General features: G+C 47.7%; 4 protein-coding genes and 2 pseudogenes across 4 annotated transcripts; 3 read left to right on the top strand and 3 right to left on the bottom strand.

Moving 5' to 3' along the window:
• Positions 1 to 5,843: 5,843 nt before the first annotated feature.
• On the bottom strand, positions 5,844 to 93,349 carry LOC149345326 (phospholipid-transporting ATPase ABCA3-like). Its single transcript, XM_089547406.1, has 8 exons — positions 93,199 to 93,349; positions 91,188 to 91,424; positions 60,687 to 60,860; positions 56,024 to 56,355; positions 55,179 to 55,366; positions 25,238 to 25,411; positions 23,135 to 23,387; positions 5,844 to 6,014 (listed from the first exon to the last, which is right to left on the bottom strand). Exons 1-8 carry the CDS (start codon positions 93,347 to 93,349, stop codon positions 5,844 to 5,846), a joined length of 1,680 nt encoding a protein of 559 aa, XP_089403532.1.
• LOC149345327 (uncharacterized) lies at positions 29,000 to 29,785 on the top strand (annotated as a pseudogene).
• A 3,440-nt stretch (positions 93,350 to 96,789) lies between the features above and the next one.
• Positions 96,790 to 98,479, bottom strand: LOC149345328 (uncharacterized). The gene is made up of 2 exons (XM_089547407.1): positions 98,472 to 98,479; positions 96,790 to 97,282 (listed from the first exon to the last, which is right to left on the bottom strand). The coding sequence occupies exons 1-2, from the start codon at positions 98,477 to 98,479 to the stop codon at positions 96,790 to 96,792; spliced, it is 501 nt and encodes a 166-aa protein (XP_089403533.1).
• A 3,627-nt stretch (positions 98,480 to 102,106) lies between these two features.
• On the top strand, positions 102,107 to 103,263 carry LOC149345329 (uncharacterized). The gene has a single exon (XM_089547409.1). It carries the CDS (start codon positions 102,319 to 102,321, stop codon positions 103,261 to 103,263), a length of 945 nt encoding a protein of 314 aa, XP_089403535.1. The 5' UTR covers positions 102,107 to 102,318.
• LOC149345330 (uncharacterized) lies at positions 103,264 to 107,558 on the top strand. The gene has a single exon (XM_089546582.1). It carries the CDS (start codon positions 103,269 to 103,271, stop codon positions 106,668 to 106,670), a length of 3,402 nt encoding a protein of 1,133 aa, XP_089402708.1. The 5' UTR covers positions 103,264 to 103,268; the 3' UTR covers positions 106,671 to 107,558.
• A 20,117-nt stretch (positions 107,559 to 127,675) lies between these two features.
• On the bottom strand, positions 127,676 to 129,010 carry LOC149345331 (uncharacterized; annotated as a pseudogene).
• Positions 129,011 to 144,179: the final 15,169 nt, after the last annotated feature.

The raw sequence follows: 144,179 nt of genomic DNA on the forward strand, positions 1-144,179 counted from the left end.
TTTTTGATTTCGGGACTGTGAGCTTCTGCAGCATACAAGTCGGCTCTTTCATTTCCAATTATTCCAATATGGCTCGGTACCCAGCAGAATTTTATTGTATGCCCCTGTATTGTGATTTTTTCTATGTTGTGTATTATGCTTCCTATTAATGGCTCAGCTGCATTTCTGGGATGTAAAGCTGTGAGCAGGCTGAGCGAATCCGTGTAGATGATGCTGTTTTTGATACTGTTACTTATAATTCTACCAACAGTTACAGAAACAGCATAACATTCGGCAGTAAAAATGGACGTACAGCTTGGCAGTCTTACTATTTTTTTCCAGTCTCCTTGTACTACCGCGCTTCCGACATAATCAGCTGTTTTTGAGCCGTCAGTGTAAAATTCTGTTTGGTAAGCATATTTTTCTTGCAATGTCAAGTATTCCTGTAGTATGTGTTCGCGTGGCGTTTGTTTTTTCTGATAACGCGTTAATGTAAGGTCACATACAGTGGGCAGGCTGTACCATGGGGGAAGTCGGTCGTGCACTGAGGTGACGTCAGGAAGGGTATGCAGTACTCCTAAACTCTGGCAACTATCCTCGAAGCGGAGTAGTAGAGGTCTGATTGACTGGGGTCTGTTGTTGAACAGTGTTCTGGAGGTGCACTTTGTAACTATGGAATAACAGAGGGCTTTCGGCAGGGAACAGATTTTCAGGACATATGCGCATGTGAGCATTGTTCTTCTGTCTGTAAGGGAGGGTTCATTGGTTTCGACATAGAGAGTATTTATGGGGGATGTTCTATATGCACCAGTTGAGAGGCGTAAACCAAGGTTATGTACTGGGTTCATTCTCTTCAGATATGATGGCCTCGCAGAGCCATACCCAACGCATCCATAGTCTAGGGTAGAGCGTACTACAGACCGGTAGATTTGTAAAAAACATTTTCTATCAGATCCCCACCGTTTTCGTGACAGTATTTTGAGTATATTCAGGGATTGGGAGGCTTTCTTTTTGAGGATACTTATGTGTGGCAGAAATGAGAGTTTCTTTTTAAATGTCACGCCCAAAAATTTATGCTCATGTTTTACTGGAAGTACAGTTTCATTTAAGTGCAAGGTGGGATCAGTATGTAAACCTCTTTTGAGCGAGAAAAGAACATCAACTGTTTTTTGTGGGGAGCATTTAAACCCATTTTTGTCTGCCCAAACCGAAAGTCTGTTTAATGTCAGCTGTATCTGTCGTTCACAGGTTGGTAGGCTGGAGGATGTACTATCGCGCTCAATATGACTTGCAACCTCGAGCAGCTTGGCCGGAGCGCTCCCCGGAAGCATGGTGGAGCCGACAAGCGACGCGTTTGAAAACTAAAGGGGAAGGATTTTGCTGTTCCACCACTCAGCCTTCTCCCCTGCGGTCTTGGCAGTACCATGGCCTTATCGCATCGCCGGCGCTTGCGTGACGAATGCAAGGCGCATGTCACGGTTGATTTTGTTTCATTCCTTTCGCTTTAACCTGTCATGCCCGACAAACCCGTGGCCCAAATCGCTCTTCAATCACAGTATGACTGGAGCGGCTTTGACTATTTTAAATCACGCCTGTGCAAGGCTAGGCGCGCCGGCGCCTGTGAGAATCAACCAGCTCAGATTTCGTTGAGCAGACGACGCGGGGGATGCGCCTGGCTGCTGGAACAGCAGAATCCTTTCCCACTTAGTTTTCAGGCGCACCGCTTGTCGGCCCCACCATGCTTCCGAAAACTCTGCGGCCACACGCTCGCGGGTCGCAAGTCATATTGAGCGCGATAGTACATGCTATTTCAAGGTCATCGACATATAAAAAATACATTATGGACTTTGGAAATATCTTGGCCTATGGAATTTTTTTTCACGAGAAGCAGGGTAGTACTTAAATACACCCCTGCGGAAACCCATTCTCCTGAACAATTTTTTTGGAAAGGGTGGAACCTAGGCGTACGTAAAAGGAACGGTCAGAAAGGAAGTCTTTTAAGCAGTTCAACATCCTTCCACGGATACCCAGGTCTGCTAAGACACGGAGTATACCAAACCTCCAGGTGGTGTCATAAGCCTTCTCAATATCAAAAAATGTTGCTAGGCAGTGTTGTTTATGTATGAATGCTTCTCTAACTGTATTTTCCAGGCGGACGGGATGGTCAGTTGTTGAACAAGATTTTTTAAAACCACATTGGTGGATGTCGAGAAATTCACGGGTTCTAAGGACAAACATCAGCCTAATGTTAACAACGCTTTCGAACGATTTTGCGAGACAGCTTGTTAGGGCTATGGGCCTGTAACTGTTGGGGGAGGTTGGTGGTTTTCCGGGTTTCAAGAATGGTATAATAATGGCCTTTTTCCATGCTTCGGGTATTTTTCCTGACGTCCATATTTTGTTGAAAAATCTCAAAAGTGCTTCTACAGACGGATGGGAAAGATGTGGCAGCATTTGATAATGAATTTGTTCAGGGCCGGGCGCGGTCTGTTTTCCAGCAGATAAAACACTGTTTATTTCATGGTCCATAACTACCGCGCAAACGACAGGACAGAGATGAAGAAGGGACACCACACAGCGCTGTGTGGTGTCCCTTCTTCATCTCTGTCCTGTCGTTTGCGCTGTAGTTATGGATCATCGAAAACACCAACTCGCCCAACAAATGCTTTTGTCGAACGTTATTTCATGAATTGTGAGGAAACTATTGCATGCTTCATTTGTGCAGGCGCTTTTAGGGAGTCTTTGTTTCTCAGATGTGTTTTTGTATTGTAGAAATTGTTCTGTGTAGTGTGAAGAGCTGGAAACGTTAGCGAAATGTTCCCCTAAGATGTTTGCTTGTTCTTGTATACTTGTTTGTGCATCAGGGGCTGTAAGAAAGGGAATTGTGAAAGGGGAGAAGCTGCCATTCAGTTTGCGAACTTGCTCCCAGATTTTTTTGGATTTGACGGAAGTGTTTATGGATGATATGTAGCTTTGCCATGAGTTTTTCCGCACTACGACGGATATGTCGTGATATGCGTGCGCTTTTTTAAATGTTACGAGGTTCTCAACTGGTGGATGCCTGCGAAAAATTCCCCAGGCTTTGTTCTGTCTATTTTTTGCGTCTTTGCAGTCTTGATTATACCAAACATTGTGGTTTTGGCTTACCACTCCCGAAGACTGAGGAATGGCTAGGCGCGCAGCAGTTATAACAGAAGTTGTAATTATTTTGTTGAGATCGTCTAGACTAAGATCATCACAAAATATTTTATCCAGTGCGGCCTTTTCCGGAAATAGTGCCCAGTCAGCTACGTGTAGCTTCCAACGACGTGGTTCGCTAGGAATGATTGATGACAAGCGATTTACTATAGGAAGGTGATCACTTCCGTACGGATTTTCAAGAACATCCGAATTAAGATCAGTAAAAATAGAGGGTGAACTAAAAGACAAGTCTGTGCAACTAATTTTTCCTGAGGCTGGGTAACAATACCTAGGTTTACCTGTATTTAGCACGCAAACGTCGTTGCACAAAATAAAATCTTCTAAAACACGACCTCTAGTGTCAGTCTGTTCACTTCCCCAAAAAAGAGTGGGCATTAAAATCCCCAACTACCAGATATGGCTCTGGCAGCTGTTCTAGAAGTGTTTCCAAGTCATTAAGTGTAACTGTTTGGTGTGGCCCGAGATATATAGAACATATTGTAATTGTTTTGAAATGTAGGGCGGTGACTGCAACAGCCTCATAGTTAGTTTTAAAGTTTGATTTCACAAGTTGCAACACCGCCTTGGATGACAATAGCAACACCTCCAGAGAGCCTGCTAGTTTGCTCTCTGTCAGAACGAAAGACTTTGTATTTCCTCGAAAAATTCTTGTATTTAGGACCTAGGTTCGTTTCCTGTAGGCATAAGGCCACAGGGGAAAAGTATCTAAAAGATCTTTTATGTCATTGTAACTATGGAAAAGTCCACAGCAGTGCCACTGTATAAGGAACGCCATTTTCTGTGGTTTCTTTAGGAGATGTGGGAACTTAGGTTTCTGGTTTAGGGGGACCCGTGATTCGGGTCCTTTTCTTATTATGGCGGTCAAGTGAGCTGTGCCGCCCACGCAGGACGGGCGTGCCGGGTGATACATCCATCGCCTCGGCGGAGGCGTTGGAGGCCCGCGGGGATGCCGCGCGTGTACGACCTTCAGACTTCCTCCTAGAGGTGGTGGTCTGATCGTTCGCCGACTCAGGGGACGGCAGGACCTTTTTGGGGGGTAGCAAGGCAGCGTTTTCTGACCCTTCCGGGGGCGCAGATGGCCCTGTCTGAGGCTTTGCCTGTGCAATGGCCGGAACGCGGTGCGGTGCAGTGCCTCCGCGCACCACATCTGCGAAGTTTGTTTTTGCTGTGAAGTTGAACGTGTTCTTAGCATGAAAGAGTTGTCGTGCTTCTTTGAAAGTTATGTTTTGCCTCTTCTTCCCTGTTATTATTTCTTTTTAATTCTTTCATGAGGGGCATGACCTGGAATAGGAGGGGTGATCACCATCACAGTTTGCGCAGCGACGTGCTGCTGCTTCACAGTTTTCAGAAACGTGTTCGTTTGAGGCGCATTTTGCACTTGTTTTTCGGCCACGGCAGCGCTGTGAGCCATGACTGTATCGCTGGCAGTTGAAAGACCATCGCGGGTTTGGGATATAGTGTCGGGCATTTATCTTGAGGCAACAAACTTCTATTGATTCAGGCAGTATGCTTGAGCTGAACGTGAGCACAAGATGTTTGGTTGCTATTTCTTTGTTTTCCTTTCTGATCTTGATGCGGTGGACATTGACGACACTCTGGTCTTCAAGGAAATCGATTTCGGAGATCACTCCCCGGACTGTGTTCAAAGATCGACGTGCAGTAATTGAGACAGGTATATCCCCAATGGACACTAAGTTGGACAGTTTAGAATATTGGTCGTTGTCTTTCAGTTCTAGTAGAAGGTCACCGCTAGGCATCTTTTTTAGCTTGTAACCTGTGCCTAAGGCATCGCTTAAGGTTCTTGTTACTATGAATGGGGATATTGTTCGGGCTGTCTTTTCTGTTGCTTCACTGTGAACAACGTGAAACTTTGGGAACGTTTCTTTCGATTTCGGCAATTCTTTAGATTTATATATATATACATACATACATATATGTATTATGTATGTATTTACATACATACATATATAAACATAAATACCCCCGAAAGGAGATCTGGAGATCTGACAGCTGTCGTCGTAGCTTAGTTGGTAGAGCACAGGAGGCGTAGTACAGAGGTCGTGGGTTCGGTTCCCACCGGCGGCATGTGGTTGTTTTTCTTCTGCTTTTCTGGTCAATTATATTTAACCAATAACATATTCACAAAAAAGTTCCCTTTGTTCCCTAGGTTTCTGTGGCTGTTGGCTTCTCTTACTAAGTCAGACCACACAGTAAATCATATCAAGAGTATTCTCTTTATAATTATGTTTCACAAGCTTCCAGCCCATTAGTTCGGCCTATATGCATATATATATATATATATATATATATATATATATATATATATATATATATATATATATATATATATATATATATATATATAATGTAAAAAAGCATCCACGATCTTCGAACACAAGAAAATATGAAGAATGTTGTTAGTACACCAGCCGTACTTTGCCAAGAGGTGCTAAGAGGGAAAAGTCGATGCTCAGGTAAACGCACGAGTCCGTGGAGCGTCTGCAGGAAACGTATGCGTACTAGCACCAACAGGTAGCTTTAAAAATCAGTAATGTCCAAGAATACATAACTAGTTGACGGTTAGCATATACAGAATATTTGTCAGCATCAGTGAGTCTCTCACTTAAGTTTATATACAAATGTCCGCATAGGAAGGAAGGATATCATGCATCGCTGGGTGAGTGCTTCTTTTTAGCGAAATCGATGAAGATCTGTTCCAGTGTGGTGTCCTGGATCAAAACTTGCGCTAATTTGAAGGATTGTTGGAGCTCTTCAACCTTTTCGAACATGGTGCTCCACGGTAGCCTTTCGGTGATGTGGTAATCGTGGAAGTTCTGGAAGAAAAGAAATAAAAAGCGAATACTGATCCAGGTTTTGGCGTTTACCACTGAGGCTGAGGCAAGTTCCATCGCCCACAGCCATTACCCAAAGAGCGCCGCTCCATAACCCTTTTGTCTTCAACATTGCACGCTATGCTTTATTGCTTTAAGCATCATCATCATCATCAGCTTGACTACGCCCACTACAGGGCAAAGGCCTCCCCCATGTCTCTCCAATTAACCCGGTCCTTCGCCAGTTGCGGCCACCGTATTCCCGCAAACTTCTTAATCTCATCCGCCCACCTAACTTTCTGCCGCCTCCTGCTACGTTTGCCTTCTCTTGGAATCCACTCTGTTACCCTTAAGGACCAGCGATTATCTTGCCTTTGCATCACATGCCCTGCCCAAGACCATTTCTTCCTCTTGACTTCCACTAGGATGTCATTAACAAGCGTTTGTTCTCTCACCCACTCTTCCCTCTTCCGATCTCTTAACGTTGCACCTATAATTTTCCCTTCATAGCTCACTGCGTTGTCCTTAACTTAAGCTGAACCCTCTTTGTTAGTCTCCACGTTTCTGCATGAAACGCGGCATTTGACCACTCTTCCTTCGGTGCCCACTGACGCAGAAGCATGTTGCAATATTTTTGCCATGCTTCTGCAAACCCTGCGGTACCGATCGCAGTAATATAATGCCTGAAGAAATACAAATTTGAACTTTTAATCAGTGAGGGCCCAGAGTGCTCCAAAATTCTAATTAAATAAATAAAAAACTCTCACCACGGCATTGTTGAGTGGTTTAATGGACACGCCGAAAGCGCATGCTCATTAAATATATTAACATTACAAAAAATAATGAAAGGAGATCCACGGAAATTAAAAGCGCAGTGCACAGTCTCTACTACGCATCGGTACTAAAGTTCTGAGGCACAGTTCCTGGCAGGCCAGGAGTTCGAGACTGCGGCGCGTGCTCCACTAATAGCCAAAGACTGTTAATACGGTTTGCTGCCAATAACAATCGCCAGTGCATTTTTAGAAGCCAAAGTGGTCGAATCGAAGACCGTAAAAAGTGACATTCTTTTCCACTTCCATTAAAGTACTAGGCGCTTCTGATTGGCCGAGGAGATTACGAACATTGTGTGGATGAGGTGGTCACGGCTGGCACAGGACAGGGTTAATTGGAGAGATATGGGAGAGGTTTTTGTCCTGTAGCGTGCGTACTAAGGCAGGTCCTGATGATAGTGCCTAGGCGCCGAAATATTAGGCGTGTATGTTATTCGCCATAGAAGCGAGGTTCAAATTTAAGGAGATAAATTCAGAATACCGAAACTTGGGTCTGTTACTTCATATTTCGGAATTATAGCTCAGAAAAAAAAAACAATTCACGCTACACGCAAATGCGCAGACAATGCGGTAACGTCCATAAACTTTATTGGGAACAGGCACAAACATTTACACATGCTGCATCGCCACTATATCAAACAACGTGCGTGCAGTCAATGGAAACGAAAGCAAGAAAGTTTTTCATGAAATACTTACAGATGGCGCGCACACGCGAGCTCTTCCTAGTCTGGCTATCTTTGCCGCTTCGATACATAACTAATGTTGGCTTATCCTTGCTCATTCGGACTAAGATTACGTATCGAGGAGCGGCCTACATCCCTTACCCGAGTTGCAAAGTTGAGAACCTGTCCGCCTTGTCCATTTTTAGTTTTTAGATGCTGATTATGCTTTCTAAAACGGTCCACATACTGTACTCCACAAGGGAGTAGAATTTGTTTCACAACAATTTGCTTCTATGCAACAAACGGAATTCCCTGCTTGTTTTTACCAGGGATTAAGCACATAAAGGCCACGTTTAATTTGGACTGCCTCTCTAACTTCTCAGGGGCTGAACAAAAGAACAACTGATACCTCCATTTCTTTCGCAGTTCACTTCAGATTATTTATTTATTGAAGCTTAGAGGCCCCAACGGGTATTGCATAAGGGGGTTACAATATCAAAGAGAATATTAGCAAGCAATGGCGCAAAACACTACAAAATGCTTTACAAAAAAGAACAATTCGTAAGCATTATACATGGTCACTTTACATGCTTACTATACACAACTTTGCATGGTCACTACGGACTAGAACACATGGCGATGCACAGAAATGATGCAAGAGAACACATACAATACGAGTACAGCTGTGTAAAAATAATATAGACGGATTATTTTAGCAGCACAAGCTAAAAGCCTCCCCATGGAATGAAACGGGATTATTTAACCATGCAGTTAGACCAGGAAAATCATTCCAGAGTGATATAGCATAGGGAAATGCCAATCGATTGAAAGCATTTGAGCGTCCCAATATACGTAAAAACTGACACGATTTTCCGAGCGTATAGAAGCGCGCAATTGAGTGTGAAGTTTCAGGGACAGAGGCCTATCCGCATACACATACTTGTGCAGCAAGCATAGAAACGAAACTGAGCGGCGATTTTTCATCTTTTAAAGAGTGGGGCGGGGGGGGGGGGGGGGGGGGGTCGGCTTCTTCGGGCGCTCTGATCGCGGCTGTGGTACGTTGTTGTGATTTTGTTGGGCGGCGGCGTCATTCAGAAGCCAGGTCGCGGCGTGGTCGAGCTTGTCTTTGGATTCGGCGTCGACGGAGCGGATGCGGCGTCTTTATGCGGCATGGGCGGTGGTGGAGCTTAGCGTTTCACTTATGAGCTACCTCACATCCTAAGGTTCTGGCCTTCCCCTACGCGGGCTAGGTGACCTTCCTTCGCGGCGACGCAAGGCGGACGGCGACCGTTACCGGGAAGGCGGTTCGACACATACTGCTCTCGACGCAGGTAGTTGTCAATTTCTTGTCAGAAATAGCCTCGGTCTGGCCATAGTGCGTCGATGTAAGAACCACGAAGACCGATGCATTGGTAACGAAGAATATCGGCGGCCTCACCGCTATGGAAGCACAGCAGGCGGCTGTCGAATGTCCTCCAGGGATGGAACTTCCTGGGGCTGGAGCGTCGCTTGTAGCTTGGGCGGGCAGGGGCAAACTTCCTACGTTCTGGAGCAGCTGGTTCACGTCGAAGAGGACTTGAGGGGTCTCGTCGGCGCTGGAAACAGCGGACATGGCTGGAAGGACGGCAGATGGGGTGAGTTGGTGTTCCATGGTGACGAGTACATTCGAACAGCGCCAGACAACATGACCAGAAAGAGGGGGAGACAAACAATGCGCTGTTTGTCCCGTCCTCTTTCTGGTCCTGTTTTTTAGCGCTGTTTATATGTACTTGTCGACATTGTTAGTGTTTCCATTGGAACTGTCGGTGACAAGGTGCCAACAGCATGCTGCACTTCTTCCAGGACAACTTTCCAGGATATAGTCAATACTTGAGGCTGGTTAGAAGATGGCATAATTTGACGCAGCACTTCGGCAATAATTTGGAGCATATCCGGCAGGTTATCTCCGATTTTTTTGTCGTCTGAGAGGTGCTTGCAGGAGCGATTTCTCATACGTGGCTGCTTCGCTTGCGAATTCGGTGGTGGTCTTCGGTGGATTCCCGATCAGATTGGCGAAAAGCACCTCCTTATCACGTCGCAACAAGAGCCTCACCTTCTCTCTAGTCAGATCAGGGTCGGCTTTTCAGAAAGCGCATTTCATTTTTTTCTGTAACTATGTAGACACTGTCCCGTACAGATAGATGCTTGATCCCTGACTGCAGAAGCAGCTGCGCTTTCGTTCAGGGGACGACATATCTGAATGGCGCCTGCATAATTCCCATGTCTCCATTTAAGCTTCGTGGTTTTCGTACCACATTCTGGATGGGCCTTTCAGGGAGACGAAAGCATGCCTTATTTCCATCTCGTCATCTCAGTTGCAGAAGGCGGCCCCACGCTCCAAGTGCTCTAGACATTCTTCGATGTCCCTGCCTAGGAGCCGTTGAAAGTCAGCGGTCCACGCGGTTGCTCAAGGATTATCGGGGGCAACGTCAGTGGCAGGCTGAGGGTAGACGCTAAATGTTTTATTTTTTTTCTCAGTCGGGTGCGCTTCGGTAGGGTCCCGAAATCAGCGACCTGCGCTTGCACGCGTGCGCCGGCTCGACGAGCTGGTGACATGCCCTCCGGTGAGAAACGGTGACACTCGCGTGACGGCTTGAAAGCAGTGTGCGATACGTGGAGTGGCGCTCCGCACATCCGCCAGATGGTGGCAAATACACGCCGTTGTAAACGCACGAGTGCCGTGGAGTAAAATTCAAATGTTTTTCTCCGTCGGACTTGCGGCCGCAAAGAACTTGAGAGCTCGGCTTCGCGATAGCAACAAGCGTGCTAAGCGGAAGAGAAATGCGTGCCGCTCTTGGCCGCTCTCAATTTAAAGCTGGGAAGGCGCCATCCAGAAAAGGCGCCAAAGCAACTGCAGCAGTCAGGGACAATCTGAAGCAGTCGCACGTGGCTGGGATCATTCGCGATACGTCCGGTTGCATCTCGCGTAAAAAAAAAAAATGACAAAAGCCCAGCACCGGTAGCTTTGAACACGGACAAACAACCAGTACAGATATTAGCGGAAACGTGCGCCCAGGGGGTACAGGGGTTTAACTCCACAAGCGACTGAGGCTATGAGGGACGCCGTAGTGAAGGGCTTCAAAAATTTCGCCATCTGGAGTTCTTTAGTGTGCGCTGACATAGCGAAGTACACGGGTATGTAAAATTTCGCCACCATTGAAGTTTGACCGCCGCGGTCGGGATCGAACCCGCGTCTTTCAGGTCAGGAAATAAATGCCATAACCGGTGAACCACCGCGGCGGCGTCGCGGATAGGTGTTACTAAGTTGTGTAGATGAAAGCATTGACCTGTTTGGAAGTGTGGCTTTTCAAACCTCAACTGTGCCGGTCACTGCTGCCTATCAGCGGTGACTACCTGCGCAAAGTAGACGTATTTTTTTACCCCTTCGAGCGCCTTCCTGTTAGTTGTGACCTGTTGCTCCCTTGCGAGACAGTACAACAATGCGTTTGTTTTCTACATGTTAATTTTTAGGCTAGCCGTTCTGCTCTGCCTAACTCATGAATCATGCTTTGCAGTTCGTCTCCTACTAGCCATCTCCTATTAATGCGTTAGCATTACAAATGTCTGGCCACCCAACTGTCCACGGTGCTATACGAAATAACTTAGTGTACTACCAGTACGAACTTATACTATGATTCTTTAAAACAGCGCAAAAGACAGGGACACAGATAGAAAAGACACACACAGCGCTGTTAGAGGACACATACTGAAAAGAGCCCGCCAAACGAGAGATGAAGCTTACAAGGGTAGACGTGCAGGCTAGTTGGTGAACCATGATTCTTTAAAACAGCGCAAAAGACAGGGACACAGATACAGCGCTGTGTGTGTCTTTTCTATCTGTGTCCCTATCTTTTGCGCTGTTTTAAAGAATCATGGTTCACCAACCAGCCTGCACGTCTACCCTTATTATACTACCTCGGGTATAACAAATCTTGGTATGCCTTCTGAGATTTAACGAACTTTCATGCGACCTCGGATGGAGCGAACCAAAGTATGTCACCTGAGATATAATAAACTTTCATGCCTGGATGTCGCATGTAACGAACTTAATGTGCTGACCTCGGATGTAACGAACCGAGGCGCAGCACTTCGGATATGACGAACGAAAATAATTGTATCACCCTCGCATAAAACGAACGTTTACCTGCTAACGAATTCGAACAATCCACCGAGGAGCGCCTACGACTTTTTCTTTCACAGGATGGAGCACACACATCGCGTCGTATCCCAATTAAGCGTGCGCAAATAGTAGGTTTTTTTTTATTCTAAGCGAATTTGAATTGAGCAGTAACTTTCTTGGAATAATTTCGAAGAGAACATTTTGAAGACTTTTAACACATGAAAAGCTTTAAATGGTATAACTTATATTTAAAAAATCATGCACTTTTCGAACACAACAGCCATTCCATGGAAAAAAGAAAGAAGGCATGAAACTTCCTTACTGAAGCTCTGCCGACGTCCTGCAAAACTCGCCATCGGAAATTGGCGGGTTGGCCTGCTTGCGGAGCCGCCCTATTTCTGGTGTGCTAGACCTACTACGGAAATCTCCGAGTGCTGGTCTTAATTGCGATTGAGTCATGGCGCAGCTATTGCTCTCAAGCGACGACTCCATGAGCTCGTCCTAGGCGTACGCACTTTGCGCGCCTAGCGCCACCTCGCGTCAGGCGTGGGAAAGGCCCATCCGTTATGATGAGCATCTTTGTTGCTTCCTCTCGCGCCGTCGCGCTTGATTTCGAAGTTACAAGCGGCGAAGAGCGGCTGCTGAGCCGAGAGTTTGCTCAAATTCATTCCGCTGAATTCAACAGAACCACGCGTCCATCGATGATAGAAATTTGGCATAGCGCAATCTGTGGCAGCTATGGCGATCCGACTCCACTGCGCATGCGCAGATCGCCCTGGCCAGCTCTTTGCACACCTACCCCCTGATGCGCAGAAGCGAAAGCGCGTCCCGCGATGCTAAATCTCTCTATTGATGCACACCACCGGGCCGGTCACGGCGCATGCTCTCCGCCGGTAGCGCGGCCGCAGACACCTGGCATCTAGGCGCCGCGCTTTCGCGTCTGTTGCCGCGAGCGTGCCCGTATCGACTCCGGCATACGCGCAAGCACGCTGAGCGGAGTCGGTTGCGCGCCGGTCCTGCTCCGATCGCGTGCTCTTCGCTGCTTTCTCCGTTTCAGATTTTGCGAAGCCGTTTTCTATGACACTTTCTCTGCCGCACCGAGCGGAAATATGACTTCACGCTGCGAAGAAGCCAAAGAATGTATGCATGCAGCAGCCATCAGCGTCGAAGCGACTGGGCGGATACGGCGAAAATCCTCAAGTGCCTCATATACCCTCCGCAAAAGTGTGGCTCCAAAACTCCACTTCAAGACCAGCATACTGTTATTAAAGGAGTTAGAACACATTATGGGGAAAACTTTTAATAGCATATGCAAACGGGAAATCAGTTAAACCATATTATTTTTCATCAATCACACCGATAAAGCAGATATCTATCTCGTAAGGAGGCGGATGGGCGGGGGCCGCAGCAGCACCGCCATAGCATGGCGCGAGATCGTTGCGTTAATGGTCAGAGCTCGAACCGCCATTTTGGTTCGCTCTCCTCGGGCTGTTTTCCCTGTAAATTCTGTAAAACTTGATGGAGCTTCGCTGGGTACAACCTTTTACCTGCGCCCTGGAGCTTCCCAGCAGAACCATCGCGTCGACTGTGTCCACCGACACAAGCCAGTCGTCTGCCCCTTCGCCTACGCCTGTCGTTTGCCCTGGTGCTCTCCGACAGCGGGACCTCGCCATCTTCGGCGGGTCCGATGGCCACAACGTGGAGAATTGGCTTGCCCCCAGCGATCGGGTAAGCGGCCACAAACGGTGGGACGACGGTGGGACAACCTGGCAGCCTACAGAAATCTCGGATCAGACTTTACCACCGCGGCGGCTTTTAAACGTGTCTTCCCCGATATCCTCTGGTGCCCTGCCATACAGAAGCTGCGCACCGAACGGCGAGTAAGAGCCTAGCTGCAGGGTGAGTCATCCACCAGTTCCATCGAGGTTGTAACCAATCTCTGTACACAGGTGGACTGGTGCGTGTCCGAAGCATACCGGATCAAGCATGTTCTAGAAGGCATCGAAGCTGACGCATTTCAGATGCTTAGCGCCCGGAACGCCAAAACTGTTTCCGACATACTCACTCCGTTCCAAAGCTACGATGAGCTACGAAAGGAGCTCATTTTGGTGTCATCCCTTTCCGTGCACCCTGACTCGCTTTCCAGCCTCGCTGTGCCGGCCTCTAACAGCTCTGTGCTTGACCAGATAAAACACTGCCCATGAGGAGGTGGCTCGATAGCTGTCACTTGTTCAGTGCGTTCAGGGACCTCCCTCAAACTAGGCTCCGACCCCTAAGACTATGATTCGAGAGCCAGTCTCTCGAGGAGCTGCCACCTGTTCCTTCGCAGGCTCCTGATGGGGTGCCACTCACGTACGCCGACGCCATACAAACACCCAGGGCCGACGCGTTTCCCCCATGCTGTTCTCCAACGCCTTTCCTACCCGGCCGCCCCCATCTCGTTTGAACCCTTGGCGCACCCGTGACAGCCTGCCTATTTGTTATGCGTGTGGTATCTCAGGTCACACTGCACGTCACTGTCGTCACTGTGTGACCACGAGCCTAAATCTACGCGGCGCCACGGCCCCCGCCACGTTCGTCTTCTCCCGACCAGTTTCAAGCTTTCGATCGCCCTCAGGACGCTCGCCGCCGTTCGCCATCCACGCGGGGCCGCTCGGTTTCGCCGCTGCGTAGTCATTGCCCTACACCCCAGGAAAACTAATTATTGCAGTTCCCGAGGCCGGAACTGCGTTTACGGCGGCAAGTTTAAGGGCTCGTTTGTCCGCAACGAATGTGCTCCATGTTTCTGTGGAGGGCCTCACCGCCTTGCCCCTTGTCTATATTGATACTGTTGTGTCTATGGTGAGCAAGAAACTGTTCAGCAATCTTCGGAAAGTGGCGACGCCGCTTTGCGGTTTTTCTCTTCATATAGCTAATGCGCAGTGCGCCTAGCCTTCCCCCCCCCCCCCCCCCCCCCCCCCCCGCACAGCCAGCGTCACAATTCATGGCTCCTTATATATATAGGGTTGTTCGTTTTCGGGTAAAACCCGATTTTACCCGATTTTTGCACCCCGAACGTGTTCCTAAAATATCGGGTAAAACCTGATTTTTTCCGATTTCTGAAACAATTGTGCCCACGGAATTGCTGTGCCTCCAATAGGCGCGCAGGCGAGAGGCGGCCAAAGCAGCCGACAGACAGACAATCGTTGACTGCAAGTAAAAGTGATCGGGCGAAAGGTGTTTTGTTTATGTAACCTAAGAGCAGTGCCATATTAGTAAAACTTGCGAAGAATTTTGCACCAAAATCTCCACAAAATGGGACTGCACTTTGAAACGGAACGTGTCAGGCAAAGAAGAAAACCAGTTGACATTGTGGAAACTGGGAGCCGTACTCGATCCGTTCCAGAAGCGGCTGCTGAGTCAGTCGTTTGATGACTACCGACCTCTCTTTATTTCCGTGATGGACGATGTAGGCTCGCTTCGCGAGGAGTTTAAGCAGTACTTGCTGGAAGCAAGCCCCACAAATGAAGGTGTTGAAGTGATGGACTATTGGAACGACGCAACTGTTCGTTACCCAAGGCTAGCAAATGCAGCGTTGTCATTGCTGTGCCTAGCTAATGGCAGCTGTGACGTTGAGCGAACGTTCTCTCAGCTATGGTACCTGCAGAGACCAGACAGGTCTCGGATGGAAACCGAGATGTTGCGCATGCAGATTATGTATGTTAATAAGGACGTGTAGAACATCAATGACCAGCCCTCGTGAATAAACTGTTTCTTTTCTCAAAACTGACCGTTGCCTCACTGCGAGTAATAATTACCAAAGGAACGCCAAATTTTGCAATACTATACTTTCTTGAAAGCAGCCCAATAATATAGCCCTAATTGTTACCCACCGATTAGAGCAAATCGAATTAATTATTAGTTTGCAAATTTAACCCGATAAAACCCGAATTTCGGAGTTTTTCCACGAAAACCCCGATTTTTTTCCCCTATTATCAAGCCGAAAAATAAAGCCCGATTTTTACCCCCTGAATTAGAAAAAATTTAAACCCGAAAACGAATAACCCTATTTATATACAGTCGAATTCGTCGTTCTCTCATCGTGCTCCCATAACCTCAATTTAGGCTGGGACTTTATCTCACGCCATAAAGCACTATCGACTGCGCTTGAGCAGAGCTCCAACTTCTCGAGTGCAGCGCTCCCTCGCCTAACGCTTCTTCTCCGTGGAGCAAACTGTCTGTGGCTGACGACATCGTGATTCCTCCGCGCTCATCTGTCCCCATACCTGTCTCTCTGCACCTGACGGCGCCGTCGTTTTCACACAGTGCCACGTCTTCATTGCTCTTCAAGGCCTGCCTCGCTCACAGTCCAAGACGGCTGCAGCCTAATACCCTTCACCAACGCCTTTTATGAATCCCTGCTTGCTTCTTCGGGCCAATGCCTTCGCCATATTGAGCCCTTCGGCGCCTTGCTCGTACCCGACCGTTGCACCGACTCCTGTTTTGTTTCTACCCATTCTCTTACTAAGCCAGCGTCTCCCACCCCAGAAAAAGTCGACGCCTTTGTTGGTTCTGTCGACGCCTGTCTTGCATCACTGCAACGCGCCCAGCTTCTTCACTCACTGGGCAAGTTTTGCGCCTCTTTCGACGTTGCTCAAAAGCCGTCTGGGTCGCACGTCTACCGTGGCCACGCGATCGACACCGGAGTCAACGTGCCGTTGCCACGTATCGCCGGCCGAACGGCAGCTTATTGACAATCAGGTGGACGACATGCTGCGGCGAGGTGTGATTCAACCTTCCAGTAGTTTGTGGGCGGTCGTCCTAGTAAAGCAAAAAAAAGTGGCACGATACGCGTTTGTGTCGATTATCGGAGCCTTAACAAGATCGTCAGCAAAGACGTTTATACGCTTGCCCGAATCCATGACGCCCTTGACTACTCACAGGGCGCGGAATTCTCTTCATTCTTGGAGCTATGATCGGGCTACGGGCATGGTCGCTTTGCCGGGAGGTGACCATCCCAAGGCTGCTTTTGATGCACCAGATGGTGTGTACGAATATAATGTCCTGCCTTTTGGCCTTTGCAATGCCCCAGCCGTTTTTGAGCGCATGATGGAGTCCCTTTACACCGCCTAAAATATAAAACTTGCTTGTGCTACTGAGACGACATTGTCGTCTTCTCTCCCAATTTCGAGACGCCCCTTCCTCGTTTGCACACGTGTTGAAATGTTCAACTGAAGCCGGGCTCCAACTCAGTAGGAAAATGTGTCACTTTGGCACCCGCTAAATGACAATTTTAGGTCACGTCGTCTCTAAGAACGGCCTGCTTCCTGCCGTCGCTGAGTTCAAAAGCCTTCAATTCTGGATAAACGTCGCAGCTTTCTCGGCCTGTGTTGCTACATCCCATGTTTAGTAGGAATTTATTCCTCGATCATGTCGCCACTGACGAGCCTTGATCATGGCGGAACTACCAGTGCGATTGGTCATCTGACGGCGTCAACGCGTTCATCACCTTGCGCCGGCTGCTCACAGGGTCTCCCATATTACGACACTTGGGCTCCACTGCTCCCACCGAAATTCACATCGATGCCAGTGGTGTTGGCCTCGGTGCGTAGTTACGCAACGTAAACCCGAATTTGACGAGTATGTAGTGGATTACGAAACCATGCCATGACAAAACCGGAATCAAACTAGTCTGTGTCCTAGCAAAAAAATGCTGGAGCATCGTTAGGCGACCGGAAAGTTTCACCCTTACGTTTACGGCTGCCCTTTCGACATCGTCACGGACCATCATTCCCTGTGTTGGCTGGCGTTTTTGAAAGACCCTACAGGCAGCCTCCTCACTGTGCTTTATGCGAACAAGAATACGATATCCGTGTCATCTATCGCTCCGACCGAAACCAGAACGACGCCGACGCACTGTCCCGCTCTCTGCTGCCTCCAGACAGTGTCTGGCACTAGCAAATCGGTTGCGCTCCGCTGTCGTTTCTAATGAATAACATGGGCAGCGAGAAACGAAAGGGCCCCTGGATATCTTCTCTTGCTCGCCTCCTCTCCGATCGCTCAGCTGCCCCAGTGCCTCGTGCCCTACGCCGCCAGACTGCCCACTTCGCCATTCGTGATGGGCTCCTGCACGGCCGCAACTGTCTCCACCGGCCAGGAGTGGTTGCTTATCATCATTGCCCATTTACTGTCCACATTCTGCGCCCTATTTTACAACGACCCGCAATCTGCTCATGCCGGAAACCTTAACACATACACATAACTCCGGTTCCGTTATTACTGGCGCGGTATGCTCACCTACGCCAGCAAGTACGTCCGCTCGTTCCCTGTCAACATCGCAAGCCTGGCTCCCCACCGCTCAGTCGGCGTGATGTGCCCATCCCCGCCTTTTGACCGAGTTGGGATTGACCTCTACGGACCGCTTCCTCAGCGCTAGATACTGTATTTCCAAGCACGCGAAGATATCAATTCAGCTCGCTCGGTAGATAACGTTCGGCGAGCTGGGACGTCAAAAATTGCGCCTAAACATTACCCACCCTGCTGACAGCTTTCTGTCCCGCTTTCTGGTCAGGCTTCGGGTGTCTTCTACCGCACCCGGCCTTTCTTCAAAACTTGTTCTCAAATATCGCGTACCTTACCGCGTCGAAGAGCCCCTTTCTCTGGTCAGCTACATTGCAGACCCATTGACAAGCCCTCTCCATTGACATCCACGGCATATACAAGACGACGTAACCTTGGGGCTGTTCATGTGTCCCGCCTGACGCTGTACTATGACCCGTGTGTGCTGCCTTCCTTGCTCGCCGAGGGTGAATGTAAAAGGAAAGATAGGCAACGGCGGCAGCCGCACCGTCATGCTCTACGCAGTGACTCGAATTGGTTCACGTCGCTGTTCCCGCGGCCAGCTGCGCAGTTGTCAAATGGTGTGATATTTGGCCTAGCCACTGCAGCGAGGGTATTAGCATTTTTTGTGTTCTAATAACTTTTATGGGTATTAGTCACAGTGGAATACATGCCTCTCAGTAAATAAGAGGTCTAATATTAATTGTTAAAAGCTAACTATTCAATACTCTTTAACCATCTGCACAGTTAGGACGTGCAGCACTCCTTAGCTGCAATGCATTGGACTACAGCGTTGACATTCTATGATGAAAAAGCGCTCTTCGAACAAAAAACGCCTGTTTTCAAGATTTTGTGACAGTCTCAGGCAGAGCGCCCTCGGTAAGAAATATGGAACGAAAACCAGAAAAAAAAAGTAATCTAGGTTATAATCTCCCGTACAAAGTAGTCGTATCTGAGAGCTTGCTTGCCGGTTTTAATGCATCCAGGCGATATTGTACATTAGTTGACAGCCAGGAATATTTACAGACACTGGTTGTTACTTGTGCAAAATGAGACACCCAAGGCTTTATTTCAGCGCAGTTGAGTCAGGTATGATGAAAGCGATACCACAGATCGGGTGCTTACAATACAAGGCCATGGAATACCTGTACTGGCAGAACGTAAACCTGGGGGCAAGGGTGAACAAAGGATAGATATACACAAAACAGCATGAAAAGACTACTAAGGAGAAAGGGCGCAGTAGTGCCGCGATCATAATCAGCAGCCGGAGTACACCAACCAAAGGACAGATGTTTCTCCCATATCTCTCGAGATTACCCGGTGCTGCGCTATCTGCGGCCCCCTTATACTCGCAAACCGCCTAATCTCATCTGTCCACTGCACTCCGTGCTACGCCTGCCGACGTGGCTGTCCGCTTAGCGGTGTTCCCACTATTTCAAAGCATCAATATTTGACCCTGTAGATGCAAGCGACAGACTTTTGTCAAAAGATGATATCAGATCTTGCGATTGTAGTTAGGACAGAGATGACTGCTCCACCCAGCCTGGACTATCGACAGTTTGCCGCCTGTACCTTTCAACTTCGGTGTTGCCGGAGAGATCTGCTCCTTTCCGAGCCTCTTTGAAGGTAATAAACATGTTCTGAAAGATTCTGTGCCACCAGCAGTGTAGCGGGTCGAGTTTTATCTAAGACGGCCTGGTTAGACCTTGGCACAACAACGTAGAATAGTTGAAAACACTTCAAGCGGGAAATAAATATTAACGCTATAGCCTTAAAGGCCCCGTTTCGCAGAAAATCCAGTGTCGGCGGCGTTGGCCGGGGGTCAAAAAAATCACAGAAGTAATAATAAATAAAACCGAATTGCAATTTAGACAAGTTGGGCAATCAAACCAAGGCCTCTCAAGTGCGAGACCAACACAGTAACCACTCCGCGAAGCAAGCCGGATTGTCTGGGATGAACAAAGGCGCGTCTACTGAATACGGTGTTGTCTTAGAAGGGTGCTTACAGAGATGTACTGTGGTGTATTTTAGTAATTATGAGAATGGAAACTACAGACGTCGCAGTTAAGCGAATAGAAAAGTACGTTTCCGCTACTTTTCTTTTGCTCTTGGCGCGCGCGTACGTAGCGCCAACAGGCGGTACCCACTAAAACCACTCCCTCCTCCTCGCAGTGTACGCCACTGCCCCAACAGATAGCTCGCGACGGCAGCGCCTCCCGCTCGTCTCGTTCGGGCGCAGTGGGGCTGTGCGGGGCTCACGCGGTGAGCGGCGAGCAACGCAGCGCCGGTCCAAGGCGCGTTCAACCCGAAGCTTGCGTCTTTCTGCCTGTTTGCTCGGAGCGGAAGCTATGCTGCACTGCATGGCATCGGGTTCGTCGAGAACGATGTGCCACCGAACTACGACTGCAACTTGAGTTTAGGTGAGAACTGAGAAAGAAAAGGAGTGAGAAAAGGAAAAAAGGAGGAGAAGGCGCTACCGCCTCTACTGTTACGGTGAAGCTTAAGCGTCCTCCTAATTTTTTTTTTCTTAGCCATCATAAAGTTTTGTCAGCAGAGTTTTGTAACTTTATATACTCGTTCCTGATATCACCATAACCCTAACTACGACCAGTGCTGGGCAAAAGCCTCTCGCATATTTCTCCAATTCCCCCAGTCCTGTGCAAGCTGCGGAAACCCTACATTTTTTCTCCTATCCCTTTTCGACACAGCGACCAGTACACTGGACAGAAGAAACAAAGTGCTGAAAAAAAGCATACAAAGTCTACATCAAAACTTCAGCCATTTCTACGGCTTGCAGAAGAGACGAAAAATATCTGGATCATGATAGTTACTCTTTAGGCCGCATCTTCTTAGGAGGACAGCACAGAGTAATTGCGTAATTCACGGGGAGACCACTCGTGCGACGTGCTCTAGCAAATAATTTCTTGAAAAGTTTTCTCCTCATGCACTTCAACTAAAGAAAATCGTGCAAGTTAATTGACCTCCATTTGAAGCATTGTAGTTATAGTTTGCCCTATTTATGAGTAGTTTTTTCGCAATGCGATAATGTTTTTATGTCCAGTGTACTCGTTACTAGGATTAAATTGGTGTGTATTGTTCAAATCTCCCAGCCGCCGCGGTGGCTCAGTGGTTATGGTGCTCGGCTGCGGACCCAAAAGACGAGGGTTCGATCCCGGCCGCGGCGGTTTAATTTCATTGGGGGAGAAATTCTAGAGGTCCGTGTACTGTGCGATGTCAGTGCACGTTAAAGAACCCCCGGTGGTCGAAATTTCCGGAGCCCTCCACTACGGCGTCTCTCATAGCCTTAGTCGCTTTGGGACGTTAAACCCCATAAATCAAACCAGACCAACCGTTCAAATCCCCATGCAAGCGGGTTAGGTTTGAGTTTCAATAATTTCGGCGCCAAAATTACACAACTCCCAATGGCGTTATGGAAACAACCTGAAGTGGACTTGTAGTGCAAGTACATGATTTTAAGCACCATTTGGTTGCTTTATTACCAGAAAAGACTGTAACTAATGAGGAAATCCAGGAATTTTCGTTTGGAGACAAGTCAGACCGTGATGTCAATTCGTACTCAGGTGACAAAGCGGAAGAATTCCAGCTGGAGGCTGTGCTTCATAGAGCAGAAAGTAATGAGAATTCTTGCTGTGCAGATGAAAATGTGCTACTCCTAGTACAACAAATAAATCCCAGTGTCCACTGTACTGGACATGGTTCTCCCTTGAAAACCATTGTACTTGATGTCTTCGTAATTTTTTGCGCGTTTTTAGCAGCTTCTTAAGCGGAATAAAATTATTACAGATGTTTATACTTGCCCACAAAAAATTCGGGATGCAAAGGGCTCTGTTATGATTGAATATGTTTCATTTCTGCGAATTTCTGCAAATTTTGTTTGAGTTTCTAAAATTCTGCCAGTAAAAGATTATTTTCCTGATAAGCAATACATGTCATGTTTTTTTATGCATGTCATTAGAAGACAACATTTTTTGTCGCAATCTTGTGTGCTCCAGTACCGCAAGCAGTTTAAGATTTGGGGGGTAATAACCTTTTTGCTCAAGCTGCCCGGACATTGCGTGTTTTTTTTTGCGCTAAGGAAAGAGCGAACCTCTTCACCGTACAAGTTAACAAAAGTTTATTTCCTTACTGCTCTGAAAAGACAACAAACTAATGGCGTAGGAACTACTAGCCCACCAAACAGCGTTGTAACGAAAACCAATTAACCCTGAAATTAATATTAACAATTTTTTATATTTATACATAGCAAAAAATGCCTGCAATTTTAAAAATCCTCTCTGGAGAGCCACACAACGTGAAACAATACGTCCTTGTTTCACCAAGCTGTGAAGCACTGCTTTCTTAATCCTTCGATTAAGTTACGCGACACACACTACACATATAAAAAACAAAGAGTGGCCAGGAGCGCTCGAGCACATCGGTTTTACAGTTGCTACAGCATGAGCGCACACCATTTGAGACGACCAATTTGGGATAGGTAGATTTTCGCTGAACGTAAATATCAGCTAAGCGATCAATTATCTTAGTGGCAAGTTTATTCCTCAAATCCACATTCTGAAAACTTGTGCCCCGACTCTAGTTGCCACGAGCGGCTTAGGGCATGCGTGCCTCGCGTTTGCTCGGGACGCGTGTTTTAATCGATAAACCATCCTTCATGGCCAGCCTCATAGAGTGACAACCAAATTTTCGTAGCATGCCTAAACGCTCCGAAAACTGTATAAAAAGCTCGGACGGTAACCCCGACCGTAATAATAATTTTTCGTTGTTGTTACAAGTACCAAGGTGGGCATGTAGCGCTGAGGTGTGAAGTTTAACTAAGTCGATAACTCAATCCGTGCGTAATTTGCTTGCTGTGGTAAGTGATTTCCTAAATTTGTGCTTGTTTTGTTTCCACGGTACTTTTCTCTGAGCCTTAACACATGCCTCAGATATGTAGAAAAAGTTTCTGGAAGTTTTCTTAAAACATCCCCTTGTTCTCCCATCGTCTAATCGCCTTCGTATTCAAGACCAAAGCAGATGAAAGCTTGGAGGATCCCTTAACATTGATCAATATGTTCGGCTCGGCAACTCCACGCGGAAAATAATAAAGCAGAATCGCATCACCGGGCAGCAATGTTTGTTCTCGAAAGCACTCACATCATGGGCGCCGAGGAAGCGCACACCCGGAAACAACTCGGCCACCGTTTCGTCGAGTTCCTGGCCTCTGCCTGTGGCCGTCTCCTGTTCGCTTGTGACGCCGTCCCCGCCTGGCTGTTTGAGGGGCAGCGCCAACTGCATCGTGTAGCCCGTGCCGAATTTGTTCTTCAGGCACTGCAGGCTCCCGAGGCAGGTCATCTGACCGGCCACCATGATGCTGAGTCTGTCGCACAGTGCTTCGCACTCCTCCATGCTGCGAACCCGAGAAAAGAGCGCAACTGGTCAGAAGGCGCAGGAATTCCAGAATGCGCACAATAGCGTTTGTTTCACATCACTGCCGACACTGCGGTGAGATCTGGAGTAAAAGCTGGCTTATGGCAGCGTGACAGAGCCTCAAGCCCCCAATTCGTCAATGGCAAACTAGCTGTCCCAATAAAACTCTCAAACTTATTTCGAACCTGCATGAACATACAAAAATTCAGGGGAAAGGGAGTTGAAAATAGAGATTACACGGTAAAAGTGCATTCTTTTGCGTGCAGCAAAGAAAAAGCTGGACACCAAAGAAAAAGGTACATAGAGAAAAAGTAAATTGGAACGATGTACACATTCTTCTTTCACAAGAAAGCTTTTTCTATTTTATTTATTCAACATATCCCTAAAGGCTCTTCTTCGAGGGTATTATATAGGAGGAGGGGGCCGGGGGGGGGAGGGGGGGGGGTAAACACAACCTTCAAGCTTAATACGCGAGGAATGGAGCTTTTGCTCCAAAAATCGGTGGGTTGCGTGTATACGGTTAACAATTCGTAATCAAGTACAACAGTAGTAAACTGCGGCGAAAGGTAGCATCCTTTTTTAGAAAGCATAAAACACTTGTGGCCGGGTTCACGCCGAGGTGTAGAAGGACAGTGTTTGATAATCCGCAAGGCGAAAAAGCTGGGTGATTTGCCGACCAGCTTTAACCATAATAACTTCAAACAATGTATTCAGTTCTTGTGAGAGAACGGTTCAATCTATTGTCTTGAACAATTGTGTTTTTTGGGGAGCTAGCTCATAATTCATTTTTGCTCGTTCTGGTAGAGCGCAAGAACAAGGAATGACAGAGATAGACGGACACAGCTCCGACTTGCAGCTGAGCTTTTTTGGGAAAATAAAAACATGTAAAAGCAGCTACATGGTGTGAATGTGATACAATCGGAGTGAACCGTTATATGAGACGCGCCATCTAAAGGCAGATTTACGGTGCCGATCACTCCTGCTCTGCGAGGGTATTGCATCTCGTTGAACTGCATCGAATGGTAGAGAGGTCAAACCGGCCGACACCGGCCTGCTCCGTGAACAGAATGACAACATTGAAAACCTTAGCAAAAGAAATCAAGATAGATAACAGAAAAGGGACGCGTGCGTCACCGAGGTTTCTGTATAGACAAAGCACTTGGTTTCTCACAGACAATCCGTGCACAGATATGTATTTAATTTGCAGGAAAATTTTTTCGGTTCCGTTTTTTGGCATGTAAAATCGCAGGGTTTTACTTTTGAACGCGTTGATACCCGAATCCGCAATAAGGATCAACACTGCTCAGTCTTTTATTTTAAGATAACTTTCTTTTCGTGCACAGCGCCGTTGTACACATAATATGGTTCTCTGTGGCATGTGTCACATGACATATGGCTTCGTCTGTATCACGTGACTTTCTAGCTTCTTATATGCGTTTCAACTTTCCGAATGAATCTGAGTTGGAAGAGAGAACTGTATCCGTCTACAATATTGCCTGTCCTTGTCAATGAGGGTTGTCAGAGCCAACGATTTGATTCCTTGTTTCTAACCGAGTGAGGATTTCCAATGGATACAATAAAAGAGTATTCTGAACACTGCACGTTGTTCGCTCCAAAACTTATTCAAAAGATATGAAAATGCAGCCGCGGTGCAGGCTACGCAACCACAACATGTTAACGCAGCACCTGACAGTACATAAATCTGGAAGCTGAGCGAAGAAAGCTAACAGTTGTTCCTAATTAAGTAAAGTTCTCTCATTCGCTCGTGTAGACTTAACACACGTACGCCAACATAACTGCCACCGCTGTCAGGAGGCGTGTTAAATGTACCCGTGCGAGGTGAAGACGACGGCCATCTTTGCTTCGGCGCGTATTGTGGAGAGGTTGGCCGAGATCTTCGCCCTGGCGACGACGTCGATACCGGCGAGGGGCTCGTCGAGGAGGACGACTCTGGGATTGCCCATGACGGACAGTGCCATGGACAGCCTGCGCTTGTTGCCGCCGCTGCGAGAAGGGGCCGCGAGTGAAGCACGCGGTGAAAGCAGCAGCGCTTATCCGCCCGAGGGAGTGGCGGATATTGGCTCAAGGCAATTCTGAAGCAGTACGCAGCGTGAAACAAAGATCGTGCCCTATTTCGTTTTCAAATATTTTTTTTTTACTTGTAGCGGCTTGCACCCTTTACAAAGCCGGAAAAGGCAGCGTGAATTTTTCTCGCCCTCAGCCATGTACGCTTTTTGCGAAGATATTATGTGTGCGAACACTCTCCTATCAAAACTGCTTGAGAGCAGATATTTCCCATATTGTTCTGGCTAAAAGAGAGCCATGGACGAGAAGTGGCGAAGTCCATCCATGAGCCACCTGCTGCAATTTCTCTGAGTTGGCATACTCATGAAAGAACAGGGGACAGACCGGTGCATCTATCGCTGTTCATTCTTCCTCCCCGTTGAGGGCCAGAACTCTTGTAGCTGTTTAGTTTGCACTAAATTATGAACAGCACAACATCCACACTGCACTGCCTTAGAGTAAGGAAACCATCCTCATAGCACTCCAAAAATTTTAATGCAATAATCTTAAAGCGCACGTTCGGCGGGAACAACGGTGCTTTGAGAACGAAATTTCGTTTCTTGATGATGTGATGTCACCACCAAGTGACCTAGAGGGGTTTATTCAAACACTCGACAACGATCACAATGCACAAGCATGATGAGGTCACTACACAATTCCTAATTGGTTTACAAGGTTGCGACGTCACCACCACCGTTACGCAGACCTTCTAACTAGAGAAAAGCAATTGTGCTGAACTGAAAACAAAAACGCTCCAGCCGGGACTTCAACCCCTGCCCTTTCGGATTAGAGCCAGGCTCGCTACCCTTGTAGTACAAGTAAGGAGCTTGGGCAGAGAGCGATTAAGGAATCCCTTCTGGGAGCGCCTCGCACCTGCTGACTATGCTACAGAGCGGGCAGCATCTACTTATTTAAGATGACAAACTACTGTTACCAGTCTTTGTCTCCAGTTGACAAAGCCTGTGCGTACAGAAGAACTTGCTTTGGGGCTAGTTGGTTCATGATTGAAATTCAGAATGGCGCAAAAGACACACACACAGGAAAAATAGGGGAAGCCACAAAGAGCGCCTACTACCAACTGAGTTTATTGCGGAAACACCCTCTTTTATAAGGCAAGACATATCAACCACGAACCGGAAGCAGAAAAAACACATATTCATGGCTTGATTTCACATTTCGAAACACCATCGGCAGAAAAGAAAAAGCTACAAGAACGAAAAAAACTGAATCTAGAACTACACGTGGCCGTCTAAGAAACCCAGCTCCTGGCGGCAGAGTTTAATCGATGAAGTGCTAATGCACGTGGACCCAGCATTCTGTATATGATAAGCTTCTATAATCTCTTTCAAATCGCTCCCTGCCTCTGCCGATAAACGTTGCCTGTTCCAGCATCGGTCCGCAATCTCTGCATTCCCTACAGTGATCCGGCAGGTTGCCCCTGTCATTGTTTTTAATTGTTGTTCTGTGCTCGCTAGCTCTCTCATTGAAACACCGACCAGTCTGGCCAATGTAGGCGGATACGCAGCTGAGCGGTATGCGGTATACGACTTCGGACTTGCATTCAGTGAACCGTATCTGATGTTTGATGAGGCGAGTGAGGCGCTCTTTGTGCCATCCCCTATTTTTCCTGTGTGTGTGTCTTTTGCGCCATTCTGAACTTCAACCTGTGCGTACGAACAATCGAAATCCTGATGGATGAACCCTTCCAATCGGGCAGTGGCTCATGAAGTTTCCCTTGATGTCTTGATCGTAGCCGCCAATCAGATAATCTTCGCTTTCTAATTGTACCTGTTTAAATGCTATTTTTCCTCCACTTCCCGTAAAACTGAATGCTTTGAATAAATCATCCTCGTTGCTTTCAACCATAGGACAAAGCTCTTTACGTCTGACGTGTCTAAATGGATCCGCCATATTTATTAATTTACACATACTGCTATCCCATCTGGGATTGTTGCAGGAGTGAATTATGGGGTCAGTTAGAACGACTGGAAAGAATACATTAGTTGGTAAGCATTTTCAATGAAAAACAGCAAAAGACAAAGGTTTGCACAACCGCCAAAAGTAACTAACCTAGTACAAAAAAAACTAACACTAACTAAAAAAGGGCTAAAATAACAGAGCAATGGGTTAAAGTAAAGAGCAACCCAATAGACATGACGCTTCCTAGAACACTATACAATAAAACACAATAAAATAAGGTGGAATGCCGGTACAAAAGTTGGTGCATAGCCGAACAGTTGAAATACAAATTTAAAACACGAATAACCGCGTACTAACGAAACTGTGGAAAGAAGCAGTTTACAAATCATTTTCTACTTATGTATAATTCTCTCACCTGCAGCAGCAATAAACATTAATGACAAACTGTTAATAGTTAAAGCAGGACATGGACACTGTTGCTTCTGTTCTACGGGTGCAGCGCAGATATGCTGCGATGTGTCTTGAAGCCAAAGCTTCATTACGCTAGGTAACGCCAAGGTCGCCGTGTCTGGAGATTTCACCTTCATCTGAACTTCAGACAAAGGAAAGGAAAGGTACAGCCGGCCAAATCTTTAGCTGGCGTGCGCGACGGCCGCTTTTTCTGTGCTCTTGCACTTCGGAATGAAGCAAACTTGCGGAACTCTGAATATTAAGCACGGGCTTAGTGAGCCTGTGCTTAAATTGGATTTTTTCGCAAGGTTGCTTCATCATAAGCTACAGGAGCAAGGAAAACGCAGCCGTCACGCACGCCAGCTAAAGATCTGGCCGGCTGTACATAACTGGCCGGCCAGTTATGTAGTCGCGCTTTAAGCTACGCGGTGGTAGGGACAATGTGGGCTTCATGCGTTGTCATTGACAACGTTCTGGCAGAAACGCGGCACTGAAGCCATGGGCCTTCGGCGTTCATTGTGTTCATTGGCGTTGGCGTTGATAACGTTTTAGACTCCGGTTATTTTAGAGAAAGGAAATGCGCATAACGGGCTCCCTGGATCAGTGGACGCCTGAATCGCGCTAATAGGCACGTGCGGTGGTGAGAGAGAGATGTGGGCTGCTTGCGTTAGCGCTGACAACGTTTCGGCAGCCATACGGCACTGCAGCAATAGGCCGCAGCTTTCATTGGGTGAGCAAATTCTCGCGACCGACCATTAACTGCCACCTGCCAGGGCGGAAGGGTGGATGCTCTGCCTATCCAGGGTCCGGAACGCACTCAACGTTACAGACGCCAAACAGCGTACAGTTGCCCGATACGCCATAGCTATCGCTCTCTAACCAGTTGAGTTGAGTTGAGTTTAATGGCGCATAAGCGCCAAGCTCAGGGTATAAATTTTTTTTATATAGATGTTGTTAGAGTTATGTTAACCTATACTGGAGGGCGCCACGGGCTACCCTTGCTGTGTATATAATGACGCAACTAATCTATTAAAAAGGTCTTCTTCGTTCGGCTACTGGCGTCGTGCTTGCTTGGCTGGCTGTTGCTCTGCGTGTGCCAGCCGGCGATACAACAGATGGCGACGAGGTAAACAGAAGTGGACGCGAATAAGCTACAAGATGAACCTGCTTCAGCCACCGGAATTCCTGCCAGCGCCGGGAAGGCCAGCCATTCCATGGAAGCAGTAGCGAAGGATGTTTGAAAATTATTTGCTGGCCTCGGGGAACAACGCCCGCCCTGCTGATCGTAGGAAAGCGCTCTTGGTGCACTGCTTGGGGGTGGAAGGTCAGCGCATTTTATACGCATTGCCAGAAGAACAGTCGTCAGCTTCAGCAGGAAAACAGCAAGACACAGATGCGGCCGACAAGACAACGACCAAACAGGATGAATTTGATATCGCCATGGTAAAGCTCGCAGAATATTTTGTTGCCACGACTAATGCCATCGTTGAGCGACAAAGGTTCCGCCAGCGTGCTCAGCGGCCAGGTGAATCCGTGGATGCAATCGTCACAGCTCTTCGAGAGCTTTCTGTTACATGTGACTTCGGTACGCAAGTGGAAGAATTCATTCGGGACCAGCTTGTAGAAAAGACGGGCCACCGCCAGCTACGGGAGCGACTGCTGCTAGAAGGTTCTGCTCTGACGTTGCAACGTGCGCTCGACATTGCCAGAGCAATGGAAACGACAGAGCAGCATTCGCTGCAACTCGCTCCACGTACGGATGTTCACGTAATAGAGCGTCATGCATCACCAACCGGGCGACCAGAGCGTTCTGCAGTCTCTAGAGCAGCGCTAGGCCAGCCGAATACCAATTCTAGGGGTTTTTTTCCGCTGCGGCTCCCCGCGGCACATAGCAAGTTCGTCAACGTGCAAAGCCAGAACAAGGACGTGCAACAAATGTGGTAGGCTGGGTCATTTCGAACGTATGTGCAGAAGTCTGGAAGAGCCAAGGCAATCCATGCCCATTCGAGGGGTTACTGCCGAAGATGACATTGGAGTTATGACAGTTCTTCACCTGGGGCGAAGGCATACAACAGGGATACAGGTGGACGTGCAAGTGCACGCTGTCACTATTTCATTGTTAGTGGACACCGTCTCCGCGGTCTCAATTTTGTCCGCAACCGCATACGAGAGACTGAAGCTTCCGACGTCGTTGCGACCATCTACAACCACCCTCTTCGATTTTTCACGCAATCGCATTGTTTCATTTCATTTCATTTCATTTATTGAAGCCTTAAGGGCCCGTGGGCATTACATAAGGCGGGGGCAAGAACAGTGTGTAACAGCATATGATACCAGCTCAACAAAAACAGAAACAAAAAAGCAATGAAACGAAACAGAGCAAAAAAAACACATTAAAGGAGACAGTAACACAGGATCAGATTATTTGATGAAGCCGAATACATCACGTAAGACACAGGTGATTCGCTAATTCAGTGCGGAAAATTGCTCTATCTGTGCAAGAAGCAATATTATCAGGCAGGGCATTCCATCGGGCTATTGCATCTGGAAAGAATGAATCATTCATAGCTGATGTGCGGCCTTTCATGGGAGCTATGGGATGAGTGTGGTTTAGGCGAGGGGATATTCTTGATGGCGGCTGCAGCAAAGTATGCCTGTTAATAGGGCGGTAGAAAAAGGAATGAAGGAGGCATAGGCGTGATACGATGCGACGTGATTGGAGACTTGGGAGGGAAAGGGCTCGTTTTAGTGCAGTGACACTAATATCACGCGAGTACTGTGACATGATAAACCGTGCAGCTCGATTTTGAACGGCTTCTAATTCATTTGTAAGGTATGCTTGTGAAGGGTTCCAGATGGATGAGGCGTATTCAAGCTTTGGGCGTACGTATGCCTGATAAGCTAGTTGTCTGATTTCAGGTGGTGCTGATGTTAGGTTCCGTCGCAGATAACCAAGAGTGCGTGAGGCCTGGGAGCATATTGAATTAATATGAGTGACCCATGATAAGAATGATGTATTTGTAAGAGGAAGTTCGGGCAATGGGAGTTGAATTAATATGGTATGTGCAGTTAATAGAGGTTTGTTTACGAGAAAAGGACATGAGTTGGCATTTGTCGAGGTTAAGGGGCATGTGCCATTTTTCACACCATGACGCAATTGTGTCTATATCATTTTGTAGCTTAATGGTGTCTTTAGGGGCATGGATGATGTTATAAACGACGCAGTCATCCGCAAAAAGTCCAAGTTTGGTTATTGTGTTAGATGGGAGATCATTTATGTAGATTAAGAATAACAACGGTGATAACCCTGCGCCCTGAGGTACACCTGATGTGACGTCAGTATGCGATGAGCTGCAACAGTTGGCGAATGTAAATTGCACGCGCCCTTTAAGAAAGTGCTCGATCGAGCCAGATAAGTAATGTTTGCAGGATTCCAAGTAAAGCAAGTTTAGCTAGCAGATGATTATGCGGAACACGGTCGAATGCCTTAGAAAAGTCGAGAAAGATGGCATCAATTTGTAGGCGATTGTCCATGTACTGAAGGATGTCGTGAGTGAATTCGGCGAGCTGTGTTTCGCATGATAGTAGTTTTCGAAAGCCATGTTGGTGCGGGTAAAAGTAATTTAGTGATTCAAGATGAGCGATTAGATTTGATGCTATTACCTGCTCAAGGAGTTTGGACGGGATGCTGGTGAGCGAAATTGGTCGATAGTAGTTTGGTTTTGACCGATCTCCTGATTTGTAAATAGGAATTATTTTTGCTTTTTTCAAATCGTGAGGAACTTCGCCGGTACTTAGGGACTGTGAGAACAACAGGTATAGTATTTTACTTGATATTGCGGTAGTATTCTTTAACATTTTGGAGCTAATTTGGTCACATCCAGCTGACGACGATAGTTTGAGGGAGTTAATTAAGTTGGCTATTCCATCGGCATTAATTTCTATTTCTGGCATTGAAGTCACTGGAATGTCATGCATGGAAGGAACAATAGCGTTAGTGGAAGAAAACACTGATGAAAAATACTTGTTAAGAGCCGTCGCGCATTGTTCAACCTCGACCGGTTGGTCATCCTCTCCTGAGATTTCGAACTGCTTAGTATGGGTATGGCTTTGGGGGGAGAGAATTCGCCAGAATTTACTTGGGTTTGACTGTAATATTGATAGCAGATCAGAAGAAAAAAATTTCTTTTTAGACACCTTCAATTCTTTAACATAATTATTTACACTAAGACGGTACCGCTCCCATGCCGTGCAGCTATTAACTAGTTTCGCGTGCCTGTAGTGCCGTTTTTTCTTGTTAAGGAGGCTTTTAAGACTGTTGTTGAACCATTGGTTGTTTAAATCAGTCTTTATAAGGACGGTGGGAATGTAAGAAGCTTGTAAATTAAGCATCATGTTTTTATATAATTCGCAATTCGTGTTGACAGAGCGAGATGAGTATATAATACTAAAGTGTTAATAAAACTGTTCAAGTTCTCGGTTAATTGCTTCAAAGTCTGCTCTCTTATAATCAGTGATAAGCTTTTGGGTAGGGGATCTCTTTTTGATAGGTAATGAGATGCATATATGATGCATATATGATGCATATAGATGCATATATGCGCGGATGTTTCGTCGCTCCCGTTTTATTCCGCGGTCGCCAAGCAAACGTGCTCTTCCATGTCGTGCCAGTTGGAACGGATATCCTGGGGTTGGACGCCATCGTCGCCGTGCATCTGCAAATCGATGGCAGGTGCGTAAACTGCATGACACCTTCGTATGCGCCTCAGGGCATTCCCAGTGAATTGCAGGCCGACTTTGCACACTTGTTCGATGGGAAGCTAGGGCTGACTAAGAACTTCATTCACAAGGTGCGAGTTCATGAAGGCGCAACTCCAGTTGTTGCGAAATTGCGGCGATTGCCGTTAGCAGTAAGAGACCAGGTGTCCGAGGAACTAAGTCGTCTTGAACGTGAGGGTATGATTGAAAAAATTGACAACTCTGAATGGGTATCGCCGCCTGTCATTGTGCGGAAAAAGGACGGGTCAATACGCTTATGCGTGGATTTACGTTAGCCCAAGAAGGCAATTGTCGTCGACAAGTTCCCGTTACCGCACAAAGAAGAGCTCCTGAATAAGCTGCATGGTGCAAAATGCTTTTCAAGATTGGATTTGGCTGCAGCGTACCACCAAGTTCCACTGAGCCCAGAAAGCCGAGATTTAACAGCCTTTATCACGGACCGTGGATTGTACAGATTTCGACGTGTATGTTTCGGCCTTGCTTCAGCACCGGCAGCATTTCAAAAAATGATGACTGCGATTTTACAACCTTGCAGGAATACCTTCTGCTACATTGATGACATCATCGTTTTAAGGCGGAAGCCTTTAATGTCTCATCGTTGTAAGCAGCAGTTGTCGACAGAAAATGTCACGCTTTTCAATTGGTGGAAACGGTCGTGACGTCACAGTGCGCGAATTTCAAACGGGACCAATTGTACTTTGGCTAGTAACCATGCAACCAATTGAAGGGACCGTATAGTGATGCTCCAACTAAGTGGGACTGAGCTTAGTTAATTGCTTAATTACCCAATTAGCCTAATTAGCCGTACTAGTCAGGCCATATAAATAAATAAAACCGATTAAGAAACTGGTCGAGATCAGGAATCGAACCCCGGTCTTCGGCGTGAGAGACGAGCATGCTATCCACTCCGCCATGCCAGCTCGATGGTTTGGAATGAACAAAGGCGCGTCTAGTGAATACGGTGTCTTCACTCACTCTCACCCTCCTCCATTCCCTTCCGGCGAGGTTTAGGTGTCCACCGACAAATGAGAAACAGATACATTTCCTTTCCTCAAAAACCAATTTACCGAAGAGCGAGGCGTAGAACCGAATGGGCGATGGCGTTCTATGGACTCGTTGGCACCGTTGCAAGACGCTGTCGCGTTCCACTCTTAGGGGCGAAGCTTAACATCTTTACCACACATCAGTGACCACACTTTAGGTCAAAAAAGTGCCCCCCCCCTGAATTTTGTGAGACAGTTACTGCGTAATTTCCTTTCCTCAAATACAATTTTCATTTTCTTCATTACGGCTTCTCTTTATCTCCTTTCACTCCAACCTCCCTTCCTCTACGGTGCGGTTCAGGTGTCCACCGAGATGACAGAGAATTACTGCGCCATTTCCTTTCCTCAAAAAGCGTTGCGTTCAAAGGGCAAGGCATCGCGCCGAACGGGTGGTGGCGTTCCGTGGACTCCCTTGCAGCGCTACAACGCGCTGTCGCGTTCCACTCCTAAAGGCGATGCTTAAGTGTCATTAATTAGCAGTTAATTAGTATTCAGGCATTAATCAGTAATTAACAATTAATTAGTGATTTGTCATCACTTAGTAATTAGTACTCAATTATATGTGACGCCACCAGTGCCACAGAAAGAGCGAAGGTGGTGCGGAAAACGCTTCCGCCTCTACCCACTTTAGATAGTCAAAGTGCCCCCTGAATTTTTTTGGCAGCTCACTCGAAGAACATAACGTGAACCTTAGGCTAGTTTTGCATCGCATCAGTGACAACGGGCTGAAGTTAAATCAAAAGTGCATTTTCAGTGTGAGCGAACTTCCATTCCTTTGTCACCTCGTGAGTGATAAGGGCGTGCGACCATCGCAGAGCAACATGGAAGCCAATCAGAACGCACCTGCCCCGACGGACAAGGCGACGTTACGTTCCTTTCTTGGAATGACGGGCTATTACGCGAAGTTCATTCCGCGATACGCCGAGATGGTCGCGCCTCTTTGTGATTTGCTGCGAAAAGATTCAGAGTTCCAATGGGATTCGAAGTGCCAAACTTGTTTTGATGAAATGCGTCGTTTTTTGTCTGACAGATGCTTGCAGCTGTTTCATCCTGCCCTTGAGACCATCGTTACAACTGATGCGTCCGGAATTGGCCTCGGAGCAGTACTGCAGCAGCGGCGTGGTCACGAAGAGGTTTCTGTTGCTTTCGCTTCCAGGAGATTGACAGATGCGGAAAAGAAGTATTCCACTGGCGAGCTTGAAGCTTTAGCATGTGTATGGGCCTGCGAACATTGGCTTGTGTACCTGTGGGGCCGTTCGTTTATTCTGCGCACGGATCACCAGGCCCTGCCGACAACAAAAGGGGTGGCTCGCAGACCCTTCAGAATTGCTAGATGGCATGCTCGGCTACTCGATTACAACTACACAATAGAATTTCAGAAGGGCAGTGAAAACGTTGTGGCGGATGCGTTGTCACGAATGCCCCAATCTGCACTCGGGGGGCACATGGAACCGGGAGTGCCTGATGACGCAGTGTGCGTTGTTTCGTCGTGCATAAGCCATGAAGAGTTCGTGGCTGAAACTTCGCAGGATCGAATGCTGCAGGACGTCATGCAGTGGACTACCTCTTCATGGCCGCCAAGTAAGGATCTACCATCAGGGGCACACCCCTTTCAGCGTATCCGAGACGAGCTGTCTGTCGCTGGAGGGATTCTTCTTCGTTGCGAGCGGTTTGTTGTACCTTCATCGCTAACTGGGCGCCTCCTGTCAGCAGCTCATGAGTCGCACCCTGGTATTTCACGGACTAAACAACGGCTACGTGAGAAGTACTGGTGGCCAGGAATGGACAGACAGGTGGAACATCTGATTCAATCTTGCGCTGTCTGCCAATCCGTGGACAAATCGGCGCGACTAGTAGTGCCCCTGTTACAGCCGGTAGAGTTCCCTTCATGTCCATGGCAGAAATTGGGCGTTGATATAGTTGGCCCATTTGCGCATGCACCCGCAGATAACCGGTTTGCCATCACACTAATCGACTACTTTAGCAAATGGCCCAAAGTGTTTCACGGCTAGCGTCACGTCTTCAAACGTTGCATCATTTCTACGCAGTGTATTCAGCAGGGAAGGCTACCCCGAAGAACTTGTGTCCGATCATGGGCCTCAGTTCACATCAACCGAGTTTGAAGAATTCCTGCAAGAAAGAGGTATAAAGCATACTTTTTCCGCTGTCTACCATCCACAAGCGAATGGACAGATCGAACGGTTTAACCGCGTGCTTAAGGATGACGTCCAGGTGTGTTTGCAGGAAAAGCAGCCCTTAAAGGATGCCATCACAGAGTACCTTGGAGTATACCGGTGCACCCCACACGCGACGACAGGAGAAAAACCTGCCCTGCTTTTGCATGGGCGTCACCCAAGAACTAAGCTGGATGTAGTCGGAGCTCCAGATTCCCAGTTCTTCCAGAGGCCCGACATTGAGTTGCAAGCGTTGCGTCACAGAGTGGCCGAACATCAGCAGGCAAGCAAACAATACACGGATAGGCGGCGAGCTGCCAAGCACGCGGCGCTTCAGCCAGGCCAACGAGTACGGGTCAAGTTGCCAGGGCACATTCCCAAAGTTGCTCTTAGGTATTCCCAGCCCTTGACGGTTGTTAAGCAGTGGCACCAAGACACCTACGAACTGGAAGATGGTCGCAGGTGGAACCGAGAGCGTTTAGTGCCGTAGCCTAGGGAGCATCTGCCCGCTGCCGTCGCAAGTTTTCAGTTCGGTGCTACCCGGAACTTCCTTGGGCCTCATTCGACAACAGCACCGTCAACAGAAAGCTGCGCAGCTCACGCATCACCAGCGAGAACGAAACCACCCGTAACTTTGCGACGATCGACGCGAGAGCGAAGGCAACCCTCGTGGTTCGCGCACTATGAAATGTGATTGTTGACAATGTGAAGTCGTCAAATGAGCCGCCACCTTGGCTCATTTTTTAGAAGGGGGGATGTTATAGTTATGTTAACCTATACTGGAGGGCGCCACGGGCTACCCTAGCTGTGTATATAATGACGCAACTAATCTATTAAAGGGGTCTTCTTTGTTCGGCTACTGGCGTCGTGCTTGCTTGGCTCTGCGTGTGCCAGCCGGCGATACAACAGATGTTATAGAAAAATCTAAATGAACGGCGATGTAAAGGGCCTAAAAAGTTAATTCGTGCAACCTAGTAAAAATAAGACAAAATTTGAGAAGTGACTTATGGTAAAAGCTTTAAAGAAGGTCGGCAACCTCAGCAGCCATCCTTGGATGTGCAAGTATCTCGAGGTCCCCAACCGATGGAATAGTGACCTCAGCCGTCTTCTGTCGACGAGAGGGTGGCTGAGGTGTGGTTCGAAAAAATTCGCCAGTTGTAAAAAAACTGACCATTAATTAATTAAATTTACAATTTGTTTAAAACACCTGCACTATTCAAAAACTTAAAAACCTGTGAAATGCCAACAAGTGCATGTTCGCCTAAAAGCAATGTTGGATGGAATGGTATGTGTTCGCTATAAAAAAACTGTAAAATGCTCTTTCCCCAGTCTTTCTAGTTTTCTGCATGAAAATAAAACATGGTTTATTGTTAACTCGTCTTGGCATAATTCACATTGTGGCTTGTCTTCTTTTGTTAGTAAGAAATTATGTGTGAGATGTGTGTGCCCTGTACGAAAAAGACAGATAACCACTTCTTTGAAACGTTCCTGCTGGGTTCAGGACTGTCACTCACCTAAAACTGGCTTTACTAAGTGTAGTTTGTTATTTACCTCATTGTTCCAAGATGACTGCCATTTTTCTTTTAATTTACACTGTATTAAGTTCACGCAATCTATAAAGGGCATACTTACTTTTTTATTTCCTTGCCCCGAGCTTGAGCAGCGCATAAATCTGCTCTTTCGTTTCCTTTTAATTCCGACATGATTCGGGACCCAGCAGAGTTTAATGTTCTGTTCTTGACCTGTGGCCATTACTATGTTATGTATGTTGTTACCAAGTAGTGGAGTGATTGAATTTCTAGAGTGGAGCGCAGTAAGTAAACTTAGTGAGTCTGTGTAGATAATACTGTTTGTGAGTTTCTTGTTTACTATTTGCTGAGTGGCTACAGAGACGGCGTAACATTCGGCAGTGAAGATTGATGCACATTGCGGAAGCCTTACTATTTGATTCCAATTCTCCTGTACCGCTGCGCTTCCAACGTAAACATCTGTTTTTGAGCCATCCGTATAAAAAGGTGTAAAAGTACTGTATTTCTCCTCGAGCGCAAAAAATTGTATTATATGCTGCTGGGGGGTTTCTTTTTAACGGAACTTTGTAAGGCTGAAACCGCAGATTGAAGGAAAAAGGTACCATGGAGGTGATCGATCTAGTCTTGGAGTAATGCCAGGTAATGTGCCTAGTATGCCGAGGTTTTCGCACATCTCTTCGAAACGCAAGAGCAGTGGCCTAGTAGTGTGCGGTTTGTTAATAAATAGGGTTCTTGATGGGTACTTTGTGACTATTTGGTAACAGATGTGTTCAGGTAGTGAACGGATTTTTAAAATGTATGAACACGTGAGCATCGTTCTTCTGGTGCTCATTTCATGGTTCATTAGCTTCTACATAAAGACTATTTATGGGCGAAGTCCTGTATGCACCAGTGGAAAGACACAAACCTAAATTATGTACCGGGTCTAGTCGTTTCAAGTACGATGGTCTCGCTGACCCATATTGCCACGTATCATTGTAGTGTTTGTTCGTTCACGCTCAATGCAGCAGGAAAGGGTCGTTATCACTTTTGTTCGTGGCGCGAGAAGCGACCAGACTAATCTCGATTGTTCGCAGCCATGAAAGGCTGCATCTAGGTTTTTCCAGATTACCGTAGATGATCTTGACCTGTTATCTGGAAGTTTCCTTGCCGGCTTTAAATTGAGCGATGCCGCGAGCGGCGGACATTCGTAGTTCGACAAATGACGAGCACGTTTGTTGCTTACGCCGCCGCCGAGTGATTCAGTTATTTTGCGGGCGCAAGTCAGCCCAAATAAAGAGCTTCGTTTCCAAGATTGGCTGGTGTCTTCCTGACCGCTGGACTGCCGTCACTACAACGTGACATCTGGTGGAGGTGCTGGGTAGCCTTCCAGGTACCGGACAACCCCTGCAAGTCGTGACGCCAGCCCTTTGAGTTATTCGCCGGAAGACCTGACTCCAGTCTACCACGCAGCCTCTGGAGCCTCCAGCCATGACTTACGCCGCAGCAGTGCGCCGTCCTGTACCTCGACGACGGGACCCAAGCCCCTATCGCCCTTAGCCAGCTGCGCTGGAGCGCCGCCCTCTCGCCCCAACTCGCTCGTCCTACGAGCGTCGTACACGGCCGAGGAAATGCGCCGAGTGGAGAACACCCGACCAGCGCCGCCCACAATGCTTCCACTGCGGAGAAGCCGGTCACACTCTCCGGTACTGCCCATACAGGAGAATGGGCATCCGAGGGTTCTCTTACGACGCCCCACGACCCCGACCCGGCCAGCGACCAGCCGAAATCGAGGGTTTTTTTGCGTCGGGAAGGATACTCATCGCCGAGCCGCCTATCGCGTTCTCCGTCGCCATCGTCACCGCGCTAAGTATCTCCTAGCCGAGGCTACGCAGTGCGTGGACGCTTCCCCAGCCCCCGAAGGTTAACCTGAATAAAGCAGCCTCTGGAGGTGAGGTTGCTTCTGAGCGCAAGAACTAAGATCCTGCATCGACGAAAACAGAAGACCATGCCCCCTACGACGACGACGAACCCTACCACAACGACGACCCCTACGAAGACGACGACGACCCCTACGACGACGACGACCCCTACGACGACGACAAATACGACGACAAATACGACGACAAAAACTACGACAACTCCGACGACAACACCAACGACGACGACGACACGGCCAGATTTGAAGATTTTACCGCTGTCCTTACACCTTATTAGGAACGCTAAAGGACTAAGTTCTCGAAGAATTCTCCGTGTTTAATTCCATTTTAAAGCATCGAGACGATGCTTCTTTGGAAGGGGGGTAATGCCACGTATCATTGTAGTGTTTGTTCGTTCACGCTCAATGCAGCAGGAAAGGGTCGTTATCACTTTTGTTCGTGGCGCGAGAAGCGACCAGACTAATCTCGATTGTTCGCAGCCATGAAAGGCTGCATCTAGGTTTTTCCAGATTACCGTAGATGATCTTGACCTGTTATCTGGAAGTTTCCTTGCCGGCTTTAAATTGAGCGATGCCGCGAGCGGCGGACATTCGTAGTTCGACAAATGACGAGCACGTTTGTTGCTTACGCCGCCGCCGAGTGATTCAGTTATTTTGCGGGCGCAAGTCAGCCCAAATAAAGAGCTTCGTTTCCAAGATTGGCTGGTGTCTTCCTGACCGCTGGACTGCCGTCACTACAACGTGACAATATACTATACACCCGTAATCCAGGGAGGAGCGCACTACAGAGCGATAAATTTGCAAAAGACATGACCTATCGGAACCCCAGTGCTTTCGGGAGAGTACTTAAAGGTGCACTGAAGAGGAATCTGAACTTGTCTTTTTGCCGCGGGAACTCGATCTACACGTTCCTAGCATTCTTAGAAACTGCGACTTATTGCCCTGTATGGCCGATTTCCCAAATTAAATCGAATTAACGGCCGGCTCCCGCCCTTTTTTTTGAATTCTGCCTCCTACGGTGGGCGGAGTCGACCAACGCGTGGAGTGCCTTTCACCCAGTCCCGTGGCGGCTAGCCGCTCTGCCATCGGCGGAGTAATACGTAGTAGTCCGTAGCAGCAAATAGTCCGCGCGTATTTTTATTTCTGCGGGGTTATTTTGCGGCTATATTATCTGCGAATGAAACTATTTATTCATGGAAACCTAAAAAACAAAAGAAAGCGAAAGCAAAGCCTCCACGGAGCTGGCTGAAAGGAACTCCACGCGTTGGTCGACTCCGCCCATCGTACGAGGCAGAATTCAAAAAAAAGGGCGGGAGCCGGACGTTAATTCGATTTAATTAGGGAAATCGGCCATACAGGGCAATAAGTTGCAGTTTCTAAGAATGCTTGGAACGTGTAGATCGAGTTCCCGCGGCAAAAAGACAAGTTCAGAATCCTCTTCAGTGCACCTTTAAGAGAGTATGCTAAGAGATCGGGAGGCTTTCTTTTTTAATGTGTTTATGTGAGGCAGGAAAGTGAGTTTTCTGTCAAATGTTATGCCTAGAAATTTATGCTCGTTTTTTCTATTCAGGTGTAGGGTGGGGGGTAGGGCGAGAAAAAAATGGCCACTATTTTCTGTGGAGAAAACAGGAAACCATTTCTGTCTGCCCATGTTGCCAGTTTATTTACTGTTAACTGTATTTGTTTTTCACATGCTAATATGTTGGAGGATGTGCAGGCTATCTGGAGCTCATCTACATACACTGAATACATAACGGATCTTGGGATTACTTTACTAAGAGAGTTCATTTTTACAACGAAGAGTGTAGTGCTTAAAACACACCCCTGTGGTACCCCATTCTCCTGGACGAAGTTCTTCGAAAGGGTTGCACCTAGGCGTACATGGAATGAACGGTTACATAAGAAGTCTTTTAGGCAGTTATATATTCTGCCTCGGATGCCAAGCTCTGCAAGGTCTTGAAAAATTCCGAACCTCCAGGCCGTGTCATATGCCCTCTCCAAATAAAAAAATACAGCAAGACATTGCTCCTTGTGAACAAAAGCCTCTCGAATAGTGTTTTCGAGACGAACTAAGTGGTGAGTAGTGGAGCATCTCTTTTTAAAACAACACTGATGGCTGTCAAGAAGTTTAGACGAATGAAGGACAAAAGTTGATTTGGCGAGGCAACTGGTCAAGGATATGGGTCTACAACTGGTAGGAGCGGTTGGCGGTTTCCCAGATTTAAGGAATGGCTCTCTTCCACTCCTTAGGTATTTTACCTTCTATGAATATTTTGTTAAAGAAATGTAAGAGCGCCTCTACGGCAGGCTGGGAAAGATGAGCAAGCATTTCGTAGTGTATCTGGTCGGGTCCCGGTGCAGTTTTTTTTTCCGGCATACAGTACTCTATTGATTTCTTGAAGGGTAATTAGATTATTGTACTTTTCGTTAGCACCTCCACTTGTTGGAAGTCTTTTTCTCGGCTGTGTTTTTGTATTTCACAAAAGACTGCGTATAGTGTGATGAACTTGATACTGTAGCGAAATGTTCCCCCAAAATATCTGCCTGTTCGCCTATATTTGTTTCTGTGCCAGGTGTTGTCAGAAGAGGAATTGTGAATGGTGAGAAGTTGCCATTTAAATTTCCGACCTGCTCCCACATTTGTTAGATGTTATTTGACTATTAATAGATGAAACCTAACTCTGCCATGAGGCTTTCTCAGCACCACGATGGACGTACCCAGCTTTAGCTCTCGTCTTTTTAAAGTTTATGACGTTCTCATGTGTCGGATACCTTCGAAACTTACCCCAAGCTCTATTTTGTTCTTTTTTTGCTTCCTTGCAGTCTTTTCTCCAACACACTTTCCGGTTTTGTGACACCACTTCTGGCGACTGCGGAATAGCTAAGTGTGCGGAAGTTATGATACAATTTGGGAATTTTTGATTTATTACTTAGGATTGAAAGAAATATTGGGCATTTGCTACAGGCCACCAGACAGCGATTCATCCTTCTGTGACTCCCTTCATGACGCATTAACGGCGATTAAAAACACATATTTGAATTCGAACATCTTTCTGTTCGGTGATTTTAACTATCCACATATAAACTGGGCTTCCCTCTCTGTATCTAGTCATTCACCTTCCAAAGAATCGAAACAATTTCTTGACTTAACACTGGACTTCAACCTGCATCAAGCCATCACACACCCCACAAGAGGTACTCACACTCTTGACCCGTTACTGACATCTTGCCCAGACAACATTCACAGTGTAACTCTGCTTCCGGGCCTCAGCGATCACATGTTTCTGCACATTTGCACGTCATTACATTCCAACAGGCGATCGCCTACGAAAAAATTAATCACTGACTATAAGCGAGGTAACTTCGATTCCATAAATAAGGAACTTTCATTCTTTTTCACCGACTTCCTAGGTTCTTATCTAACCAACACAGTTCACGAAAACTGGGAAAGTTACAAGTCAACAATGCTGCGACTAAAAAATAAGTACATCCCAACCATTGTCGTCAAATCGGATTCCAGCAATATTTGGTTTAACAAAAACTTGAAGCACCTTCTTAGTAGGAAAAAACGGCTTTATCGTTCCGCTAAACTAAGCCAAAAACAAGAAGCATGGGAAAGATACCACGCCTGCGCGAGTAAATATTTAAATGAATTGAGTGCTGCGAAAGATAATTTTTTCTCTGTTGACTTGCTATCCATTCTCAGAACAAATCCCACCAAATTCTGGCATATCCTCTCCCCTAAACATAAATCTAATCGGTTCGATCTTGTAGGACCTGATGGCGAACCAGCTGATATTAATCAATGCGCAAAACTTTTAAATGACTACTTCTCATCTGTGTTTTCGCCTGTCAGCAATTCTACACCCACAGTTTTGCAAACCAATAGTCAAAAAGAAATGCCGGAAATTCAAATTAGCCCCGAAGGAATCTCCAAATTAATCAGTTCACTCAAGCTCTCATCATCTGCAGGATGTGACCAAATAAACAGTAAACTACTTAAAAACACTCTATCATTATCAAGCCAGATACTACACCTAATATTTACCCAATCTTTAGACACCGGAATCATTCCTGACGATTGGAAGATAGCCCAAATTGTTCCCATTTTCAAAACAGGTGATCGCGCATGCCCAGCTAACTATCGTCCAATATCCCTTACTAGCATATCTTCTAAACTTCTAGAGCACATTATATCATCAAGCTTAATGTCTCACCTTGATTCAATTAATTTCTTTTATCCTCATCAACATGGCTTCAGGAAATCATTTTCATGCGAAACCCAGCTGGCAGAGTTCACCCAAGACATCCTTAAGGCCATAGACGATAACCTCCAAATAGATGCAATCTTCTTAGACTTCTCGAAGGCATTTGATCGCGTACCTCACAACCATCTGCTTGCGAAACTTTCGTTCCTGGGAATTCCTGCTAATCTGATATGCTGGCTCGAACATTTTCTAAAAGGACGCTCGCAGTTCACATCGGCCAATAACATCCAGTCACCCTTAACAGATGTAACATCTGGTGTCCCTCAAGGGGCCGGGTTATCACCATTACTCTTCTTAATATACATCAACGACCTGCCCTCTAATATTCAATGCAAATTGCGACTCTTTGCGGACGATTGTGTCATCTATAATGCAATAAGTAGCCCAACCGATAACCTCACTTTGCAACAGGACCTTGACGTTATTGCATCATGGTGTGAAAAGTGACAGATGCCTTTAAATCTTACTAAGTGCAAATCGTTGTCCTTCACTCACAAACACACCTTGACGAATCACACTTACAGCATTTCATCAGTCCCTATAACCGTTGCAAAATCTTACAAATATCTAGGTGTACATCTCACATCAACACTTTCTTGGGTCACCCACATTAGAACCATTTGCTCCGACACTTCACGCACACTTGGCTACCTGAGAAGGAATCTGAAATCTGCATCCCCTAACATAAAACAACTCGCGTATGAAACATTTGTGCGGCCAAAATTAGAGTATGCGTCATCCATCTGGCACCCATGGCAATCGTATCTCACCATCGAATTGGAATCAATCCAAAATCGTGCAGCTCGGTTCATCACTTCATGTTACTCAAGAGAAGCCAGTGTCACCGCCCTCAAGCAGTCCCTCCGTCTCTCAACACTGGAATCACGCCGCGTCGTTTCCCGCCTATGCTTACTTCATACATTTTATCATAACACAAGATCACGGCACGCTTTATTAACTGCCCCACTACGAACGTCCTCCCGGCTTAGTCACGGTAACCCGATAGCACGCATCAGTGGCCACACGTCAGCTTACAAACACTCATTTTTCCCCAACGCAATAGCACTATGGAATTCACTGTCTAACGACATCGCTGCATGCACTGATCACAAAACATTCCGCGAGAAAATAAAAATTCACCTCACATAAATCTTGATCACTTCTGCGCTCTTTGTAGCGAGTATTGCTTGACATATCTTTATTAAATGATGTATCACCTGCTGGGAAACCCTGATATGACTGCAACCCCTTTTATGTTTGTTTGTATGTTTGTTCTTTTTATTGTTATGCATGTTCCCATCATCGCCGTTGGAAACCAATATGCCCCCCTTATGTAATGCCTTCGGGCCTTTAAGGGATCAATAAATGAAATAAATGAAATCTGATCGACGCTCAAATTTTCTAAAACTATATTTTCCAAAGTGGCTTTAGCTCTAAAAAGTTGCCAGTCTGCTAAATGCAGCTTCCAGCGTCACGGTTTTGTTGGAATTATTTCTGGTGGGGATGACAAAGTGATTAGTGTAGGGAGGTGATCGCTGCCATATGGGTTGTCATTGACATCCCACTTAAAATTGTTAAAAAGAGAACATGAACTAAACCACAAATCTAAACAGGTCATTTTCCTCGAGGTAGGGGAGCAGTATGTGGCTTGTTCTGTATTTAAAAGACATACATTGTTTGTAAGAATAAAATCTTCGATCACTTGACCCATAGCGTCACAGCGTTCGCTTCCCCAAAAAGGGGAGCGGTCATACTACGCCTAATCATTTCGAAAAATTGCTTAATCTCTCCTCGGAAGTGACTCCAAAACCGGAAAATGTCCAACAAAAGGACTAAAATCTACTCGCGATATCAAGAGAACGAAGCAACTACACGAGGAACTTACATTTCGATTAGAATCAACAAATCACGCATCGAGCCGAGTGCGGCTCTCTTGACCTGATCGACAGGCGCGTTGTGCAGCAGAACCCAGCTGGCTAAATCGCGACAACTTCTTCCCCCTCAACCTAGAAGAAAGTGCAGCCACTCGCTGCAAAAAAAAAAAATCAGGACCAAGAGTGTGCAAGCAAAGCTAAATTTCCACCTAATATAGTTCCCGAGATACCAGTAGATAAACTACACATCCAAGATTTTTCGTATGCGTAGTTGCCAGACCAAGTACGCGGAATACGAAAAATTTAGCGGAAGAAGGACAAAAGTTCGTTTATCGAAAGAAAACTCCCAGCATCGTTAAGAACAGCCGCTTGTCGGTTTCAGAAGGCGGACCGCGACGAAGGCGGACATAACCATGAGTCAACCTTACTCTCGGTACGCCTCGCTGGCACCACTGTCCGACTCTGCCACACACGGAGGAGAAGAAGAGCAGACCAGGAAGAAGAAAGATAACAAGAAGTGTAAAGACTGAAAACGAGAGCATTTCTTGAAACAAATGCAAACTCACAGAGACAACGAACTTTCAAAGGCAAGACCAAGGCAAGACACTACCAATCATGTACTGAAAGAGAACTAGGTCAATTAAGGCAACGAAAAAACGACACACAGAGAGCGAAATGCCGATGTCGGAAAGAACACCACACCGCTCTTCAGGGAACAAGAAGAACAGGATGTAGAAGACGGACGAGAGCCGAGCAGCGTCCTCACCAAGCGCACGAGCACTGGCAGAACAAATTTCTAAGCCTTGAGAAAGGTCTCAACACTCTCTGGAGGTGTTGAAGCCATCTGGGAACATCTTGACGTCATTCTGACTGAGGTTGTAGAATGGAGTACTCTCACCTTACAGTGTCCACACGCCAACCAGCACATCAGAGGTCAACTGGAAGAATCCGGGCCACAGACTACCGAGACCCATGTGACGGCATACGCAGACATCCTACAGCGACAAGACAGGCAAACAGCAACCGACTGGGAAGCAATCGTAGTAACGTCCAAGAAACTCAACCAAGAATTCATTTTTAATAAACTAACGAAAGTGATTGCTCCAGTCCAAGAGAAGTTAAAAGATACGTCACTGAGACCAGGGTGGGGGGGGGGGGGGGGATACTCATAACGTCGACCGACCTACATCCCTCAAGATCTTCAGCAAAGAAACACACAACAGCAAAGCTTCCATGATATTCGAGTAAAGAATCCCTCCCCCCCCCCCCGCCCCCATGTGGCGGACGGGGACGCAGATCGAAGCTTCACGCGGTATGATAATGTGCCTCTCCCGGACGGCGCCGTGCAGCGAGTTCAATGAAATCAACAACACCGATGCCCTTCGAGTGTGCGATACACAGAGGCGCGCAGCCAACCTTTGTGAAGACGTCAGCGTGGCCCACGGCGCTGATGATAGCAGCGACGACACGAGGAATTTTTCCATGAATTTCGGGACGTGCATTTGGGGCCCAAGTGTGTGGTGGTGCCATTAGAGCGGCGAGAGTGTGTGTACTACGGTGATTTACGGCCATCTCCGAGGAAAAGGAGGAACATTGCGGGGGGGGGGGGGGGTCAGAGTCACCGCGGGGCTGAACTTTGACCGATTGGTGTTCTCTGTTTTGCAACGCTATTTAATTGTGTGTTTTGGGGGGATTTGGAGACCAGACCATTGATTGAGAGGATGTGAACGATTAAAGTTTTAACCTGTAACCAAGAGCTTCTTCCACGTGCCGACAGATGGAGAGAACATATGGAGAATCATAACGGGTTCGAAGCACCACAGCGATGGACTGACTATGGTAGGCAAGGGCACCACGACGGCAGATGCCATGACGAACCTTCCTGCATAATGTGCAAAAATGCTGGACTCCACACAGGTAAAACAACAGATTCCATATTGTCACCACACTGCCGGAGCCACGAAGAAGCTTCTTGCATTATGTGCAGAAATGCTGGACTCCACACAGATAAAACAACAGATTCCATATTGTCACCACACTGCCGGAGCCTACGCTTAAGACGTGAAGAAAAAACCGAAAAATCAAAATGCCTCGCTTAAAACGTCCCTAGAAAAATGGCGCCCACAGAGGATAGCCACATGCGATCAACACAAACTACTGGAACCCACACGTTAGGAGAAATACAAGCACATACTCCAACAAAGGAAAAACGTACAGGGAAGTCAACACCACGGAAACTTACAATCACGCAGAGAAACGCTGTGACGCACAATCAGAAGGCAATCTCTCGCAGCTCGACTCCTTACTCAGGTGAAAGTCGCCGGTGAAAGTCGCTCGTGATCAAAGTCGCTCGTAGTAGAACTTTTTGACGGGTTAGTTGGTACATCGTCTTGAAAGAATGTCGTACGCCAAAAAAGGACGAAACAGGAAGGAAAAACACAGAACAGGAAAGGAAACCAGGCGCTCTTTTATAGCCGCTGAGCTGCATGAGGATGCGGTGGTGGACGAGTGATAAGAACACACCAACACAGCACAACAAGTCAGAGGGGGGTGGCTATTATAAAAAGCATGTTGATAACTCATGCGAGTGTGAATGATAGCACAGGTTGAACGATTATGAATAAGGATAAGAACCACCGCTAAGATATTAACAATCATGAAACCGATTGACGGAAGCAAGCGGACTTTGCAAAGGGCATCTAAACGAAACCGTCCAAAAAAGCTAGTTCGTTTCTGGTGAGGAGAACAGAAGGCGTGCTAACGCAGTTGTCTTTTCTTTGATGAATATAAAAAGCCTCAATGACTTCTCTTTCGATTTTTTCTTTTGCCCTGGCTAGAAACCTGGTCTCTTGAAATTTCGGACAACAATCTTTACACCTGCTACAATGTAAAGCTAGATTGCTTCCCGTCTTGCTTTTTAGGGTCACATTGTGCTGTCGAGCACGCTCATTGAAGCACTGTCCCGTTTGCCCCACATATACTTTGCCACACGTCAAAGGGATCTCGTATACCACATTAGTGGTGCAGTTTGTGAACACTGATGTTTGACAGTGCAGGCCTTTTTGACCCGCTTTCCTGACATCATCGGACATATGCTTGCCAATTTGCAGTTTGTTTTTTTAGTTCACGCACCCTCATGCAGCTCAGCGGCTATAAAAGAGCGCCTGGTTTCCTTTCCTGTTATTAAAGTTGGAAGTTGCGCCTCTTTCCTGTTCTGTGTTTTTCCTTCCTGTTTCGTCCTTTTTTGGCGTACGACATTCTTTCACTCGTAGTACGACGTCCAGTCGCTGGTCGAGTCTTCGATTGGCTCCATTTGTCCCAGCTGCAAGGCCATCTGGCAGTATTGTCGGCTCCGAAATGAAGAAAACAATGCCAACCTAGCTCCAGGGTCCCGCTGTAGATGCGTTGATCCTCGTCGCCATTATGTGGTGTTCTTCCGTTTAAGCAGGAACCACGAAGTTGCAGCGAAGTGCGCTGATAGAATTTCTTCATTTCAAACAAAGTTACTGGCGAGCGCCAGGAGAGGTGGCCGCCATCAGTGACAAGCTAAGACGAAGTGCCGCGATATATAAGCCGTATCAAAAGAGCGTATCCGAGTAGCACGCGTGTTGCTATCAGTCTGCGCGCAGCACTTACGAATCATGCAAATGAATTTAGCGAGAGCCTTTTAGGCCTACGAAGCATTACAGTACTTTCAAGCAGAGAGCCAATGCAATTAACAGTGCATTTTGCTGGGCTAGTTGGTGGGGCATGGTCTAATAAACGTTAGAAACCAGCACGGTATTTCAGTAACTCAAGAGCCATACCGCCTCAACAACTGTTATACACTTCGCAATCAAAAATAAAATAGCGGCAAAGGATAACCCCGAGACAGCAACAAAATTCATAATCAAAATGACAATTATTTTTGATCTTAGTAGAAAAAACAAAGTTACTAAAATCTGGAAGGGCTGCAGGAACATAATTCGAGTCGACTGTTATTGCCCACCCAGTGACCCCATCACCTCCACTCTGAAAAGAATCGATCTGATAGTACAGTTTGAAGCACAGGATATCGTAATTCTATGAGATTTCAATGGCAAAATCATGATTTTGGGTAGCAAAAAATAGGCAAGAAAAGTAAACGAAGAACTTGCGATTAAGAGTATCCTAACAATACTGAACGAAAACAATTCACCACCGACGTTTATAATAGCAATGAAAAAAGGTTGAATTGAGCTAGCAATCGAGCATAGTCCTATCGAGCATAGGTATATGAACATTAAAATATAAAAAATAAAATCCCCCAAAATGTACGAAATTGCAGTGAAAACCAGCCAAATAATCTTACAGTAGCTAAGTCAGAATTATTGCTTCCACACTCTGCACGACTAATCACAGCTGAAGCAAAAGAACAAGTTGTCAAGACATTGCAAGGAAAGATACAGGTAATGTACGAGAAACATAAGACAGAAATAAAACCTAGAAAGCATAACCTAAAAGCACGGTGGAACGACGATCTCGATATAGAAAGAAAAAGAATCCAAGCAAAGCGAAAGAGTTGCCAGAAAGTAAATGGCGAAGGTAGGAAAAATACCAAGAACGGTATTATGAGCAATATACACCGTACAACAACATAACAGAAGCAAAAGAAAGTGAGAAAAATATTTGCTGAAACGCGACAAAGACCCTTTTTACCTTACCCTATAGATAAGCACGTTCAAAACTTAAGGCATCAAGGATAATTGGAAGTATGACTAAAAACAACAGGGAAAAAAATCCCTGTAAGGGAGACAATACACTAAATGCTTGACTTCTTTCATCCAACGGAAATGTTGGAAGAAGTTGCCGTACTAGAACAGAAAGAAGGCCGAGATGTAAATTAAGATTAAGCAACGAGAGAACGGAATCAGGACGTGAGAACAGAAAAATATGATCACTTAGAGGTCGAGGCCGACGACAAACCTCTTGCCAATGGAGAGGTGAACGAAATAGTGAAACGTCTGGGAACGCTAATGACGCCAGGTCCTGACAATATTTGTTCAAAATTCATACCTTCTGTCTGACGTCCCTTCCTGTTATCGAAAAATCCTCACTCACTATTCTGATCCTTCTAGCTTTTCAATTGCTAAGCATGCTGGCTTTATCCCGATAGTCGAATAATTTCACAATGACAGGCCTGGGCTTGGGATTGTCTGTCTCTTGCTTTCGTTCGAGCCAGTGGACTCCTTCAATGCTAGCCGTTTTTATTCCTAACTTATCTTTAAAGATTCTTTTCTCAACAGCATCAAGCAGATATTGAAGTGTTTCGTTTTCGCGTTCTGCAACACTATACACGATATGGTTAGAACTGCGGCTTCTATTATCTTATTTGTTCACATTTCAGCCCAGGACAGGACCAGCTGTTCGAATTTACAACCCTTTTCACGGATTGAGATACCCGTTCTTCTCTTTTTTTCGAATTTTATCTAGCTTTTTATCTATTCCGCCTACCATTTGATTGGTGACCGCATTTTCAGGATATTTGTTGGATGTCTTCTGCAATTGCTTTGAGTTGATCGACAAGCGAAAGGGAAAGAGGGACAAAGCTGTCATAAATAACTACCATCGCACAACATTGAGGCATATGGTTTACAGGGTGGTGGTGCATATTATAAAGGAGAATTCTAAAAGTGTGCGATGAGAGGCTAGTTGGTAAGACATTCTGCAGACATAAAACTACGCAGGAGACAGGACCCAGAAAAGATACAGACAGGACGAGCGTAGACTAAGAACTGATTTATTGGACGAAAAAAACGACCTTCTTTCAAGAGCAATGCATGCGCAACCAAACTTAACGCCCAAAGCAAAAGTACACAATCTTATCAGCCCAAAAAGTCAAGTTCCTTCTGATACAGGTGAATATATGCCTCACTAACACATTTTTCCGCACCGTATCTAGCAATTTGCCAGGCTCCAAAAATCGCGCGTGCCTTCCGGTCCTTCGCGCAACCTATAATCTTCGTTTGCTTGAAAAGCGGTGTACATAATACTTTTTTCTTCTTGTCATTGATCTTACAAGACTGGCAGTGCCTTGTTAAATGCTGCCCACCGTGCTGGCTCAAAGAGCTATTGTGCTCCTGAAGGCGTTTATTAATGCAGCGCCCCGTCTGCCCTACATAAACGGAACCACAGCTGAATGGGATCTCGTAGATAACTCCCATTTTACAGGCTACAAACTTAGGTCTGTGGTTGACTCCGCACCCTACTTTCTTTGGCAGGTTATTGTTAGTTAATCGGCATAAACGAGACAGTTTTCATGGGGCAGAAAAGATCACGTTGACACCAAATTTCCCTCCCACCTTCTTCAAACCGTGCGAAGTCTTGTGCACATAAGGAAGGACTTCAAACCTCCTCCTCTCGCTTTCAGTGAGTTCTTGTTGGTTTTGTTTCAAACATAGGGTTTTCAGCAAAGATTCTGCAACAGCTTTCAGAAGAGCAGGAGGAAAACCATCAGAGTAAAGCCGGTCTACTTGACTGGTAAAGCTACATTTCACCATGTGTGGACATGACTTGACAAGCGAGGATCTTAAACATGAGGTTGCGATTGCCCTTTTTACGAGCTTTGAGTGGCACGAATCATAAGGTAGAAGAGCCTTCTTAGATCTTGGTAAATAGGCCCAGCATAGATGGCCCTCTGTATGAAAAAACAGTGTTAAGTCTAAAAACTGTAAACAAGAGCTTTCCGGGAGCTCGAAAGTAAAATTCAGATTAGTGGCTGCGGATTTGTAGGTCGCTAAAATTTCATTCACAATCATTTGTAGACTGTCGTCAGGGTTAATATTCAAAAGGATTAGGAAATCGTCAACGTATCGGACCACATGCGTGATCCGCTCATCAGTGAGAACGCACGAAAGTTCAGTGTCAATTTGAGTTAAAAATATCTCAGTTAAGATAGGCGCCACGCTCGAACCTATACAGATACCTCGCCGTTGTACATAAAACTTGTCCTTAAAAGTTACAATGGTAGAAAAAAGATAGAGTTTCAGCAATTCAAGAAAACCATCGATTGTAATGCCGCAAGTATTCTGGAAGGACACCACTCCCGAACGTTAGATGCAGTTGCGGACCGCCAGGAACAACTTGTCGTGGGGAACTGAATAGCTTTTTCAATAGACATTGAAGAACTATTCTATTCAGTTCCTCACGACAAGTTGTTCCTGGCGGTCCGCAACTGCATCGAACGTTCGGGAGTGGTGTCCTTCCAGAATACTTGCGGCTTTACAATCGATGATTTTCTTGAATTGCTGAAACTGTATCTTTCTATAGGCTATCAACACGACAATCAAGGTACACACGCAAAAACATTCTGCGCAGGGCAAAGACGGCATTAGCAGGGGCACGTGTGATTAGGACCGATGGCAATTCCGGAGGTGCGCATCTAAGAATTTGATCTCTTTCATTGACAGAGATAACCAAGGCTAGCTGACACAGTTAGTTGTCACCCCTTTTGGAGATGAAGTGAGCCTGGATAACCTTAATTTCTGATTCTGTTTTATGCGAAGCATATTACAATAGGTAACCCAAGCCCTTCGTGACGGTTACACGCCGTGCACACCACGTGACACAATGACGTCACGACAGATGAGAGACGGAGCTCCAACTTGTGCCGTCGCTGCGGTTGCACGCCGTGCAGACCACGTGGCATGGTGACGTCACACCACGTGACACAATGACGTCACGACAGATGAGAGACGGGGCTCCAACTTGTGCCGTCGCTGCGGTTGCACGCCGTGTGAATCACGTGGTATGGGGACGTCACACTCCCGCGCATTTCGAACGCGCGTTCACACTCGGTGTAGGTGAAACGCTCCGGGCAGGCGGACGCGGCTTCCGTGGCAATCCAGGCGCTCACCCAACGCGCGTCTCGGGGTTAGTCGGCGTTCCGCTGTAGCCATGCCGTTGTCTTCTCCCACGACGAAGGCTTCTAGTGGTTGTATTAAAATGACCAAGTATTCAACCAAGGAAAGCCATGTATTACCAAGCCTAGCCATCAATATGCTTCGCATCTGACTAGGCTTAACCTTAGCTAAGCCTCAGCCATTTTTTTTTGCCTTAGCAAGGAATTTTGTTTTCTCCAGATAAAGACTACAATTTCTGTTCTCGCAACGCTTACAGTGCAGGGGTGGATTACTGCCCGTGCCGATGCGTAGGGATCTCCTGTGCTCTAGAGCGCACTCATTAAAACAACGGACAGTGTCTTATATAGGACCGTCTGCACGAAAGAAGTATTTCATAGATAACTTCGAAAACGCATTTAGTAAACTTTCTGCGGTGGTGGTTCTTTCTAGGGGTCTGTTCCTTTTTCGCCTTTTCTGTTCGGGAAAAGGACACACATTTTCACTCAGCAGAGCACCGAAAATATGACATGGATTGTATACCTTTCCGCGAGCTTCTTCCGCAAAGACAATGAAAATACGGCATGACAAGTGGTGGCTTGGATTCGGCCGTGACGCCGGAAGAGTAAGGCGCGCTCTTTGCAAAGAAACGCGGTCGCATGCGCCGAGAGGCATTGATATTCTTGAAATCGCCTCGCCGCGATGCATTCGTCAGATCCTTCATGGATGCAACATTTAGCCAATCCGAGTACTGCCTAACTCTCCTCCAGGCTTAGATTTCATAATCTTGACAAATTCGGTGGGCGTTCCCCAAGAAATGGCGAGGGGCGCCGAAGAGCGCCTGAATTTCAGGCGGCACTTCAGGAGCTGCGACAGCAAAAATTGTTTTCCTTGTTTGGAAAGAACAAAATTAATTGCTAAGGCAAAAACAAAAAGCGAAAAGAGCTCGAAAGCTCACCTCATCTCTAAACGGGGTTACAACTGCGTCCGCTCGCCTTCATTATCAAGAAAACAGATCAAATTTTTAGATGGGCACATCCGGGATTTCCATCGGTCTTAATCACACGTGGCCCTGTTGATACTCTCTCTGCCCTGAGCACAATGTTTTGCACGTGTACCTTGATTATCATGCTGATAGCCGCTATAGGTGCCCTGTTTTCACAAAGTAGTCAGTTGAAACTCCTTCGCTTTATGTGAGCGTCTTTTTGCCTCCTCTTGTCCCGTAGTCATCGCGCAGTTTTTTTCGCAACCACTGAACTGACTCGCGCAGCAACATGCCTTGCGACCTTAATGGTTCAGCTTTATCCGTCGAACCATCGTTATCCCTTTCAGGTTCCTTAGGGGTTACCAATGCGTTCTTAAAGATTTCCTTCCTTATCACGCTAAGCATTGCGATCCAAGTAGAGCAGTACCGCGATGCAGTGCTGAAGCATGCCACAATGCGGAAATCCGTCGCTCGCTGGCTTCCATAGCGTTTAAAGCCTCAGTGCTGCGGGGTTATGTAATTTGCGAACGAATAAATCGGAGAGTCGCTTAAGACCAGACGGAAAACAAGTGTGAGGCCTACGTTATTTGTGCTCGCAAATGTACCATTGACAGGTCTGCACACCAGCAAGACCCTGGACGCTTTGGACGAATTCCTACCGGTCCTCAAAGGGGACGAAGTGCTGAATGCTCCCTGCGAACTACACAAACGACTACCTTCCCTTCCAGTATAATGCCTGCAACCCAGTAGGAGAGTAACAACAGCTCCTCCACGAAGCCGGGCGAGGACACTGAACTCGTCTGGCGGAACTTATAAACTTTCCAAAAAGAGTTCACCTGATATCAAAAGAAGCAATGTTCCGGATCTACCGTAAGCAGCTGGCTGTTCAGGGTTGAACCATGACCGCATACCTGTATAGTTCGCAGGGTTTGAACGCCTGCTTCTCGAGTTCCATGAGCACAATGGCACCGTGCACGGCGGCCGTGACCCTGTTCGCGGGAATTCCTCGCAGGTGGGCGAACAGGCTCAGGAGTTCGAAAGCGGTGAGCTTCTCCAGCAGGCCGTTAGACTGGGGACAGTAGCCGATGAATGACTGCCACTGTGAATTGAAGGGCATACATTAGTAGCTTCGCATATCCCGCGAAAGGCAGAGGTGAAACAACTGAAAAAAAAACAACGGAAAACGACGCGTCCTTTCCTGTTGGATTTTTTCGCGATCATGCAACTGGCCGATCAAGCTGCGGTTGTTCATTGCTAGGAGAGACGATAGTTAAAACGCTGCTCAAGACAGTGCTATGACACCGACGAATCACGGTAACAGTGACGTCAGTGGAACCACAGTGGTGACCTATTGGTTTGAGCGTCCGCTTCGCATGCGCGGTATTCGATCCCCACGGCCACCGGGCACCCATCGGTTATGCAATGGGTACAAGCTTTCCCCTTCTTTAGGGTGAAATGTTTAGGAAATGGATTCCCACCTTCGGAAGACGAAAACATCTTGTGGCATGGCGCTGTTTGGAACAAGATGTCTTTGCTCCATAAAAATTCACCACCATCCCACCATCATCAGCTACGTTAGTAAATGGGAACTCTAATGAATATGAACGAGGAAATGCTTCTTTGAGCACACCCTAAGCGTATGTGAAAACGAAATTTCGTTGAGTGACATCTGACTTAAAAAGCCGAGAACTTTTTTTTTTTAATGAAAGAGCCATACGTGTGTCGATGAATCTGACTGAAGGACAAGAACTCTCACCTTCCTGGGCGATGCCTCGAGATTGACGTCTGACATGAAAGCGTTCCCGGAACTGGGCTCCAGCAGGCCGGTGAGCATTTGAAAAGTGGTGCTCTTTCCCGCTCCGTTCACACCAAGCAGTCCGAAACACTCAGCGCGACGCAGTACCAGGCTGATGCCGCGGACAGCCTTGACTTCGCCGAAGGTCTTGTGCAGATCGCACACCACGAGCGTGTAACCCTCGCCGTCCAGTTCCGCCGCCGCGCCCGGTGCGGCGAACCGCTTGGCGAGGTCCTTCTCGGCCCGCACGTCTTCGTCCAGAACACCCTCCTGTTCACTCGGCTTACCGGCACCTGGGATGTGATTGTGCGGAGTTAGGCAGCAATGCGGCACGAATTCCTGGGAGGCACTCGCGAGCTCGTTCTAACGCTGGCCTGAACTTTGATAATTAAGGGTTTTCTGCTCGAGTAACCACCTGCGATTTGCCGAAAGCAGTAGCTTCACGAAGCCTTGATTGTGGCGCAGAAAAGCTATCTGTTTATGTTCTCGCAAAGTTGTATTTTCATGTAAACTAAACACATTGCAAGCCCCGAACATAAAAGATTTCACCCTGCCCCAAAAAGCGAACCTCGTCTGGTAGCTTACACCAAGGGCCCGGAAGAACCAGAGCATTTTAAGAATGAAGCCACAGTGCTATAGGTGGCATCGTTCTACCGCGCTATAGGTGCCGATAGACGGCCACTGCGACTATCGCCGCCATCTGCGAATTCACTTCAGCAGACACGCTGAGCAGCTGACGAAGTGGTTAAATCTATGGCGCTGCCGACCAACGTTGTTGCTTCTTCAAGAAAGCAGGAGAGTGCAATCAGTTCCGCGTCAAAAAAGAAGCGTTCACAATAGGGTCACCTTTTTTCTACGAAGCTAGCCATCCATGTGATATTGGGGAGCTGCAAGACCATTTTCCAGACGTCATCACTTCAGATAAAAGCTCGCCGGCCCAAGCTACGCTGCCGAGTTAGGTGGCAGCATAATAAAACTATCATTATATTATTAGAATTGAATCAACCTCAGAATTTGGCCAATCAAAATGGACATCCGCACAAGCTGAAATCAGGTGACTGAGTAATGCGTGGAATATAACCAACCTTTGTATGCTGCCTTTATCCACTACGAGAAGGTATTTGATTGCCTTCTCGCGGGGCAATGAACGCGGGTGAATCACATCCTATTCAAAATGAATAATAAATAGGCAGGGCACGTAATACGAAGGCAATATAGCCGATCGTCGTTAGGTACAGCGGAGTGCATTCGAAGAGAAAAAAAAGCGTAGCAAGGTGCGGCGGACAGAATTAGGAAATTTGCTGGGATAAAGGAGCCGCTGTTGACACAAGGCAATCTTAACTGGAGGGATATGGAAGAAGGCTTTCTCCTGCATTAGATGTAGTTAGCTGATTATGATGCCAATTAGTCTGCGTGCGCACTGTCCCGATTAGCTTCGTTCGTAAATGGCATTGGCAGCACGACCAACACTAAACATACAGAAGCACGGAGCGAAAGCCCAAATTAAGATGACACTTGAGCTCCACCTTTAGGGTATCACGTGGTCATGTTAGTGGTAATTTTCTATTTTCGTATTTAGCACTGCTCTCCAATTAGATTATCTCATTAACATAATTCAAAAGGCACACTAGAGCACGTGATAAACCACGGAAAACGGCCGCAGCGGCCCAGAAGTAGCGTGTCTGTCTGGAAACTCAATTAGTGCCATCGGTTAAATCCCTAATTATCCCTAATTTATTTTTCTTTCGACCAATCTATTTCATATTGTTACATGTCATGACCACTTCTGATTTATGCTGGGACCTCGTAATCACATTTTATTTGAAGTTTTGGTAATTTTTCCTCTCCTCATTGTGTCACCTCACAACCCGGTCAACCAATCCCGATTTTATCGACACGCCAACAACTACGACCGTATCTCCACTGGACGGGAACTTGACGCTGTCGCGTGAAGCCTCAATCGGCGGCTGCAGCAAATACGCTACTGCTGCCACCTCCGACCTTGACTCGACTCCTCCTCAAGCGCATGTAAGAATGAGCAACCCTTGAGGAAGAATGGCTCTATAAGAGGGTAAATGCTATCCGGAAGCTGAGACCTAGGGTTGAGATTAGCGCGCCAGGTCACGCAATAGGTACATCAAGCCGCCCGACGCCAGGCAATAAACAAAGCTCAACTGGAGTGAAACCTTCTATTTCAATGCGGCAACTTCCGCGAAAGCACACTGTTCAGTACTAGACATGAAGTGCATTCCAATTTTCGACTAAAAAGCTGGTCGTTACAATGATCCGACAGGTTGTAATAAAGAATTATGTTCTCTGCGCGTGCGTGTTCTCTGCTGTGTTCTGTATTCCCTGCTTTTTTGTTGCGTTTGAAGTGCCAATGAGGGATGTGTATCCCTAATGCAACATCAGACGCTCGATTGTGGAAGCTTAACAGAGTACACTGTGGGGCCAGTTGGTCATACATAATCTGAACGAACAAACGTAGCGTTTAAAACAGGACACCCACAAGCCCGAATGTCCCTTCAGAGCCATTGTCACAGAGCGAAACAACTGGCAGGCACGTCTAGGCAGGTTCCTCCCGCGTCACCTGAACAGCCTTTGTACTGTGGACCCTTTTAAAGTCGCCTCCTCAGCCGTCTTAGTGGACATTCTACGGAGTGACGTGTGCGGTGCAAACTCTGCATTTTCAGTGGATATAAAGGAGCTTTTTTACTCGGTGCCGCACGATGAACTGTTCATTGCTGTGAGAGAGTGTATTGAAGAGGCGGGTGAGGTGTCTTTTCAGAATTCATGTGGTGTTAGTATTGAATCATTTCTGGAACTCTTGGCCCTGTACCTCAATTCTACAATCATAAGCTACAAAGAACATTTCTATGTCCAGAAACGTGGGATATGTATTGGCTCAAGTGTCGCCCCTGTGCTATGTGAAATTTTTCTTGCCAAGTTTGGACGTTTGCTTCAGTCTCAGTTGAACGATGAGCGCGTTGTACGTGTCTTTAGATATGTAGATGATTTCCTTGTTCTTCTCAACCTTTCGTCTAGAGATGACTTGAGTGTAGTTGCAGACTCGATTTTAACCCGTTTCAAAGGTATCATGAAGTCACTGAATTTTTCCATAGAACTTCCGGCTCACGATTCCATTCAGTTTTTAGATATCCACCTGTATTTTAATTCTGTTGGTCATTTTTGCTGGGCTTACGAGCCACGGTCCAAGAAAGCGCTTCTAACCTTACGACTCTTCTCATTCGAAGCTCATTAAGCGAGGCATAGCAGCCACATGTCTCAGGTCGGCGCTCCTGAAGTCATGTCCGCACAAAGTTGGTAGTAGTTTTGACAACCAGGTTCGAAGACTTAAAGAAGCAGGCTTTCCTGGCGATGTTCTTGTGGCTGTCGCAGAAACTCTAAAGAAAAAGTTGCACAAAGCAAGAGAACACACACAGTTATCTAAGATAAATGTACCCGGACAACAGAAAAGGAAGTTTGAAGTTATGCCCTATGTACACAGGGTCTCGCACAACTTGAATAGAGTGGCAGCAAAATTTGGTATTGATGTAGTATTTTCAGCTCCCCTCAAGCTTGCAAAGCTTTGCGCTCTGCCAGATCATGACAGCGCCAAGAATTCAGGGTGTAGCACAAAACACAAGAAGCCACACGTCTCATGCGCCACAGATATTGTTTATCAGATCCCTCTACGCTGCGAAAGTGTGTACATTGGGCAGACGGGCAGATGTCTAGACGTGAGGCTGAGTGAACACGCATCTTCGCTTCGTCAGCAAACTGATGAGCACTTGCCAAAGCATTGCAAGAGCTGCCCAGGTTGCTTTCCCTCTTTGAACCGCACGAAGATTTTAGGAAGGGGTAAAGATCAATTGGCGAGGGAAATACTGGAAGCTCATTAAATATCATAACGCGGTAATGACACGTGCATTAGCACACCATCTATTTATCTAATGGAAAAAGAAAGAAACTTTCTAAGACGCACTTAATGTTTGTAAACAGTCTTCATGACCGGTGGCTATTCCACGCCTTTTCGTCTCCTTTTTTTTGCCGGTTTTTTCTAGTTTATCACAGTTTTGTCATTCTTTCAAGTTTGCGCATGCGTGTCTTTGCTAGAGAAGGAATGTGTCTTTCGTTTATCGATTTCATTCAGTTGTAAGTTGTAGCCCCGTCCTGTCCTCATCTTTCTGTGTCCTGTTTTAAACGCTACGTTTGTTCGTTCAGATTTGTGGAGGCTAATCAGAAAGAACGCATAGAATGCCATCGATGGCATGTGTGAATTTATTCCGTGTTCTTGATGCCCAGATAGCTATGGAACGCAAACTGCTTCTACGTTTCAAGCGGTTCAGTTACTTCTGCCACAAAATTTTACATCATATTGGGGGAAATCAGTAATAGTTACCACTTCAGACACATTTGTTGTGATTTCTGGTCTGCTTGCAACATCCGACGGTATTAGGAATTCAATCGCTACCTAACACAGTTGTCCGGAAATGTTTAATGTCCAGCAATAAATACTAACTATATGTGCAGTGACATAGACCAGGCTGGCAATCTTTACGTGCGACTGCAAATTGCATTTTGGGACAAAATCAGGGGTCATACAAACAAAGGGAAGACGAACCTCCAGTAGTCATTGTATTCAGTCTGGAGGCGTATCCGGAGTGGAGGATGCTGAGCAGGATGAACAGCGAGACTCCCTGGCACACAAAGTACAGCACGTCTGCCAGTACGCCATCCACGGATAGTGAGAAAGGACCCGGAATGTGGAGCTCTGCATGTGGGTTGTCAGCGAGCCCTGTAAATGAAACAAATAATTCAATTGCCGTTCCTAAAATTTCTTCAGGTTTACTACATCTTACGGTTCTCACAGGCGCATACACATTGCATGCGTTTACAGAATTCTTCCGAGTTATGCACGTGGACAACTTTTTTGGCAGTGCAGCAGAGGCCAGGCAGTAAAGGGAAACGGACGGCCTTTTCTACCCGCGCTGTGTTGGTGGATTGTTCATTGTTCGGGCTAGGAAGGCAGAGCGGTGAAAGGGAGCTGAATGATGAACAACACGGCAGGGGTACGAAGCCCTTCTCCTTCCCTTTCCTGCCTAGCGTCTACGGCATTGCCAAAAAAAGTTGTCCGCGAGAATAGTAAGGTTAATTTTCGCAACATTTGGTTGTAAACGTTCCAATTAAGCTTCAGTAACATCCCATACCTGATAGAAGCTAGAAACCTTATATTGATTAGTTGGCCAGCCCTTAAATTCGCGGAGCACGAGAAAAAGAAGCGCTTAAACTGAGCATTGGGGCGTTATTTGAATTTGTGACGATATATATATATATATATATATATAGCGAAGTATACGCTTCGTTAAAGGAAACATATTTATTCGACTCGCGGCTAGGTGCCCGCATTTTTCCACGAAAGTTGCTGCACGGTCACGCACCCTGTCGAGCCCTCGGAGCTGGACACGCCTGTCAATATGCAAGCCTGTGGTGCTTAACAAAGCAGAGGCCGCATCTGGACGTTGTATTTTCTTACGGAGTACCTGTTCATCGCACTTTTAAGCGTGAAATGCTTTTTTTAGTTCCCGTTGTCGGCAGTGTGGTGACGTCACGCCGCGACCGAGAGCCAACATCCGGGCACTGAATTCCACTCATCCGGGCACCGAAACGAGAGCATCCGGGCACCTTATGAGATTTAGCGAGACTCTCTAAGCCCTCCTACAGGACCGGCATACAAGCGCCGGTAGCTTCGCGCCGAACGGGTGGTGGCGTTCCTCCCTTCCTGTACGGTGCGGTTCGGATGTCCACCGAGATAAGAGAGAATTACTGCGCCATTTCCTTTCCTCAAAAAGCGTTGCGTTCAAAGGGCAACACATCGCGCCGAACGGGTGGTGGCGTTCCTCCCTTCCTGTACGGTGCGGTTCGGATGTCCACCGAGATAAGAGAGAATTACTGCGCCATTTCCTTTCCTCAAAAAGCGTTGCGTTCAAAGGGCAACACATCGCGCCGAACGGGTGGTGGCGTTCCTCCCTTCCTGTACGGTGCGGTTCGGATGTCCACCGAGATAAGAGAGAATTACTGCGCCATTTCCTTTCCTCAAAAAGCGTTGCGTTCAAAGGGCAACACATCGCGCCGAACGGGTGGTGGCGTTCCTCCCTTCCTGTACGGTGCGGTTCGGATGTCCACCGAGATAAGAGAGAATTACTGCGCCATTTCCTTTCCTCAAAAAGCGTTGCGTTCAAAGGGCAACACATCGCGCCGAACGGGTGGTGGCGTTCCTCCCTTCCTGTACGGTGCGGTTCGGATGTCCACCGAGATAAGAGAGAATTACTGCGCCATTTCCTTTCCTCAAAAAGCGTTGCGTTCAAAAGGCAACACATCGCGCCGAACGGGTGGTGGCGTTCCTCCCTTCCTGTACGGTGCGGTTCGGATGTCCACCGAGATAAGAGAGAATTACTGCGCCATTTCCTTTCCTCAAAAAGCGTTGCGTTCAAAGGGCAACACATCGCGCCGAACGGGTGGTGGCGTTCCTCCCTTCCTGTACGGTGCGGTTCGGATGTCCACCGAGATAAGAGAGAATTACTGCGCCATTTCCTTTCCTCAAAAAGCGTTGCGTTCAAAGGGCAACACATCGCGCCGAACGGGTGGTGGCGTTCCTCCCTTCCTGTACGGTGCGGTTCGGATGTCCACCGAGATAAGAGAGAATTACTGCGCCATTTCCTTTCCTCAAAAAGCGTTGCGTTCAAAGGGCAACACATCGCGCCGAACGGGTGGTGGCGTTCCTCCCTTCCTGTACGGTGCGGTTCGGATGTCCACCGAGATAAGAGAGAATTACTGCGCCATTTCCTTTCCTCAAAAAGCGTTGCGTTCAAAGGGCAACACATCGCGCCGAACGGGTGGTGGCGTTCCTCCCTTCCTGTACGGTGCGGTTCGGATGTCCACCGAGATAAGAGAGAATTACTGCGCCATTTCCTTTCCTCAAAAAGCGTTGCGTTCAAAGGGCAACACATCGCGCCGAACGGGTGGTGGCGTTCCTCCCTTCCTTTACGGTGCGTTTCGGGTGTCCACCGAGATGACAGACAATTACTGCGCTATTTCCTTTCCTCAAAAAGCCTTGCGTTCAAAGGGCAACACATCGCGCCGAACGGGTGGTGGCGTTCCTCCCTTCCTTTACGGTGCGTTTCGGGTGTCCACCGAGATGACAGACAATTACTGCGCTATTTCCTTTCCTCAAAAAGCCTTGCGTTCAAAGGGCAAGGCATCGCGCCGAACAGGTGGTGGCGTTCCTCCCTTCCTGTACGGTGGTGGTGGTGGTGGTGAAAACATTTATTTCGAATGAACTGGAGGTATGTTTGGATCAGCCCGTAAGGGACCGATCCTTACAAACACTAGGTGGAGGTCCCTAGTATGGGACCCCAGTGGCGGTTGCCGCCGCCCGGGCGCGCCCGACTAAGGCCCGACGGTGCGGTTCAGGTGTCCACCGAGACGACAGAGAATTACTGCGTAATTCCTCAAAAAGCGTCGCGTTCAAAGGGCAAGGCATCGCGCCGAACGGGTGGTGGCGTTCCGTGGACTGCCTGGCAGCGCTACAACCCGCTGTCGCGTTCCACTCCTAAAGGCAAAGCGTAAGCATAATGAATTAGCAATTAATTAATATTTAGTCATTAATCAGAAATTAGTCACTAATTAGTAATTTGTCATTACTTCGTCATCAGTTCTGTGCGACGTAATCCAGTGGTGACGTCATCAGTGTCACATAGGCAGTAGTAGTAGTAGTAAAAGACTTTCAATCGACCATAATTTACAGGCCGAGCATTTCGACCGCCTGGGCGACCAGAAGCCGCTGTCCTTCTTCCCCTTCAGCGCCAAGCCAGTCGAGCCAGGTGGTGATGGATAGAGAGGGTGGGGGGAAGGAACCCGACTGCTGAGCAGCCGGGCAATAGAAGAGGCAATGGGCCAGGTCCACATAGATACAGGGGCAGTTGGGACAGGAAGGGTCCGATCGATAGCGATAGAGGAAGAGGCGGGACGGGGTGATAACTGCATTCATCTGAATGTGCCGAAGAAGGCGAGACTCCGGCATCGTGTGTGATGAATGAGGGGGAGGGTAAAGGCGTTTGTCGAGGCGGAGCTCAAGGTAGACCTCTTTTATGGTGCGGCGAAGGGTGAGTCTCCCACCGTCCTCCGAGGGCTAGGGCCAGGGGATCAACGGTGCCCGGAAAAGTGTGTCGCGGGCGAGCTGATGGGCCAGCTCATTGCCGTCAATCCCTGAATGCCCAGGGACCCAGCGGAGGAAAACGATGGAAGGCTGCAGTGCGGAGACCGCTCGTTCGACCTCCTGTTGGAGAGAAGGGGTCAGGCTGCGTTTCTGTATGTGGTGTATAGCGGCTTGTGAGTCCGAATAGACTGTGTACTCTTGGAGAGAGGGAAGGAGGGAAAATGACTGGAGGGCATGCGCAATGGCGAGGACCTCGAGGGACAATGCGTCTGGAGGGTGTAGATACGGCCCGCTGGTGTGGGCTTCAGGAGCAGGGAGGTGTGGATGGTACAGGGCGTAGCCGCCGAAACCTCGAGGAGCCACGAAGGAGGCATCCGTGTAAGCTACACCCTGGGTATCAAAGAGAGGGGAATGGTGCTGTGCGGCCGCATGACGACGTCCGGCGTGCAGGACGGGGCACATGTTGGTCGGGAGGAGAAGGATACGAAGATTGGGAGCGGGGGTGGGAATAGGAGAGGTTAACGGGGAGATTGGAATGGGCGAGATACCCGCTTGAGTCAATAACCACTGACCCTGACGGGTAAGGGAAAGCCGGGCAAGCTACGAGTCACGATGGCGACTGAGAAGAGAACGAAGAGGATGGCAGAGGCCTGTGGCAAAGAGCTTAGTGGTAGAGGTAGTGATAGGGAGGTTGAGAGCTGCCTTGTAGAGGCCCACAAGGGCAGTCTCGAGAGCGTTAAGTTGAGTCTGAGTGAAGGAAGCGTAAGGTGCAAAGTACAAGACCTTGTTGAGGGCCAGCGCGTGGGCAACTCGGCACGCGTGAGCCTCGTGGAGACCTGAGCGTCGAGTGACCACGCGCCGCAGGAGGTGAGTTACAGAGTGGCAGGTGGTGACAGCGCGGTGGAGGGCTTGCACATTCTTAGCCGCATGCAAAGGGAAGCCAAGAACTTTGCACTGTGTGACGACAGGAATGGGAGAGCCAGAAAGGTGGAGAGAGACGAAGTGGTTGTGTGAGCGCTGGTAGGAGGAATGGTTGAGAAGGAGAAGCTCGGATTTCTAAGGAGCAGGAGAGAGGCCAGCGGTGGTGAGAAAGGAGTCGATGAGATCTAGGTCACGTTGCAGCGTGTCCTGTACGTGACCGGGAGAGCCAGATGAACACCAGAGAGTGATGTCATCGGCGTAAAATATATGATGCAGGTCGGGAATTTCAGCTAGCTGGGAGGCGAGAGGGGCCATAGCGAGATTGAAAAGGGTAGGAGAGAGAACAGCACCTTGAGGAGTGCCACGGGTGAGGTGGTGTGGGTTAGACAAGTGGGAGGAGTGCCTCGGGTGAGGTTGTGGGGGTCGGACAGATAGGTGCTGTTCTCTCTCCTACCCTTTTCAATCTTGCTATGGCCCCTCTGGCCTCCCAGCTAGCTGAAATTGCCGACCTGCATCATATATTTTACGCCGATGACATCACTCTCTGGTGTTCATCTGGCTCTCCCGGTCACGTACAGGACACCCTGCAACGTGGCCTAGATCTCATCGACTCCTTTCTCACCACCGCTGGCCTCTCTCCTGCTCCTGAGAAATCCGAGCTTCTCCTTCTCAACCATTCCTCCTACCAGCGCTCACACAACCACTTCGCCTCTCTCCACCTTTCTGGCTCTCCCATTCCTGTCGTCACACAGTGCAAAGTTCTTGGCTTCCCTCTGCATGCCGCTAAGAATGTGCAATCCCTTCACCGCGCTGTCACCACCTGCCACTCTGTAACTCACCTCCTGCGGCGCGTGGTCACTCAACGCTCAGGTCTCCACGAGGCTCACGCGTGCCGAGTTGCCCACGCGCTGGCCCTCAACAAGGTCTTGTACTTTGCACCCTACGCTTCCTTCACTCAGACTCAACTTAACGCTCTCGAGACTGCCCTTGTGGGCCTCTACAAGGCAGCTCTCAACCTCCCTATCACTACCTCTACCACTAAGCTCTTTGCCACAGGCCTCTTCCATCCTCTTCGTTCTCTTCTCAGTCTCCATCGTGACTCGCAGCTTGCCCGGCTTTCCCTTACCCGTCAGGGTCAGTGGTTATTGACTCAAGCGGGTATCTCGCCCATTCCAATCTCCCCGTTTACCTCTCCTATTCCCACCCCCGCCCCCAATCTTCGTATCCTTCCCCTCCCGACCAACATGTCCCCCGTCCTGCACGCCGGACGTCGTCATGCGGCCGCACAGCACCATTCCCCTCTCTTTGATACCCAGGGTGTAGCTTACACGGATGCCTCCTTTCGTGGCTCCTCGAGGTTCCTGCGGCTACGCCCTGTACCATCCACACCTTCCTGCTCCTGAAACCCACACCAGCGGGCCGTATCTACACCCTCCAGACGCATTGTCCCTCGAGGTCCTCGCCATTGCGCATGCCCTCCAGTCATTTTCCCTCCTTCCCTCTCTCCAAGAGTACACAGTCTATTCGGACTCACAAGCCGCTATACACAACATACAGAAACGCACCCTGACCCCTTCTCTCCAACAGGAGGTCGAACGAGCGGTCTCCGCACTGCAGCCTTCCATCGTTTTCCTCCGCTGGGTCCCTGGGCATTCAGGGATTGACGGCAATGAGCTGGCCCATCAGCTCGCCCGCGACACACTTTTCCGGGCACCGTTGATCCCCTGGCCCAAGCCCTCGGAGGACGGTGGGAGACTCACCCTTCGCCGCACCATAAAAGAGGTATACCTTGAGCTCCGCCTCGACAAACGCCTTTACCCTCCCCCTCATCCATCACTCACGGTGCCGGAGTCTCGCCTTCTTCGGCACATTCAGATGAATGCAGTTATCAGCCCGTCCCGCCTCTTCCTCTATCGCTATCGATCGGACCCTTCCTGTCCCAACTGCCCCTGTATCTATGCGGACCTGGCCCATTGCCTATTCTATTGCCCGGCTGCTCAGCAGTCGGGTTCCTTCCCCCCACCCTCTCTATCCATCACCACCTGGCTCGACTGGCTTGGCGCTGAAGGGGAAGAAGAACAGCGGCTTCTGGTCGCCCAGGCGGTCGAAATGCTCGGCCTGTAAATTATGGTCGCTTAAAAGTCGTTTACTACTACTACTAGACAAGTGGGTATCTACTCGAAAGCGAGCCACACGTTTAGAGATAAATGAGCGGATATAGGAGTACATGCGGGAGCCACAATCCAAAAAGGCGAGTTGAGAAAGGATGTGATCGTGGCAAACACCGTCAAAGGCCTTGCGAACATCGACGGTCACAAGTGCGTAAATTTTAGTAGGTGTAGGGGACAGGAACGTTTGCTGAAGAATCAGAAACATGTCCTGTGCACCGACGCGGCGTCGGAAGCCAATGAGAGAATGGGGGAGGAACTCCCGTGCCTCAAGAAAATCCGAGAGGCGAGTCAGAGCCATTCGCTCAAGGGTCTTACCAACGCACGACGTCAGGGAGATTGGGCGGAGGTTAGAGAGAGAGGGAGGTTTGCCCGGTTTTGGAATCATAGAAATAAGGGAGGATGTCCAGGAGCTCGGCAAGCAGCCGCTCTCCCCGGCCTCATTGTAGGTTTGAAGGAGGAATTTTTTGGCGCAGTCAGGAAGGTTGCGAAGTGTGGTGTATGTAATGGCATCCTCACCGGGAGCCGAGCGTGTAGAATTAGCAGCCATAGCAGATTCGAGCTCCCGGAGAGTGAAGCATTGGTCCAGATCGGGGTTAGGTCCACCCGAGTACACCGGGTAGGAGGGTGCCAGAGGGGGCGGGAGGTAGAGAGAGGCGAGTTGATCAAAAACTTCGGAGGGAGTCCCCTGAGTGAGGGCTTTAGCTAGAGTGGGAGCAAGGGCAGGCTTAGTGCCAAGGAGCGATTTAAAGAGAGACCATGCGGATCGTGAGTGCAATGCAGAATCAAGGCCATCACAAAGAGCACTCCAACGAGAGTGCTCGAGGGAGGCGCAGTGGGCGACGATTTCGGCCCGCAAAGCAGTGATCTGGGAGGAAAGTTGGGCATTGTGTGGTTGGGAGCGAAAGGAGCGTTGAAGACATTTACGGCGACGCCATAAACGGAGAAGGTGAGGATCTGGTTCTTGGATTGGGTAACGAGAGCGAACGCGACGGCTACTGGACGTGAGCACATAGGCAAAGTGGTACAAAAAACCGAGGAATGAAAACAACGATTACAAAGATGAAAGGCAAACAGAAACCGGATACAGCTGACGAGGCAAGGCGGAAGAGATTACCCAGACACTCAAAGGAAACGACTACGTCCACATGGACCAGTGCACAGTATGTGTTGTGTGGTGTGGTGTGTTGAACACTAGACCCATTTCAAGATTTTGACTAGTACCATCTACAACCAATGTGTTATGCCCGTAAACATTTCATGCTTACTCTACTCTCGGTTACGGGAGAGGCAGAGATTTTTTTTTTTTGCGTGTCGGTCGCACTCCCTCTATATTTTTTTATGTGTATTTTTCTGCTATGTGCTTTGTGTTTCTCACCTGTTCTGTGCCCACCCCTATAAAATGGGATGTAGTAACAAAGTAAAATCACTCCTGAAGAAGATGGGTATTCCGATCGAAACGTCGAGTCGGATAAATATGTTTCCTTTAAAGAAGCGTATACTTCGCTATATGTAAGCAGTCAAGTACTTCATGCTCTCTCAACCTGTATATATATATATATATATATATATATATATATATATATATATATATATAGGTTGAGACCTATATACATCATACCAGCTTACATCTTAAACAACATTGAATACCTGCAAAACCGTGCTGTTCGCTTCATCTTTTCAGATTATTCACGCTTCACCACTGTCACAGCATTAAAACAACGTGCCGAGCTGGAACCGCTATCATGTCGACGCCATTTCGCTCGCCTAACCTTACTTCACAAATTGTATCACCATCCCACCCTCCACAACGACTTCTTTTTGTCACACCCTGCAGTCTTTCCTCGCGGCGACCACGATAACAAAATAAAACGTATCACATGCCGTTCATTGCTCTGCGCGAAATCATTCATTCCTCGCACTATAATAGATTGGAATAACTTGCCATCACACATAGCTAATGAGGTAAACCTACAATCGTTTCAGCATTTGTTAAAGGAAACCATGGACTAACATATTTGGTATTTTTGTTGTATTATGTGCATTTAGTATTTTATTCTGCGTTGTTTGCTGTGTTATTTGTGTACATTACTAGCTTTAATTCATCATTACGTGTATTTTGTTTCAAGTGCTTGTGTCATATTGTTATGCTTGTATCGGCCCCCCTATGTAATAACCTCACACGGGGGCCCTTAGGGGTATTGTAAATAATATTATATATATATATATATATATATATATATATATATATATATATATATATATATATATATATATATATATATATATATGCGCCCTTCGTCAGAATGTCTGGATCGAGAGGGATGGCACAATACATGTAGGTAAGAACAACGCACAGGATAATGCACCCAAAAAAAAATTCGATAAAGAAAGTATCAGGCTCATGGCCGAGTTATGCTCGTGGCAGGCCTCGTGTTTCTAATGAGGCTGCCGAAGCAGTTTTGCAAGGAATTCCACAAGGCAACAAGTCGGACAATGGCCTATCGGATAGCGACGACGACACTATTGTCGATCAAAACTTCAGTGTAACACTTGAAGAATAATGCACGGACGAAACCAGCGATGACGACAGTCCGGCAATGGTGACCTCTAAATTTATTTGGGCCACCCACGAAATTTAGCCCACCGGGCCTTCAAAATTTCACTTCGTGCGAATTTCACCAACTTGCTGTTCAAACTAGTTTGAGTATGGTGATCTCAATGGTGTTCTCAAAATTTAGGTGGGCTACACATGAAATTCGGTCCACTGTACTCCCGAAATTTGACTTTTGCCGAATTTGACAAAAATTGCTCTCCAACGAGAGTATGGCCAACTCAATGGTGACCTCCAAATTTAGGTGGGCCACCCCCAAAATTTTACTTCGACCGAATGTGATAAAAATTGCTGTCTAACCTAATTTGAGTACGGCAAACTCAATGGTGACCTCCATACTTAGTCGCACAAGTTTCACAGCTATATCTCAAGTTATTTATGCCATGCCCACTGGGTGGAAAAATAAGGCTAGAGTCCCAGTGTCCATTATATTGGACGCCATGCTGAGCTGAAACTATTAGTGCTACTCAAAAAATATATGTGAGTTGTTAATCTGTTGCACGTATTAACTGTCTCGAGAAACACTGCACACATCAGCCAATAATACTGTACTTCCAGGACTATTTAGAAAAGCAAGCTGTTTTACGCAATACCTTTAAGCTGAAGGGCATGAATGTATATATTCAAAACGATGTTTCTACCGACCGACACTTTAAGGAAGTGAAACTTCTCTGGAAAACTGCTAAGGTGGAAAAAGAAAATGGTAAAAAGGTTGCACTGATAAACAATAGGCTTCTAATTGATAATAGTTTCTTCTTATGGGATCGCGTTTTAAACGAACATAGACTAGTCGAAACGATAGGCAAAGTATTGCCCGAGAGATGGCAGTTACAGCATCCAACGCTTGGGCTGCGCATGCTTTCGCTGAATGCTAGAAGGTTAGTGAACAAGGTCGATAAACTGAGAACATGGGTTCTTTCTTATAATCAGCATATTTTAGCTGTGACTGAAACGTGGCTGCTCGATGGGATTCACGAAGACGAACTAATTCCGCCCAGTTCAACTTATTTAGTCGAGACCGTGGTCCGCGTGGTGGGGGCGTCGCAGTTATCGTTGGGGCCAACACCCATGTGACCGTACCGGGCCAAATCCCTGAACACGAAAGCTTGTCTTTGAAAGTTTCCCTGCGTGGTTTTCAAATGTTGCTATGCGCTCTTTATCGCGCGCCGGATGCTCCTGAGTAATTTCTTGAGCAACTGCATGAGCATATCTTAAGTCTACGTACCAGCAACATAGTTCTAACTGGTGATTTTAATCTCCCTCATCTCGACTGGAAGCGCCCGCTATATGGAAATTGAAAAAATGGCGATATTTGGTTAGACATTATGTTTGGATCAGGTATTGACCAAGCTGTAAATGTGTGTACTCGCGAAAATGCTGTGTTAGATTTTGTTTTTTTCAGCCAAAAGCTCATTGATGGTGCTAATAACGTCGAACCTGGTATTTCCCATCACTCTGTAGTATTTTTTTTTCTTGGACAATAAAAGAGGCAATTAGCCCCCAGAAAATATCGAAGGTCGTCAAAAAAGCCTTTTGCCGCGCAAACGACACGGCCATTATTGATTACTTGGCAGATCACCTTGACGATAGAATTGATGAAGATGTTCATGGGTGATGGAAACGTTTCGTAAGCGCTGTTCAGTATTGTACTGAGCATTTCGTACCCACAAGACAAGTGAAAAAAACAACAAAACCGACAAAACACAGAAATGATTCACATCAGCCGTAAACTAAAAACAAATGCGAAAAAAAGTCTGAAAGGCAAACACAGACCTTTAATCATTTTAAAGCGCAACTTAGGTAAGAAAACTAAGATTGCAAGACTGCATTACTTCAACGCAACACTTCCTCACTTTTTGAAGAGTGAACCGTCAAAATTTTGGCGCTATCTCGCTCAAGGCAAAGACGATGTTGAAGAACTTCTAATAAATACTAGATCAGTTATGCAGAGTAAGGAAATTGCGCAAGTTTACAATGGGTGCTTTCAAACTGTTTTTTTCGTCGCTCAGTGAACATAATCTCTTAAATCCACATGGCGCTTTGGAGGATCTGCCTGTCATATCGCTAGAAGGGTTCTTAACGTTGTTACGCAAACTGGATGAAAAGAAGAGTCCAGAGGCAGATGGTCTTCAGAACGCATTTTTAAAGCGTTACGCAGCAAATTTTGCACCTTTTCTAGCAAAAGTTTTTCAAGCTTCTGTAGAAACCGGCAAGGTCACAGATGATTGGAACAGAGCTCGTGTCATACCATTACACAAAAAAGGAGAAAAATTTACAGTGTGTAACTACAGACCGTTTTCGAGTACGTGCACTTGCTGGAAGCTATTAGAGAATATTCTAGCGGATTACATTTGGTCCTAACTGAAAACATCCTTTCACCATATCAGCATGGGTTCAGGAAAGGGATGTCTACTGTTACGCAATTAGTAAAAAATGTACATGAATTTGCAATGGCTCTTGATGTCTCCGGCCAGGTAGATGTACTATTATTTGATTTCTGCTATGCATTCGATAAAGTTGTTCATTGAAAATTACTGTCTAAGTTAGAACGGATTGGTCCGCCTTGTTATATCATTAAATGGACAAGTTGTTACCTGAAGAACAGAGGTCAGTTCGTGGAAATTAATGGAAATACTTCCGATGTACACAGGGCAACATCTGGGGTACCGCAGGGCAGTGTATTAGGCCCTCTGCTTTTTTAATGTACATTTTTGATTTAACCCAAGTTCTTCCTGACTCTGTGTCTATTCTACTGTTTGCAGATTACTGTATTGTTTATAAAAGTATAACATCAGTTAGTGACCACAAGCTATTAGAACAATCTGTTCTTTCCATAGAACAACGGTGTCTTGATTGGGGTATGGAGCTTAACACGCAGAAAACAGTTCTTCTTAGACTTTCTCGTAAAAAGCATGTTAGTTCATTTCAGTATCGCTTGAACAACTGTTCTATTTCCGAAGTTTCTAACTACAAATATACTGGTGTAACTATTACAAATAATCTATTGTGGAGTATCCACATTTCAAATATTGCTTCATCAGCTCTTGCAAAACTTTGTTTTCTCAGGCGTAAACACAAAGATGCTCCGTCCAATCTAAAACTTCTGTCTTACAACACGTATATTAGGTCTAAACTTGAATATGCTTCGATCATCTGGGACCCTCACAGCAAACAAGATATTTATCGTCTTGAGCAAATACAGAGAAAAGTTGTGAGGTTCATCTTTGATAAATATAAAAGAACAGATTCTCCCACTAAACTTATGATAGCCAACAACATTCCACCCCTAGAAAGTCGAAGGAAGATGATTCGTCGGCTGTTCCTATACAAAATCTTGAACAATCAACTTTACCTCAGTCCTTGTTGTGCCCTGCAATAGTGAAACATTTCGGCCCCAAAATTGATGGGCGCTGCCCTCACTGTGGGGAAGTATCCGATACCTTCCACATGGTTTGGGCCTGTCAAAAGAATTCTTCCCTTCCGGCCAATCCTTCCCCTTCCCGCGAGGCATGGGAGGCAGCCCTGCTCAACTGCTCGGGGCTGGAGTCTCAAAGGGCTCTAGTCCAACGGGCGCGAGTAGCCGCCTTGTCCAGCGGGGTCCCGGACTAAGGACTCCACCTATGTAAAGGGCCAGTTTTGGTCTGCAAACTCTCCTTTTGTTTATTAAAAAGTTTTCACCACCACCACCGCCATGTGTAAAACAAATCTGCACTAGACGAGCACGTCCTTACCGCAGCCACTCTCTACAGCCAGTTTTTGCAAGAACAAAATCTTTTATGCCCAGTTTTTATCCCCGGACAATTTTTGACTGGAATTGCCTTCCAGGAAGCTTAGTTGCATCCTCAAACTTTGACCAGGCACTGCAGCAATATCTATTTGGTTGATGGTATGATCCATTGATTTCACGTCTTTACAGTTTTCTTTCACGCTGTATTGGTGAAGTTTTTACTGCCTTGATGTATAGATCACTTTCGACTTCTATTTGGTGCTTTACCGTCATTTCTGCTACTGAATTTTATGTCGTTCCTTTGCCTCTGTCACTTTTGCGGGTGACTTCATTTTCATCTTCCTTGTACGGTTTCATGTTTTCCACTCCTGCTAGGGCCAAAATACTGACCTGCAGTATTTTGAAATAAATGAATATCTCACTTTTCACCTTTCGATTCCTACTAGCTTATTTTGAAAGCCTACAGAAAATTTGTGAAATCAAATGCATCCCGGGTCTCAGGAGGGTAGAGTCCGGCAAAGAATGCGAGCAAGACAAGTATGTACAATTACAGGCAATTTGTTATTTTTCACACATACTCCTCCGTTAAGAAATGCTCCACTAACACTTCTTGATTGTCATGAAGGAAGCATTGTGGTGGATGAAATAGATGGATACAGGCTCGACTTGCTGCGCCAATGCCTGGCTCTTAAAGACGAGGCCTACGCAAGTATTTCGCGTGGTTGTCAGAGCCGTAGGAGGCGTTGCGAGCGAGAAGAACGGAATGTTCTCCAGCGTAAGTGGTAAGAAATTCCTTGAGCAAGGTGTGTTGCGAGGCGAGTTAGTTGAGGTACATCTTGTGAAAAACAGCTCTTGCAGACAGAGTATCAGAACGAGAAGGATGCACAACTGCGCTATGTGTCCTTCTTGTTCTGGTCCTTTGTCTGCAAACGGTGTTTTTCTCAAGAACAACAGAACGGAAAGCTGGGCTAATTGTAGGTTGTTCATGATGAAAATTTGTGGGCGCGAACAAACAAAAGAGAGAGAAGAAACCACAGGCGCTTGTCCTGTGGTTTCTTCTCTGTCTTTTCTTTGTTCGAGCCCACAAATTTTCATCATGATCTTTTCTCAAGAAATTCCTGTTTGTCTTTGTATGTACATTAACGCTCCCACCCACCCTGCCACTCTGGCAGGTTACAGTTAATGGTTGATCGCGAGAATGCGCTTACCGTTGTCAGCGTTGTTACCGTTGTCAGCCCACCCTGGCAGATGGTAGTTGACGGTCGGTAGCGGGAATTTGTTCACCCAATGAAAGCTGCCGCCTACTGCCGTAGTGCCGCGTGTCTGCCACAACGTTGTCAGCGCTGACTCGTGCAGCCCACGTCTCTCTCTCACCACCCCACGTACCTATACGCGCGAATAAGGCGTCCGCTGGCCCAGGGAGCCAGTTATGCGCGCTTCCTTTCCTTAAAATGATCGGAGTGTAAAACGTTGTCAACGCCAACACTAATGAGCAAAATGAACCTCGACGGCCTATGGCTTCAGCGCCGCGTTTCCGGCACAACGTTGCCAAAGCCTGCAGCCCACATCTCTCTCTCATCATCCCACGTAGTACCTGTTACCGCGATTCAGGCATCCACTAACCCAGGGAGCCAGTTATGTGCATTTCCTTTCCTTAAAATGATCGGAGTGTAAAACGTTGTCAACGCCAACACTAATGAGCAAAATGAACCTCGACGGCCTATGGCTTCAGCGCCGCGTTTCCGGCACAACGTTGCCAAAGCCTGCAGCCCACATCTCTCTCTCTCTCATCATCCCACGTAGTACCTGTTACCGCGATTCAGGCATCCACTAACCCAGGGAGCCAGTTATGTGCATTTCCTTTCCTTAAAATGATCGGAGTGTAAAAGGTTGTCAACGCCAACACTAATGAGCAAAATGAACCTCGACGGCCTATGGCTTCAGCGCCGCGTTTCCGGCACAACGTTGCCAAAGCCTGCAGCCCACATCTCTCTCTCATCATCCCACGTAGTACCTGTTACCGCGATTCAGGCATCCACTAACCCAGGGAGCCAGTTATGTGCATTTCCTTTCCTTAAAATGATCGGAGTGTAAAACGTTGTCAACGCCAACACTAATGAGCAAAATGAACCTCGACGGCCTATGGCTTCAGCGCCGCGTTTCCGGCACAACGTTGCCAAAGCCTGCAGCCCACATCTCTCTCTCATCATCCCACGTAGTACCTGTTACCGCGATTCAGGCATCCACTAACCCAGGGAGCCAGTTATGTGCATTTCCTTTCCTTAAAATGATCGGAGTGTAAAACGTTGTCAACGCCAACACTAATGAGCAAAATGAACCTCGACGGCCTATGGCTTCAGCGCCGCGTTTCCGGCACAACGTTGCCAAAGCCTGCAGCCCACATCTCTCTCTCATCATCCCACGTAGTACCTGTTACCGCGATTCAGGCATCCACTAACCCAGGGAGCCAGTTATGTGCATTTCCTTTCCTTAAAATGATCGGAGTGTAAAACGTTGTCAACGCCAACACTAATGAGCAAAATGAACCTCGACGGCCTATGGTTTCAGCGCCGCGTTTCCGGCACAACGTTGCCAAAGCCTGCAGCCCACATCTCTCTCTCTCTCATCATCCCACGTAGTACCTGTTACCGCGATTCAGGCATCCACTAACCCAGGGAGCCAGTTATGTGCATTTCCTTTCCTTAAAATGATCGGAGTGTAAAACGTTGTCAACGCCAACACTAATGAGCAAAATGAACCTCGACGGCCTATGGCTTCAGCGCCGCGTTTCCGGCACAACGTTGCCAAAGCCTGCAGCCCACATCTCTCTCTCATCATCCCACGTAGTACCTGTTACCGCGATTCAGGCATCCACTAACCCAGGGAGCCAGTTATGTGCATTTCCTTTCCTTAAAATGATCGGAGTGTAAAACGTTGTCAACGCCAACACTAATGAGCAAAATGAACCTCGACGGCCTATGGTTTCAGCGCCGCGTTTCCGGCACAACGTTGCCAAAGCCTGCAGCCCACATCTCTCTCTCATCATCCCACGTAGTACCTGTTACCGCGATTCAGGCATCCACTAACCCAGGGAGCCAGTTATGTGCATTTCCTTTCCTTAAAATGATCGGAGTGTAAAACGTTGTCAACGCCAACACTAATGAGCAAAATGAACCTCGACGGCCTATGGTTTCAGCGCCGCGTTTCCGGCACAACGTTGCCAAAGCCTGCAGCCCACATCTCTCTCTCATCATCCCACGTAGTACCTGTTACCGCGATTCAGGCATCCACTAACCCAGGGAGCCAGTTATGTGCATTTCCTTTCCTTAAAATGATCGGAGTGTAAAACGTTGTCAACGCCAACACTAATGAGCAAAATGAACCTCGACGGCCTATGGCTTCAGCGCCGCGTTTCCGGCACAACGTTGCCAAAGCCTGCAGCCCACATCTCTCTCTCATCATCCCACGTAGTACCTGTTACCGCGATTCAGGCATCCACTAACCCAGGGAGCCAGTTATGTGCATTTCCTTTCCTTAAAATGATCGGAGTGTAAAACGTTGTCAACGCCAACACTAATGAGCAAAATGAACCTCGACGGCCTATGGTTTCAGCGCCGCGTTTCCGGCACAACGTTGCCAAAGCCTGCAGCCCACATCTCTCTCTCATCATCCCACGTAGTACCTGTTACCGCGATTCAGGCATCCACTAACCCAGGGAGCCAGTTATGTGCATTTCCTTTCCTTAAAATGATCGGAGTGTAAAACGTTGTCAACGCCAACACTAATGAGCAAAATGAACCTCGACGGCCTATGGCTTCAGCGCCGCGTTTCCGGCACAACGTTGCCAAAGCCTGCAGCCCACATCTCTCTCTCATCATCCCACGTAGTACCTGTTACCGCGATTCAGGCATCCACTAACCCAGGGAGCCAGTTATGTGCATTTCCTTTCCTTAAAATGATCGGAGTGTAAAACGTTGTCAACGCCAACACTAATGAGCAAAATGAACCTCGACGGCCTATGGTTTCAGCGCCGCGTTTCCGGCACAACGTTGCCAAAGCCTGCAGCCCACATCTCTCTCTCATCATCCCACGTAGTACCTGTTACCGCGATTCAGGCATCCACTAACCCAGGGAGCCAGTTATGTGCATTTCCTTTCCTTAAAATGATCGGAGTGTAAAACGTTGTCAACGCCAACACTAATGAGCAAAATGAACCTCGACGGCCTATGGCTTCAGCGCCGCGTTTCCGGCACAACGTTGCCAAAGCCTGCAGCCCACATCTCTCTCTCATCATCCCACGTAGTACCTGTTACCGCGATTCAGGCATCCACTAACCCAGGGAGCCAGTTATGTGCATTTCCTTTCCTTAAAATGATCGGAGTGTAAAACGTTGTCAACGCCAACACTAATGAGCAAAATGAACCTCGACGGCCTATGGTTTCAGCGCCGCGTTTCCGGCACAACGTTGCCAAAGCCTGCAGCCCACATCTCTCTCTCTCTCATCATCCCACGTAGTACCTGTTACCGCGATTCAGGCATCCACTAACCCAGGGAGCCAGTTATGTGCATTTCCTTTCCTTAAAATGATCGGAGTGTAAAACGTTGTCAACGCCAACACTAATGAGCAAAATGAACCTCGACGGCCTATGGCTTCAGCGCCGCGTTTCCGGCACAACGTTGCCAAAGCCTGCAGCCCACATCTCTCTCTCATCATCCCACGTAGTACCTGTTACCGCGATTCAGGCATCCACTAACCCAGGGAGCCAGTTATGTGCATTTCCTTTCCTTAAAATGATCGGAGTGTAAAACGTTGTCAACGCCAACACTAATGAGCAAAATGAACCTCGACGGCCTATGGTTTCAGCGCCGCGTTTCCGGCACAACGTTGCCAAAGCCTGCAGCCCACATCTCTCTCTCATCATCCCACGTAGTACCTGTTACCGCGATTCAGGCATCCACTAACCCAGGGAGCCAGTTATGTGCATTTCCTTTCCTTAAAATGATCGGAGTGTAAAACGTTGTCAACGCCAACACTAATGAGCAAAATGAACCTCGACGGCCTATGGCTTCAGCGCCGCGTTTCCGGCACAACGTTGCCAAAGCCTGCAGCCCACATCTCTCTCTCATCATCCCACGTAGTACCTGTTACCGCGATTCAGGCATCCACTAACCCAGGGAGCCAGTTATGTGCATTTCCTTTCCTTAAAATGATCGGAGTGTAAAACGTTGTCAACGCCAACACTAATGAGCAAAATGAACCTCGACGGCCTATGGCTTCAGCGCCGCGTTTCCGGCACAACGTTGCCAAAGCCTGCAGCCCACATCTCTCTCTCATCATCCCACGTAGTACCTGTTACCGCGATTCAGGCATCCACTAACCCAGGGAGCCAGTTATGTGCATTTCCTTTCCTTAAAATGATCGGAGTGTAAAACGTTGTCAACGCCAACACTAATGAGCAAAATGAACCTCGACGGCCTATGGTTTCAGCGCCGCGTTTCCGGCACAACGTTGCCAAAGCCTGCAGCCCACATCTCTCTCTCATCATCCCACGTAGTACCTGTTACCGCGATTCAGGCATCCACTAACCCAGGGAGCCAGTTATGTGCATTTCCTTTCCTTAAAATGATCGGAGTGTAAAACGTTGTCAACGCCAACACTAATGAGCAAAATGAACCTCGACGGCCTATGGCTTCAGCGCCGCGTTTCCGGCACAACGTTGCCAAAGCCTGCAGCCCACATCTCTCTCTCATCATCCCACGTAGTACCTGTTACCGCGATTCAGGCATCCACTAACCCAGGGAGCCAGTTATGTGCATTTCCTTTCCTTAAAATGATCGGAGTGTAAAACGTTGTCAACGCCAACACTAATGAGCAAAATGAACCTCGACGGCCTATGGTTTCAGCGCCGCGTTTCCGGCACAACGTTGCCAAAGCCTGCAGCCCACATCTCTCTCTCATCATCCCACGTAGTACCTGTTACCGCGATTCAGGCATCCACTAACCCAGGGAGCCAGTTATGTGCATTTCCTTTCCTTAAAATGATCGGAGTGTAAAACGTTGTCAACGCCAACACTAATGAGCAAAATGAACCTCGACGGCCTATGGCTTCAGCGCCGCGTTTCCGGCACAACGTTGCCAAAGCCTGCAGCCCACATCTCTCTCTCATCATCCCACGTAGTACCTGTTACCGCGATTCAGGCATCCACTAACCCAGGGAGCCAGTTATGTGCATTTCCTTTCCTTAAAATGATCGGAGTGTAAAACGTTGTCAACGCCAACACTAATGAGCAAAATGAACCTCGACGGCCTATGGCTTCAGCGCCGCGTTTCCGGCACAACGTTGCCAAAGCCTGCAGCCCACATCTCTCTCTCATCATCCCACGTAGTACCTGTTACCGCGATTCAGGCATCCACTAACCCAGGGAGCCAGTTATGTGCATTTCCTTTCCTTAAAATGATCGGAGTGTAAAACGTTGTCAACGCCAACACTAATGAGCAAAATGAACCTCGACGGCCTATGGTTTCAGCGCCGCGTTTCCGGCACAACGTTGCCAAAGCCTGCAGCCCACATCTCTCTCTCATCATCCCACGTAGTACCTGTTACCGCGATTCAGGCATCCACTAACCCAGGGAGCCAGTTATGTGCATTTCCTTTCCTTAAAATGATCGGAGTGTAAAACGTTGTCAACGCCAACACTAATGAGCAAAATGAACCTCGACGGCCTATGGCTTCAGCGCCGCGTTTCCGGCACAACGTTGCCAAAGCCTGCAGCCCACATCTCTCTCTCATCATCCCACGTAGTACCTGTTACCGCGATTCAGGCATCCACTAACCCAGGGAGCCAGTTATGTGCATTTCCTTTCCTTAAAATGATCGGAGTGTAAAACGTTGTCAACGCCAACACTAATGAGCAAAATGAACCTCGACGGCCTATGGTTTCAGCGCCGCGTTTCCGGCACAACGTTGCCAAAGCCTGCAGCCCACATCTCTCTCTCATCATCCCACGTAGTACCTGTTACCGCGATTCAGGCATCCACTAACCCAGGGAGTCCGTTATGCGCACTTCCGTTCCTTAAAATGGCACAACGTTGTCAATGCCAACGCATGCTGCGCACACCTGTCACTACCGCCACGTAGCGTAAAGCACGATTGAGGTGTCCACTGTTCCAAGAGGGCAATTATGCGGCTTTCCTTTCCTTTCCAAGCTATAGCTCCATTGGTTTCTCAGCTTAAAGCGCGACTAAGGTTTCCACTGCTGGTTTATTTATTTATTTATTTATTTATTTATTACACATACCTGCAGTGCCCGAGGGCATTAATGCAGGGGGGGGACACAACAACATATGCTCATTTGGCCGAAAGTACACATAATAACTGAAATACAATCACACAACTAATAGATGAGGGAAAACATGCACTGAAGGAAGACAACCACGCTCCAGAAATAAAATAACACTAATGAAATGAAAAAGACATGCGTAAGACAACTGCGCGCCACGTCACACATCAGATAAAAATGCGCGGAATTGACCTTCCGTGCAGCACTCAGTGACGCCGGTTGGTAGCCTGTTCCACTCATTGATCGTCCGTGGAAAGAACGAGGTTTTGTAAACATCAGTGCGACACTTAATCTCTGGGATCCTCCACTGATGATCAACTCGTCTAGAAAAAAAGTGAGGTTGAAGCAGATACCGGTCTTTGTCAATGCTCAGTTTTCAAAATAGATGCGATGCATAATTTGTAATCTCAAATGTTTCCTACGGTTAGCTAAAGATCCCCAGGCAAGGTAGTTTTTAAGAGACGTGACACTAGTTGAGAAGCTGTAATTATTGGACACAAATCTCGCAGCATTATTTTGGACGCGCTCGAGCATATCACAGAAGTAAGCAAACTGGGGGTCCCATACAGGGCAGGCATATTCAAGAATTGGTCGGATGTAAGTGAAATACAGGAGTTGTTTGACATTAGACGGTGCTTTATTGAAATTTCTTTTTAAGAAATTAAGCATTCTGCAGGCTTTAGATGTAGTGTACTCAACTTGCCTCGTCCATGTTAGGTTAGATGACAAATAAACGCCGAGGTACTTATATTCAAGTACTTTTTGCAAGGGAACCTTATGTAGTGAGTAATATGTTTGTAATGGGGAACGCTTTCGAGTGAAAGAGACAAATTGGCATTTTATGGCATTCAAAGACATTTGCCATTTTGAGCACCAGGACTGGATGGAATCCAAATTTTGCTGTAGTTTTAACGCGCCAGAGGAACTTTCCACAATGTGGTAAACGACACAATCGTCAGCATAGAGCCGAACTTTACAGGTAAGATCCAAAACAATATCATTGATATAAATCAGAAAAAGAAGGGGCCCAAGAACAGACCCCTGCGGTACACCTGAGGAAACGTTTACATAACCTGAGTGCGAACCATAAAACAAAACACGCTGCATGCGGCCCTGAAGATACGAATGAAGCCAATCGATGACACTGGGGTGCAGACCAAGACAACTTACCTTATGTAGCAATAGTAAATGAGGTACAGAGTCAAAGGCTTTCTTAAAATCTAGAAATATGCAATCTATTTGAGAGCCACGGTCATAGGAAGAAACCAGATCATTACTAAACTCAAGCAACTGAGTACTACAGGAAAAACCTGACCTAAAGCCATGCTGAACTTCTGTAAAATACCCATGAGAGTCAAGGTTTTTTATGACTGCGCTATATATTATGTGCTCCAACGTTTTACAGCACACACTCGTTAAAGAAATCGGTCGGTAATTAACAACAGAGCTTTTTGAACCACTTTTATGCACTGGTACCACATTAGCATTTTTCCAGTCATTTGGCAGAGATGCCGACTTAAGTGATGAGCGGAACAAGATGACTAAGTAATAAGATATTTCATTCGCGCATGACTTTAAAACAAAGTTAGGAACACCATCGGGACCACCAGCAGAAGATGAATTGACATCACTAAGAAATTTTGACACACCTTGGTGAGTAAATACCAATTCAGACATGGTTTCAATGACAGATTCACGAGTTAAGGGAAGTTCTCCGATGTAGTACATTGGCGCAAAAGAAGACTGAAAAAAAGCATTAAAGCAGCATGCCTTATCGCCATCATTAGTAATAACTTCGCCATCATGATCTAAATTTGGTATTCCGACTTGTTCACGTCCGTTGTGTTTCAAAAACGTCCACAATTCCTTAGGATTATTACGCGGTTTTGATCCCAAGTCATTTAAAAAGCTATCCTTAATTAAGAGCTTTAATTTCAGTTTTTAGTGTACTGCCAAGAGCCCGAATCGACTGCAATACTGCAGGGCACCGATTTTTTTTTTTGTATGATTCTAGAAGGCGATGTTTTTTCCTGATCAGCCGTCTGGTTTGCCTTGTGATCCACGGTTTGTCGCGGCGGCGCTTTCCGGAAAGGCTTTTAGATGGGATATATTGGTCAATTAGGCATTCCAGCTTATTCTTGAATACTTCCCAAAAAGGAACTACAATCTAAATTCCGGTTAAGATTAATAAATTCAGGAAGGAAAGACGCAAGTTCGTTCCTCATTGATGTATAGTCTCTCTTATTAAAAAAGAAAACCTTTCGTGGTCGGCCTCTTGAAATTAAATAAGGAAAATGCCGAACATTAGCGACAACACAAGTGTGGTCGCTTATTCCCGGTATGACCACAGTGTCACGCACTACTGAAGGCCGGTTGCTGAAGAGTAAATCTAACACTGAAGATGAGTGCTCAGTTTCTCGTGTAGGTTCATTGACGTACTGATATAGGTCATTAGTTGTAATTAATTCATAAAAGGATGAAGATAATGAAGAATGATTCGCATGAAGAGGTATGTAGTCTACCCATTTGAAATCAGGTATGTTAAAGTCCCCACCAAAAAGAAAGTCATTTTTTAAGCTGAGCAGAAATTCAGACAACGAACTGAAAGCGTCAGGGTTGGTAGCGGAAGGAGGACGGTAGACAGAGCCAATAGCCAAATTCTTTTCATTGTTTAGGCGAAGATTACACCATACTGACTCGCAACCAACTAGAGGCGCTGTTATTAATGAAGAGCTAAATTATTGGTCAATAAGTAAGAACACCCCTCCACCATGCAAGTGTCGATCGCTACTGTACGCGTCATAACCGGTGGGAAATACTTCAGAGCTGAGAACGGAATTATCCAGCCATGATTCAGTGCTAATTATAACATGAGGTTTTACAGACGAAACAAGAGTAGCAAGCTGATCAGTTTTTTTTATACTCCTGCAATTCACGACGAGAGTTATCAATTCAAAATTTAACGACGCCAAGGGCACAGATTGAAAGGTGGGCACGAGCAGCGGAGCGGGCAGTTGCCTCCCTCTCTGTCATTCTCGAAGCTCGACGACACGGTCATGTTCAAAATCATAGACAAAACACTTTTTGTTGCTGAGAAGCTTATCAAATCGTAGCTTGGAAAAAAAAGCCAGGTCACGCGCGTATTGTGAAAGCATGAAGCGTGCCTTTCTGACTGCGGGCGTGAAGTCTTCGCGTATGGCATACTTAGTGTCCTTTAGCTTAAAGCCGCACGATAAGATATTGTATTTGACTTCATAACTACAAAATTTAACGACAATCGGTCGGTGCTTTCTTACACCAAAGCGACCTATTCGATGAGCCCTTTCGATGCTTTCAGGTGCAATATTTTGGTTAAGATGAGACGAGAAGAAGCCGAGAAGTTGCCGTTGACCTTTACAACGGTCAACGGCAACGGCGACAGCGAGGCCGCCAAACACAGAAACGGGCGCCAATGAGCTGCGCTCTAAAATGAATGGGCAAAAAAATTTCTGCGACAAGCAATCTCTAAATTTTTGGGGGGGATCAGTTCGAGAAGAAATATAATGTGGGGCCTTCAGGTACAGTTTCGTCTATTCCGGTGTTACCGCTATATACACTGTGTAAAAATTTCAATCTCAAGAATTTTCCCTTTAGGACAGGGGCTGCCACCCTAGCTCTGTTTTAATGTTTGTTGTGCTGGAGGCAAAGTTATAATTTTCAGTGACGTACTGCGCGGTTCCGAATTCGTTCTAGTTTTTTAACCAGGTTATGCGTATGTGGATCCCTGATTGTGCGTGCATATTCTAGAATAGGCCGCATATGAATGAGACAGAACGCTTCTTTGAGGGTCATACTGCAGTTTTGATGTTTCGTTTTATTAAATTCAATACAGCGCTAGCTTTCTTAGCCAAGTAGCCCGCATGCTTGCGCCATGAACAGTAAGACAAGAAGTATATGCCTAGATACTTGAAACTATCAATGCGTTTACGGGAGTTGCAATTAATATGGTATTGAGAAGGGACGGGCTGTCATTTTCGCGTGAACTGCACGTGACAGCACTTCTTTATATTGAGGCGCATTTTCCACATATTACGACATGATGCCACGTAATTCAAATCACTCTGTAGAGTTCCAACATCAACAGAATGGCGGAGGCATCTGTAAATTACACAATCATCAGCGTACCACCGTATACGAGACTAGATTCCCTCAGTAAGATCGTTATTATAAATTTCAATAAATTAAAAAAGTAGTGGCCCTAACACTGGTACTTGTAGCACACCGGACGTCACATCAACAGCTGAGGAGGAGTATGTGCCGTTAACCACAACACATTGAGGTTTCTTTTGATAGGTAATTCTGTACCCTCTGGCACACAGAGGCGGGTAAACAAGGAAAAAGCATTTTGTGCAATAATAGAACATGTGGAACGGTGTGAAATGACGTTTCAAAGTCCAAAAATATAGAACCAACTTAAAGGCTTTTATTGTAGGAAACAATTGATGTCATTTGAGAACTCGCACAGTTGGGTCATGGGTGAGAATTTTGATCTAAAACTATGTTGGTATTGCGAGAAAAAACTTCTATTTTCTATGTGGTTCAGTAATTTGCTATACATTATGTGCTGTAAGAATGTGCAACATACACTTAACCAATTGTTTGCTGGATGACCTAAGAATAGGTACTATATTCCAGTCTGATAAAAGATCATTGTCATACAGTGACTTATTATACAAACCAGATTAGATATAGCGTCTGCCCTTGGAGCAGAAGATGAATTAAGACATTTTAGTAGTGAAAACACTCCGCTCTCCGAAATTACAACAGCAAGCATGGGTTCAGGAAGAAACTGCGTAATGAGGGGGAGGCTTTTTTTGTAGCACTCTACAAATACTGATTCGAAGTAGTCATTAAAAAGTGTCGCTTTACCAGAGTCATCATTTACAGTAGTTTGACTGTGTGAAATAGTGGGTATGCCAACCTAATCTTTGCTGTAAAACTTGACAACCTTCCCTACTTCCTTTGGTTTCGTACACAATTTTTCTTTCAAATTAACAAAAAAAATAATCTTAGCCTCTTTTATCAGTTGTTCTCAGAAGTAGCCAAGTTGCTGAACTGGTCCCCCCCACAACATCCGCCCCCCCCCCATCCCTGCAGCGCTGATAAAGTCGACGATTTCTATTGATAAGTGCCCGTATGTGTTTATTGAACCGTGGTTTATCTTTTCGGAATTTTCCAGTAATAATTTTAAAAGGGACATGTCGGTGGAGGAGAGAAGCAAGTTAAGAATTAAAAAGGTTCCACTGGCTGTTCGCTTCCATAAATTCAAAGCCGTCTTCAAACTCAGGAAGATCCAGTTTTATTCCTGCAGAGTTGACTTGATCATATAAAAAAACCTTACGTAGAAGCGGGTCCTGAACTTTTAACGGGTTGCAGAGAATACTACCGATAACAACCTCATGATCACTTATGCCAGGAATTGCAGCCACTGAATTCACATTCTCGGACTTATTACAGAGCACAAGATCAAAAATGGCAGAGCCTGAGCCACTGTATCTTCTAGCAAAATAAAACACTGATGAAAACCACAGTCACTCAACAGTTTATAAAATGCTGAAGGTAGCCTGAATTTACTTCTTGAAAGAGGCAGTTTATTTTTCCAAACAATTTCAGAGAAGTTAAAGTCCCCTCCGAGAAGAGAGCAGTCAGATCTCAAGAACGACAGAGCATAAGACAGTGCTTCAAACTGCCGGGAATTAGTACAATTTGGAGGCCTCTAATAGGATCCAATGGAGATGTGGAGTGCATTTTGCAATTCAGTTCTGCACAGTATAACTTCACAAGAAGGGCCACTGAGCGAAAGTGGCATGCTTTTTATTCTTTTGTCCACAAGAATAAAAACACCGCCACCGCGAGCATTGCGATCTTTGGGATAGACGGTAAAATGCAAGGGAAATATTGTAGTATTAAAAATTGAGTCGTCTAGCCACAATTCAGTGCTCAGTACGACATCGGCTTCTGTTGTGGCTAGCAAAGAATTCTCGGTTTTTTTTTATGTTTCGACTGCTACATCAAAGAACTGAAGTTCTTAATTTTGAGTCGCGGTCAGTGTGACAGCAGATTTTGATTGTTATTGTTGAATGCTGAAAACCACGACAGAAGTATTGTTATAGCCGAATGTTTTCCTTCCTACAGTCAATTTGTTGAAACGAACCTAACATTTTTTTCCACAGCATATCTAGGATGCTGCAATTGTAGCAAATTAGAGATCACTGCGGCGCCCACATTTGGAGAATGCGAAAGCACTGACGCCTCCTCGGCACTCCTCGCCTCTTTGCCTCTCTTTATTTATTACTTTAGGTAAATTATTGCTTAATTCATTATTTATCAACCAATTGATAAATTATCCTTCAATTAATATTGATCAGATGGTTAACTATCTGTCAGTTGATTATTCAGCTATCAATTGATTAACTACCGTTCAAAACGATTAACTTTTGGTCAATTGGTTTAGGTTTGGTGTATGGGGTTTAACGTCCCAAAGCGACTGAGGCTATGAGAGACGCCGTAGTGGAGGGCTCCGGAAATTTCGACCACCTGGGGTTCTTTAACGTGGACTGACATCGCACAGTACACGGGCCTCGAATTTCTCCTCCAAAGAAATTCAGCCGCCGCGGCCGGGATCGAACCCGCGTCTTTCGGGCCAGCAGCCGAGCACCGTAGCCACTGAGCCACCGCGGCGGCGTCCTTTTGGTCAATTGGTCAATTATCTGTCCAGTGATTAATCATAAGCCAATCAAATAATTATCAGCTCATCAATTAACAATTTTATACAAAGATGAATTTAGTAATTGCCACTAAATTCATTATTTACTATTTCTTAACCTTATCGGTCGATGATTGCTTACCCATTTCATTCTTTAAATTCAACGCCTTAATCGCTTTTCCACCCACTTACTATATACCCATCCAAACCATTCGACCTTCGATTGCTTTTTCTTCCAATTAATTAATTACTCCAAATCAATAAAGTGTTTTAATCGATTACTTTGGGTTTCATTCACTAAATACATTTCAATCCATTTCAAACTTATTTTTTTACTCATTTGGTACGATTGCCTGCTACTGCTTGCCGTCCGCGCTATTTAGACATTTTACTCTAATTATAGGCTGCAATTTTTACCTAATCATTTTAGTACAAATTTCTCTGGCGCGTCATCCTCACACCGTACGCTATCGATCACAGCCATTCGTTTGATGCTGCCGCTACTCAGAACGTCACAACTGCTGCGGACACGTTTTGTGGACATGTTTTGGTGACGCGACAAAGGCGCATAGCATTTGCATTAAAAGCGTTCGCATTAAATGGGGTACCGGCGCATGCAACTGACACGTACACGAGAAAAGAGATATTTGCGCCTGTCCATGTCTGACGTCTATTTGCATATTGCCGCGAATCTTTGTAGCGTTTGTTTGTTGTGTTTATTTGTTCATGCTTCAAGGCTGCCGGCACGTCGCTTTATCGCTTCGTTTGTGACGCAAGACGCGCCTAAATTTATCTCGATTGATCGCATCCAGGCGGAGCCGATTCTACTTTGTGCCAGAATGTTTAGTCACTTCCGAAGCTTTGTCTCGAATGTTCGCTATCAGCTTTAAATAGAGCACGGCCGACAGCGGCGGGCATTCTGCTCGACGACCGCCGAGCACGCTTGTTGCTACGCCGCCGCCGAGTGATTCAGTTCTTTGCGGGTGCAAGTCAGCCCGAATAGAGAGTTTCGTTTCGAAGACATTCTCGCTGTGTTCCTGTTCGCCGGACTGCAGTCACTACTACGTGATATCTGGTGGAGGTGCTAACGGATGTCCCTGTCGCCCTCACCGCCTGGGAGCCGTCAAAGCAACCCGAGCCGTCTCGAAGAAGATCCCGAGAAAGCCGCAGAAGCCGTCCTAACCGAAAGCGAAGGGCGAAGCAGCCGTCGTCTCCAGAGGCGTCCACCAGAATTCGGACTGCTACCGGACCGCACGCGAGCGATGAAGGACTCCTCAATTTCGACGTCAGCCATGGCTACGACACCAGCCCCCGTTATTTTACACCATCCCCGACTGCCGCCCACGTTCAACGCTTCACCGGGCGAGGAACCCGAGGAATGGCTAGAACAGTTTGACCGTGTCGCCGTCTTCAACAGCTGGGATGACCAGACTAAAGTAAGCCACGTTTTCCTTGCCCGGGAAGGACCAGCCAGAATTTGGTTCGAGAACCGCGAAGCTTCCCTGGCGACGTGGGAATCATTCAAGCGGGAGTTTCTGAAGGCATTCTCAAGCATCGTCAGAACAAAAAGCTCAGCTGCTTTTACAATCACGCATCCAACACCCGAATGAGACCGTGACCGCGTACGTAGAAGACATGAAGCGCCTTTTTCGACGTGTCGATCCTGACATGACGGAGGAGAAGAAGGTGGAGCTTCTGAAGCGTGGTGCTAAAGAGGCACTTTTCGGCGGTTAGACCCGCAATCCACAGAAGACGGTCGCGGAATTCACCAGGGAAGTAGCCGCCATTGAGAAAACCTTGGAAGCACGAGCCCGTCATTTTCCTCGACAGTGACCTCGACTGCCCTCTCGAATGGCACAGCATTCGGAGGCAACTTGCGGGATGTTATCCGCAAAATTGTACGGGAAGAGCTGCGTCGCCTGCTACCATCACCCATCGAGCCTCAAGTAGCGACCCTTGAGGAAATCGTACGCGAAGAAGTGCAGCATGCGCTTGGCACCCCGTCATCTTCGCCTCCAGCTGAAGCTCCAGCCTTAACCTACGCCGCTGCACTACGCAGTCCTCATCCCCAAAGCGGTAGCTGAAGTCCGCCTCTTCGACGTGAACCAGCTATTCCCGAACGCCGCCTCCCTGCCCCCGCCCGCCCAGTCTACGAACGACGCCCAAGCCCCAGGAAGTGCGACGCCTGGAGGACTTCCAACAACCGCCCGCTGTGCTTCCATTGCGGCGAAGCCGGTCATGTACTTCGGCACTGTCGGTACAGATGCATCGGCCTGCGAGGTTTCGCTATCGACGCCCCACGACCATACCCCGGCCAGCGACCACGGGAAATCGACGACTACCTGCGCAGAGGGGAGTACGTGCCGTCAAGCCGTCTTTCCCGCTCCCCGTCACTGTCCACCGCACGCTTTGCATCACCGGGCCGCAGCTACGCAGCGGCTGTCCGAGGAAGGTCCCCTAGCCCCCGTAGGGGAAACTAAACAAAGCAACCTGTGGAGGTCAGGTTGCTTGCCGAGGAAACAACGAAGATCCTCCAGCGACCATGCCGTATGAAGACGCCGCACCTACTACGCCAACGACGCAAACAACAACCTGGACCACAACGCGAACCGCCGTCAAAACTACGCCGCCATCAAGAAAAGCTTCGACCACAAGCCCCATCCACGATTTACATTTCCGACGAAGCCGTGACCCGACGCCGAGGATGACGTGCAACGCCAGAGCCATGACATCTGACTTAGAAGTCGGATATCCTCCGAATTAGAAGTCGGAAGCGTCTTTTGTATCCGCTGGCTTCCCCTCTTTCTTACAATTTCAAGATGCACCAACTGGGCCAACAGCAAGTTGTAATGCAACTAGGATGCTGTCTATAGGCTTGCCCCGTACTTTATGGAGGCATGGTATGTGCTTAAAGGTCCAGCTTAAGGTAAGGAGAACGGAGTAGGATATGGGAAGAAAAATTATAGGTGTAACGTTAAGCGACCGGTAGCGAGCGGAGTGGGTGACGGAACAAACGCGGGTTAATAGTATCCTAGTCAAAGTCAAGAGCAAGAAATGGGCTTGGGCAGGGCATGTAATACGTAGGCGAGATAACCGCTGGTCCTTAGAGGTAAGGGAGTGGATTCCAAGAGAAGGCAAGCGTAGCAGTGGGCGGCAGAAAGTTAGGTGGGCGGATGAGATTAAGAAGTTTGCAGGGATAGGGTGGCGGCATCTGGCAAAGGACAGGGTTAATTGGAGAGACATGGGAGCGGCCTTTGCTTTGCATGGGCGTAGTCAGGCTGATGATGATCATCATGCAGACAACTTGCGAGATAAGAGAACACGGGTTGCTGTGAGAGTGCACAAGAGGGTCACACACCTATAAGAAGTAAGAAGTAAATAAAAGACTTACGCAGGCAGCAGGGTCTCAGGGCCGATGGAATACGTCCGCAGTCCTCTTGGAGAAACTTGCCGGATCGTTGCTGCGGCGCATGCATGAATTCGCACACTTGCGCTGCCGGCTCCATGTTGACTGCGTGAAGGACAGCCTCTCCCAGCGCGAATGGAGGCCAGAGCATGAAGGTAGGACGCTGCCACCAGGCGCGGTTACTCTTTTCCATAGTAAAGTACATCAGTCCGACCGGTGGCCCTGAACGACAACGCGCACAGATCGGTACCATTACAACACGTAACACCCGGGTCCATGCCGTGACTAGTTGGGCATGCATGTCAATAATTGTTCGAGCTGTTGGCGTTCTTCGGTTTCGGGCGGCTTTAGTAGCCAGCTATGAAGAGACTCTCCGTGCAGGGAAAGAGACTGTTTTTTTTTTAGAACGCAGCTCTTAGGGACCCGTTCTTGCGTTCCGTGTCGCAGGGAAACGCCACCTGCGACGGCGAGTGCAGCAATGGACAACCAGAAAGTGGCGTCGACGGGAAGATACCGGAGGGTGCCTAGTATCGTAACAACGCACTTTCCAGCGGTGGCAGGTCGCATGTGAAGAGGCGCGCACAAAGTTCACATCACCGAATGTGGTAATCCTAATGTCAAGTGCTCTCTATCAACAGTCCGTAAACAAGCGCCTAGAAAAGAGTATTGCTTTCACTGCGAACGGCTGCGGACCTTCGTTTTTCCGAAGTAAACTTAATATTCGATGTTTTGAGGTTTCTACAGACTCAACTGCTTTCTCGACCGGACAAGCCGCCATTGCAAACTGAACCTGGCAGCGTTTAATGTTAGAACCGTATCCAGTGAGGATAGCTAAGTAGTGCTGTTCGAGGCACTAGCGGGTATTGAATGGGATGTCATAGGGCTTAGTGAGGCTAGGAGGACACATGAGGCGTATGCCGTACTACAGAGCAGGCACGCACTGTGTTATTCTGGATTAGAGGACAGACAGGAGCTAGTTGTGGGATTCCTCAGGAATCAGGGCATAGCTGGCAACAAAGAGGAGTTTTATAGCATTAACGGGAGGGTGGCAGCTATATTCTGGATAACGCAGTAGGAGGGTGACACCATAAAATTTTGAAAAATATTTAATGCATGAATGCCATTACAAAATCAAAGACACTGCAGAACATTACTGTGCTAAGGTAATTTTTCCATTCTTTTTGGTGCCTCATACACTCGATTTTTCTATTGTTCAATTCACTCCTCATTCATTCACCTATCACACTAAAGTGATCACAGCAGTTAACTAGCACTGGCTGCTATGGCATTTGTGGCTATGCCAGTTGTTCATGTGCGAATATTTTAATCGCATTAGTGTTGTGCTCAGTCTCTCAGCCCGGTTCAAACAAAATTTACATGCCGTGAAAGCCTTTACATTTCAAAGGACGTGTCTAAAGGGCAAAAATGTAGTACTTTTGGTATCTGTATTTGCAATAATTTTCCTTCCCACTTTGAACCTACGCTACCAGGAGAGAGATATGCAATATACTTTTCGAGTTACTGCGCAGAAAAGTGGTCTCCTGCACTTAGGACGCTACACACTCAACAATATTGCACCCTTCAGGGCACAAAGCATCTTACACCCTTACAACGCCCACACTTTTCGTGAAAAGGGTGTTGTCATAATGCAGTCAAGGTAGACGCTTGGACATTATGGTTCGACATTATCGGTGCAGAGCATGCGACCAGGACGAGAAGGTGTTGCATAATCCCTCCACGTATAGCCTGACGTGATTAGAAGGTAATCTCTTCAGGCTAATTCTACTCGAAATGGAGTAGTGTAGTACAGTTCATTATAGCAAGAGACCAGTAGTGTAGCTTAGTCGACCCCCTGATTCCTTCGTCTTCGATCTCTATTTTTGTTGGAGAATAAGTCACCACTGCACCAGCAAAGGTTTACTGGCGCTGGAAGGCCGAAACGAACGCGACTGCCTTGAGCGGCTGAACAGGGTAAGCGAAAGTGGACGCGCATTACCTCCGATGACGAACACAACCAGGGCGCAGGTGAAGGCGCCGGCCTCGGAATGCAGAAAGTGCGCCAGCAGGTACGCCTCGAAAATCGCCACCGGAGCGAATGCCAGCACAATCACGAACACAGCCACTGCGAACAGTTGCACAGCCCTCATGACTCCTCCAGAGGAAACACGTTTTGGCCAAAGAAGATGAATACACTCTGACCCCCTATGAGACAAGGTATTGGTAGGGGTGTCTATAGATTGTCCGAAATCAGGATGTGTATGGTTGCAGTAGCTCTCGAAAGATGCACGGTTAACTCAAGGCGACATGAGTGAAAACAGCGCGAAAGAAGCTCGAAGGTGAAACGAAGAAGGGACAGGAAAGAGCCGTTTTTCGTTTCGCCTTCGGGCTTCTTTCTCGCTGCTATCACTCATGTCACAATGAACCAACTAGCCCAGCAAAAAGTTCTGCTTAACTCAAGCCCTTTCAGAAAATTTTGGTGGTCATAAGCAGCAGGTGTCCGAGCTAAGTATAAGAGCACGAACATTGGTAGTACTTTTGTAAACGCATTAAGGATAAATTCTAGACCGCTGTACACTTGCTCTGAACAAGCAGTACGTATCAGTCACCTCTATCACTTAGATTTTGTATTAGATGGCTGCAGCACACACACACTTGAGATCGCGCTTTGGTTTCGATTTCAAGGTCAAGCAGGCTTCATACACAGGATGGCGAAATCACTGAGTGATGGCATGCAAGCCCATTAGAACTGGAGCGGATACTTGAGCTCCGCCTTAAGGGTATGACGCAGTACTGGTAATGGGTTAATGCCCATATATGTGACATTAGACATCCTCCACATTGCATTCACGAGTTGTCATGACGTCAAAAGATTACGTGGCCTAGGAAGCCCTGCTGCAAGGTCATGCAAGCTCCACAGAAAGATCAGCGACATCCTGAGGGCGGGCTGAAAGGAGGCGCACCGAAACGTTGTTCGCTTTTGACGATGATAGGACAGACATTCGTATCGCGTGAGCGCAGCAGATCCTGTAGTGTTTTTCTCGCCAGAAATGCAGCGACCATTTAAAAGGAACTGTGGTACTTCGCATTTACTGTTTCTTATAAATTTCACATTATGCCATTCAAAGGGTCTTGTAGAGGGAGGGTCTTGAGTACGTGACATTGTTCCATACAAGATTTCGGCTAAGAAAGTGCCTTTGAAAGAAAATTTGACAGTGCAGTATGAAAACGAACGCTATCTAACAAGTGCAGACTGTCCCAAAAATGCAAACTGTATAAAAGCAACTTAAGGGATTTAATGATCATCTTCACCTCCCAAGGATTTTCTTTCTTTAAATTAAATGGTGTTCCTGCGTACGTAGTTCCTTCATGAGAAACTTCTCAGTAAGATTTCTTTGCAGTTTGGTCGCTTCTTTTTCAGAGTTCGAACTGCGGAGATAATTTGCAAACAGGCAGAAATATGCTGAGCACTAAAAATGGGACTAAAACGAACACCTAACGAAGAAGAGATGAGAGAAATGGGCTAGAAGATGATTTTCCGCCAACGGCAGGTTTAGTATCACTTTGCCTGTCGATCACGGCTTGCAAGGATGGAATAATCGATATTCCATCCTTGAAAGCCGTGGTCGACAGGCAAAATGATACTAAACCTGCCGTTGGCGGAAACTCATCTTCTAGCCCATTTCTCTCATCTCTTCTTCGTTAGGCGTTCGTTTTAGTCCCATTTTTAGTTTTCAGCATATTTCTGCCTATGATAAGGTTCCGCACATTAAGCTCATACAAAAGCTTTACACTGCCGGAATCAATCCTAATATTATTGACCTTATTAGAGCCTACTTAGAAGACAGATTTCAGTATGTTCGTGCTAACGACGAGTACTCTAATGAACTTCCGGTTTCATCTGGTGTTCCGCAAGGATCAGTTCTGGGGCCTAACCTATTTTTAGTTTACGTAAATGGCATAATTAATGTGGTTGATTCCGAAGTTAGAGTTAAACTATTTGCAGATGACTGCGTTTTATATTCCTTAGTTAACTCCACACCGGACGAAATTAAGCTTAACAGTAACCTGCAGAATATCTCAAACTGGTGCAACCAATGGGGTATGTTTCTTAACGTCAATAAATGTTCCGCACCTAGAATTTGTAAAAAGAAAACTGTTCTGATACATCCATATTGTATAGCTGGCGTACCACTTCCAGAAACCTCGTCTGTGAAATACCTTGGAGTTCAGATAACTAATTGCCTAAACTGGGATGCTCACATCGATATTACATGCGGGAAAGCTCTGAAGACTCGGTGGTGCTTGAGGCGTGAACTGCGAAAGGCCGCAAAACATGTCAAACTGGCAGCGACATACTTCTGTTGTCGGCTCTGTCCTTCCCGCAATTAGCCACTCGATTCCGGCCACATACCAGCCTGGTACGCGAAGCTGTTTAGACACCTCTGCACGCAACTAAGTACAGCTGTCATGTCACGTGACCAGTGCACCGGTCAAGTGCCAACTCCAGGCGCATCTGGGTGAAGCTTTCGTCATTTGAGCGCACACTGTTTATTCAAATACACTCTAGCGCAGCAAAAGACGAGGACACAAGAGATGGGAGGCGAACAACACGAGCACTAACTTCATACAAATTTTATACTCCTGAAGCATCACATTTATACGCCAGAAAACAGGAATCACATGTGCCAACAGTATCAACTGATACTGTTTATGGGCCTAAATAAACTGCAACCACAGCAGAATCCCTGTCTGGCCTCAGTTTAATCACATAGCAAAACAATACATGGGTACATCATGAGCTTGACCTAAAGGGAAAGACATGGAGAAGCCATGTTTAACCAAGGGCACCACCAAGGTACACCACAAGCCGTGCTAAGGCGTAGCCAAGGTGTACTGCTTTCGCAACTTACCAGGCTTAAACAACGCTCAGCCCCGCCAATTTTTTGTTTCCTCCACTACGTCCTTTGTTTCGCGCTGCTTTAAGATGAATCCGTTCTAACTTGCCCACTTTTCTGTTCTCGTTATAAACTTTCTCTAAAAGAAAGGTCAACATGCGTAGTTGAAGTTGCGTGTATTGAGAATCAGCGGGATAAGGGACAGCTTTCGCGCCAACGGAAAAACAGCGCCATGAGCTATTTTGAAAGTAGATGCACTATCTTGAAAAGTACGTTAGACGGATAGAAAATATACACGGAAAAACCAATAACGGCAATATTCATTTTCTGAACAAGAAACTTTCTCGAAATTACCTTTTTTTCTTCAGTAAAAGTGCAGAAACTTTTCCAACTCCCTTCGTATTGTACGCACTGTCAAGGTAGGGTCATTATTGTCATCGCATCAGTTTTTTCCCCTAAATAAGCCAATGTTTTGGCAGCGGCATTTGATGCGTTACTCGTCAGGCGAGGCCATGGCTCGGACACTACTTGAAGGCGTGCCCTACACTGCCGCATTCCCTGTCTGGCATTGAAGGTTAACCGTGTTCTGATTAGTTTTCAAAGAATGCAATGGTTGTGCCGGTAGTCGCGGGGCGTCAGAGGTGCGGAGTCTGTCTAAGCAGAACGTCCAGCAATCTCAAAACAAGCCAGCCTCAGCACAAGAGCTCCTTCAAGGAAAACCCCTCACCAGTGGTAGTGAAATCCAGCTCCGCGTACCAGAAGGAGTAGATGGCGAAGCAAGCAGTGAAAGGCACCAGGTAGTGGAACAGCAGGTCGAACAGGAAGTGGGACGCCACGTAGAGTTGGCCCGAGATGCCCGTCATGAGCTGCAGCTCGCGCGCCCCGCAGAGCTTCTCGGCGATGGGGAAGAAGACGACTGGGCACACTGCCAGGCACACAAGGGAGGGAGCCAGGGAGTACCAGAACAGCATGTTGGTCCCAATCTGTCCGATCAGCTCTTCCAGGCGCTGCTTTTGGGCTTCGGTGGTCACAGGGCGGGCACTTTTCTTCTGGCCATAGAAGGACACTCCGGCGGTGATGCGAGCACTCGCTGATTGTGAGGCAGCACGCAACATGGCTGTGTCGATGAGGTTCAAGAGCACAGGGCACGCCACGGGACTGGCAGGGTTGTACCAGCCTTCGATGCTGCAGTGTAAAAGAGTGAAAGCTGACGAGCAGGCCAAACACCTTGTTCAATGCTGCCTGTTTCAGCGCTGCAACAACTACACAAAGAGCTTCCCTTATTCAGCTAAGTCCGCCTTCGCTCCTCCTGACACTATCCTCGTTCAAATCACACATAAGCAGGCTGCATGTTCTTCGTTGGGATGCTTATACCCTCCCGAAAAACTTGGGGAATACATCAGCATGAAGATGACGTCAGCCTCTTTTGCCCAGTCGAATCTAAAAAGAAGCAGTGTGCTTTCGACCTTCGCGGCTTCACAAACTAGCCCACGCTTTCTGACAAAGTGCGATGACAATGGAGGTACCTTACGTACGTCGCAAACAGCAGGCCCCGTCTGCAATTGCATCACATATTCGTATACTGGAGGTCTCTGAATCCTGAAGCATCCAGCTTACATTTGTACTCTGTAAATGAATTGCGGCTAAGCAATGATTGGCAACACCGCGATACACCACAGATCGGGCTATCTACGCACTTCTAGGAAGACGCCATGCAAAAGTGAGCTTCACCTGTCCTCTCGCTAGCAGCGGCGATCATTTCTTCACACCAAGACTGCGAACCTACATCACCTCCAGTGGAGAGGCCGCTTTGAGCGCTCGGCGGCGAGGGACGCTCTTCGCATCAAGTGCGCCAGTTTTTATAATTTTCCGCGGGCTGACACCACCATCCCACTTGCTACCGCCTCTATCCTCATCGCCAAGATCTGTGCTTCGCCCGGATACCACTTTCGTTCAGGTGGGCCAATTTTCCGCACCCTGAGAGGTGTTTTGACTCGCATCTACCGCGCCGTCTCGCTAGGTCTTGTTTCAATAGGCCAGCGCCCCTCGTACTTTTCAGCCTTCAGCCTGAAAAATTGTTTGGTCACACTGCTGCGTACTCCCGAACATTTGACCGCATTACACACGAGAAACTGCACTGTGAGTTTTTATTTACTGCATGCAAACTTTTCGCGCTATGGCATGGTACCTAAGTCATTTTGCTTCACCTTGTCGTGTGCTATACAGACTAGATTTATCTGCATATGACCACTGGCACATGTTCTGAGCCTCGTCTTGCAGTTATCGCATACATAAGCACGTCCATTTCGTTCGCAAGCCACCTTCACGGGTTCCCAGCATGCTTCATGATCGAGGCACCTTTGTACCCTCTTACCGTAACATGTTGTTTACTGGGCGGTTAAGAAAACTGGATGAGCGATTTTCTAGTGCAGAAATTTTTGGAAGCCGTGGGAAAATTTTATGAAAGTGTCTCAGCTCAACGTAAGCAAGTTTTGGTAACCAACGTAAGCAAAACCATCTTTGTACTGCTGCGAATCGTATCGCATAGTCTGTGATTTGTTCGTACTGGAAAATTACTTTAAATGGTGAATAAGTTCTTAAATACTGGGCGAGGAAAAAAAAAAATTTTCAAAACCAACTGAAATGTTTTTAAATAAGGCGCCATTTACGTAGTTATTTTTTACCCTCCTAAAAGAGCTAGCAGGCACGAGTTAGCAGACTGCTGCCGCATATTTTGGGGCCACTGCAAATACAAAGCTGATACCTATGATACCTACATAAAAATACCTATAACGACTTCGCAGCTAGCATATTCCTTCATAAAGTCAGCAATAAAATTCCAATCCGGAAGGGTATCAGGCAGGGAGACGCAATGTCGCCAATGCTATTCACCGCTTGTTTACAGGAAGCGTTCCGAGGCGTGGATTTGGAACAGTTCGGGATAACAGTCACTGGAGACTACATAAGTAATTTGCGATTCACTGATGACATTGTCTTGCTAAGTCACCCAGGAGATGAGCTAAAAAGCATGATCAATGATTTAGACAGGCAGAGAAGAGGGGTAGGCCTTAAAATTAACATGCAGAAAACCAAAGTAATGCTCAACAGTTTTGCAAGGGAACAGCAGTTCACTATTTGGTAGCGAGGTGCTAGAAGTGGTAAGGGTCTTAAATTTAACACACTGGAAACGCAGAAAACGCCTACTTAGGGCAGGTAGTCGCCTCTGATCCGGATCATGAGAGTGAAATAACTACAAGGATAATTATGGGGTGGAGCGCATATGGTACGTTCTCTCAGATCATGAATGGCAGTTTACCAAATTTCCTGTGGAGCACCTGTGGGGCAGAAACGTGGAGGCTAACAAAAATGGTTCAGCTCAAGTTAAAGACAACGCAACGAGCTATGGAAAGAAATATTATAGGTGCAACGTTAGAGGGGGTGAAGGAACAAAGGCAGGTTAATGACATTCTAGTCGATGTCAAAAAGAAGAAATAGGCTTGGGCGGGGCAAATAATGCGCAAGGAACCAATTAGAGACAAAGAACGGAGGGATTTTCTTCTTTTTTAGCACATAATGGTCCCTTATAAATAAAAACAGATTACTGAGATTTCGTCACGATTGCTTCATTCCTTCCGAAGTTACACAGGTGTAATTTTTATGGAACGCTTGGTCCTCCCCATAGCACATGTGGCTACTACGCTCCACTCCTACTTGGTGGCATCAATTTTGTTAATGTGTTAATGATTTTTATGGAGGCTGATCTAAGACTTCTTGAAGGCCCTCATGAATCTTTTCTGGCTATAACTGGCACCGCAGTTATTCTAATTTATGCGGGAAGCTTTCTCCTTTTTAAAGAAGCATCAGACACGATTGAGCCAGACTGTATGCGAACCGCAGGTTGCTGCATGTCAAGGCGTAGGTAATGACGATTAACGTTCTACCAAAGCAAACATAGTCAACATGCTTGTCTCTAGCAATTTGGTAGATTGTTCAGGCGTTCGCAGTTGCAAAGTTGAGCTTTCGTGGCAAGAGCCACTCCCACTTTTTGTCCCTGATGCCAATGTAGCAATAGTTTACTGGATACGAAAGGTCGACACGTGTAATGCCACTGTAGTAAACATTTTCCTGCGCTCCAGGCACCTGCCGCTTTACAAAACATGCAGGCTCAATGCTGCTATAATGGGAGACCATAGTGACTACACTGTTGCGCGCAGACTTGAATAAGAGCGCGTAGCCTACATTATTTAAGCGAGAACAAAGTTTCCAGGCTGCTCTATTGCACTGTTTTCTTTAGGCCGAGTGGACACTTCTTAAACCCATTTTGGCGAACGCTTACTGTAACCCGAATTTCCTCCCGGCGGAGCGTTACAAGAATGTCTTGACTGGTAAAAAAAAATGCCAAAAAACATGAAATGCTAACTAAGCGTTTAAATTGCCGCAGGCAACGACAGGACAACACGGGCTTCCAAAGTTTTTTTTGCCAAGCTGAAGGACTTGCCCCTGTAAGTGTCAAATGCATAAAAGTAACCATCTGCTCTGTAGGACATCCTGTTCTTTTAACTAAAACTTTACTATAACCAATTAAAATCGCACCATCGTTATATTCAGGATAGCAAGCGACAAGTACAGCTGTGTCTAGGCCTCGCTCAGCAGGAAAAGTGGTTCCTTTTCGAAAAATTGCCAAGAACCGTGACATCTATGAACCTGAAGAGATAGGCGCCGTTTTGCACACAGGAAGACGCAGCGTACTAAAGAAAGTACATTACCATATAATTCATCATAACGCAAAATCCAAGATGCGGGGCATTCAAAGCATCCACTCTTTACTTTCGTCTTTTGTGCTGCTCTATACTTGAAGCTGGCGTAATATGTACATAAACGCGGCCGCGATAAAATCATAAGCCAGTGACTACCGGTGCAGTTCGCGGAAAAAATATCCTCAGTTTCACCATGAAACGATGACATACTTAGGCGAGGAAACGCGCATTATTAATTCATTAGCGCCCAGCGTACTTTTAAAAGTACAGTTAATTTTTTTTATGATTCCAACACAAAAGATTGAATTTTTTTTCAACTAGGTCATGATTTTGTCACCAGGGGATTGGCCGACGCCCCTTAACTAAGAATTCGCGTTTCCTCTTTGTTGGGCTCGACGCGCCGTCTGCAGCGACGACAGTGGCGCCAGCGGGACTGGGCTACGTGAATAACGGCCGGTTTCAGCACGCTGAGTGTGTGTGTGTATTTGTGTACGCGTTTGCTTCCGGTGTCCCGTTCTGGGAATTGTTTTGGTCGCGCACACGTGCGCCCGCCGGTGGCTCCTTACCCTCTCCTTCGAGGTCGAGAAACGGCCGTCGCCCCCTCCTTCTCGGCCGAGAGACACTGCTGGCTAGCCTTTGCGGCAGCCTTTGTCGGCGGCTGCGGCGGTGGGAAAGCGTGGCGGCGCAACCAGGGGACGGAGGCCCCTAAATCGGCTGTCGGCGGAAACGCGTCTGTTTGGGTTCTCAAGTTCGCTCAAAACCGACAGCGGACCGACAACGAAAGGGAGTCCATCACGGTGCGAACGGCTCCGGCTTGACAGCGAGAATGTGTACATCACCTTAGTTGCCGCCAAAGGACTCCTAATTCCACGGAACGATGGGTGAACAAAATACACAAATCGACCATCTGTGCGTGGGAGGACCGGCGAGAGTGTGAATGTCCCGCCTTTTTGTCACGGTGGCGAGAGGGTGATGTTCCGCCCTTTTGTGGGCGGGTTTCGTCAAGGAATGTGATTGGCGATGTTCGAACAACCAAGTTTCCCCCAGATAGGTACCTAGGGAATTGAAAATGTATAAAACGTGGCTTCAGTGTGCTTCTAGGTGGAGACTCCTGATAACCTGCCTTGTAAATAAAATCGTCTATCTTGTCTGGCAGTAACCGGCTGCATCTTATTCCGCACGTCGCTGGAGAGAAGAACTTCGGAGACCATCCCGAGGTACGAACTACATAGCACTAAACATTATCTGGCGCAGTCGACAGGATCTCCAGCGATGGGCGAATGAGAGCAGCAGCGGTGGACGGCGGACGAGACCGGTGGCGTGGACGGCGGACCCGAGAACGTCACTGAGGAGCCAGCGGCCTGCCGAAGCGAGTCCCTCCAGACCTGTGGAAGAAGAGAGCACCGCGGAGCGACTCTTCAGAAGTCAGGCGAGTGCCTCTTGGTTTCCTGTCGGGCGCAGTTGATGACAATGCCATATAACTTGCGAGACAGGGAGGTTAACACCACAGATGCGGAGTCGGACGGGGTAGAAAGCTTGCAGGAGTTGGCGGTGACCAGTGACGCGGTGGGGGATCTGAGTAGCGCCATGGCGGAAACAGCGTCGGAGCAGCAGATGAGAATGCTGGAGCTTCGATTTAAAATTGCTGAAGCAGAAAAAGAAAAGCAACGATTAATTCTGGAGAGCCAGAAGTTGCGAGCCCAAGAGCGGGCTGAGTCCCACGAAGAAGGTAACAGCGGAGCGCTAGCTGTGGATAGGTCAGAGGAGGATAGGCGCCTAAAATATGCATCCTTATTGAAAGGAGTACTAGCACCGATGCCGAGTCGGGAATTCCTAGTGCCCGGGTGGTTTGAGGATGTGGAGGCGACTCTTGATTCATATGACGTCCCGTCTGAGTGGCGGGCCGGGCTTGTCTTGCCACAGTTGAGTGAAAGAGCACGCGGATTGCTTTCTACGTTGACAGCCGAAGAAAGAAAGGACTATAGAATAATGAAGCAAAGTATTCTAGATGGATTGAGGTTGTCAGCAGCAGAATATAGAAGGATGTTTGAGGGATCGGCAAAAGCAGCAGATGAGACATGGGGCCAATTCGCAATCCGGCTGGGAAACTATTTTGAATACTATACAAAAACCTCGAAGGCTACCACTTTTGCAGAATTAAAGCAGTTAATGGTCACAGACAGGTTGAAGGACTGCTTAGCAGCTGAGGCACGGGCTCATATTGTTGTCAATGAGAATCAGAGGTTCCTTTCTCCAGGCGAAGTGGCCAAGCTGGCGGAGAGTTTCGATGAAAGCGTGAGATGCAAACCAGGGTCAGCAGCTCATTTGGGAGGCTATCGAAAGAGGCCGAGTGGGGACCAGAAGGAGCGGGCCGGTGCAACACCTCATCAAAGGGAGAATTTTCTTTAAGAGGAATGAAAGGACGGTGCTTTGAGTGCAAGTCACCAAATCACTTCGCTAGAGATTGCCCTCTCAAAAGGACAGGGGATAAGGCAGGCAGACGAGGCCAAGAAAAACCAGGAGACCGCGCCGTGGTGGCTAAAGTGAATGCTCCTTTGGAAGAAATAGCTCCCGCGAATGAGGTTGGCATGCAGGAAACAGAGAGGGTAGGTAGGAATTGCCTCGAAACAGTAACATTGAAAAGTTCGGAACAAAGCATTAATGCTGTGATTGATTCCGGGACTGAAATGACTGTTATCAGGCGAGCTCTAGTGCCGAAGTATGAGGCAGCTGGTTCCACAATAAAGCTGAGGGGAGCTTTCGGCGATGAAGTAAGAGCTGAGCTTGCATATGTGCCTCTCAGAGCAACAGAAGGTGCACCGTTTGTCTCGTTCGACAAGGCACAACCAGCTTTGCTATGTGCGCTGACAGACAAACTGTTGGCCGGAATAGACGCGCTCATAACTCCCGCAGACTACAGACAACTCCTTGAAGAAAGGGCAGTTGTAAACGAAGTTGTTTCAGAGGCAGAGACCGAAGGCGGTGAAAAGGAGACGACAGAGCAGAAAAATCAGCAGACGGGTGCGTCCTTGGCGGTTACGGGAACAGACGAAGAAGCCGAGAAAAGGCAGAGCGTGCGGCAAGTTTTCCGTGAGGCTCAGGAAAATGACTCGTCGCTGCAGGAGGCTTGGAAGCAGGCTAGAGCTGGCACACATGGAATGATAATCCAGGATGAGTTACTATATCACCAGGAGCACGTAGTGGGACGCATGTGCACACAGTTGGTGCTGCCATCGCATAAACGACAGGAAGCACTAGTGAGGGCACACGATTCGCCTTGGGCAGGCCATTTGGGAGAGCGAAAGACTTTGCAGCGCATAAAAATGTCATTTTATTGGCCGACCATGGGCCGGGAGGTCAAGGAGCATTGTCAGTCCTGCCACCAGTGCCAAATCAGGGCCCCTATGAAAACACAGGACCGCGTACCCATAACGGCATTGGCCAGGCCTAGTGCACCATTCCAGGTGGTATACATGGATTGTATCGGTCCACTGGATCCACCATCAGCAAGGGGACATCGCTACGCACTATGTGTAGTTGATTTGCATACTAGATGGCCTGAGGTTGTTTGTTTGAGGTCCTTAACAGCTAAGGCTACCTGTGACGCGCTCACCCAGATATTTTCCAGAATGGGAGTGCCAGAGACCATATGCTCAGATCAGGGCACAAATTTTACATCAAATTTAACGCAAATTATGCTGCAGAAAATGGGAGCGACTCCCAGATTTTCCACTCCCGATCATCCACAAAGTAATGGACTGGTAGAGCGGTGGAACGGCACTTTTAAAAGGATGCTGTTTTACATTGTAAGTGAGCATGGACGCGAGTGGGATCGAATGGTGCCATTCCTGCTTTGGGCTTATAGAGAGGTGCCACATACCATCACGGGTAAATCACCGTTCGAGCTTATGTATGGTAGGATGCCTGTCGGCCCACTGGCTATACTGCAAAAGACGTGGTCAGGAGACTGGGTTGTTCCCGACTCATTGGCAGTGCCAGCAGCAGACTATCTCGAGAAATTGAGAAATGATCTCGAGGAAGCCAGTAGGGAAGCGGCAAAAAGTAGCGAGCTCACGCAGCAAGCTTATGTGGGGAGGTACAACTTGAGGACCACCGACAAACAATTTTCTCCAGGTGACCAGGTTCTTTGGCTGGAGAAAGAAGGCGATGGGAAGTTAATGGCACACTGGAAAGGTCCAGTAACAGTTGTGGAAAAGGTGCGGCCATATAGCTATACGATTGAGCTAAGTGATGGCACGCGCCGATCAGTGCATGCAAATAAGCTTAGGCCATACAACGCGAGGGTCAACACTGTAGGCATAGTATTTGAAGGCGACACGGAGTTTGGAGAACTTCCCGCGTGGTCAGATACAACGACAGCAGTTGAGCAGCTGGAACGGGTAACTCTCAGCCATTTAGATCGGCTGCAGCAAAGGCAGGTAAAGGAACTAATCGGGAAGCACTGTGAGGTGTTCAGTGATAAACCTGGCCGCTGCAACATGGGAGTGCACAAAATCAAGCTAAAAGATGGGGCGCAGCTGAAGCGTGCGTACCCTTACAAGGTGCCCATGGCACTAAGAAAGGAAGTTGACCGACAGGTGGCAGAGCTAAGGTCGTGGGGTTTGATATATCCGATAGAAAGCTCCCATGCACATCCCGTGGTGTGCGTTGCTAAGAAAGATGGCAGCGTCAGGTTATGCTGTGACTATCGTAAGCTGAATGAAGCAACGGAGCCCGATGCGTTTCCTATGAGCCTGCCAGGTGACCTAATTTACGAGGTAGCGCAGGCAAAGTACATAACCCTGCTCGATATGCTAAGAGGATATTGGCAGATTCCGTTGGACGAAAAAGCCCAGGAGTACACAGCATTTGTCACCTCATCTGGACAGTACGCTTGGAAGGTTATGCCGTTTGGACTGCGAAATTCGGCAAGCACCTACCAAAGAATAGTCAATCAGATCCTTGTACCACATCGTGAATATGCGTGCGCATATATAGATGACATGTGCGTCTTCTCGCAGACATGGGAAGAGCACCTCGAACACCTGGGAAGGGTACTGGCTTCGCTAGCGGCCGCAGGGCTCACAGTTAATGTCACTAAGTGCCATTTCGCGCAAAAGGAAGTGCGGTTTCTGGGTCATATCGTGGGATCAGGAAAACACGGCGCAGATCCAGAAAAGCTTAGAGCCATTCAAGAAATTCCTGTACCACAAACAAAAAGGCAGCTGCGTAGCTTTTTGGGGCTAGCAAATTATTACCGGGATTACGTTCCGGAGTATTCAAAGGTGGTGCTACCACTGACGAACCTGACTGGAAAGCGCGTGCCTCAGAAGATACCGTGGAAGGAGGATGCCGAGGGTGCTTTTATAAAGGTAAAGGAGTGTTTGACAAAGGCCGCAGCGTTGAGCACACCCGATCTGAACAAAGAGTTCATTCTGGCCACTGATGCTTCAGATTATGCCGTCGGAGCATGTCTAGCACAGTTGGATGACGAAGGAAAAGAGCAACCCATTTCATTCCTGAGCAAGAAATTAAGCCCGGCCCAGTCACGATGGGCTACAATCGAGAAAGAGGCCTACGCCATCATTTGGGCGCTGGGAAAGCTTGACACGTGGCTGTTCGGTGCACGAATCAGGGTAATTACCGACCACAATCCCTTGAAATTTCTTACTCTGACCACGCCACTAAGCGCGAAGCTGACAAGGTGGGCGCTGGCTCTCCAGAAGTATAACATTGTAGTGGAGTACAAAAAGGGGTCTCTAAACGCAAATGCCGACGCTATGTCGCGTATGGTCGCCAATGACGAAAGCGAGTAAGATACCGTCGTCCGTTTTCGCGGCCTCGGTTTGCGAGAAGTATGGCATTGTTGGGTGCTGCGTTGGCGGGGGACCGAGGGGTACTTGTTGACAGATGAAGTGGGAGCAATGCGTCGAGCTCCTGTGATTGTTGTGTGCAGCAAGTTCGAAGACTGTGCCGCACAGTTTTGTGGGGAGGTGTTGGGCTCGACGCGCCGTCTGCAGCGACGACAGTGGCGCCAGCGGGACTGGGCTACGTGAATAACGGCCGGTTTCAGCACGCTGAGTGTGTGTGTGTATTTGTGTACGCGTTTGCTTCCGGTGTCCCGTTCTGGGAATTGTTTTGGTCGCGCACACGTGCGCCCGCCGGTGGCTCCTTACCCTCTCCTTCGAGGTCGAGAAACGGCCGTCGCCCCCTCCTTCTCGGCCGAGAGACACTGCTGGCTAGCCTTTGCGGCAGCCTTTGTCGGCGGCTGCGGCGGTGGGAAAGCGTGGCGGCGCAACCAGGGGACGGAGGCCCCTAAATCGGCTGTCGGCGGAAACGCGTCTGTTTGGGTTCTCAAGTTCGCTCAAAACCGACAGCGGACCGACAACGAAAGGGAGTCCATCACGGTGCGAACGGCTCCGGCTTGACAGCGAGAATGTGTATATCACCTTAGTTGCCGCCAAAGGACTCCTAATTCCACGGAACGATGGGTGAACAAAATACACAAATCGACCATCTGTGCGTGGGAGGACCGGCGAGAGTGTGAATGTCCCGCCTTTTTGTCACGGTGGCGAGAGGGTGATGTTCCGCCCTTTTGTGGGCGGGTTTCGTCAAGGAATGTGATTGGCGATGTTCGAACAACCAAGTTTCCCCCAGATAGGTACCTAGGGAATTGAAAATGTATAAAACGTGGCTTCAGTGTGCTTCTAGGTGGAGACTCCTGATAACCTGCTTTGTAAATAAAATCGTCTATCTTGTCTGGCAGTAACCGGCTGCATCTTATTCCGCACGTTGCTGGAGAGAAGAACTTCGGAGACCATCCCGAGGTACGAACTACATAGCACTAAACATTATCTCTCTTCTAAGTATTTCATCTTTCCATGGTGTAATTTCTCGATGTGTGTCAATACTAACGTTGTTATCACACTGCGAAATTGTTAATGACTATAGCCTTATCACAGACGACTACGAAATACTTAGCGTTAAAAAAGATCAAAATTTGTTTGCAGTGGAGTATCGCCCTCCCGCCGGTAATGTTCGCTTATTCCTTGAGTTCTTTGAACGCTTTCTTTCTTAATCAAATGACTCGGCATATACATTAACAATTGGAGGGGATTTTAATATAGATCTATGCAAAACGTCTACCCAAGGCATAGAGTTTCAATCACTACTCGAGTGCAATGGTTTTTATAATCTCATTTCAATGCCAACACGAGTCACTTCATCATCGTCATCATTACTTGACTTGTTCATTACACACTCATCTGATAAGATTGCAAAGTCAGGAGCTCTAACCTGCGACATTAGCGACCACCTCCCCACATTTTTGTTCTTACTACGTGTAAGCAGACACAGATGAGCATGTATCGTTCTATATCACCTGAAGCATTAGAATATTTCAAGGAAATCATTAGACAGACTAATTGGACTGACATTTTTGACATTTTAGATACTAACACAGCATATGAAACATTTTTAGCCAGATTCCAAGCAATATATGATGATTGCTTCCCTCTTAAACCTTATTGTCAGCACACAAAGGCTCGGAACCCATGGATTGCGCGAGAGTTGATGAGAAAAATTAACCAGAAGAAGAAACTATATCAGGGCTTCACAGAAACACGTGATCCGGTAAAATGGCTGGAATATAAAGCTTTTCGTAATAAACTAAACAGCGAAAAAGAGAAATCAAAAAAGGACTACTACCACCGTATTTTTAACGCAGACTGTCTGCGGAAGAGCGATAAAGTAGGGAAGAAATTAAACAATTTATTAAACCCAACGAGCACCCCGCGCATTGAGAGCCTTATCATAAATGATGAAGAGACACATGGAACAGAACTTTCCGACTGTTTGAACAATTTTTTGCCGAAATAGGTGGAAACAGCGGGCGTAGCAGATCAACCACTCAAATACCAATAAATCTTAAAAGCATATTTCTTCAGCCAACCTGTGCAAGCGAAGTCAGTAATGTATTCCAAAGCCTTAACAACAGTCGTAGCACGGACGCAGATGGTTTAGAGATAAGGCCTATTAAATATGTAATTGATCATATTGCACCTTTGCTAGCACATACATTTAATTCAGCACTCTCAGCTGCTGTGTTCCCAAAGAACATGCAATTAGCGCGTGTTATCGTAATTCATAAGGGAGGTGACAGAAACAATATAAATAACTACCGTCCAATTTCCATTTTGCCAATATTTTCTAAAGGGCTCGAAAAAACAATTAATATCCGAATGGACATTTTTTCTCAAAAACATAGTCTGTTAACTGAATGTCAGTTTGGATTCAGGAAAGGGCGTTCCACAGAAAGTGCTTTGCTGAACCAAAAAAACATTCTTAGAAAGTATGGAAAAGAAACTAATGACTTTGGGAATCTATATAGATTTCAGCAAAGCCTTTGACCGTGTTAATCACAATCTATTAACAGGCAAGCTAGAAAAGTATGGTTTCCGTGGTACATGCACTCGACTAACGCGTTCGTACTTATCCTCACGCTCACAGTTCGTTGAAATTAATGACCATAAGTAACAAATCCGATCTATACAAAGTGGTGTGCCACAAGGCAGCATCCTTGGTTCCTTACTTTTTCTATTTTATATAAATGACCTAGTGTTAATTGATAATTTGTCGAAATTTCTAATCTACGCTGATGATTGTAACATATTTTTTAGTGGAAGAAGCCTGTCTGATATTCTACCACTCGCAAGTTCAGGTTGTTTTCGGTTGCAGGGGTGGTCTGATACTAACCTCTTATTAAATGAATCAAAAACAAAATGTGTTTTGTTCCGTGCACCCAGTAAATGTGTGGAAATGCCAGAAAGCATTATCATTGGTCCATATAAAATTAATAGAGATGTGTGTGTGAAAACACTTGGAGTTATTTTCTCTGAAAACATGCTATGGAACGACCACGTCGATCATCTTTGCTGCAAAGCGCGAAAGGTCGTTGGCATTCTCAATAGAAATCGCCATTTATTTCCTGCCAAAATTAAACAGCTTTTATGTAATTCTTTGTTCCATTCTGTGCTCAGTTACTGCGCACTGGTGTGGGGAAACACCAGTGCACAAAATTTAAACAAACTAACCTTACTACAAAAAAAAGCTGTTCGAGCAATAGAAAATGTTTCATTCAATGCGCATACCAAAACTCTTTTCTGCAAATACAAAATCATGAAAGCCGATAACATATACAAGCACAAACTAATAAAAAGTTACACCAGAGCGAGACAGGGCAAGTTAGATACACTCCTCTCACTCGCTAATCTCCAGAAACAAAATTACGTATACCCTTATCGATATAAACTGCCTTGGAAAGTTCCTGTCACGCGCACAAGTTATGGCCGCCAACGCATTGAATACACTCTCCCCCACACACTCAATGACTTCGCGAAGCAAGATATAGACATTACGGCACTTAACAAAAACGACAAAATGCAGTTGTTTGTTAGCGACCGTTAGTGTGACTAGAGACTATTCTTAGATACTTTCTTTTTCATTGTGATTTTTTTTCATTGCGAAATGAACAGAAATTAAACTGTTCCAGTGCTGTCATTGTTGCCAGGGTGGTTGGAGCTTTGTCAAGCTGCTATTGTGCAGCTCTTTCTCCTACCCCCCTTTTTCGCCATGTATATTTTATTTTGGCGGAAATAAAACTGGTTGATTGATTGATTGATTGATTGATTGATTGATTGATTGATTGATTGATTGATTGATTGATTGATTGATTGATTGATTGATTGATTGATTGATTGATTGATTGATTGATTGATTGATGTTTGTTTCCCAAAAACTGCGCCGGTATCCGCTGCTTTATAATTTTTTCGCGGCCACGTTTATGTACATATCACGCTAGTTTAAAGTATACAGCAGCATGAAGGATGTAAGTAGACAATGGATGCTTTGAATGTCCCGCATCTATTTTGTGCTATGATGAATTATATGCTGCTGTACTTTCCATAGTACGATGGGTCTTCGGACAAGGACATAGATCTTATGGTTCATTACGATTCTTTTAAGAAAAAACCACTTCGTCTGCTCAGCGAGGCCTCAGAGATTGCTGTACTTGTTGCTAGCTATCCTGAATACAACAATTGTGGGATTTAGTTGGGTATAATACAGTTTTGGTTACAATAAAGTTTTGGTTATAAGATCTGGATGTTCAGCACGGTTACCGTCATGCATCTCACACCTAGTTTAGGAAGCCCTTGTGTTCTGGTGAAACTTTTGTAAGCACGCGTTGTCCTGTCGTTGCCGGAGATGATTTCAATGCTTAGTGATCATTTCATCTTTTTCGGCAATTTTTTTACCAGTCAAGCCATTCTGATAACGCTCCGCCGGGAGGAATTTCGGGCTACAGGAACCGTTGGCCTGAAGGGGTTTAGTAAGTGTCCAGTCAGCCAAACGAATGCCACGGAATAGACGCAGCCACGAAAAATTGATTCTTGCTTCAAAGTGTATGTTACACAGCGGATTCCAAGAGAAGGCAAGCGTGGCTGACGACAGCAGAAAGTTAAGATTATGAAAGCTAAGATTAAGAAGTTTGAAATGATACTGTGACCGAAGCTATCATTGGACAGGGTTAATTGGAGAGGCTGGGAGAGTCATTTGTCTGGCTGTGGGCGTAGTGAGGCTGAGTCATGTAGCTAGCAGTTGATTCTTAACTGCTAGCTACATGACTCCAGTTTCAATCTCATGCGCGACTCCATGAGCTGAACTACAAACCCTGTCATTACGATCCGAAAAATGTATTTCCAAATACTACATTGCCGGGCTTTACTGCCACACATTTCTCTTTCTACGGACCTCCGGTGTTTCTTGGATTTCAGCATATACCGCGACTGATGCGACTGGTTAGCATAAAAATTCAGTCTATCTCGTCGTGGCAGGCAAGGGGAAGCGTGTTCCATGGCTCCACCCTCACTCTGTCTAGTGCAGCATAAAGATTAAAGGTTGGTTATCAAGAAAGGAACCCACGCAGTGACACACTTTTTCCTTTCTCAGCTTTCCTTGGCTACTCTCGCCGCTTCTGCGACCCGCTTAGCGAGAGCAGTTCTCCGAAGGAGAGGAAGCAGCTTCAACACCGATTGGGGCCACATGCACGACCGCTACCATTTTTGCGTCGACATACGGGCGAACGCTCCGCAGTTGGGTGCAGCGCGTACCGGCGCCGCATCCTCTTCGAGGTGAATCCTAGTCACGTGGGTCGCAGTTAGCCGCACTCGCCGCGGTGGCCTAGCAGTTACGACGCCGCGCTGCTAAGGCTGAGGACGCGGGAAGAACGCACGGCCGTGTTTCCACGCAACCGAATTGACACATTTATGTACTACTGTGCGATGTCCGTGCAATCCTTTACTGCGGCATTTATTGCTTTCACTCCCTCAATCGGCGGCGGCTTCGCGCCAACGCAAGCTCGTTCAGGCAAGAAGGTTGGAGTACTCTGTTGTGGGTGAACATATTTCTCCTGAACAGCTCTCGATTACCACATATGCTGTACATATGTACATACATGCTGTACATATGGGCACATATGGGACTGGAAGTAAGAACAAAGGGGTGGTAGTCCCATATGTGCATCGGCTGTCTCACAGATGGAAGAAGAAGATAGCGGCGAAGTTTGGGGGCAAGGTCTTGTTTTCAGCGCCTAATAAGCTGAGCAAAGTTCCGGCGTCAGTGAAACGCAAGAAAGAAAACGGCAACGCCACAGAAGGGTGCGGAGTCCGTCATGCCACTCAGTTTGTGCAGTGCAGGGTTGGAGTCGTTTACAGGATTCCGTTCTCGTGTGGCCATTTCTACGTGGGTCAAACAGGCAGGTGCCTCAACGAACGCCTTTTGGAACACGCTAATTCTTTGCGTGGCTCCGGTTCGTCAAAACTGGCTGCACATTGCAAATCCTGCCTATGCACTCCGTACTTTGACAACACTGTTGTGCTGTATCGCCATAAAGAACAACTGGTACGGGAAGTAGTAGAGGCGTATCATATCTGCACAGAAGGTGACTCATGTGTGAGCAGCACTTCGATAGCCTTGTCTAAGCGCGAGATATATCTGTTGGAAAAGCGTGGGAGCCTGTAGGTGCTTACCTTTCGCCAATGGTTTTTCCTTTCTTTTTATGTTAGTAGTTTGCGATGACGACGTGAGCCTGTGACGCAGCGATTAGAGATATGTGGTTTATATTTATATGTGGTTTTCCGATTAAAACAGTCAGTTGTAAGTCAGCGCGTGTTCGTGTCTCTCTTTTTCTTGGTCCTTCGTTTTAGTTGCGCTGTTTCGTTCCTTAAAGATGCAATACAAACTCGCCCACTATGCTATGTTGCTACGGTTTAGAATTCCTGCCGCAGCTAGGCTCTAACTAAGTTTATGCTGCACGAAACGCCGAAATGTAGGACGCCAACAGGAACACTCTGCAGCAAACGAGTCGCATGATGCCGACAACCACAAGTACATCTGCTACTGCTTCGACGTCGACGGCTTTTAGACCGAGCAGCTGCATATGCTGTCTCGTAAAATTCACTCCGCTGGCAGAAAGCCACCTCTTCGCTCTCGAAGGGTGGCCCTTCCCCGCAATATAGAAAACTACCATATAACAGTCGTGCGGACAAAAGGCGTTGAGCATCAGGCTTTCAGCCCTGGAACACTAACACAGTGATCGAGTGCCCACAATACCACCAACGCCTTCTTCAAGGTGAGCGCTCTCTATTGACATCTATTGAGGTTTGGACGAGGCCCAGGGGGCGCACCAGGCCCAAAAGCCCGGTCCCGCCGCGCTAGGCCTCGCGCCGCATGGCGCTGCAAACTCCCCTACTGTGGCCAGCATGGAGGTTCAAGTGCACGGCACGGCACGAATGTGCCATCCATGCCAGTATGACCCTCAGGGCTAGACCGAAGTCCTGAGAGCCCATGCGTACCACCGGGAAGCCCGAAATGCAAACCAGGGTAAAAAGGATAACCCCTCCATGCTCATCACTATAGATGGGCAGCCGGTGCCACAAGTGCGCAAGCTCGGTGTACTAGGCAGGTTCCTGCAAGACAACGGGCTTAATACGGAGACTATCTCCAAACTCACTGCCACCATGCACCAGATCATTCGACTGATAAAACGCATAGCCAATAAACATCGCCGCATGCCCGAACACGATCTCCGAAGAAGGGTAAAGGCATTCGTGATAAGCCGGATGCTATACTCACTGCCCTACCTCTACCTTACCAAAACAGAGACAGGAAAGGTAGATGCACTAATCAGACACCCCAACAAGGCGGCCTTAAATCTGCCTAAACGCACCCTCACCTTTCATGGGAGTCCAAAACACACTGAGTGAGCGGACGCAAGCACACCGCATAGCCCAGACAGACAGGCTGTCTTCCACTACCACTAGAAGCCACATTCTAGCCTCACTCCCGCTACAACCGATCGGTCCACCTCCCATTAACCCACACAAGGTACAGCAATACGTCAGGGACCATCTCACTATTCACCCCGTACCTAAAAACATGCATTCAATCCGCCACCAGGCTCGACGGGCAGCCCGCGCCTTGCATAAAGCACATGAAACTGAACGAGACATACTCTACGTAGACGCCGCACAGTACTCCCAACCCTCAGTTTACGCCCTCTGAGTACTCTCCAACAACCTAAAACACACGACATCAGGCTCAATTCGGGCAATCACCTCAAAAGAGGTGATGTCTGCGTTTTACTCCATAGTTGACTCCAAAGCGGACCAAATTAAGCTTAACAGTAAACTGCAGAAGAACTCAAACTGGTGCAACGAATGAGGTATGTTCCTTACCATTAATAAATGTTTGGTACTTATAATTTCTGAAAAGAAAGCTGTTCTGATATATCCATATTTTATAGCTGGGGTAACACTTCCACAATCCTCCTCTGTAACATACTTCGGAGTTCAGATAACTAATAGCCTAAACAGGGATGCCCACATCGATAATACTTACCGGAGAGTTCTGAAGACTCTGTGGTGCTTACAGCGTAAACTGCCGAAGGCCCCAAAAGATGTGAGACAGGCAGCGTATAAGGCTTTGGTGCGGCCTCGTCTGGAATAAGCCTGTTTTGTATGGGACCCATTTGCAACCAAGGATATTTACAAATTATAGAGAGTGCAAACGACCGCAGCCCGCTTCATTAATTTGCAGCAGATACAAACAGACAGTGTAAGAGTTATGATCAATTTTATTGGCCGAAATTCTCTTCAGATAAGGCACACTGAAGGAAGGCCAAAATTTTTGCGCCTATTATACAATAATCTGAATAAAATAAACACTAATGATTACATTACTCCTGTTTCGGGAGCAAGTACGCGTTTTAACCATAAACAAATGCTGCAAGAATTTCGTAAGTACTATAATACAGTTAAACGCGCATTGTTTGTCAAATCAATTGCGGAGTGCAATGAATGGCCTCCTGTGTAGTGAACAGAACAAATGTAGAAATGTATGTTAATAATCTGGGAGCCTTTTGTATGTGAAACTGGGTTTTTTGCTTTTTTTTCGCATTATCTCTTTGCTTTTGCATGACACTCTGGTATATCATGTATATTTTTCCCTTGTATCTGTGCTCACCCCTGCTTGGAGTCGAGCGACTCCGCAGTATTAAATAATTAAATAAGAACCCATACTCTCACCCACTGTGGCGACACACAACACCCCTTCCACAGCATCCTCACTGCCGCCCATAAAAATAAACGCTATTCTGACTCAACCAAGCTGATCTTAAAAAACTTGGTAGCGAAATTTGACACTAAATTGATAGGCCTTCAGTCGCAAATCACAGCCAAATTCACAATACTAGCCAAGCAGCTACCTCCTCTTGCACCCTCCTACCTCCTCTCTCTCCACTAGCACGCTCTCCTCGCAAAGTACGACTCCATTTTAAATGATGAGCTGGGCACTATTACAGGCGAAAGTGGAGAACTATACTTCAAACCCGGTCACAACACTAAATTTATCAAAGCAAGGAACGTTCCATTTGCTTTGCAAAGAGCTGTGGAGTCTGAGTTCTCCAAGATGTAAAAAATGGGTATCATAAAACCGGTCCCCAAGTCAAACTATGCAACTCCTGTGGTACGCCTAATCAAGAAGGTTTGGTTTGGTTTGGTTTATGGGGTTTAACGTCCCAAAGCGACTAAGGCTATGAGGGACGCCGTAGTGGAGGGCGTTGCAAAGGTGCGTTCGTTCGGAACATCTATAGCAGACCGCAACAACGCAAAGTCACGTTCGACGAAATCTTTCACAAAGCGAAGCGAATAGCGAGCGCATCTCCTTTAGTGGTGGCAGGGGATTTTAACGCGTACAGCTACCAATGGGGGTATCATAAAGAGGACGTAAAAGCCCTAACCACACTCACAGACCCGCTGGACCCGACTAGAAAAGGAAATAGTGTCTCTCGAGACACGTGTCCAGACCTCTCGCTAATCCGGAACGCTAACAAATACGAATGGCACAATACAGAAGAAACCCGCGGCAGTGACCACTGTATCCAACAAATCCTATTAGAATCAAATCAATTACGGAAAAGGAGGGGAGAGGCTTGTCTGACCGAATGGACCAAGTACAGGGAAGTGGAAACCCCGGCACTGGGTGTCGACGCGGCAAGCTATGAGGATTGGGCCAAAACGCTAATTGAAACCAAAAATCGCTTCACACGCAAATTTCAGGCCACCGGCGGCACCCCGGCAGTAGACAACGAATGCTTACGCTTGTGGGAAGCCAAGAGAGCTCTAACCAAAAGAAGGAAAAAACGAAAACATAACCGTAAGCTTAAAATTAGAATTGCCCAGCTAACCAAACAGGCGGAAGAGTACGCGTGGTCTCTCGCCAAAACCAACTGGATATCTAAATGTGATTCCCTACAAGATACCCTCAGCACGAAAGGTACATGGAGCTTCCTCAGGTGCCTTATTCAGCCTAATAAAACCAAAGGCGAAAAGAGCAGAAATTTAAGGAGGGCACTCCACAACTTTCAAGGCAAAGACGAACAACTCGCCGACAAACTGAAAGCAAGGTACTTATGTACGGCTGTAGGCGATTATGAGGAGATAAGGACATACACCGGAGTGGAAAATTCAAAGTTGGACACAGACTATACCCTCCAGGAATTCTAAGCCGCCCTGATGAAGATGAGGCGCAGATGACATTACTTTCTTGTCGCCCCGGGGCAGCGTGAGCCAGATGGAGGAGGCTATCCAAGAGGCCGCCTCGGTAGTGGAGATTACGCTCGGAAGTGTGGTCTGGAATGCGCTCCGAACAAATGAGAACTCCTACAAATTAAAACGGATAAAAAACTTAGGTGAGAACATGCAAATTTGCGTTAAAACCCCTGATACCAGTGGTGGAGGCGCTTTAGGTATTGAGATTACAGAGTAATATCCGGGGTAACAATGCGACGGCCTAGCAGAAAATAAAGTCCACCTGCGAACAAATTAGTCGGATGACTGGCAGGATATCCGGCAAGCATGGTGGACTTCTCGAAAAAGAAACTATTCCCCTGGTTCAGGCGTTTATCGTAAGTCGCGTGGTGCATGCGGCGCCCTACCTCAAGCTGAGGAAGAGCGACCGCGGGAACCTAAACGCGATGATTCGGGCGGCGGCTAAAAAGGCGCTAGCACTCCCTGCCAAACCCTGCTCCAACATGGTGTCCACAACTCAGTGGAGGAGCTGACTGAGGACCACAGAACAAGCCATATTGCCAGGCTGTCGGTGTCCAGAGCCGACAGAAAAGTCCTTCGAGACCTCAATCTTGCGCTTCTCCCCACCAGCGAACGAAAAGTCGACATCCCGAAGGCATGTGAAAATGCTTTGTATGTTAAGCCGCTCGCCAAAAATATGAATTGGGAGATAATCGGAGGAGGCGTGAAGCCAAGGCAAAATTTATTCAAAATTACTACTTGAATAAGACAGGCATACCGGGTGTCCCAGCTAACTTGAACCAAGGGTTTAAAAATGAAATATTGGGGTCAGGAGAGTGAAACTACCTGCATATTGGTGACAGGCATTTGGCGCACCACAGGAAATTTTTTGTATTGCAATTACTTAACTAGTAATTAAAATAATTTTTTTAAAATTTTTAATATTGACTTTAGACACTAAGTGTGATTCGCAAAGTTGGAGAGCACTTTCAGAAACCCCCATTCCATTATTCGCCATAAAGAAAACCTTACGTGTACCTCTTTTTTCGAGCTCGAAAGAAAGCCCGCGAAATACAAAAAAAACCACGTGACGAGCGCATTCGCGCGCCGCGATCGTGCTGCTCTCAACCGTGCTTTCAGTGAACGAAATCAGCTCCGGTATTCATTCGGCGGCCCCGTTTCAGAGGCAGGCCGATATCTTGGTGGTGGTTTCTTCGGCCGTGTCAGCCAGTTCGCGCGTGACGGTGTAAATTGCAGCGAGTGCGCTGCGCTTTGCAGTCGCGATAAAGACTGCCAAGCTCGAAGTTTTCAAATGAGAGGAGTTTTATTTGCCAGTTGCAAAGAAAATAAAAGTGGCGGTTTATGGCTTGGCTGTGCGGCGATGACAGCCGTGGCATGCGGTTGTCCTGACTCCATTTCATTTCGGTTTCTTACCAATTATAAAAAGTGCTCGAATAGGTCACCTTGTGCGACGATACAGCTATGGCATCTTGTAACCAAATCAGCCGTTGCATTTCGTATGACAGCCTCAGGCATGTTTAAACAGACTTCCGTTATTTTGTCTTTAAGGTCTTGCGGTGTGGAAGTTGGTGTGCTGTACACCTTGTCCTTGATATGACCCCACAAAAAGTAGTCCAGAGGTGTCATATCAGGAGACCTGGCTGGCCAGTTCACGGGACCTAGTCGTCCTATCCATTTCTGCGGGAACGCTGCGTCGAGCCAGGTCCGAGCCTTGGCGCTGCTGTGCGCGGGGGCGCCATCGTGTTGAAACCACACATTTGTGGCCCTGGCGAGCGGTAGATCCGAAAGGAAGTCGTCAACGGGTCCTCTGAGGATATCATTGGTGTAGCGATCTGCTGTCAGCGTCTGGTCGAAAAACACAGGCCCGATCAAACTACCGTCGAAAAGTCCACACCAAACACTAAATGACCACTGGTACTGGTGCTGCGTCTGTAAAACCCAGTAGGGATTTGAATCGCTCCAGTAATGAGCATTGTGCAGGTTCACCTGTGAATTGCGCGAAAAACTAGCTTCGTCACTCCATATCACTTTGTTCAAAAAATCCGGGTCGTCCTGCATCTTTATCAGAATCCAATTAGCAAAATCGGTCCTGTTTTGGAAGTCCCGTGGCAACAGATTTTGATGAAGCTGTACGTGGTACGGATGCAGGCGGTGTTTGCGCAGTATTCGCCAAACTGATGACCTGGAGACTCCGGTATCCTCGCTCACGCTGCGCACGCTTGCTTGGGGTTCCAGAGCGAACAGCGATAAAATATGCGTCTCGAAGTCCTCGTCAAAAACAGGTGCTCTGTGTCGTGTGGACGTAAAACTGCCCATCCGTCGCAGCGTCTCGAAGGCACGCAGGATCGTTACTGAACTTGGCCGCCTGCCTGGGTGCCATTGTTGCATAAGGTCTGCAGCGCGCCTTCTGTTCCCATGACATGCACCTAGAGCCAGAACCATGTCTGCTTTCTCTTCATTTGTAAACGGCATGTCTGCAGTGCTAGTAATCACTACACCAAAGATTCAGTCTCGCATGAGAGTGGCATAAGAAGAGCACACGACAAACTGTGCTTCACCGCTGCTTCCAGCTTTCAAAATCCTCATTAGGAAACTGCAACACACAGCCGCCAACACCTCGCGGCGAAACATTATTCCCTGTATTTCTCTTTTGCTTCTGAGTTACAAAGCAGACTCGCCATCTCAGTATCTTATCAGATTGGGACTAAGTCGTCGTCGCCGGGTGCCAACTAGCTGACGCGGACGAAAAACCCCCGCCAAGATATCGGCCTGCCGCTGCAACGGGGCCGTCGAATAAAGGCCGGAGCTGATTTCGTTCACTGAAAGCACGGTTGAGAGCAGCACGATCGCGACGCGCAAATGTGCTCGTCACGTGATTTTTTTTGTATTTCGCGGGCTTTCTTTCGAGCTCGGAAAAAGAGGTACACGTAAGGTTTTCTTTATGGCGAATAATGGAATGCGGGTTTCTGAAAGTGCTCTCCAACTTTGCGAATCACATTTAGTGTCTAAAGTCAATATTAAGAAATTTAAAAAAATTATCTTAATTACTAGTTAAGTAATTGCGATACAAAAAATTTCCCGTGGTGCGCCAAATGCCTATCACCAATATGCAGGTAGTTTCACTCTCCTGACTCCAATATTTCATTTTTAAACCCTTGGTTCAATTAGCTGGGACACCCGGTATAGTATATTATGAGGGAACAAACTGTAATTTTTATTTACTTTTTCTAACATTTCTGGGAGATTTCCATGTATTTGTATTTCCATGTATTTATTTGTATTTCTCGTGATCATTTATGAAAAGAAAAAGTGCTGATTATTCATGCGTGATCCGTGTACTGCCGTTTTTCAATGCCTCTTCCCATTGTGCATATAATTTTCACTGTCCTTTTTGCATACTTAAAATAGTGCTTATGCCTGTTCGACTGCTTGTCTGCGACCAAAAACCACTCCAGTAAAAATCCGTGAAAAAGAGATTGACAGTATTAATAAATAAATAAATAAATAAATAAATAAATATACTACGTGGATGCAGTGCGTCCAACCGAGGAGGGCATCTGCACCAATGCGGTGGTGCACGACAGAAAGCAGGTGAACGGGCTCTCGGTAAAACGTAGCGCCGCACTAATGTTGGAGGAGGTGGCGACCGCACTGGTCGCCACCCACTCCGACGCAGCGTACATAATGTCGGACTCGCAGCAGGCCTGCCGAAATTACGTGTGGGGTAGGATAGCGCAACTCGACCGCAGAATACTATTCGCATTTGAGAGCAATTCGGATTCGGCTATGAGTAAAAAACAGACAGCATGGGTGCCCGGTAACCATGGCGTTGAGGGGTACGAAACCGCTCTCGCGGCAGCCCGAGCGTTCCTTCCCCCGGGTTCCGCTCAATCCCCCGGTTTTGCCGCGGCACTCAAACCGATTGCGCCAATCACTTGCGCAGATATTACAAACCATTCACGCCTCTGCAGGAGGGTACTCCCGGGACCCGCCAAGGGTCTCGACAGAACAGAGGAGTGCCACCTTAGACGGCTTCAAAGCGGGTCTTTCTCAAGTCCCGCCGTACTAAAACATGTGGGCCCGACATTCACGGGCAGGTGCAAATTCTGTAGGCCGTATGCTAACCTATATCACATGGTGCGGGCCTGCCAGTGGGCAGTGTGGGCAGTGTGACGCCCATGAAAAGGCGGTACCTATTCTGCATGGTCGGTGTTGCTGACTAAGTCGAAGATGAGGAGAACAAGGCTGGTGGCGTCTCGTGCTCGGCAAGCGGACCCAGCTGTTTTCAATCCTCCCTCCCGGTCTTAATAAACCGCTGGGCGTAACATCTTGGTGTAAGGTGCCGGGTATATTGGTTCCCCGAAGACAGATCCTCTGCTTCAACCTCGTCGGAGTTATCGCCTATCTGGTCTGCCGCTTTCTGTGCTCATGATGTCCCTGGACGGCGACGCTCCACGGTCACTACCCAGCAGTTCATGGCACCATTTACGGGAGCGACAGCCGTTCGCAGGCTTAACCAACGGGTGAGCCGCTACAATAAGTAGAACTCTTCCGCCCGACTTGCCATGGCCGACAGTCATGGCCCTAACGTGGTATGACAACCACGAGGATTCATTTACGACATGGGACCGCTTTGTAGCGGAGCTCAAGAAGTGCTTTGGCGACTCTGTCACGAAGAAGAAGCGGGCTGAACAAGCGCTTGCGGAAAGGACTCAGCTTCCCGGAGAGACCTGTACAAAGTACAGTGAAGAAATCATCAAGTTATGCAAGGTCGTCTCTCCTGGCATGACAGAAGAGGACAAAGTTGGCCGCCTACTTAAAGGATTTGCGGAAGACATTTGCAGGCCCGTGTACTGTGAGATGTCAGAGCACGTTAAAGAACCCCAGGTGAACGAAATTTCCTGAGCCCTTCACTACAGCTTCTTTCTTAGCCTGAGTGGCTTTGGGACGTTAAGCTCCAATAAACCAAACCAATCAATTTTCTTATCGGCAAAGCAAATCTCGAGTCCGTGTCTGACGTCATCCAGAACTGCCGCACGTTTGAGACATTGAAAATGCGTCGCATCACAGAGAAATTTGGACGTTTGGCTGCACTGACGACGGTAGCAGACGTAGACACAACATCGTCGTGTGATCTGACTTCCACGATCCGCCAGATAGTGCGCGAAGAGTTGACCAGGTCGCTATATCTCACTCGGAATTTTTCAGTGCTCCCTTCTCAGTATCCCACGCAGAATAGGTATCACCTTTTCATGGGCGTCACAATATAAATATAGCCGTTATAAGTCAGTCAACTAGAGAGAGCTGGAAGGCCGCCCTGTCCAGCTCGGACCTGGAGGCCGAGCGGGCCCTGGTCCAGAGAGCACGGGCAGCGGAGGGCCACTGGCGTCCCGGTATAGGGACTACCACCAAGCTCAACGACCACCCACACCTCCCTTTCCCTATTCAGTACAGTGTTGCAATAAATGTTTTCTCCTTCTCTCCTCCTCCTGGCCCTCTTCAACAAAGACGCCGAGGAGGCAGCCATAGCACTGGCCATTAGGTATCACCGTACGGAGACGGTCATTAGTGACTCAAAATACGCGATCACCGGCTATCAGACGGGCAGAGTGTGTAAACTCACCACGTTCCTACCGCTGCTTCATGGAGTCCACCTGGGGGGACATTGGCCTAACGACGACAAAAAAGGCCTAATAATGTTTATTCCTTGTTCCTCCTGCTCCTCCCGGGAGTATATGCTCTCCTTCAGTGAGCTGACCTAGGCATATCACGACCAACGCCAGCTATACCTGCCCACCTCTCCAATCCCTTGACAATTAGCACCAAATATTATGACGCCGCCTCCAGACCCGCACACTTTGCTCCATCTATTTGCTCTCCCACATCTACACGGGAGCATATACCCCCTACTGTACACAGTGGACCCACCCCTGCACTACTCCTACCCACATCCTCCTTGAATGCCTTGCGGACCCTTCTTTGCGGTGCCCGAAGTTCCTGACCACTTTGGAGGAATGGTAGACCCTACTGCGCTCGACGCACCCGGCCAGGCAGACGATCGCCACTTCCCGGGCCGCCCACGTCATGGAACTCCATGAACTCACGAACGTATAGTGCAGTGGGGTCGTGCGGGGACCCAGGAACCTACGTGCCCCAAATTCCAAGGTCAATAAAGTTACTTCTCTTTCTCTCCCACAATGTCAAAAAGGGAGAGGAAAGCCTCCGGGTGCTGGCCAGTGTTTCAGCACCAGGACTGGTCTTCGTCTGGGAAACGCTTTCATCTTTGATGGAGTTCAAATAGTTCCTTCTCTCAGAGAAGGAAGGCCACGTGAGGGAAGAAGCGCGTGAATTAGGAAGGGTGCTAGCACTGGGAGGGTGAATTTTGTCCAGGCATGATGGCTGCTAAAGAGCATTTACCGGTTGAACTGCGAAACCGTGAAAGGAAATAGGCTAGCTCAGCAGAAAGGAATCCTGGGGTGTAGAGCGTGAAGAGAGAAGGAACCCGGGCTTGAAAGCCTGTGTGTCGAGCTAAGACAGGTGGTTTAGTACGACTAGGTGCATTGGCCTGGAAAATTTTGATACAGGAATTAAGCAGCATAGCGAAACGAAATATCGGATATGGCCAAAAAAATGATATTGAAGGATAAAGAGAAAATGGGGACGGGTTCGAAAAAAAATGTTAGGGGTTTAACGTAGTTAAGAGAATAGGCGTACGAAAGCATGTGTTCATTCTTCGATTGGAGGGGACACTTAAGCTTGGAGGGGACACGCAATACTTTTAATGGGTCAATGCCGGAAGGTAGGGCGACAGGTGGCTAACCAGCAGATGATGTCCTCAGGCTGAATGTAACCAGCAGAGTACGGCAGCCAGCCAGCGCGAGACACTTCAACGTCTTTCTTCCCCAGTGCCACCTGAGAACATCAGGTGGCATTACTCCCCCTCCCAAAGAAAAAGAAAAATATAAAAGCGGGGCTGGAGCACGAGCAATGGAAAGAAAAAGAGCAACAGCACAAGCACAGAAAAATGTACAAGGGAGGTTGGCGAAGGTGTCCCACGCCACAACTAGCGGAACACTGAGCGTACAGTCCATTAGCGCGTGAAATACGGTTTCATGCGGACTACGTGCACTACCTCAGAGCGGGGTGGGCGACGCTGAGGCTGCACAGTCCCGTCAGAAAAAACTTCGTACGTCACTTCTGTGACGCGGCACAAATCTCGGTAAGGTCCAAAATAACGGCACATCAGTTTTTCAGACAAGCCTGGGCGGCGTACCGGGGTCCACACCCAAACTTGGTCACCGGGATGGTATTCGACGTGCCCATGACGGAGGTTGTAGCGGCGCGCATCCGTGCCCTGCTGCCGCTGAATGTGAATACGGGCAAGTTGACGTGCTTCCTCGGCGCGCTGAGAGAACTGCTCGGCGTCTGGCGTGAGTGGGTGGGCATCAGTGCAGCACGGAAGCATTGCATCCAGCATCGTCTGAACGTCACGTCCGTAGGCCAGACGAAATGGTGTAAAGCGGGTCGTCTCCTGGGTGGCCGTGTTGTAGGCGTACGTGACGTACGGGAGAATCTGGTCCCAGGTTTTGTGCTGCCAGTCTATGTACATTGCGATCATGTCGACGATCGTTCTATTGAGTCTCTCTGTGAGCCCGTTCGTCTGTGGGTGATAGGCAGTGGTTTTACGATGGCTCGTGTGACTCAGCTCGAACACGTCGCGCATGAGCTGTGCCGTAAACGCCGTACCTCGATCAGTGATTACGTGGGACGGTGCGCCATGACGCAGCACGATTTGTTGCATAAAAAACTGGGCGATCTCAGATGACGTGCCGCGCTGCACCGCCTTAGTTTCCGCATACCTTCTTAAATAGTCGGTCGCGACTATGATCCATATATGACCGGCCGGTGACACAGGGAATGGACCCAGAAGATCAATGCCGACTTGATCAAACGGCGTCCGAGGCGGTTCAATAGGTTGGAGCAAACCCGCTGGCTTGAGAGGAGGCGCCTTACGACGTTGGCACGCGCGGCAGCCTCCGACGTAACGTTGGACGGCGTGAGAAAGTTTGGGCCAATAATACGCCTGGCGCACGCGTGAAAGCGTGCGGGCAAAGCCCAAGTGGTCGGAGGTCGGCTCATCGTGACAAGCAAGAAGGATATCGGCGCGGAGGTCTGCCGGAATGACGAGGAGATGCGCTCGGTCAACAGTGCTGGAGTTTTTCTTGAACAAAATGCCGTTCCGGAGGCAGAAGGCCGGCAGTTTCCTAGAAAATTGTCGGGGTACTTCAGAAGCTCGGCCCTCTATAGATAATCAATGATAAGTCTCAGGTCTGGGTCAGCTCGCTGTCGGGTCATTAAGTCTAAGTCGCTGACAATTCCAATGAAACCACTCTCGTCCTCTGTGCTATCATCGGCTAAGCCGACGGGTGCGCGAGAGAGTGCGTCAGCGTCTTCGTGCGTCTGGCCAGATTTGTGCACAATGGTGTAGTCGAATTATTGGAGGCGGAGGCTCCATCGGGCTAGGCGCCCCGATGGGTCACGAAGATTGGCCAGCCAGCACAACGAATGGTGGTCGGTAACTACTTTGAACGGGCGGCCGTAGAGGTAAGGACGAAATTTCATGGTGACCCACACAATCGCCAGGCATTCCTTTTCTCTTCCTTTTCCTTTTCTGTCGTCGAATAGTTTGTTTCAGCGCGAGAAAGCGTGCGGCTTGCATACGCGATGACACTTTCCACGCCACCTAGGTGTTGCACGAATACAGCGCCGCAGCCGACGTTCCTGGCGTCGGTGTGGACTTCGATTTCAGCCTCTTCATCACAGTGCGCAAGAACAGGTATTGTTAGAAGTCGTCTGCGCAGCTCGGCAAAAGCCTCCTGCTGCTCGGCTGCTCACACGAACTGTGTATCATCGCGCGTGATGTGGTACAGGGGTGCGGCAATCTTTGAAAAGTCCTCGATGAAGCGGCGGTAATATGCGCACAGACCCAAAAAGCGTTGCACGCTTTTCTTTGTTGTAGGAACAGGAAAGTCGGCGACAGCAGCAGTTTTCTCGGGGTCGGGCTTAACGCCAGCGGCACTCATAAGGTGACCGAGAAACTTCAACTCTTTGTACCTAAAGTGGCACTTCTCGGGCTTGAGCGTTAAGTCGGCCGATCGGAGGGCATCTAATACTGTCCTCAGGCGTTCAAGGTGTTCTGCAAAGGGTTCGGAAAATACGACGACATCATCGAGATAAACCAAACAAGTTTGCCATTTCAGTCCAGCAAGAACGGTATCCATCATCCGCTGGAAAGTTGCCGGCGCTGAACATAGCCCAAAAGGTAGCACTTTAAATTCGTACAGTATACGTCGAGGGTCGCGAAAGCCGTTTTTTCGCAATCCCGCTAGTCGACCTCTATCTGCCAGTACCCACTCTTTAAATCAATTGAGGAGAAGTACTGGGCGCGACGAAGTCTGTCGAGTGAGTCGTCGATACGAGGCAGCAGGTAGACGTCTTTTTTAGGGATGTTGTTCAGTTTTCGATAATCAACGCAGAAGCGGAGTGTCACATCCTTTTTCTTCACCAGCACGACAGGTGACGACCAGGGGCTGCTGGAAGGTTGACTGATTCCATCTGAAAGCATCTCCTTCACCTGCGTTTGAATCGCCTCACGCTCCTTCGGTGAGATACGGTACGGCTGCTGATGGATAGGGCGGGCATCGTCGGGCATAATGATGCGGTGCTTCAGAAGCGCCGTTTGCCGGACTTTCGAGGAAGAAGCGAAACAGGTAGCGTATTCGAGTAGGAGGGCACGTATTTCTCGCTGTTGAGTCGCCGAAAGGTCCGGACTGATGTCAAGAGCGTCAAGGGATGGGCGCACAGGTCTAACAGCTTCGAACGTGAAACATTCAGAAATCTCCGCCAAGGGGTCAACGAATGCGATGGCAGTAGCACGAAAAAGGTGCCGGGGCTCGTTAGAGAAGTTAGTCACCAGGAGCTCAGAGCAGCCGTCGCGGAGATGGATGAGACTTCGCGCTGAGCAGATGCCGTGGGTGAGCAAAAGGGACAGGTTGCCTTCTGCGACCGCTGTCCCTTCACGTAGTCCGTCGCAGTGAACACTCACAAAAACACTGGCGCGTGGCGGGATCCAAACGCTCTCGGCGGATATTCGAATGGCGGCGCGGCGTTGACAGTCCCCGGAGTGAACATCAGCTTTCTCGGTAGAAAATGTGACAGTGCACTTTCGGAGGTCAATAATAGCTCCATACCCCCAGAGAAAATCAACGCCAAGGATACAGTCACGGGAGCAGTCACGTAGAACGATGCAGCTGACATCAAATGTGGAGCTGCGAATTTGGACCCGTGCCGTGCACAGGACAAGCGGAGTTACGACATGTCCGCCAGCCGTGCGAATCTGCGTGCCGGACCATGGTGTAAATACCTTTTTAAGAAGGGCCGCTAGCTTTCCGCTTAAAATTGAGAAATCAGCGCCAGTGTCCACCAAAGCTCTAGCCTTATAGCCATCGAGAAGCACTGGTATATCCAACGAGAATCGATCTCTAGTTCAGGTACTGCAGTCGCTGCCTTTAAATCGCGGTCGTTCGCTGATCGCGTTGTCGGGGGGTCTTGTTCGCATCGATTGCCAGCGGCCTCGCCCCCGGAGGTCGCTCTCTCTAGTTTTCCCGGAGGAGGCATGGCGACCGTCTCTGCAGCATCCAGGAGGAGCTTTGGGGCTGTGGCGAAGGTCGGCGTGGTGATGGAGACCGAGACTGCCGCTGGGGAATTGTCGACATGCGCTGCTGGGCCACGTAGTCGTCGAACTCCCGCATTCGTTGACCGAATAGTGGGCGGGGCATGTCGACAGGGAACCCCTGCAGTCCAAGCTGTCGATACGGGCACTGCCGATACAGATGACCGGGTTCCCCGCACTGAAAGCACAGACGCCACCAATCTGGAGCACGCCACAGGTCCGTCTTCCGCTGGGCCGATCGTCGATTGTCGATGTAGTACGTGTCAGGGTGTGCAGAAAACAGTGAGCCTTGATTGGACGGAGGACACTGCGCCGAAGAGGGCGCAGGATGTCGCAAGGTTACAGCATACATGGGCCGACGGCACTCCGTGGGAAAAGGCGGCGGGTCAATGGACGGGAACGAAGGCCTCAAGGCTTGAACCTCTTCGCGGACGAGGATAGAGTGAGAGCCGGCCGTCGGCAGGGGAGCACCGAACAGCGTCTGGAGCTCTTCGCGAACAACGGAGTGGACCAGCTCGCGGAGATCAGGGTTAGCCCCGATGGTAGGAAACGGTCCTGTAGCCGAAGCGGTGAGTACCGGCCTGTCGTAGGTGGTAGACCGCCGCAGGAGCATCTTCTCCATCGTGACCGCTGCCGTAAGGAATTCAACAATAGTCCCTGGTGAACTGCGCACGAGGCCAGCGAAAAGTTGCTCTTTAACGCCGCGCATGAGCTGGCGCACCTTTTTCTCTTCGGGCATGGCCGGCTCAGCTTGCCGGAAGAGCCGAGTCATATCCTCCACGTACATGGCTACAGTCTCATTCGGCATCTCAATGCGAGACTACAAAGCCCGTTCAGCCCGTTCTCGACGATCCGTGCTGGTGTATGTCTCCAGCAGGCGTCGGCGGAACTCGTGCCATGATGTTAAGGCGTCTTCTCGGTTCTCGTACCAGATACGTGCATCATCCTCCAGACTGAAGAAGACGTTTCGAAGCTTGGCGGCGTCGTCCCACTAGTTGAACAAAGCGACGCATTCAAACTCGACAAGCCAGTCTTATACGTCTTCGAGCTGACTGCCATGGAATGGTTTGGGCCGTCGCGGATTCTGCAAGGTGTGGTAGGCTGCAGCTGGCATGTCATGTCGATGGGAGGGTGCTCTGGCAGACTTCAAAAGCCCGTGTTCTGGAGGTGGGCCTTGGTTTCTCCGGCTAGCACGGTGCACAGGGGTGTCCACTAGCGAAGGACTGGAGCCCAGGGTATCCGAAGGAGTATGAGACATATACAGGGATCTAACCCCGTACCTCCACCAAAATATGTAACGGAAGATAGGGCGATAGGTCGCTAACCAGCAGAATACGGCAGCCAGCCAGCGCGAGACACTTCAACGTCTTTCTTTCCCAGCGTCACCTGAGAACATCAGGTGACATTATGCAGAACTACATTCTTTACTTAACATTCATATAAGGCGGCGAGTCCTCACACCACTAGCAGCGATGTGGCGCAGCGGTTAAGCGAGGCGCCACTGCACTTGTAGATGGCTCTCTCTATCACAGCCAGGGGTTGTGACCCGCACGTCGCTCTTACTGAACATCGCCACCTCAGAGAATCTCGACTCGATACTGATATTGCAGGAAGACTGTGTTTTAGCACACACTACAAGAACCTCAGCACTATCGGCAACAAGAATCTCGACCGCATACTGCCACGTTTCATTGTAGTGTTTGTTCGTTCGCGCTCAAGGCCGCAGGAAAGGGCTGTTATCATTTTGTTTGTGACGCGAGAAACGACCAGACTAATCTCGATTTATCACAGCCATGAAGTGCTGCATCTAAGTTTTTCTAGATTACTGTAGATGACCTTGACCTGTTATCTCGAAGTTTCCTTGCTGGCTTTAAATTGAGCTATGCCGCGAGCCACGGGCATTCGTAGTTCAACGACTGACGAGCACGTTTGTTGCTTACGCCGCCGCCGAGTGATTCAGTTCTTTTGCGGGCGCAAGTCAGCCCAAATAAAGAGCTTCGTTTCTAAGTCTTGTTGGTGTATTCCTGACCGCTGGACTGCCGTCACTACAACGCGACATCTGGTGGAGGTGCTAGGTAGCCTTCTATGTTCCGAACACCCCCTACAAGTCGTGACGCCAGCCCTCTGAGTCATTCACCGAAAGACCTGACTCCAGTCCACCGCGCAAGCCGACGCCTGCTTGATATCAACCAACGTTTGATATCAACCCAGTATTACCACAGCGCAGACAAGACCAAATACGCAGTCTTCTTCAAGATTACAGTGATTGCTTCTCATCAGCATCGAATGTGAGACGAACCCGGCTTGTCAAGCACCGCATTGTCACAGACGAACACGCCCGACCACTGCGACAGAGCCGCTACCGCGCATCGCCGCTAGAACGCCAAGCTATCCGCGAGCAAGTTGAGGAAATTCTTCGTGACAAGGTCATTAAGCCATCGAGGAGCCCCTGGGCAGCACCAGCCGTCCTAGCGAAAAAGACGGCACCCTTCGCTTTTGTGTCGATTACCGCCGCCTGAGCAGCATTACGAAGTAGGATGTCTACCCCCTCCCCCGCATCGACGATACAATGGACCGGCTGTGCAACACTAAGTACTTCTCATCGATGGACCTGAAGAGCGGCTACTGGCAAATTGAAGTCGACGAAAGAGATCGCGAAAAGACTGCGTTCATCACACCAGACGGACTCCTCGAGTTCAAGGTGATGCCATTCGGTCTCTGCTCTGCCCCAGCGACGTTCCAGCGAGTAGTGGATACGGTGCTCGCAGGCTTGAAGTGGCAAATTTGTCTAGTCTACTTAGATGACGTTGTTGTCTTCTCCACAAGCTTTGAAGACCACCTCAGAAGTCTTCGGATAGTGCTGGAAACAATCAAGTCTTCAGGCCTAACACTGAAACCAGAGAAGTGCCACTTCGCCTACGAGGAGCTGCTGTTTCTTGGTCACGTCGTAAGCAAGAATGGAGTTCGCCCAGACCGTCAGAAGACGGCTGCGATCGCAGTTTCCACAGCCTAATGACAAGAAAGCTATACGCAGATTTCTTGGATTGTGCGCTTATTACCGGCGATTCGTCAAGAACTTTTCGCGCATTGCTGAGCCTTTGACCCAACTTACCAAGGCGGACGTGCCTTGGAAAACACCGCAAGAGGAAGCTTTCAAAGAGCTAAAGCGCCGCTTACGGTCACCTCCTGTGCTCGGGCACTTTGATGAAAACGCCGAAACCAAAATCCATACCGATGCAAGCAGTGTGGGCTTAGGGGTGGTGCTCGTTCAGAAAAATGCTGGAGAGGAAAAAAGTTATCGCGCACGCCAGCCGTTCACTGTCGAAAGCCGAAGCCAACTATTCGACGACCGAGAATGTCTCGCCATTATTTGGGCCACGTAGAAATTTCGCCCCTACCTGTACGAACGACCATTCAAGGTTGTGAGCGATCACCATGCTCTGTGCCGGCTAGCCAATTTGAAAGATCCTTCCGGCCGCCTTGCTCGTTGGAGCATGCGTCTTCAAGAATTCGACATAACTGTAGTCTATAAATCTGGCCGCAAGCATTCCGACGCAGACTGCTTGTCGCGAGCCCCCGTCGACGCAGCAAGCGAAGAAGAAGACGACGATGCTTTCTTAGGACCGGTAAGCGCCAGCAGTTTCGCGCAGCAGCAGCGCTCCGATCCTGAGTTGCAAAGCTTAGTTGATTACCTGAAAGGCAAGACTGCATCGCCTCCTCGACGATTCAAGCGCCAACTGTCGCCCTTCGTCATTCACAATAATGTCCTCCTGAAGAAGAACTTTGCGTCCAACAGGACAGTACATCTTCTTGTCGTCCCCAAGAATCTTAGGCAAGAAATTATGCAGGCATGTCATAATGAGCCGACTGCGGGGCATCTCGGGATTGCTCGCCCGTTGCACCGCATCCAGGAGAAGTACTATTGGCCGGGGCTAGCTGTCGACGTTTCCCATTATGTGAAAACGTGCCGTGAGTGTCAGCGACGCAAAACGCCTCCGATTAGACCAGCCGGACTCCTGAAACCCATACCACCTCCAACTAAGCCCTTTCAGCAAATAGGAATGGACCTCATCGGCCCCTTTCCGACTTCATCATCAGGTAACAAGTGGATCATCGTGGCCACCGACTACATGACCCGATACGCCGAAGCAAAAGCGTTGCCTAATGGTACCGCAACAGAAGTCGCAAAATTTTTTGTCGAACAAATTCTCCTGCGACACGGCGTCCCCGAAGTGCTCATCACAGACAGAGGGACGGCATTTACAGCGGAGCTGACGCAAGCCATTTTAAAGTGCAGCCAGACAAGCCATCGGACGACAACTGCCTATCATCCGCAAACCAACCGACTCACAGAGCGTCTGAACAAGACCATCGCAGTCATGCTCTCCATGTACATCGACGCCGAACACAAGACGTGGGACTCTATTCTGCCCTACGTGATCTTCGCCTATAATACTGCCGCCCAGGAGACAACCAGGTTTACTCCATTCCAGCTGGTATACGGCAGGAAGCCCACGACAACACTCGAAGCAATGCTCCCGCACGTTTCCGACGAAGACAACCTCGACATCGCCGCCTACCTTCATCGCGCCGAAGAAGCCAGCCGACTTGCGCGGCTTCGCATTCAAGACCAGCAGCACACCGACGCCCAACGCTACAATCTGCGCCGACGAGACCCGCATTACAAGCCAGTTGATGGGGTTTGGATATGGACGCCAGTTCGCCGCCGTGGATTGAGCGAAAAACTGCTGCGACGCTACTTTGGCCCGTACAGGGTTCTCTTTCGCATAGGTGACCTGGACTATGAAGTCATCCCCGACGGCACGACAGCATCTCAGCGACATCGCACACGCCCGGAAGTCATACATGTCGTACGCCTGAAGCCATATTATGAACGCTAAAGGACAAGATGTTTTCATTCTCCGTGATTGTTTTCATTTTAAAGCATCGAGACGATGCTTCTTTGGAAGGGGGGTAATGCCACGTATCATTGTAGTGTTTGTTCGTTCGCGCTCAAGGCTGCAGGAAAGGGTTGTTATCACTTTTGTTCGTGACACGAGAAGCGACCAGACTAATCTCGATTGATCGCAGCCATGAAAGGCTGCATCTAGGTTTTTCCAGATTACTGTAGATGATCTTGTCCTGTTATCTGGAAGTTTCCTTGCCGGCTTTAAATTGAACGATGCCGCGAGCGGTGGACATTCATAGTTCGACGATTGACGAGCACGTTTGTTGCTTACGCCGCCGCCGAGTGATTCAGTTCTTTTGCGGGCGCAAGTCAGCCCAAACAAAGAGCTTCGTTTCCAAGTCTCGTTGGTGTATTCCTGACCGCTGGACTGCCGTCACTACAATGTGATAATACGAAGTTATCGCTCTTGCTGTCCGTCAAACTGGAAGATAAAGAATTTCCGACTATGGCCCACGTTGCGTCATCCGGCGAGTCATCCAGGGGCATATTTACAGAGCCTATCACACAGGAAAGACGTCCCATGATATACTGGACGCTGTCGTAAATCGCAAACCAGACTGCAGCCTTCTGCACCGAAGAACCAGAATTCCCAAGATCAAGGTAACATCAAGGCAAGAAGAGTGTAAAATGAGAGCAGTACGCCACCCGCGACCACTCCAGCTGATTACAAAATCTCCTCGGAAGGTCGCGGTCACCGCCCCGAGTAAGAAGTAACATCAAGAGAAGGGAAGACACCCGCAAGCCGATGTCTTGCTTGGTGGCCGGGGTCCCCCATGATGAATCCGCAAAGCAGGACGGGAGCCATTTACTAGCCTTTTAAGGAAATTCTTAAGCCAATCGAAACATAAATAAGCGCCTAGATGCTACCCACCAGCGGATAACAACCAATCAGGCCGCCATTAGCAGCTTATTCAGCAATCTGATAAAATTGTCAGCTGGTAGCCCGAATCTTAGGGCTATGGACAAACAAACCATGCACACTACGGGCAGCAGCAATGGACTCAAACACCTTGCGACCTCGAAGAGGAAACCCCAAATTAAAAAAAAAATGGTGGAAGACCCTTCAGAGAAGGAAAAATTATAACAATGGTTAGTTCGAGCCAAAGAAATGGCGCAGTAATTGCACTCACATTAAAGTTGACACCCGAATTGCGCTGTCTGTCTGCCAAACTTTATTCATCTTACACAAGAGAAAGTTTTAAGTGTCCCAAAATGGGCCACCTCTCACAATCTCTAGGTGCGCTCCTCAGTACAGGAGTACATTGGCGACCGCCGTGGCTCGGGCTCTCTCGACCACGGCCTTCTGTCTCACCAGGTCGGAGTAGCGGAGCAAGGCTGCCTGCCAGTGCGCCCCGGGGGAGGGGGGGGTGGTGAGTTTTGGGGCAAGGTTCGGGGTACCATGCGGAAGATTTCCGAAGACTTCTCCGCACAGTACGGGCACTTTCCTGTGCATGCAGGATCAAAGTGCTTTAAAACTGCCGGGCAAAGCAGTGCTTTCGTGGAAAGACGGAGGAGTGTGCGTTCATCCGTCTTTGTAAGGCCCTTACAGGGCTTAGAATACATTGCGTGGCCTGACCGGTATAAATGAGTAATTTGCTGAAATGTGAGGGCCGGATTGGGTTCAGGATCGCTTTCGCAAAGGTCTGAAGGCGCTGCCCGGAGAGTGAGCGCGCGGGCAGCGGCATCTGCCATTTCATTGCCTTTGACGCCCATGTGAGCAGCCCATACGATCGTTCGAGACGCGGTGGCCCCGAGGTATTCGCTATTCTCAAGGATGCGGTACGCAAAGGAATGTGTCCCTGTTTAATAGGTCATGACTCGCGAGTCCTGGTCTGCGGCAGCTAGCGCAATGGCGACCTCCCCCGCATGTGTTATGGCTTGAGCTCGGAGCATTAGGCCGTTCACCAGGACGTTTTGGTGGACGACTGTGGCCATGTACCACCCCGCATGGTGATGGCCGGAGGCTTCTACGTAAAATATTCCGTGTTTGTTCCCATGGTGGTGGGTCAGTGCCTCCGTCCGCGTGAGGTGCCTGACTCTGCTTACCTACAAATTCATTCCGATCCTACCGCCTTTTGTCATAAGTATGTTACGAAAACACACACCTACAACACACGGCACATATGTTATAATAAGGAAAAAATAAGGAAAAGAAACTTATGTACAGAATTTCTACTTTTTTAAGCGACCGCCATCCTGCTGTAAACATTATTCAAGAAAGCAATTCTCTGAAACCTTTCAAAAAAAGCATCACCATGTATCTGCTGTCAGTCCAAGCATAACCACTCTTTTTGCTTTTATTCTGTTGTTTCTCGTAGTTCGTCCAATCGTAAGTAAATGTTCAATATGAAATAATGCAGTATCAATGTTAACCAACTGCTCTGTATTTGCATCTTGCTTTGTGTTTTTTTAAGGCACTCCAGTGGAAGCAAGAATGGCGGAGAATCGTTTTCAGCCATCCATTTGCCTTTTTGTCTACGCCCTAGGCAACTGTATCATTCGAGTTGTCTGAGTAAATACTTTGACTTTGACTGTTTCTTCTCACCTGTAATATTAGATGCTTCGTGTCCAAGCTAAAATTTGTTCCGTCTGTCCTGTGTGTATACGCTGTGCTATTCTTGACGACGTGGTGTAAGTGTCGTCTCTCTTTATTGAATTTCTTTGGAGGAGAAATTCGAGGCCCGTGTACTGTGCGATGTCAGTGCACGTTAAAGAACCCCAGGTGGTCGAAATTTCCGCAGCCCTCCACTACGGCGTCTCTCATAGCCTCAGTCGCTTTGGGACGTTAAACCCCATAAACCAAACCAAACCTCTTGGTTAATTAAATTCTGTTCACACTCATTTCCGACTAATGTGTCGTGCCTCCGGTCAGCAGTTGTTGAGGCGTGGTCTTTTCGCCGGTTAGCCACTCGGTCCTGCTTAAGATGTGGCACCTGGGTGGAGGTGTTTGTCTCTCCTCCCCTAGAATTGGTAACAGAGAATGTGGAGCCCATTGGAGGCGTGCTCCCATTTCGTGACACCACCACTCAGTTCAACGTCACCTCAAAAGCCAAACATCAGGTCACACTGCTCGTTCAACACGGGGTATACTAGCTGCACACAACGGTATCGGCAAGTAGTGACCTGAGGGGGGAACTGTGGTGTGGCCAGGTGGCGTTGCCGTCCTGACATCGATCCGACCGGTCACACGTAACGTAGGGTTACGTCGATTACGCTGCGTGGAGCAGCGCTACGCGCAGAGTAGAAGAGAGCGAGGATGAAGCGCGTGGACTCGGGATGTGGTTAGCCGGGCGCTCACCGTTCCCTGTCCTCCCCCATTTTCCCGCTTATCTGAAAATACACCCACCCCCGTAAAAACTTCGTAGAGCGTGCTGGGCAATCTTTCACCTCGCAGAACCTCGACTGAGCGCTTGGCCGGTTTCCCTCCTCCCCGAACACTAATGACTAGCCACGACGGAGACGGACACTCCTTGCACACGACCCGAACGGCTCCCAACTCAGGCCGCGAACATCCGGCACCGGTGAGTTCTAGGCCGCACCATAGTGAGCGTTTCCGGGTACAATCGGTAAATATGTCGAAGATTGGCTGACACACTATCAGTCCTCTTTTTGGCCGGCAGAGCCAAAAAGCAGAGGTTCGGGAATAACGAGGGCATACCATCTCCACGGGATAAATTCATGGGTGAGGTCGCTAAATGCTTTGGAGACTCCATATCCACCGCTCCCTTCCAACAATAAACGCCTTTTGGTCACAGGACTGCCGCCTGCCTATGCGGTATCTTCCACAGTAAGCAGAGTAAGGAAGACGGCGCTGTGTAGTGCGTCACAAGTTGCGAATGGCAACGTTAGGAAGCTTCCTTGGACGGTCCGTGGAGCCAGCCATCGGTAACGGCAGTTCGTTCACTTAGACTTCTGCTTTCGACCTAACCTTGGTGAAGTAGACAACCAAGAAAGATTGATAGCTGCTGCTTTCTATACCAGCTTCTAGGCTGAGTTTTAGGTGCAACGCAGTGGATGTATTCGTTTTCAAGATGTCACGACAAAAAAACACGCGTGCTGCCGTTGCCTGAATCGGGTCGTGAACGCCTATCCGCCGCGCACGGCAGAGCGAACATTAGGAACGCCAACCACGGCGGTGAGACACTCGCTATTTACTAAGCTTAACTATGCAGCCCAACGGCGACTCTGCCGGTGACGTGCCCCTTCGTTCCATACCCTGCGTAAAACACAGTCCGCCGCTCTCGCCTGTACACAATTCCTCACCTGCTGCCGTTGTCCACTACGCCGTAGGCGTAGTGCGAGTAGTACTTGACGAAATCCCTGCGTGCGAATGCGACCAGCTCCTGCTTGGCGTCCCCCATCCGAGTCACGGTGGCACCCTCGAGCTCGGCGAGTTTCTCCAAGTGGCGCGTGAAGTCGGTTTCTCGCTCAGCCTGCAGGAAGCAGCGCGCACCGCCGAAGTGGGCGCTGCTCTCCAGGTCGAGCCTCACGCCCAACCCCAGGTCGGCCGAGGGCGCGCCCGGCACTTTCCACCTCTTGCACAGCAGGAAAAAGATGCCCACCGTGAGAATCCAGCCCAGAAAGATGGAAGAGGGCGACCGGGTCCAGTAGAGATGTCGCTTGGCGAAAAGTGCGCGCAGCCGCTGAGAGGCGCTCGGAGTCGTGGTCACCCCGGTGCACGACGCCGCGGACGCCTGCAGCCAGGCTGCAGACCACGCTACCACTGTGCAAGGGCACTCGTGTATTTCACGGCATGTGATGCGGGCTATTAACAACGTAAATGAGAGACGCTATAGTTGTCATGCAAATGGGCGCTGAAATCACACGGCAGACCGTCGTTTTGCCTTTGGCCTCCATAGAAATGCAGTCGCGACTCGAACCTGCCTCCTTGGGCGCAGCCCATGACACTGAGCGACATGGGCGGAAAAACGGGCACTTTTCCCGCCATGGAAAAAAATAAAAGACGAGAACTAAACCTATTGCTGAAGTGAAATAAACTTGTTAATAGCTTTCTAATCATTTCATTCAAACCCGATGCAATAACGTCATCCAGGTAGGCGGCATTCCTGAATCTCTTCGCTTGTTTCCAGAACCTGTAGTTAGCCGTGTAGCGACAGGATATCGATGACTCTGGCATTAAAGACAAACCAACAATTGCAGTCTTTAGTGTTTTCTGAATGCTGCGATTTGTAGTTCAGCACAGCTTTTTTCGTACAGACGTGTCCCTTCTCTACTTGGATACGCGATTAAAAAAATGCAGTTGGTTATCAACCGGACGTTTCTCCTAAACTGTAGTCCAAGTGCGTTTGCTTACAACATATAGTTTAGAAGAAGTTCTATTTGGGCTAGATGGTTCATTGTACTCGAGAAAGGAAAAATAGTAGCACCGAAAAACACACACAGCTGAAGAACGACGTAGGGCAAGCGCTTTAGACTTTAATCTCTGAAAAGCGAGCATATCAACAGAAACGTAGGCATGTCCAGAAAGAAACCTCATGTGAAATCAACAGAACCGTTCAAGATATGAAATATCAGACTTACATACAAGTACGCGCTGACGTTCCAGACCACTGAGCGAAGTCTCGCTGTCGAAACCGAAATTCGACGTTTGTGCACTGTTGCCTGACTCATAACTTATGCTTTCGTCGCAAAAACGAAACCGAAACCGTTCAAAGTGCTCGTCGTCGGTTTTCGCTTTCGAGGAGCGCGCGGCGATGCGGACGCCATTTTCTCCGGCTGACGCTGCTGCGGCCGTTCAAAGTGTTATTTTTCACGGCGCCCCCTCATGTCGACGCACTAAAACCAAAACTGCAATCAAAATAACTAGCCGGAAACATTCCGGAAACATGCACCAACTAGCCCCACAACAAGTAATACTCTATCAAAATAACAGTTGTTCAGCGCAGAAACTGGATGGCGGAGCACGTCTACGATGCTCCAAAATAAGAATTTGCGCGGGCGCTTTGAATCGTTCATATATGAACGATAGCCTAAGGCGCGTAAGCGAAAGAGTTAAAAAGGTTCACTGATGGATAGCTGACAGAAATGTTTCAATCAAAATCAATCAATCAAAATCTTTATTTCAGTTTGTACACGCAAACTGGGGATGGTGCCAAAAAAGCAGTGAATGATACACCGCTTGACGGGCCACACCATCCTTACAAGTCAGCAGTTGGCACGAGGCAAAAAGAGAAAAAAAAACACTGTTGAAAAGTGGATACAAGTGCGCTTATGAAGAACAATGTATTATAGGAAACAGATATCTAGCAATTGGCAGTAATAATTATAATAAAAGACAGTGAGGTTATTACACAGAGTGGCATAGTACACCCAGACGTTTCGCATCACTGTAGCACAGATTGCTGAATAAAGCTTTTCCGGATGGCAGACAAAGACAAAATATTCACTTGGTAACTGAATGAGGTATTGAGGAACTTTGGCACAATATACCTTAACATACAGAATCCATAGTTAGTTCTGCATTTTGGTAGTACAAACCTACATTGCAATCGAATGTCGTACGATGATTGGCGATATGTCATTGGCACAATCTGAGAAATAAATGAATCACCCTTTTTTACCACTGTTTTGTAAAAACATGCAAATCTGTAGTCAAATAGTTTGTTGACAGGTATAATATTATAATGTAGGTAATTGTGTCTAGTAGGTGAATCATATGACCCATTGATGATTGCACGAAGCATTTTCTTTTGCAATGTTTGCAGTTTTAGGACGTTAGATACCGTTGTGTTGCCCCAGACAAGGAAACAATAGCTTAAGTGGGAATAGAAAAATGGATAATACAAAGTACTTTTAGTTTTGGTAGGTAAAGTATGCCTGTTACGCAACGTAATTCCGACGATTCTAGAAAGTGTTGATACAATGTTATTAACATGTGCATCCCATGTCATCGTACTGCTGAATGTTACACCCAATGATTTAAAGGTGTCCACATATTCGATCACACTGCCACTGAGGTATAGCGAGGGGCGGTGAAATAGTTGTTTCCTTTTAGGACGGAACAGTACTGCTTTAGTTTTCTCTTTATTTATCTTTAGTGAGTTAACTGATGACCATGCGGCAAGTGATAATAGCGTACGGTTTGCGGTATCTACTAAGCGGTGTACATCACTGGAAGAAAAGAATAGGCTGGTGTCGTCTGCATATATAATATATTTTGCATGGTTGCTAATGTTAGGAATATCATTTATATATATATTGAACAGTAGTGGCCCCAAGATGCTACCCTGAGTGACCCCATTCGAGATTCTTAGAATCTGTGAAGAGGAATGATTAATCACCACATATTGAGACCGGGAACTCAAATAAGATTTAATTAGGCTGATAGCATGCCCGCGTATGCCGTAGTGCTCCAGTTTTGCATAAAGAACATCGTGGTACGCCTCCGAAACCTCCCGTGCCTTACTATCACCTCTCCTTCCCAGAATCTTTATCCCATCAAGTCGTGGTTCACACTTTTTGCAGTGCTCACAATTTTCCCCCGCCGTATGTTCTCCCGCTCGGTGACACACCTTGATTTGAAGAAAATAGCGCCAGAGCATGCAAACCACGAAAAGACAAAGACGAGACACAAAGCGCTAACTCACAACTAATTTTATTGAAACCAGGCAGCGCCTTTATATGGCGAAGTATCACTGAAAAAGAGGGAGGAGGGCAGGAAAGGTAAAGATATCAAAGCGACCATCACAGCGAGCACACATGAGCAAGCGGTAACGAAAACAAAAACAAAAAACAAAAAGTTAACAAAGATTATTTAAGGGCGGCATCTAAGAATTCGAACTCGGATGAAAAAAGTGAAACAGATGGGCTGCTGACACACCTATTGCCAAGTTTTCTTATGTGAAAAGCCTCCTAAGAAGGCACGTGAATGTCTGGAGGCTTTTCACATAAGAAAACTTGGCAATAGGTGTTTCAGCACCCCATCTGTTTCACTTTTTTTATCCGAGTTCGAATTCTTAGATGCCGCCCTTAAATAATCTTTGTTAACTTTTTGTTTTTTGTTTTTGTTTTGGTTACCGCTTGCTCATGTGTGCTCGCTGTGATGGTCGCTTTGATATCTTTACCTTTCCTGCCCTCCTCCCTATTTTTCAGTGATACTTCGCCATATAAAGGCGCTGCCTGGTTTCAATAAAATTAGTTGTGAGTTAGCGCTTTGTGTCTCGTCCTTGTCTTTTCGTGGTTTGCATGCTCTGGCGCTATTTTCTTCAAATCAAGTATGCACCAACTCGCCCAAGAAGAAGTGTTAATGACACACCTTGCACTCTACGCAGTGTTTGGGTGGATGTTCACCTCCTACTTCTTTGAGCGAGCGTGCGCGCTCCGCTGCATGGTCATTGATTCACCTGCCCGTTCGGCCCACATGGGCTTTCCTGCAGGTCAGCGGTATCTCGTAGACCACGCCAGTTTAGCACTTCACAAAGTGCTTCCCATGTTGATTACCGCAGCCTTTCCTCTTCCCATCGCTCGCTACGCGTGCACAGATCTATGCAAGCTTCCGTGGAGCCGAACAGACGATAGGCACGCCATGTCTGTTTGCCACCTTTTTACGTTGTGGGCAACCCTGTGCACAACGGAACAACTTCAGGTTTCGCATCTTGCTTCCTTCGCTCTGATGGCCGCTTAAACATGGCGCTTTTGACTTTATGTAGGAGGGCTTCAGCAACACCTGTGATTACCGAGCTTGGGAACCTGGCCCCCACCAATCGATCCACTTGCGTATCAAAGCACCCTTGCATACAATGCTGACACGACTTCGCGAGTGAAGATTCGAGCCAAAGATTAGCAATAGCGCGTTTAACTGACTTAGAATAAGCCGATGCATACGGTAGCAGCTCCTTTCTAGCTCGAGGGGCATACTGCCAACATACATGTTCTTCTCCAAAAAGAAGCTTCAGGTCTAAAAACTGTAATCATCCCTGCAAGCGCATCTCATGCGTGAAAACTAGTCCCCTCCCATTCTCTTTAAATATCTCTAAAACACTGCTTACAGCATCGGTGTAGGTCACGTTGTTCTGTTTTTTAAAAAACGCCAAAAATCGTCCACGTATCTGAACACTTTTTGTACCTCCTTCCCTGTCAAACTTCGTTCTAGGGTGCGGTCAATATAGGCTAAAACTATGCTGGTAAGCACCAGGGCTATCCAAGGACTGATGCTGATCCCTTTCTTTTGTCGATAAAAACTGTTGTGAAAAGATACAAACGTGACTTTAACGTAAAATTCCAGCATTCTCAAAAAATTCGCAACCGACACGCCTGAGGCGTTCTGGAACTCTATTGCACCGGTACTTTCTATGGAATTTCTTGCAGAGGTAAACAATGCATCATAAGGCACGGAATAATACAGGTCCTCCGCATCTATCGAACACACATATCCAATTGAAGAATTTGCCTGAAGATACCTAACAACAGCAACTAAGCAAGCTCGGGCACGCCACTGTGAACGCCATGGAAATCTTACCGCTGCGGATTTTGCAGGCCGCGTTCCTATGTGGTTCCTGCTGTTTCCCGGATCCCGCTGCTTCATCGCCATCCGCTGCCGCTGAGCGACCTTCGCTCTCGCCTGCTTTTTGGCCATACGTAGTTGGCGACCGATTTTTCATCTGGCAACATGGATCTTCAGCTACTATCTCCGACATCGGCGACGCATATGAGAGCAAGCCCGGAACCACCCACCTCGGGCACGGCACCGTGAACGACATGGAAATCTTACCGCTGCGGATTTTGCAGGTGAGTTATTTGGAAGGCGCTGCCTGTGTGAAGAGCAGTGATTACTGTCTATGTACGGCGTTGTGCCCTGCAGAGTGTATTGATGTACTGAAGCGTGTATTGTCTTTGCCTTCTCGCCTTTGCCTATTATGCGAATCATATTGCTAGAGCTACCACTCACGCAGTCGCCGTGGGACCCTTAGCCGTGAAACCACGTGACACCGTGACGTCACACTACGTGATACCGTGACGTCACACCACGCGACATCGGATGAGAGAGCCGGCCTCCACCTCGCGCCGTCGCCGTGGGACCCCTAGCCGTCACACCACGTGACATTATGGCGTCATATCGGAGTATATAAGAGGAGGCGGTTGCGCTCCCCCTCAGTAGATACACGATGCCTCCGAAGAAGGATGCAGTCGAGCGGTGGAATCAAAATCACAGCTTTACAGATCACAAGAGTGTATTCATTGGTTTGCAAAAAATAAACGATGATGAATGACATTCTGGTGTTGTCGTGGATTAATCTAGCTACAACATAACCAAGGTAAACCAAGCTAAGCCCTAATATGCTTCGCATTCCCAAGGCTTAGCCAAGCTGAGCCTCAGCAATTTTTTTTTTATGGTATGCTGCTCTCACTGTCGGGTGACATCGAAAGCAATCGTGGGCCTATGAATGCCACTGAAAGAGAAACATTGGAAGCCCTCTTGCTGACTGTCCAAAGAATTGAAGCTGGCCAAGCTGTAATACTTAATGAAATCAAAGGTGTTAAAGAAAGGCAGGAGGCTACCGATAAAGAAGTCAAGCAGTTGACGTTGAGAGTGGCAGCCCTCGAAACAACGGCAACCTCACTTGATAGGCCTGATTCTCTTGTAACTGACAATGCCAAACAACCCATTTCTTCCCAGCTTTGTAGCATTCACTCAAGATGGATGATGCTGAAAATAGATTGCGCCGAAATAACTTGCTTTTCTTTGGCATCGACGATGTGGAAGACGAAAGCTGGGCAGATTCTGAAGGGAAAGTCATCGCATTTTGTTCAGAGCACCTAGATTTATCTATGACTGCTTCACAGTTTGAAAGGGTTCATAGATTAGGCAAATTCAAAACTGATAGGCACAGACCAATCATTGCCAAGACGACCTTCTTTAAAGACAAGCAGAACATCCTTTCAAATGGCCACAAATTATGGACTCCAGTTTTGCAGTCCATGAGGATTTTTCCGCTGCAACTCGTGAGGCTAGAAGCAAGTTGACCAAATTTGCGAAATCACAATCCAAGTCTTATAAACTGGCATTTGATAAACTTCGAATGGACAAACAAACACATGCGTATGACCGAGCCACTGATTCGGTCATATTAGTATCACCATAGCTAGGCAATGCATCTAGATAGCGTGATTCTCCTCTGTCCACGTCATGCCCCCAGGCTCCGACGCTGTCCCTTTCATTTTCTAATATCCGAAGCTTGATGCCTAAAAGTGATCATCTCTGCTCTTTTCTGCAAGACAGTGAATCTGATATAGTTGCTTTAACTGAAGCTTGGTTGCACGCACGAACTAAGAACGAAAACCACGCAAAGGACGATACACAGGGAAGAAGTAGACAGGACGAGCGCGGACTTGCAACTGTTTATTGAAACACATCTTGCTTCCATCACCAACCCTACGCATGCGCAACAAGCAATCTCTATCTAATCGAGTTCAGGAACTTCAGTTCCTTCTTGTACAG

The sequence above is a fragment of the Amblyomma mixtum genome, chromosome 5 (assembly GCF_055824585.1).
Source record: "Amblyomma mixtum isolate Tamu chromosome 5, ASM5582458v1, whole genome shotgun sequence".
NCBI lineage: Eukaryota > Metazoa > Arthropoda > Arachnida > Ixodida > Ixodidae > Amblyomma > Amblyomma mixtum.

Bases quoted from the DNA above. Each gene is read 5' to 3' on its own strand.
- LOC149345330 (XM_089546582.1), top strand. From the start codon at position 103,269: ATGAAAGGACGGTGCTTTGAGTGCAAGTCACCAAATCACTTCGCTAGA.
- LOC149345326 (XM_089547406.1), bottom strand. From the start codon at position 93,349: ATGAGGGCTGTGCAACTGTTCGCAGTGGCTGTGTTCGTGATTGTGCTG. The intron at 55,367-56,023 runs GTGAGAGTTCTT...TTCAATTCACAG, and splicing joins TCGAGGCATCGCCCAGGAAG to TGGCAGTCATTCATCGGCTA. The intron at 23,388-25,237 runs GTACATTTAACA...TCGGGTTCGCAG, and splicing joins GTCGTCTTCACCTCGCACGG to CATGGAGGAGTGCGAAGCAC.
- LOC149345329 (XM_089547409.1), top strand. From the start codon at position 102,319: ATGACAATGCCATATAACTTGCGAGACAGGGAGGTTAACACCACAGAT.